The 144179-nt window shown below is 42.5% G+C and overlaps 1 protein-coding gene across 2 annotated transcripts; it reads right to left on the reverse strand.

Annotated features, from left to right (window-relative positions):
* Positions 1-26371: 26371 nt before the first annotated feature.
* TET2 (tet methylcytosine dioxygenase 2) lies at positions 26372-97556 on the reverse strand. 2 transcript variants are annotated; one of them, XM_021531460.3, is made up of 10 exons: positions 97421-97556; positions 47053-50431; positions 44767-44857; positions 41180-41273; positions 39834-40042; positions 38892-39042; positions 36658-36747; positions 34055-34192; positions 32362-32722; positions 26372-31103 (listed from the first exon to the last, which is right to left on the reverse strand). In XM_021531460.3, exons 1-10 carry the CDS (start codon positions 97448-97450, stop codon positions 29707-29709), a joined length of 5940 nt encoding a protein of 1979 aa, XP_021387135.2. In that variant the 5' UTR covers positions 97451-97556; the 3' UTR covers positions 26372-29706. The 2 variants fall into 2 exon arrangements, with proteins under 2 accessions (XP_021387135.2, XP_021387134.2); XM_021531459.3 differs by having other exon boundaries at positions 26372-31121.
* Between the last annotated feature and the right edge of the window lie 46623 nt (positions 97557-144179).

The raw sequence follows: 144179 nt of genomic DNA on the forward strand, positions 1-144179 counted from the left end.
GGGTAGATAAATTTCTTTTATGAGCAGTCTGATTTTTAATAGAGACTTGCCCCAGCATTGAGAGGAGGAGCTCCTTCCAGTGTCTGGGAAAATGTAGGATTCATTCAGCTTTGTTTACAGTGGCTATACTGACAGGCTTTCTTCAGGATTTGGCTGAAGATGCAGGCTTTGCTAGTCAGACTGATCTGCCCAAGGGTTGTCTGATGGCATAAGTATTTTAAGAGTGAAAAGAGCACCAGTGGTGATGAAAGTTCAAGGTGTAAATTAGTATATTGTCCTTGTGAGTTCTTCAGGAGACCAGACTCAAATTTTAAGCAGGCCTTTAAGTCCCCTAATGGGTCTGTTCATGGGGGTTTTTTTGAAAGCAGACATGCCAAATTCAAAGTATAACTCCTGACCACCTGGGAGTTTCGAGCATTTTAACTTTAAATCATAGGATACTTGGGAAAAAATCTGGTTTAAGAGTCAAAGTAAAAATATCTCACTACTTAAACATTTATGGTGTAGTAAAAAATCAGATCTGAGTGGAAACTTGCTTTCCTTGGAGAGCTGGCATGAGCGAGAAGGTACAGTCAGGTGAGGACAAAATTCCCCTGACAGCTGTTCACTGAAATTCACTTCTTGCCTCATACTGCCTTGCTTTAACTAGATTCCTTGTATATTATGATTTGGGAATCAAGAGCTTTCTGACTGACAAACCACACAAACCTCTCCCTCACTTTTTGTGTCTATAAATAGGGATAGTATCTGTTTATGTTACAGTAATGTTGTGGATATTAGTGGTTTAAAAACCTTAAAGATCAAAGAAATCTGATTACTAACAGATGTCTCTCTGACCCTGTAGGTTGGCAGCACAAAGCTTCTAAGTGTTCATGAGTTTTGGGATCCTGTCAAAGAAAGTTTCTATTGCTGTGTATACATAGAAGGGAAATCCTGCAAGAGAAAATAGTCAGGATAAGTACTATTGTGAAGTGCATATGAAAAGAAAGTTGTAGCTAGTCATGCAACTGGGAGAACAAGAGGAGAGACCAAGAGGACTCAGATGTGGGAAAGGAAATGACATCTTCTGTCCCAATACAAGAAGATATTTGAGATGTGTTTTTGTGGACCTAAGTGTCACTGGAACCTCTTTGTCCCCTTTTTTCAAGCCCTTTCAAGGTGTTCTTCCCTGATTACTAATCGGCTTTGTAAAGTCTGCTCTTGGATTCATTTAGCACTTTATCTCAACTGGAATGGTTCAAGATACCTCCAACTGAAATGCAAATTAGTCTTAGATGTCTCTCTTCAAGTCACACTTCTTGGAAGAAGTGACACAGTTCTTGAAAATATCATAATGATATTTCTGTGACGTATAGGCTCTTTGTTGCATACATAGTATAGCTAATCTGAATCATACCAATATCCTTATGGTCTGCCTGAAAGTGTAATGTATGCAAGTTGCACAGCACGTGATATTTTTCACTGAGTATGTGATCTGGTGATCTTGTGTAAAAGAAATCTCTTCAAAGACCGGGGGGAAATAGGGATGAGGGGTGGGATGGGAGATATGTCCTTTTCCAAGAAGGGACCAAGAAAGCTGAAGGAGTTAGTTGAACATATGCATGGCAGCTCCTGAAACTTTTAACTTAAAAGCCTAATCAGCTTCTAAATATAAGTTTATTAAAATAAGTTTAGTAGAAATGGTTTCTTTATGATGATTAGTTGCGTAGTGAATAGATGTAGCTGACTCATTCCAAGTTCTCTTTGGGTTTTGCTTTCTGAATTTTTAAATTATACATTTTCCTATTTAAAAATGCCTATTTTTAAATTACTAATTTCAAAACCATGTTGCACTGAAGTATTCTGACCCATCAAATGATACAGAGTATCCTTAAAAATAAAATGTTTGTTCTGTATAACATCTAGAAAACCATTTTTTCCTGATTTTTAAAGATGCTACTTTTGAGAATATGAATAATGGAGAAACCTAATTTTGCAGCCATAACCATTTTTGCATCTATTAGAACTAGTAAGCATGATCAGAGAGAATTGTAGTAGGTACATCAAAATATACCTACCACCTCAAAGAGCTAACACTCATAAGCATAAGAAAAAGGTAAGATATGGTAGAAGAATTAAATGCTTTTCCTCTTGTGCCATGGAGAGAACTTGAGGAGCAGGTGAACACCGGTTGGTTACTCAGGGGCAGTGGCTGGTATGTGAAAGAGGAGAGCTTTATACAGACCCTCGCCCCTCACCTTCCATACTGCAATGTCATGGTGCTATTTATTGTTTGACTGTTCTGTATTATGTGGAAGAGACTGGCTGCTTGTAACACAAAACAGCCACATAAGCAAGATAAATTTAGCATACCCTAAATAGTAAAAATATAGGATACTGGGACCTTAAATGCATGGTGTTGTATCTTAATGTCTTACTGACCTATGTACCACATGTAGAGATCTGGAAAACGAAGCCTTGTGTTCACAGAGGAGGTAAAATTGTGACTTACCTCAAGGAAGTTCTTTTCCCCAGAACTAAACCCTATCTGTTGTGTCGTTTTGTCAGCTGAATCTTGGAGTTTTCAGGAGTGACACCAACCTTCATGTCTTTTTCAAACATGCAACCAGACTGAAGAGTTTGTGAGTGAAGAGTCACTGCCTTTCGGGGGTTAAGCCAGCATCATTTAAATTGTTTTTGCAAACCCTTTGAGCTGGCTTGGAGATTACTGACCTAACTAGTCCGTATTACTGTCAAATACTTCTACAGCACTGACAGAGAACTCTGACCTCACACATGGTGGCAGGACTGGGAAATTAAAATATTTTAATACATTTTAATACAGAAGAAACTTCTGCACATAATGCAGACCTACTGTAGTTCTTTCTTTCTTCTTACTTCCAATCTTGTATCTTAATGAAAGTATAAACCAGAAGCAATTCCTTTGGCCGGGTGGCTGAAAATATTTGTATAATGAGACTGTAGCCATCCAAGCTGAACTATTCACAGAGTCCCAATAAGTTACTATATTTGTTAGCTGTTTTCTATTAATAAGATTTTCCGGTGTAGGAGTCTGTGTATTTGGCTTCTTATTCATGCTGATGATGTTTGTTTCAGTAGAAGTGTGGTGTTTCAACCATATGCTCAAATGTTAACATGTTTAATGCCAGCAGCAGATTATTTACATTAAAGGACTTGGAGCCAAGTTAAACTGAGTTGCAACTTTATTAACTGAATTACAGTATTACTAGCAAAAACCAGCTATGATAATCAGTTGAGTATATCTTGCTTTTTTTTCCTCTCTAATTTTTCAAATGGGCTGAGGCAGATCTGTCCTTGTTAGAGCTTGTGCTCTTATCTCTACTTTAATCCCTTGTACAGCAGTGTAGAGGGGGAATGCCAAGAGGTATTCTGCTTGAACCTAAAGCTTATGAGAATAAGGGATAGGAAGGTGAGTATATCCAGAATTTTATTCCATCCTCCCTCCCTCCCTCCCTCTTGTTAGGGGACTAGAAAATGTTACATGTCTTTCTCTTGACAATGCGCAATTTAGCTATGTTAAATTAAGCAGTAGTTCTGGAAGAGAGATTTTATGGGTAAGACTGATGCAGTTGAGTAGACTACCCCCAAAAGGCTGTTGATGCACAATATCTAACTATCAAATGCCTCTGGAGCTTTCCACCTCTGAGATCAGGCTTTCAAAGTGTTACAGCTTTGATTCTTTAACTGAAGCAAGGGCATTTTGATAGAAATGTCTATCAGAAGGACAGCCAGACTAAACAAGTCAGCAGATTTGAGGAAGTGGTAACTGAGCAAAGCATGGTGTGAACAGTTAGTGATGGACATCTCTGTTGCAGCCAGAGGAAATGGTCTGTTCATAGATTATGTCAGAACTGGAACTGCAATGCAGGAATAAAATTTCTAGACTTTGTTTTAAATAGTAAGGAATAGGGCATTACTTGGTGGGATCACATCTATCTAATGGTAGATGATGTGATTGTGAAGTGCAGAATTTGAATAAGCATTCGGCCTTTAAAAAAATCACCAAAACCCAACTCCTAACAACAGCCTCAAACTCTGGATGATCATTAAACCAGTTTGGAAAGAGGATCAGAAAAGTATTTCTTTATACAGTTCCCCTTTCCATCTGAAAAAGAGAACCATCTGAGGAAGGCAGAAAGGAGAAGTTCAACGGAACTTTTATGGTTTGTTTGTTGGCAAACACTAGGCCATTTTTTTTTCTTTCTTTCTTTTTTCCTCCCCTTTCTTTTTTTTTCTTTTCCCCTTCCAAAGTTGTTAATTCTGGTTAGGCCTATTTCAGATGTTCATGGCGAGGGCTGAGAAGGACTAAGCATCATAATATGATCCAGCCACTAGTGATTTCTGCAGAAGATGGACTGTTGGCATCCCATGTGAAATATGTCTGCCTCCAGAGGCATTCTGACTGTTTTTGAGACAAGAAGGCAGCAGAAGAGCTGTACAATGGAGAATAAAAAACTGAGGCATTTACACAGAGGAAAAATTTATCTGCATATGGATTAGGCAGCAGTAGAGCTCTAGGGAGTTTTCTCCTTGCTGAGCTGTTGCTTCTGAGACTGGGGATAGTGAGTGTACAGGCAAGCTGAGGGCTTGTGGGCTCCTTTTTGTAGAATATAGATTTGTAGGAAGTGCTGGAACAGGACTTGTCTGGGTGCTGAAGCTGAAAGAAGGTGGTATATACGAAAATGAGAGAATATGAAGCTGAAAGGAACAGATTTTTGTGAGAGATCTTCTTCCCATCTTGTGCATTACAGTTCTGATTTTATACTTGTGAGCTGGAGTGAATGAAAGAGTTTGCCCGGGTTTGTGTCTCAGAGCCCATCACCTTTTCTGTATCATTTGCAAAACCCCGTGACACACACTGGCCACAGCAGCTTGTTTCTCATTCTGAGAACACGGTCAGACTGTGGTGAGGGATAGGGGAGGTGGTAGCCTCAACTTCCCCGGTTATTTTAGGCCCCAACCACTTCTGAAAGGAGCATGGTGTTAGGGGGAACAGTTGATTCATTCACTTCTTAAAAGCCATCAAGCTCTCAATCTCAATTGTGTTACTTTCCTAGTTGGTGTCCTAAGAAAAGATCCTGTAGGATGCAGGCACTGATCCAGAAAGAAAAATGGCAGTTGGAAACATCAGGTAGAACAGAAGTAGTACTTCATGTTTACAGAAACATTTGATCATGCATTCACTGTGTTTTTTTCAGATTTTTGTTAATGGCTTTTTTTTACTTCCCTGTATCCAGTAACCTGGTCCAATTCCTTGTCTAGAGTTCGAACAGACAATGGTTTATTTAATTGAGATGATCACTTATGGAAGTTGGTTGGAGAGCACAGTTCAGTGGTGCAGGCAAATGAAAAGAAATATACTTGGAGGAGGGAGCTACATAAATATCAAGTCAAATTTAAAACTGTCAAAAACAAATAGTGGTCTCAAGTCCGGTGTAATTTTCCCTTCTGAAATACTTGGGAAATTGTCTCTTGCATTCCAGATCCAAAATTTGAAGCGAGGTCACGCTTTGTGAAACTAAAGACTTGCTACAGATATTGATTTCTATGCGCGATTTAGTGGTTTCAGCAATTGGCAGATTTACAGCATCAGGATTTGTCAAGTTTTGCTGCGGACGGAGTAATTTAGTGACCTCGGGGTGACTCTCGGTGAAGCTCCCGCCCGCGGGGAGCGGCAGCCGCGCCCGGCGCTGCCGCGGCGCTGGCCCGGGCCGGGCGCGGGCGGAGCGGCGCTGCCCGCCCGCAGCAGGGCCAGCTCCGCCGCTGCTCCGGCAGCCGCTCCCCTCCTGCCGCCTCCTGCCTCCCGGCACTCAGGGCCGAGGCAGCAACCACAGAGCTTCTCCCCCTCGCCGCCCGCGCTGGGACGGCGGCAGGAAAGGGGAAGTGGTGCCGGGTGTCGGCTCGGGGGACTGCTGCTCTGGGAGCGGGCTGCTGCCGTGGAGGTGGGCGTGGAGGTGGGAGTTACTGCCGTTGTCTTTTCTTTCTCCCACCCCCAGGCAGGACTTGATTATGAAGTTTGCTTTCTTGATGTTGAAATTTGTGGCAAATGACACAATACTCTGTGTGGAAAAATGCTATTTGAACTATAGGAGGCTTTCATGAGGTACGGCAAGAAGGAAGGTGAGCTGAGGGAAAGCAAATGACAGCTTCGTCCAGATTAGCTTCCAAGTAAATGCCACATGGCAGTCAGATGACTGAGCACAGCTGCATGGCTGCATGGTCACATTATTCACATCCTCACCAAGAAATTTGTTGGTTATCTCAGAAGAACAAGTCAGGGAAGGGGAAAGCAGAGGGACTGCTGGGACCCACTGTCCTGTGGCATGGGAGAATTTCTGGCGCTTTACTTCATGCTGGGTAGTGAAAACAGTGAAATAAAAACCTGCTTCTGTAAAAACCTTTCACAAAGCCCGCTTCTGTCAAAACGAAGGCCTAGAGGTCAGCAAAAGAAGTCCAAATGAGTAAACGCTCAAAGATTGTCAGCTTCCACCTTCAGCATTAACTTCTTTCACACAGAGACATAGTGACAGGTCTGGGACTGCTGGCAAGCACAAGAGGAAGAAGTATCGAGCTGCATGGGCAGTATCTCCTGCTCCCGTTTCCTCCACAGAAACAACTGTGGGCGGGCCTGGCTTTAGTGCGTACCTCTCGAGCTGGCTTTGCACATCGTGCATGGTGTGGAAACCGCGGGTTGGGAAACCTGACCTAGATGAAGGGAAACTGGTGAATTACTGCTCTCAGCCTGTTTGAAACTCCAGTGCCACAAGGGAATGCTGCTTCTAAAAGGAGTTGTTGTCGTTTAGGTGCGGCAAGCCGGTGGTGGTGTTCCTTGTGTGATCATCAGCAGAGCTGCTGAATCAGACAGAGTTTCTCTAAACTTAGTCCAACACTAAATGCAGAAATTGGGTAGAGGAGGTAGAAGCAGACAGGGTAGTGGCTAATTTAATTCTGTTCCTGTAATTCTTAGGCTTCACAGAACTCATCAGAAAAGGATGTGAGAGGCACCTATGGGTTGTGATGGAGCAACTCCTGGAGAAAGTGTGTGAATTTGAAAGCCATGGAGTAGCTGAGACATCAACTTCGCTTCCTGTAACTACAAGGGGAGAGAAAACTGGAATAAGGAGTAAGACTGGTTAAAGACAAGTCCTGTGAGGCAAAGGATATCCTCAAGGGATGTTGCCCTACCAGTGTCCATGGCCACTTCTCTGTAAGGGCAGGAGTAAGAGGTTCTTCACTTCTGGCTGCATAGTATTTCACTGCCATTCTGCAGCTGCTCCAAATTTTCAGTACTTTTTGCTGAATGTATATATAAAACAGCTGTGTTTATTTCATCTTATATTATGATACATCTACCCTGCTGCTTTTTGTGAAAGCTGCTATGCTTTGTTAAAAAAGATTTTATGAATTTGAAAGATCTCAAACAAGATGGTTGTGAGCTCTGCATTTCTTCTCGAAAAACACCGAACAAACCTCCTTAAAACATAAAAGACATTAAAAACAAAGGTTATTTTCTCATTGGGGAATTTTGAAATGTTCAAACCAAGCAGCTGTTTTTTCAGCTGTTGCAGGTATTAAACAGCAGCAAGAAAATCCTCTGCTATGACCTGTCACAAGAAATAATCCTTTCTTGATCATGCTGAAGAGCCAGGTTCATTGCCTCTCCTGCAGTAGTAATATTGAACTTCTCGACTTGTTACCCGCACAATGACTCGTCAAAATTTTAAGCTAATGGTATAAAATACGAAATAATGAAATTGCAGATGTTTAAGTGCATCCTTGGGATTCATAAATTATGGGAGCTATAGTGAATTGTTAGGAGTGAATTAGGTGTTTGGAAGTGAGTGACTTTGAAGATATTTTTGCTTTTTTAAAAATGCTGAATGCTTTTGACCTTTCTCCCCATTGCAATGCAAGTGAACACCTAATAACACCACTTCAATTTTGTTGCCTTTTTGTGATAATAAATAACATTTACTTTCCATAGTGATACTTCAATTATGCAAATCAAATACTCACTAATGGCCTTTTTTCAGACCCCATAAATCTGGAGTGTAATTTGTTTTTTACTAAATAAGTCGGGGGAAATGCAGCACTGACAAAGGTGGGCAGATGTATTTTGGATCCCCTGTTTAACTACATCTGTGCTGTGTAATCACTTAGGGAAAAAAAAAAAAAAATCCAAAAGCCAGAAAGCCCAAAAAACTAGTGGTCTCTATAAATGTCAAGAAATGGAAATCATTATTAGAATTAATGTGGTTTCTGTTGTTATTGTCAATAAGGGAACTGTTGCTAATTTATTTCACTTTACAAATTTCAGTGGAACCAATCCTGAAAAATATTACTTTGGGAATATCCTGTAGGCTTCCTTTACTTGGAGGCCAACATTTATTTCTGGCTTCAATCTGCTTATTGTTTAGATTAAAATCTGCTTTGCATGGTCAACATAGTTAAAAGCAAGCAGATTGGCTTCTGTCTCCTACATTATCAACATAAGAGTAATTGCAATCACAAACAAAAAGGCAGGAAATAACTTGCATTACTTGAAAAAGAACACACAGCTTTCATGTACACAGATTTTAAGATTAACAATTACTTTCCCTTCTCTTTCTCCTGTTTTCAAATCAAAACAGAATCCTATCCTTAAAAAGCACCAAAAACTCAGGAACAATCAAACCACCCCCCAAAAGCTGAGAAACAGGCAATGACCAGTAATTTCTGGTACAAATGAAAATGGACTTCTGCTGTGTCATTTCTAGAATCATATTTAAGAATGGTACAGTGATTGAATGGTTGCTGCAGAAATAAAAGCATAGGAACGTACTGAGGCAGAGCTGCCTGAGCCAGACAGACCAGAAACACAATGCACTGCAGAGATGTTTAAATTCAGTATGTAGCAATATAAAGTAATTTCTGCACACCAACTAAGGTCACTTCAGCTGGATGAGAGTCTAGAAGATTTCTAGTATCTCTAGAGATACTAGAAATGCAGGGTTGTGAGGAGGGGACTCGTGAGGAGTGCAGTGCTTAGGGCCATCCTGTGTATGTTGAGGGTCCTGTGACAGCTACAAAAGGTACATTTGAACAGAGAAGATTAGATGTTCTCCATTATATGTTTGTACTTTACCATTTTTTGGCATTCTAAGATTTTATAAAGCAAATTGGAGTGTAAGAGCAAGAGATGCCTTAAAGAATCAGTAGGTGAATAGCAGTTCCTTGAAGATAAGCACACTCTGGCTCAGAGGCCCTGTTAATTATCCAAGAGCAATTTGATCTTATGCTCTGTTGGTTCAGTGATTTGACACATGGTGTTGGAATTGTTATTTAGGGTGTTTTATGTAAGCTGGTAGGAGCTGGTTTATCCTGTTTAGAGTGTAACTAGTTCTCCCATTCTCCCAGCTGAATCTAACAATTCCATTACAGTGAGTGCTTTCCTTATTTGTCTCTGAACTGTTAACTGTGATCACAAAAAAAGCAGCTATGACCTCTGTCTTTGACATGAGGCTGTCAGACTTTTCTGAATACAAGATGAGATGCTGCCTTGCCTGGCTTTGGATAGCTGTTCCCCATTATCTTCAGAAATTAAGTATTTTTAGAAAAGGATGGTAGTATTTGAAGAACCATAATTGTTCAAAAGTTTCTCAGGCTGCAATCCTGGATTGCAGGTTGGCCATAAAACATGGGAAATTACAGGCAAATTATTAGCAGGTACACAGTTTTAGCATTGTTTCTTTTTGAGAAGTTTTAATAAGTAATAGGGAAGTAAGCATGACCTTGGATAATGTGTGTTTAATTTTCTGAATGAACAGGTAGTCCTATGATTTATTCATGTCTGGGTTGTTGGGAAGCACTGTGCTTGGGCTGTGTTCTGGTGGGCCTGATTATCGTGGATATGAGATGCTGTCCATCCTGCCTCTCATCTGGAGCATGGAAGTCACAAGCACTGGTCTGCAGGAAGAACTAATACAGCTCCTATTGCAGCCTGCTTGTGGCTATCTAAATTTGGAGACCATATGATCCTTGGTTTTCATACCTAAATCCTTGGATTTGGACAGTCCTGCTGTTGCCATTGTCATAAACACTTCTGTTTTTTTCTTCATGGCTAAGTGCCGTGGCACATCTGTGTCACCTGAGTCGCACACAGGCTGCTCTCCCTGCAGTGCTCCATCCAAGCAGCTTCCAGACAGGTCATTTCACACAATGATTCAGAGTGTTCAGTTCTCCAATTTCTGAGGAAATTCAGCCCTTGCAAAACTGAGCAGATGGATCTGAGTTCCAGCATGTGGACACGGAACTATGTTTTATTCCCACATCCTGAACGAGTGCTGTAACTGCTAAGGAAGGGCAAGGAAACTGCTGCTTCCTCTGCTCATGCTGTGTAGTGGAGATGTTGCCCTTCCTCATGAGAGCAAAGGGGTAGGCAGGGCAGAGCTCAGCATGATGAACTGCAGATAAAAAGCAGGGCCTCCTGTTGCCCTGCATGAACAGCCTGAGCCCCTGAAGAGGGGGATTTAAGGAACTTCTCCCTCCTCGGTGCTTCCTGGTGCTGGTTGAACTGGCTGGTGCTTGCAGAGAGCAGTTTACATGGACTGTGCTCTTTCCTACACATTGCATGCGGAACTTGCTTGCTGAAATCACAACTGTTGCTTCTGCTGCAAAATCTGGAGACTGCAACAGTTCTATGTCCTTTTGTGCAGCCCTGCTGTGCCAAAAACCTAGGTCCACAAAAAGATTAACAGCTTGTTCCTTAGGGGACATTAATACCACAACACTCTGGAAGTATGTGCTTGTACATGGGAAAAGTAGTGTTTGGCACTGCTTTCTTCCCAAACCTTCCTCCCAGCAGGCTGCATAAAAAATATACATTAACTCCCCTAATAACTACACAATTATGACAGTTGAAATAGAATTAGAGGAGCTACCATAAAACCCAGACCCCATGTCCCACCTTCACTGCAGGCTGCCAGCAGAGCACCTGTCAGTTGTGATTTGCATCTGTGCAATTACTTCTTCCCTGAAAGAAATAAAAAACAAAACAAAACAAAAAAGCAGGCTTGCTTCCAGCCAGCTACCCTGAAAAGATTTTCAGTCACAGCAACAGCTATGAGACATAGCCAGGATAGCTTCTAATGTGTGCATCACCATGCTCTTACAAGCGCAGCACTGACAATCAGTTCCTTGCATCCTGTTGCACTTCAGCTGCTGGTGGGACATCTATCAGCAGTTGCAAAAAGAAAATCCAGCTGTAGCATATCCAAAGTATGCACTGATATTTTTGTCAATCAATTTCTTAGTCTTCTATTAAGAAAGACTGTATATAGAGTACACAATATATACAGTACACAATGTACTGTATATAGAGTGCACAATAAAATAGTTGTACAAGAAAAAAAACAGTTCAATTTCTCTAGAAAGCTCTAAGCTGCCTGGGATGGTCTAACACCCAGAGTTCTGTGATATATGCATTAGCATCATTCAAGAATAGATGGCATCTTTCTCTTGAATAAGCAACATGCTTGGCAGGAGAAATAAGAAAAACTGTCTTCCAAATCCCTGGTATAATGCATTGGCATTTTCAGAGGTTGATTTGGACTTTCAACATTTGTCCTAGTAGCCCTAACTCTGAAATACCAGTATATTGTATTCATTGTTTTAGGTGTATCCCTTATTTCTAAGCTGAGACCAGGCTCTAAGGCAGTTGCAGTTTAAAGATAATAACATCTTTAGCTAAATAAGCCCAGGACTACAATTTTTAAAAAAATGTAGCTCTAACCCATTTGTTGCAAATTATGACTTTCTGTGTTTGCAGTGCTCTGACTATGCTGATTCCTGATGTGGGCTCATTAATAGATTATTTCCTTGTTAGCTGTAGGTAAAGCTTTGACCTAGAGCTGATTAGGGAAAAGAACTTCTGTATCTATTATATTTTCTCTCTCATAATTAGTATAATTATTCTTCTGTGTCCCAGACAGCAGTCTCAGACAGTTGCTGTGGAGCCACAGAAACTGTCTGGACTCCCAGAATGGGAGTTTGCTGTTAAGTAAAGCATAGCTGGGTTCTGTAGTGTCAGGGAAAAGCTGAATGACACCATTACACAGAAAGTAACCAAACCAGTGCAGGGAGATTTCCCTTCCTCCCCACCCAGTTAAATCCAATTAACTGTGAGGAATGCAAAAAGCAGGTTTTGTCATTTCCACTTTTTTAAAGGTAAACTGGCACACCTATGAGACAGAATCAGTCAAGGGCTCAGTATTTCAGTTTATAGATAAAATGACAGGTATTGTTGAGGAGGAGAGCACCCAGCTGCAGCTGCTCTGGCTTTGACACAATACCGCAGCTTTTTAGTAATGTGTTCACCTGTTCTCGCTTAGCTGATTGAGAGGGTTTGCAGCTGGGCAGAGTGGGTATGACTGGGACTAGTCCAGCACTGGGCTGGGGGCTGCTCTCCAGCAGTGAGGGAAGGGTTTTCCCTTCCCAGGGTATACCTGCTGCCTCTTAAGTGAGGTTACAAAATAAGAGCAAAGGAGTGGAGGTCTCTTTCCAAGGTAGATCTTGGCAGCTTTTAGGGGAAAACAAGAAGGTGAGTTCAGTTTAATACCTACCTCTGGTGTGTGTGGGAGCCATTGAGCAGTGTGATTAACAAGAAATCTTGAAGCTTAAAATTTGAAGGATTTTAAGAGTGTGTTGGAGAGCAGTACCAACTGTTTTTTCTGTTGCCTCTTACCCTTCCCACCATGTCTGCACCTCAGAGTGTGTGTTACTCTTCCTTGCAGTGTGACTGCTCTGACAGGATTTAGCAGGACTTGTTCTTTACGGCCATCTCAGGTGTCATTGCTCTGGTGCTGTGGAAGTGTAATTCCCATCATGAAATGGCAGCTGTGGCTGAAATGCAAAGCTCAGCTAAAGGGGGAAGAAGATGATGATAGTAGGTAATTGTGAGGAGGCAGCAATTCATCTCCTTCCTTGGGCTCAGGGCTTGGAGTCCTTGCCTTGTGCCTTGCAGTGGAGTTTTCCAGTGAGGTAGAAACAATTGGTTTTTCAGTAGGAGCAGCTTTCATCCAACTTTTTGAATTAATCTTGCAACCTGAGAAATTTGTAGTCTGAGTGCCTGTATCTGAAGTGAAGAGGGAGGCTCTAGAGTTTCATGCTCTTCTCCATATAATGACAAATGCATGAGCAGCCACTGGAAGAGTGGAGAAAGCTCAGGCTCTTGGGATACTGTTAGCTTAAGTGTTAGGAAGCTTTCTTGGGAGCTAAGAATTATAAAATTGGATCTCCTCCCAAATGGAGAGGGTTTAAGCCTAATGGACCACATCTCAGCTAAATGCCAAATTAGTTGTGGTCTAAAAGCAATGACTCCTGCCTTGAAAGTAGGACTAGAGGTGTTTTCTTTTAATCAGAGTATATGCATCATAGACCAGTGATGCTGCTTCTTCATAAAGACCTGGAGGTCCCAGGGAGGCTGGGCTCTGCCACTTGCTTGCATCTCCTGAAGAACCTGATTGTCTTTGGACTTTGGGTGAGCTCAGTGCTTCTGTTGACACAGTCCCAGGTCCCACCCAAGGCCTTGTGTTTGGTTGGACCCTGCAATGCCACCTCTGGAGCTGCTCAAGTTCCCACTGTGGCTGAATTCCTTGCCGTTACCCTCAGCACTGTCAGAAAAGAAATCACTGAAACATGTGAAAATACTTTGTGTAAATAAAGCACCTGGTAAGTGACAAGGGATAGTTGGATTTTTTTTTTTTTTTTTTTGGTTGATTATTTTTACTGTATGACTTTTACAAAATAATTTAAGAAAACCCATTAAATAAAAACATAACCCAAGTGGAAAACTATAAAACCACTCTGGGTTGTGCTGTTCTGTAACTATCCATGTTCTTTCTGCGCTCCACATGTGGTAAAATAGCCTGGGAGAAGTCTGAAATACTGTCCCAGGCTGCTTGCTTGCCCGGAGGTGTGAGCAAATGCGAGGATGGGCTGTGGTGAGGGGTGTGGCATCTGTTCTGGTTTGATGGGCGAGGGGATGAGTGCGAGACTGTGATCAAGGCTCTTCTGACGGGCTGTGAGAAAGTGAAAAGTTTGTCTGTGTTGTCACTGGAAACTGAAAAGGACTTTTGTGATTTATGGACAAGGCTGCTCCTGTATTTAACCTTTTTCAGGTTGTGATTAAATGCTCTTGAAGCTAATGATTGGCTGGTTGACTGGTTTGTTTGTTTGTTTTTAATACAGCATTGGTAAGACTGTTTTGTTAATGTAATAACACGTTTTGGAAGTAAATACGTGATTGAGCACAAGAGCTCGTGTGTTTAAATTAGGTTCCTGTCTTGAGGCCCAAGAAAACAGGTAAAACCTCTAGGGGAAGGATGCTACTGAATCCTGGGTTACCAAAGAGAAATCTGAGATTTGCCTGCATGTGGAAACGTTTCAGGTTTGAGCTAGATCTTTACTAACTTTGGGACCGAGTTCCAGTGAAGAAGCATGAATTAGTTTATTAACTGGCTGGTCCTGACCTTTCTCTCTGTTTACTTACACCAACGATGCTTTCTGTGCCTTACAGAAGGAGCCACAGCTTATGCTCTCCTCCTGTGGAGCTTGCAAGCATTTACTCTGCATGGTGAAACCTCTCCCTTCAGCTGATAAGGAGCACCCTGTGTTAGAGGTGTAACTATTGGAACTGAGACAGCTCTGGGTGGAGGGTTGGAGTGCTCGTTAGCAATGGAATATCCCCGTTCCAATGGGGACAAGCCCAGTGTGAGCAGGGCTGGCACAGAGCAGGTGAAGGAACCTGGTGATCTTGCACTGTTTACACAACCTACTGCCAGTTGACCAAATAAACAAACTTGCCTGCTGACTGTATCCAGAATGAGTCAGGCCGTTTTACAAGAGGTCTGTTTTGGCTACAGAAGTGTAGGTGTTTTCTTCCTGTGAAAGACATTGAAAAACAGTGGGACTGACTGGCTTGTAATGTGTGAGGATATTCTGGCATTTGCTCCTTGGGTTTCCTTACCTCCTGTTTGCTAGTTACATGACAGTGTATTACTTTTTTCCAGACTTTCAGAATATAATTTATTTTTATTAGCCATCCAGTCATCATGCCATCTTTCAGCCCAAGGGAATTAGTCATCCCCAGGTCCATTTTAACTTTCTAATTTTCAAGGTGTCTTAAAATAAAAAAAAATAAGTTTGGGTGTTGCTCCCATGTTGGAGTCATTGAAGTGAGCGTTGTTCGCTGACTTTTCCTTTCAAAGTATCCAAAGTGAGGGGCTTTATTGTTAATATTTTTTGTTTAAAAAATAGTGGAAGATGTGAAAGAGTCACAATACATATCAATGAATTTTGAGGTTTAGATCTTGGTTTAGATTCCATTCCTTGCCACTCTGAGAGATAAGCTTTTTTATTAATTTTCTTACAGGTCACAAGTATTCTTTTTATAATGCTGTTTTCTGTAGGCATGGTAAACAGATTATTGAGTTGCTGAATAGGTATGATTTTTTTGGAACCTCTGACTGACAAGCATTTGGTGGCTGCAAAAGCTGGTATGATGTTCCCTTGTAGAGTCCTATGCGAGCTCCTGTTGATGGTTGAAGGCTTTTGTTCATTTCCTGGGATTAGTATTGATGGCCACAGTATTAAAGATCCATAGCAGGAAAATGTCATGAAGGCATAAGCAGGTTTGGGCATTTTTTTGACTGATGGAGGGTAATGCACAAGCATACAATTTATTAAAATATTCCACTGTGAACAGAAATAGCACAATGGCAAATAGAATTCACCTAATAGTTCTCAGAATAGCTTTTTATTTTTGCTCATAAAATTTCTTTGCCAGCTGATGCTGTTGAGTCAGAGTGGTGATCCTGGTAGAAGAGGGGACAGCTCTGAAAGGCTCCTGCAAACCTGCAGTCACAGTGCAGTGAAGTTTAAAGGTCTGAGGATATTGAGGGATGAGGAAAGCAGGATTTCTTAGAAGATGTAAGAGGTCTTGTTACGGATGCACAAAAGTCTGGGTGTCCCAAGCAGAGGTAACAGCCTGGAAAATGGTGTTTACTAAAGACCCTCCTTCTCTTGTAGAAGAAATCTCTTTCCAACCTGTTGTGCAAATAGATCTCTTTAACACCTGAAAATGGATGCAAGGAAGAAAAATCTTCAAAATCCCTGGAAGAATTTGCAAGCTGCAGAAACCCTCTGAGCCCTGCATAGAATTGAGAGTTTTGTGTGGTTTTTATTGAGTCCTGGTAGTCCCATGCTGCAGCTCTGAAGTCTGAATTCTGGCTGCTGGGATCGATTTCTCTGCCATTCTCATGGATGCAACACGTTCAGTTCCTAGGGGCTGCTCTGTAGCCAGGGCAGTCTGGTCATGGTTTGTGTTCAGGTCCCTGCTTGTGAGGCCCATGGAGAAACTGGACACTCAGGAGGTTTTCTTTGCAGTGTGAATGATCCTCTTTGTCTCAGCCTGACTCCTGCAGCTTGTAACAGGCAATGGTGAAGTGGCATCCACAGCAAAAAACAGTCACAGTTTCCTCAGACTGTCCTCCCTCTCCTTCCTCTTCCTGTGTTGTGCAAGAGTTGTGCTGTTTTTCACTATTTCTGTTACATTTTTTTTTCTTTTTCCATAAGGAGAATATGGAATGAGATGAAACATTTTCCCTTTTTCTTTCTTTCAAGCCAGCATTTCCTCTGTCACATATGGTCCACTCAGAAATCCCCAGTCCACGCCTTACTGTGATTGGCAGCAGTTACCAGATGGTGCTTCTGGTTCAGTGTAGCCTGTGTGCATCTTGGAGTAAAGGCTGTGCTGAGCCTGGCTGGAGTTGTGCAAGCTCTGCCCAGTTGTTGTACTGCTGACTGATGGCGAGGGTGAGTGTAGTTCACTCGCTTGTCTCTCAGTTCTTACACCTTTCTGGTTATTCTCTAGCACTTTGCAGAATGGCTGCATTGTCTTGCCTTGAGCTTTCCCACAAGTCCCATATCCATGGTCATCTTAGTGCTTTCAAACTTTATGAATTGCCTTTTGGGAAGGACCTTTGGAGAACTAGGCTGTTGTGAGAGTTTCTTGGATCTTAAAAGGGTAAGAGGGTCACAGCAGCGCCATCTGAAACAGCTCTCACTTGCTGAACTCAGCCTGTAAAGCAAGGCTCTGAGAAAGCTCTGCATTTCATAACCAGTTCCCAGAATCTCTACTACTTATATCCCAAAACTGAAGTTTTGCAGTGTATCTGGATTGTTTTGTAAGCAATCAAAAATTGTTTTAAAAAGGCATACTTTGTAAATCTACAGATTACAGATTTCTTCCCCCAATTACAATTGGAGGAAAAAAAAAGTTTCAATAAGTATGGAAATGGATGTTACTGTAGTCTGATCCACAGTTAGTCTGCACTCAAATACTTCTCAAAGTGGCCAGCTGAGTGCTGGCTAGTTAATGTGAGATGTTAAAAAATAGTTGAAGTACCTGTTTATATTCCAATAATCAGGTGGCTTTCCAAGGTTTTCAGCATGCACAGCTTGAAGCCTTTTAAGGTTCTAAGAGTTAGTAGTGTATTTGGCCACACTTTTTCTATAGACTTCAAGATTTGTTTAATTCTTTTGCAGAATGTTCTGAGTTGGAAGGGACCTACAGTGATGATCAGGCCCAGCTCTAAAGTTAATGGCCCTTCAGCCACAGTGATGGGGTGTTTTGCATTCTGCACACATGGATTTACACTTGAGGAAGAGAATTTCAGTGTCTTCACCTCTAATAATCTTACCCCAATGGGCCAAAGAGTGCATTTGAGTAGAAGACAGCTTTTGCTCCAGGGCCATTTGCACTCCCCACCAGCTCTATCCCACTGCTGATGAGTTGCGATAGGGCCTTTCTGCCTGTAGAGCTGTCAGCCAGTGGCAAGGTGACTTTTCAGCTTGATGTTTCAGGCAAGCTGGTAAAGTTTGCACGGGGTCTGCTTTGTTTAGTGTTTAATGCTGTTATTTCCAAACAAGAGAATACACTGTGCTTGTAGTGCTGAGAGCCAGTCCTGTTGCTCTGCTCTGGCTGTTGAGGCAACTACAAGCATGGTTGTTGAATTGAGTGGCACTTCTCCAGCTGAAAGTTGATTCTGGCCAATGGGGTTTGGTTTTTTTCCCCTCACCAGTACTTGATTTGATTAGGATTGGAAAGGAAACAATTTTGTATGGACTTTTACTGGAGAAAAAGCAGTAAGTAGATCTCCATCTCTGTTTCTGGTTTTTTTTTAGTATTTTGTGTTGGTTTTTTTTTTTTCTGTTCAGCATTTTTCCCATCTTTTGATGATGATTTTATGGGTCATAGTGAAATATTTGATTGATCATATTATGAAAAATCAATGAAAAATCTGACAGTTTTGTGCTGCCTACTATGTATGCAGTGATGGGTTTGACTGCTCAGCATTGTGAGCAAGAAGAAAATTCCTTGGGGTGCCCAATTATAGCAGCAGTGAGAGGAAATTCAGAAGAGTAATTTTGGCTTCCTTCATTGCCTTTATGTTGGCCTCTGAGCGAGTGGCCATTCCACTCCTTTCAGATTTCACAGCAGCAAGAGCACTAATGGCAGCTCTGTGCAATCCTGGCTTCTCGTGTCTGTGCGACTGAATCAATGCTTTTCCTTCCACATTTGGTAAAACAATTTTATACGCACACTGAGCAGCTATTCTTGTCTATACCTGCTTTGAGGTGGACTAGATGAGCTGGAAGATTTTACAGAAAGCTGTTTCTTTCATTCATTCTCCCATACCCACTCTTTCATTCTTCTTTTTTTTTTTTTTTAAAAATAAACTGCTTGACAATAGAGCAGTTCTCTAAAGGAGGTACTTTTAAAGCAAAGATGGGGAATAGCCAAGGGGTTTAATAGGGCTTACCTCCTAAGAGGGGAAGTTTAAAGCAGGAAAAAAGAAAGTTAACATTAACAGAAAAAAAACAGTTGAGCTTGCCCAGATTAAGCATACAAAAATCAGGTGCTGTTACCACAGTATCTGAACATTTAAATTGATAATGTGTTTATTGCTGTGACATTCCCATGTGGTTTGGAGGAGAACCTTTTGGAAGGGAACAGTGACCTAGAAACTGAGTTTAGGGGCTTGGATATCTAAAGTAGGCTCTAAGCAGAGTTTAGATGCTGAAATCTGGACTGAAGTCTGTCTCTTCCCTCTTCAGTCCCTACTTACCCTTGGAGGTGAGGAACCTCCCTGACATCTATGACCAGCTGGATTTTCCTTTCGTACCCACTCAGGACTGCTTAGAATGGGAGTCCCACAGCACAGCTCATAGGGAAGTGTGACCTGACCCCAAAATGAAGAGTTTCTTTGCTAAGTTGTGATCAAAGTAGACTCATTGCTTGGGGGAACCAAACTCCTGACAAGCATCACACCTCTGTTTTGGCTACTTTTAAATTGTAGCTGGGAAAGGAGAGAGCCTACAGGGGAAGATGCTTGCCTGTGACAAGGAAGGCAGGGATCAAGTGTTATTTCTGAACACTGTCTTTTAATGTGCTGTTTAATATTAACATCACATCCATAAGCAGAAAGGAGAACAGGCAGCAAAGCTCTTCATTCCCATACTACAGTCATGCTTCCCCTTAGGCATAGTTCTCTCCCTCTGGCCCAGCACGTGCATTATTATAATTTGGGCTGAGTAGCAGGAGGAATCCCCTTCCTCAAGGAGAGGCATGTCTTGAACTAATGCCCTTTCCCCTGCACTGAAGGCTTGAATCTCTTCTGTCAGTCATTTAAAAACAGTGACCATGCTTCCTAACAGAAACCCAGCTGCATTTTGGAAGATGTTTGTGTGTGTGGTAGGCAAGAGATCTCCTTCCAGCCTCTATGGCAAGAGGTTGTGTAATATATAATCTCTGTTCTTGACTGTAGTTGATTTAACTGAGCAGGCAAGAACTTTGCTCTTTTGCAGGAGTTGTTTGGAAATATTTGCTAGCAGCAGGACCTTCCACGGATCAAACGGTGTCTGTTCAGTGCTTGGTCTGTGCTTCAGAGGCAAGCAGGCAGGCCCCACATGAGCATCAAACTTTTGGTTTGTTTATCAGCACAAGTATAACACTCCTAAAAGAGGGCACTAGCTTTCCTAGAGTAACAATCCATGGCTTTCTCTGTAGAAAGATCTTCACAGTGTAACTTAACAGCCACATGTAACTTGTGACTATCCCCTGGCAGCAAACTGCTTTCTTAGGAGGAGGAAGAAAGTGGCTTCTATTATTCCCAGCTAGTTAAATGTCATCTGTACCTGACCATATGCATAGGGAAGAATAACTCCAGGCACCAGTACAGGCTGGGGGCTGATCTGATGGGAAGCAGCTCTGTGGATAAGGATGTGGGTGTCCTGGTGGAGAACAAGCATTCCATGAGCCAGCAGTGTCCTTGTGGCCAAGAAGGCCATTGGCATCCTGGGGTGCACTGGGAAGAGCATTGCCAGCAGGTTGAGGGATGTGATCCTGCCCCTCTGCTCGGCCTTAGGGAGGCACGTCTGGAGTGCTGTGTCCAGTTCTGGGCTGCTCAGCACAAGAGGGACATGGAGCTCCTGGGGTGGGTCCAGCAGAGGCCACAAGGGCGATGAGGGGACCTGAGCATCTCTCAGAAGGAAAGGCTGAGGGAGCTGGGTCTGTTCAGCCTCGAGAAGAGACAACACAGAAGGAAACTCATCAATGTCTGTGAGTACCTGAAGGGAGGGTGTCAAGGGGATGGAGCCAGGCTCTGCTCAGTGATGCCTAGCAACAGGACAAGAGGCAATAGGCAGAGACTAAGGCACAGAAATTTCCATCTGAGCATGAGGAAGAACTTTTTTACTGTGCAGGTGACTGAGCACTGGAATAGATTGCCCAGAGAGATTGTGAAGTCTTCCTCACTGGAGATAGTCAAGAACCATCTGGATGCAATCCTGTGCCATGTGCTCTAGGGTGACCCTGCTTGAGCAGGGAGGCTGGACCAGATGAGCCACTGGGGTCCCTTCCAACCTGACCCATCCTCTGTGACATGCATGCTTAGCTGTATATCTGGGTAGTTCCTTAGTACCTAACTGCACATGCATGAAGACAGCACATAGAAATACTTGCTGGATTCACAGAAACTTGTTCTCTTCAGACTTTATGAAGTTTTCTTTCCCTTGCACTTAAAATGTATTTTTCTGGGGTGAGTCTGTGTAACTAAGCTGTTTGCCTGGTTTTCCCAAGGAAGCAGCTGCTGCTGTGCAGCAACAGAGAATGTGGTGGAGGAGGAGGCAGCACTGCTTTCTTCATGTAACAGGCACAGCTGCAGGAGATCTGAAACCTCGTGGCCACACTTGACCTGGTTTCCTTGTCAAAAACACATCTGGTTTTCAATTTGGTTTAACTTGGAATCTGTGTTCTGCTTGTGCTGAGGCTAGAAGTCCTGAGAAGCAAATCCTTCTGTAAAATGCCAGTGTGTAACTGCTGGGAAAATTACCAAGAGAGCAGACCTAAATGTTTTTGGTAGTCCTGTGAGAGAGGTTCACCACGGTCTTGTCACCTTATGTGGCTGGGATTTCTGCCTGGCAGTTTGAGTGTTCCAGGAACTGTCAGCCTCCCCTCTCCTCCCTGTACTGCTTTGGTTTGGCTAGTATCACCTGGCATCCCCTCACAGCAGCATTGTCTTAGTGCAGGTGACTTTCCTCTGTGCTAGTATTTCTTACCTGTGCAGTGTGTCCTGTGTGACACATGTGCACTTGTGCCATGGGAGCAGCTCAGCTGAGGGCTTTCTGCAGCTGGCCCAAGGCTCCTGCAGTAGCTTGGTCCAGGTGGAAATAGGCTGCTCTTGGTTGCATCCTGCACCAGAGGTACTGGAATTCTTCTGTGCAAGTGAGCAATCATTTTCATCTTAAGAGCTGGGAGAATAAATGCCTGCAAACTGCAGCCCTCTGACAAAACCTTTGCTTGCTTCTGGTATGGAGAGTGTTCACAGAAGAGACAAAGAGAGGAGAGATTTGCCAGAGTTACTGATGATAAGACTGTATAAATTCCTGAAGAGCAGGCAAGCCTGAGGTTTTAAAATTCTGCCTAATACAATCCCTTCCAGTATCCTGGCTTAGGAGAGCTGTGTGGTTGCTGCAAATGTTTGAATACAGACCCAATATTTGGAGTCTGGATGTTTTAAACCAAGGCCTAAAGGGCTGTCATGCAAAACAAATGCACTGGGGTGGTAGTGGAGGATGGAACAGATAATAGATGTTTTCCCTTTGCTTGACATCTGTCACCTTCCCCCATGCCAACCTTTCCTCTGTTTATAGCAAACCATTTGCTCCCATTAATTATAACTGGATTGCTGCCATCTGACCAGCTTTGTGCCTGTACAAATGTCAACAGAGCCAGGACTGCACAGGTGGGGAGAAGGGCCAGTCAGGGGAGATCTGTTGCATCTGTTTGGGGAGGGGTGGGGGAGGGGGGAAATGCCACCCCCCCTTTCCAAATCAGGCACACTGGCCTACAACAACAATTGAAATGCAGACTGGGAGCCCCAGGATGCCACTTTACCCAGCCCTTTTCAGAGCAGACTGCACTTTAAGCCATCCCCTCCAGTTAAATCTCTTTACCAAAGTGGTCTGTGTGAAGCCTTACATACAAGAAGATAATGGTGCTGTCATTTTTACAAATAATCACAATGGGAGCAGAAAAATAAGGGGAAGATGATTACACCTGAAAATGCAATGAGATTCCAATTGCTAATGCAGTGGAAACTAAAAGGAAGCTGAACCACCATCCCAAGCTGTTCCTGCCAGGCTGGCTTTTCTGCTGTGATTTAGGAGTGTACAGCTGTGTTGCCATGACGTTAGGAGCAAATGTACCTACCCTGGGATGGTTTTCTTTGTGTCAAATACTATGAAGTCAAAGTATTTAGTGTGGTAGTTGAAGCAAATCTTGAGTGGGAGGAATGAGTTAACATAATTGGCTTGGCTGGGTTGTAAAAGAAAAATCCCTGCAAACCTTCTTGTGGCTGCCTCCAGCAGTGGTGTTCTGCTTCTGCTGAACATGAAACAAGAGGATGGCACTGGTTTTAACACTGAGGCTTAAACCCCATTTTAAAAGGAAGTAGAACAGCAGGCTTCCCTCACTCCTTCATATAGTGTTGGGAAGTGTTTCTTTGTGATGTGGGATGGAGGGGGTTGATGGCATGTGCTTGTGCGTACCCCGGAGTACTTCAGGCCTTTTAGAATGATGATGATCTGAATCTGTTCAGACATGGAGGACTTGAGTGCCAAGGTTGTGAGTACTCCAAACACCTGAACTAATGGCAAAATGGTTTTGGGGGAGAAAAAATGGTGCCTTGTTATCACAAACTTGCAAGGAAGGAGATATTTTGAAGTTAACAGTAAAGAGATTTCTAAACACAAAAGCCTTGGAGATGTTTTTACAGCATGTTGTAGGAGGTATGTAATTCCCTTCTCCATGGCCTAGCATCTGGGGATCCCTCCTTCATGTTCGCCTGCTTGGACAGGGGCTCCTGGCCCCCACTCTGCTGCAGTGGCAATGGTGTTTGTCTGGGGCCTAAGTGCCCCATGTTGCAACATCCAAGTTAAGTAAGCAGCTTCCAGCTTCAGTGTTCTCCCATCAGAAAGGACAGCAGTAGGTCTTTAACAGACCTCTTCCTTCTTTCTCACGTTCCTGCCCTCAGTGCAAGATTTTTCTTCCCTCTAAAAATGAGGATTTTTTGTTTCTGTACGTCAGCAGCACTTTCTGTGCTGATGGCAGATATTGTCTTTGCTGGTTAGAGGTGAGGCAAATAAAACATAGAGCTGACTTATCTCCCAAATTCTGCAAGAATCTCTCCTAGCACAATATTTTCCCTAATTAAACTAATTTAGGGATTAATTTACAGGTCAAAGTAAATGGACTTGCTTAATGCATGAACATAGTTGGAAAGCAGAGTGTCTCAGAGTGATGCACAGAGAGCAGTCATTGTGGCTCATGGGCTGGTGGGGGTGGAACTGTCAGTTCTCTGAGACAAAATGTGCCTCAAAACTATTAGTTGTGTCTGCATTAGGTAAACAGAGTTGACTGTAACAGGAACTTGACAGATGCATCTTTTTCAGGAAAAAGAAATGTTACTGTGTCAATTAAATAGCAGAGTATTAATTTGCTGCTGAGATGATACGTGCCAGTTTTAGTATCAGTGCTGTTGGATTACCAGCAAGCCTTTGCAGGTTTGGGGTGGCACTCGTCACAAAAAGACGAGTAGAAGTAACAGAGAGCTCTGCTGGCAGGGCCTTGCTCTTGGGAACAGCCTAAAGGCAAGAGAATATATTTCTGCATTTCTTATAAGCTCAGTTTTGCAGACAGGGTAAACCACAGGGTTTATGTTTATATCCAAGGTCTTGTTCCTCTGCTTGGATCTTTACTTGAGTGCGAAGATTTGAGCTTTTCAAAAATATTTACCATTTGAAAGTGTGTTGAAAATGTGTATACAGCAAAATCACCATTGCCCATGACTTAATCCCTGCCTTCTGTAAGTTGCTTTGCTTCTCCAAGAGAAATGTTGCGCTTTTCTTTTTATCCTTTTTGTGTTGGACACTCTTCCGTATCTCTGAGCATAATTACCTGTTGCTCTTAATTTTTGCTTGGGTTTTGTTCACCCTGGTTTGGCTTGTCACCACAAGCTTTCCAGTCATTCCCATGAAAAAGCTGTATGTATTGTCCTCTCTGTGAGATGTCAAAAGGTAGGAAATGACAGAGCAGACAGGGAAGTGAAAAGGTGAGGCAGAAGCTGTTTGGATGATCAGCTGGGCATTCCCAGTTGTAACCACTGTATCGGGGCTAATTCAGTGGTCTGGGTGGTGACAGTGAATGGTCACAGCCCCCTGAGGCACAGCAGCAAACTGCCCAAATCTCAGGAAGAACCTGTGTTCCTGAGAGAAGTGTCGTGGGAAGGTCTGGTTTGACTTCTGTGGGTCTTGGCTATGAGCACATTGTGCTGTGTTAGCACCTCTGGAATGAGATCTCTGGAAGTGCACTGAAGAAATTATGCTGAAAGGCAGCCAGTGGGGATGTGCATTAATGGCAGGATTCTTTTCCAAGGAAGGCTAAAGAGCTGTGAGAGCTCTGTTAAAACCAGTGCATCCATCTGTTCAGCTGGCTGATGCAGGAACGTGCACCTGTGCACAGAGAAGAGCAGCACTTGGCTGCTGCAGGGTGCTAGCCTGCCTCAAGACATCCCATCTGGGAATACACTGAGAGCTGGGGGAGCATTACAGATTGCCGAGTGTGAAATCGCCGCGTTCCCAAGACCCTGAGTGATCTGAATGTGCGCAGCAGGGGGGCTTTGCAAGGTGTGTGGCGTTGATGGATGAGACCAGTGCTGACAACAAACTTGGACTCTTAAGAAAGGAAGCTTGAGAATTCATGTTATTGTCACAGAAACAATTTTGCAACTGTGGAGAGAGCAATTTGTCTTCTCCCACAGAATAGGCTATTTCAGAATTCAGTCCTGATATCCCCTGAAGTTAAACAAGGGGACCAGGAGAACAAGCTTTTGTCTGATGCCTCCAAGAATGTATGTCCTGGTATTGATTCAGACACACTTTCTTAGTGCTTCTGCTTTTCTCTAGATTGTGAGTGGTTTAGATTATACCTGAGGTTTTTGGCTTTAATGGTTTTGGGGTGTTTCTTGGTCACAGAATAATTTAGGTTGGAAAAGATGTTTAAGGTCTTTAAGTCCAATTGCAAACCTACACTGCCAACTCCACCACTAAACCATGTCCCCAGGTGCCACATGTACAGGTCTTTTGAGTAGCTCCAGGGATGATGACTTAACCACTTCCCTGGACAGCCTTTTCCAATCTTACAACCCCCTTGGTAATGAATTTTTCCTAACTTCCAATCTAAACCTCCCCTGGCACAATACTATTTATTTGAGCATCCCACCATTTGGGAGTGATTTGAAATAAAGCAGAAAAATGCTTAACCAGGTACAGCAGAATACCCCAAATGAATGAATGCTTAGAGTCTCCCCCTTGTCATGCCTCTGCTAGGTGTGTATTTGTGGCTGTTACTTGAGCAGCGAGGGCACTGGAACAGTGAATATGCTATATTCATTTGTGTACACAAACACCAGTGGAAAAACAGCAGTTAAGCTCTACTGTCTCTTCCTGTCCATAAAAAAGCCTCCCTCCTTCCCTGTAAACACAGATTTTATGGAGCAGTAGTGTGGGCTCAGCAGCCTGCGTCCCAAACTGTTAGAGGTAAGAGTCAAAGCAGCACTAGGAATAAATGTGATGTCTTGGCTTCCTGTTTTGAAGTCCCTGGTGATGCACTTTGTTTGAGCGTTATGCCTGCTTTGCTGCTAGCTGGTAAAAATGACAAGGAAAGACAAGTTTCTGCAAGACAGACTTAGAGTGCATTAAATAAATATAAATTTTATTAAAAACACCCACATCTCAGCGTTATCAGGAATGATATAATAATAAACAGCTTTCAAATAACCTGCATTACATTACAATACTTACAGTATTTATAACCATCCTTGGATTCTTTTTATAGACATACCAAACATCTCATGAAAATGAATGAAACTAAAGTAAAAAAAAAGTAGAACATAAGCATAGAAAATGCACACAGAAGTTCATTACCTTAGTGTCAAACTGCTAAAGTTTCCTACACAAGTTAACCGCTAGCTTTAGAAGTGAACTTTATACTGCTGTGCGTCAATCAAGATGAAAAATTCATTCAAGTAAAGTTGACAACTCTCAGAAGCATCTTCAAGTATGGCTATAATCGACCTGATAATCCTATACAAGCAACTCTGTCTGCTTTGTCATTCGTTCCAACTGAGGCAGGGTTCTGTACACCAAAAATTATAGCTCAGGTATTTACAATACAAAACTGATTCGCCAATTAAACTTCCTGCTCCTGCTGCCAGCAGTTTGGCAAATGACGGTGCACGGCATACTAACCAAACATCTACTATGGATTACATGAATTAGATAGGATTTTTAAAAGAAAAATCACCAAAAGATGAAGGTATATAATGATTTACTTAATCTGACATATAACCATCATTTTTTTACCAAAAAGGCGAAACTTTTGTTTCAATGAGTGGATAAAGTCACAGACTGAGAAAAACCAAAATTGCCGTAATAAATATTTGACCGTTAAACCCAAAGGCCTCCTTTGATTTATTTGAGTTAGGTTGTGATTCTGTTGGATAGAATTTCTTTTGACCAAACTTAATCTTACAGTATATTGCACAAGATATAGCTGGGACATGGAGGTTTGCATGTTTAGGGAAGCCCTTGTACTGACTGTACCTTTTTATATTTTATTTTATTCATTACAGTATCCAAGAAACCTTGTTTAGAGAGTGACTTGAACAACTCTAGCAAACAGTCACTTGCCAAACCCCTGCCTTAATTTTTCCCTTTAATCAACTCAGTGCATTCTACTTTCTTTTTGTTTAATCATTTGAAACAGTCAAAACATTCTAAATCTCTTAAACACTTCTGTTACAATAAAAAGAGCTAACAAATTTACAAAATTAGTTTTAGTTACACAATACATGTACAAGAAAAATAAGGGATTCAAAAGAAAAACATTAAATCCCTAAAAAAAAAAAACAAAACAACAAAACAAAAACAAAAAACCCAAGAATAATATATTTAACCTACAACAGCTTTACATACACACAGGTGACACGTTGGCATAGGAGAACATGAGCTGAAATATCCCTGAATTTTTAGAACCAAAAAAAAAAAAAGTTGAAGTTCAAGTTATACTTGCTAAAATGTCAAGTATTGAGAGTTTTTTGTTTACTTTTTTTTTTTGTTTTTTTCAAAGGCTATTGGGGGAAAAAGATGGTATATAATATATAAACTTTCACACTCAGTTCAATATCCTATTGCCAAACTAGTGTTGAGGTATATGACAAGTAGGAACATCACTCAAACCTTTTAATGTATTTTTAGCTCACATTATGATATATTTGTAGCAGGCTGAGTAGCACCATGATGTGAATTCAGCTCAAAACCCAAATATATATAGATTTAATATTTTTACAGTACTAAAATACTAAAGCATTGCATTAAAAAAAGTTTTGTTTACAATTTAATTTACTATACAACTCTCCTGCTTTTTAAATTTTTTTAATAGAAATTAATGATTTAAAACCACCACAGCAAGCCAGCTGCCTATTTTTTTTTTTTTCTGTTAATCAAAGGAATCGCACAGAACTAACCCTGTTTCATTCATCTTGTGTAGGCATCGGTCTGCTCAGTCTTTCTGGAAAAGAGGCCACTTGCACCAAGAAATGACTTGCACCACAATGTACATAATTATCAACACAAAAGCAGTTCTGCCATTCCATAGTGGGAGCGCACAGATCTCTAGAAACAGCAGAAGCCCAAGCTAACTAGGTGTAGTCTGTTGCATGCTGCTAATTATTACCTGTGGTTAATATAAAATTCTTTCCTTAAAACTGTACATATTTGAGCAATGAACTTGTCATAATAATTGTAGAAAACAGTTTACAGTATAGCTGTGTGAGATGAGCACCAGAAAAAAATGTGTTTTGTGTACTAAAATATTCCCTTATATCCAGTAAGCCCCATTTTTACCATAACTGACTGTATTAAAAATGGATATGTAGCCCACTAGCTGATGCATGGCTAAACCAAAAGTACTTAAAAGCTTTTTTAGTTTAAAAAAATTATATTTGCATTTTAAAATCAAAGTAAACTCTTTTTCTTTTTTTTTTTTAATGTCTTAGTACCTTAGCATTGTTCAAGTTGCCAAGCTTAGGTAGACAAAGTGCTTTTGAAACACTATTTAAAAAAAATATCTCTCTATTTTATTGTCCTTTTCTAGGACTTGACTGGATGAGCAAAATCCAGAGGTCTTTGTAATTCCCATATGTTAAAAAGTAAGCTTATTTTAACACCAGGTAACTTCAATACATACATGAATGAAAAGGTCCTCCCTGTTGCTGAAGAACATTTGACTACATCATTGACATTTTGTTATAAAGGCATTAACTGTTTCACTGATAAAATAAAGACACCATTCTTTTGGATAGCACCATGATTTTAGAATAATCAAACAAATTCAGTGTTTTGCTATTTGTCTTATCTACTTTGTTAAATAAAATCAAAAACCTATTAAGAGTACAGTAAAAACTACATGTTAAAAAGCCATAATTCCAGTATTTCAGTACATCATAGATTCAGCACCAGATGTTATTTTAAGATTCCTGCAGCTGTAATACTACAGTATTATTTTTTAGGGTTGTTTTTGCTCCTGTTCCATGACTATGCAAACTTGATGACATTAAAAGTGGCCACAGATGTGAAAAGCTGTAAGGAAAAAAAAATCCATTTGCAGATTATCTCTTTCGGTAATACAGCCAGTGTTTTCCAATATAAATTGTGAAACACTTTTTTGTTGTGTTCTCTCCTTCTTTCCTTTTATATCCTTCTTCTATTTTTTTAATTTTTTTTTTTTTTTTTTGCATAGGATGCTTTGGTCTGTTTCCTACATGCCATCTGTGACCACTTAGAAATCAGTGGAAAACAAGTGCTCTTGTGAGATTTACCTCTTTTTGCTGGTGTGCCGAGGCTTTTTCCACCGATGAGCTCCGTAAAAAGTTTTCTTCTCTACCCTTGCCTTCCACAAAACCTAAAGCACCACTGCCCTAGTGACAAGGTGTTTTTTCAAATGAGGTAACCAACCAAGGTGTGAAGTCAGATATATCGGTTGTAAGGCCCTGTAACCCGTGTAAAGGCATATGGAGATGTGGTGACGGTGGAGTCCGTGGTGACTGACAGTGTCCTTTGTGCCAGGGACTTGATGAAGCGCAGGTACGTTGGCTCAGAGGGCTCGTGGGGCTCCACAGGCTCCCGCTTGGCTTTTTTGCCGTAGGATTTCTGAGGCACGTAGTCTGGGCCGTACTTCTCGCATTCCTCTTCTTTCTCTCTTGCCTTCTCAGCCATCTTTGCCTCCCACAGAGCCAGACCATGTTTTGGCTCATTCATGCTCTTGTGCTGGTAAAATACAAGGGATATTCTGGTTGGATGGTTCCTGTTGGGATTTTTTAAGGGAGTCGTTGCGTGGAGCTCGCGTTTTGCACACTCTATGAGAATTGACCCATGAGATGGAGCAACTGCCACTCCTCCAATTTCTGGATCCAGAAAGTTCTGCTCACTATCTGACCAGACTTCATCGGGATCCTCTGCTTTTTCTGGATTCAGCACGTCAGTTTTATCTAAACCACCCTGGGGAGTAGTCCTGTCATGGTTTTGACCTGGAAGCATGTTAGACAAACCATTAACTGCATGTGAAATAATTTCATTATCTTTATTTTGGAGATGCAGTGAATTAGGAGAACCACTAAATATACTCGGAGCAGAATGGTAGTCATGTGATAAATGTGGAGGGGGTTGCGTGTGATGATGTTCACCTGTTTTACTCATGGAGGCATAATCCATGCTGGGATTACTCAGATTAGATTTTAACCTTGAGGCAACCTCCATAAAATGGCCATTGGCCTCATGGGTTGAGTAAGAGGAAAATGACCCTACGTGGTGTAAATTTGGTCTAATGGTGCAATTACTGAAGGAGTCTACCTGCATATTTTGGTTTCCGTAATTCAAGTACTTAGGACCAAAACTCTGGTTATTCCCAAACCTGTGCTGGTATAATGTTTGAATGGGTGGTAGGCTTAGTTTAGACATATGGTCTTGGCTCTGGCAACTATACAAGTCCATGTGCTGATGCTGGGAAGAGTAGGAGCCCAAGTAAGAGGGGCAGTTGTCCATAGCTATGTTTCCATTGCATTGGTAGGGGGGATATTGGTTATTTTGACTTAAAGATCCAGAATAAGGGTTCATGGGACTGGAAGAATTCAAATAAGACCCCGCAGACTGTGATGAGGTTGGATAGAGGTTCACGGGATTGGACCCTCCATATGGATCTGAAGTGTATGAAGAGTTTGGATAAGCACTGGCTGGATTAGGCAACCTTCCATAGAGATTTGCAGAACCTGAACCCGAGTAAGAGTTAATGGGACTTGATTGAGGGTTGTTAGGGAGAGAACGCTGTGGATGTTGTTGCTGCTGCTGCTGTTGTTGTGTGGCTGGTCCTGAAAGACGTAAAAGATCTGTAGACGTAAAAAGGAAAAAAAAAAAAAAAAAAACAACCACACAACAAACAGGCTTTTAAAAAAAAGGCCCCAAACCAACCAACCACCCAACAAACTACATACTTTATATGAAATTTCTAAGAAAAATAGACTCATTAACAGACACTCCCTTTCTCATATCTCAAACATCATCCTTTAAGAAGCTGAATGAATACTAAGGCTACTCTTCCTTTTTGGCATGTGTCCAACAAGATCAGGTGCTAGTGGTAGTGGGGAAAAGAGGACAGTGCAGTCTGTTCAGTCACATGCACAAAATCCAAAGAGTTGAATAATCTTTTAAGTAGCCCATGAAATGAAGTGTCAAAGTGCTCCCAAAACAGCCATGCACAAAGTGACTTTCTTCTCCCAAGAATAAATAATTCTTCTAATCTACATGAATAGAACTGACTCCAAGAAATGTTCCTAGCAGTATGCTAAAACCAATGTTCACTGATAGACAGAACAGTGCAGTAATAAGTGAGATTAACTGAAGACATAAGAGCAGAAATAACATTCATTAAAGTGCAATGGCGTAATTTAATGTTCATAACCCTTGCCTGGGTCATGGGACAGCTGACTTCTATTCTTAGGTATTTCAGTGACCTTCTGGGTGGCCCTGGATGTATCACTTTTTTCCTCTCTGGGAATACTGCTGCAACAGTAAAATAGTTCTGATAACTCCTTTGCTCAGGACTCTCAAATCTGCCATAAACTCTTAATCCACTATGGAAAACCTGCTTTGCTTTTGGTCTTGAGACAGAGAATATAAGTAGTGGTAAAGAGGTTATACTTGTATCTCCTGAAATTAGGAGGTGCTCTGTAACAGTGGCAGACATTGAGTGATGCGTAGGTCATTCTTTGGCAGCAGAACCACACACTTCTCTTCATGGGTTCTAGCACTACTTGTCCTTTAAAGATACTTTACGATACGCTGGATGACAAGCAGAGTTTGTTTCTAGATTTCTACAAGTGTTAACTATCCAACAGTAAAGGATTTCTCATTGCAACTTTTTTTTTATTTTTTTCTTCTCTGGAGTTGTACCAAATTTGGCACTCTAGTATTTATATAATATTGATATTCGCTTTCAAGAAATCTCTTGCCTTTTTACTTCAATACATTCTTGGGCTGAAAATAATGGTTTTCTTGAGGCTGAGTATAACTGGCCCTGATTTGTGGGATGCTTACCACTGCTGACCCCGCTCAGATTCCTGTGTTTACCTGCCAGCTGCTTTGCATGACCTGCTGCTTCAGAGGTGCCTTGCTTGTTGCGTGCTGCAGCAGACTTCTCTCTCTCAGCTTTGCTAGACCCATTCTCCAAGGAGGAAAGCTTTTCTGCAGCTGCTTTCTTTGCTTCTAGCTTCCTCTGCCGACAGGTCTTAACGGGCTCTGCTAACATCCGTACTTTTCGTCGAAAGGAGGTAAGGACCTGGATGCTGCCATTCCTCTTCTTCTCCTCCTGGCCCTCAGTGCTTCCAAACTCATCCACATCAGAGACTTTGTATAATGGGAGCACGTGGAGCTGCTCATCTTCTGGTGTTTGGCCAATTTCGCGATTGTCTTCTCTAGTCAGCGTGCAAACCTGTTAGAAAAGTGTATTAGAGATCTGAGGCTCTACATCTGCATTGTGTCTTGCCCTGACACTGTCAGCAGTGACATCTGGCAATCTCTTTGTAAACTGTAAGTCTCTTTGCAATTTTTACATATCACAACAAGCCTACAAATGTAATTTCTTCATTACTTTGTTGGACAGCGTTAGAAGAAACAGAAGGCATATAGATATCTATTTCTTGTGCTGAAATGAACAGTATAGTTAGGGATTACCCTCATGTGAAAAAACTCTGTGATCCATTGTACTGTGGCCAGAGAGCTAAAGCAGTGGAATCTGGGACTTTGTACTCACCTGAAGATTCTTTCACTACAATACATACCTATTAGAGAGAGTGTGCAATATAACACACTGGTGTTGTACTTCACACCACCTTTACAGTGTAACTGTAATGTTAATAACAAGATTTAGGGAAGTTGTAATGCAGCAAGCCTGTTGTATTAGTTCTAGCTAGAACAGGTATTGGGAGGATCTTTGTGGAAAAAGGTGCTGAAAGGGACATATACTGCAGCAAAATCATTGTCCCAGCTTTGGGAAGAAAGCTCCACTGGAAATGTCCATTGTGTTGGTGGTTATTAACTTGTGAATTAAGTCAGACCCTGGAAACAGGAAAAATTCAATTTGAATTAAAAAGACAGATACTCTCTTCGGTCATAATTAAGAGCTGCACTGTGAATCTAGGGAGTTGCTTTTAACTACAGCCTTAGGAGTATTCTTCCCTATGTTTGGCCCAACTGTTTTGTCACAGAAATAATCCAATACCCATTCAAAACCAGCTTGTTTTTCTAGTATCTTCTACAGAACTTCTGCTGTACCTGCCAGAAATCAGAACTGAGGAAAGTCAAGGGTACATGGACTTGCAGACCTTCTGCTCATCCAAAGAAGGAATAAAATCCGAATTTTCCAAAACTCTCTTAGAGAGAAGTTATTTATTTCTACTTTTATTTTGTTAGAAGATATAGTCCAAAGTTGTTAGAAGAAGAAGGGTTTCAAGAGGATAAAAATGAGCCATTTTGTGCCAGGAACACTGAAGCAGGCATTTCAGTACTGCTGGGACCTTCTTTCCATGGTGTCCACAGTCTCTCTTTTACTAAGTCTGTGTTAAACCTTTCTTTAATACACCATAATCTCATTCATTTGGAAGAAGAATGTGTAGGGGGTAGTAAGTTAGCTCAGTTACTGCCTAATGGGTTTTTTTTTACTGATTTGTATTATGCAGTATAAATGTAAACAGAAAGGAGATAATGAATCAAAGCCTGGAGCTGAGTGCTGAAGTGAGGAGGCTGTTACACACCCCAGACTTACCAGAGTACTCCCATTTTGCATATTGTGCAAGTCTCTGTGAGCATGAGCACAGAAGTCGAGGCAGGCAGTGACCCCTGAGAATGGGCGACCTTCCTTCAAACCCAGGCGACACTCAGGTGCTCTGTGCTCGTACTCGATCTGGAGAGACAGGACAGGTTTCACTGGGTGCTCCAGGACACTGAGTGCACAAGGAATGCTCTGCTGTGACAAAGGGCAGGCCTTCCTCATCTCTTGGAGGTGACAACAAACACATCTTGAAAGCAAATAAACTACAGCAATTCGATGGCCGTTTTGTATCCATGCTTCATTCCTAGTTGCTTTGTTCCCTGGTACCTTCAGTCTCTGGCGTGACCGTGAAATTAGTCACTAATACTTTTCTTTGTGTATTACTCCTGGTTTTCTGCCAGGGGTTGGTGTTTTTACATGACAAATGCAGTGCATGGTTTCCGTGACTGGCACTCTGAGAGCGATATGTTTGTGTAGACTGGAAGTATACCAAGCTATTAAGGGAAAGTGGCTTTAGAAAACTGACTTCAGAATGATTTAATGAAAAATAATAATTTACTTTTTGATTTGTAATATTTTGGCATGTTAAACATGTATTTCATTATGTTAAGTACAAATCTAACCCCTGACTACAACAAGAGAGAATTCAGTCAAGACAGTAATTTGTACCCATGCAGTCATTATTAAGGAGCTTTACAAAGAACTCATAATGCAACAACACACCTTATACAAAAAGAAAGGATTCTGTAATGGAAGATAAAGCCTTAAGAAAATTATTATTTCAATTTTATTTCGAAAATTAAAAATGAAACCACATTTATAAAATGCCTTGCTGAAATTCCTGAACCTTTCCAAGTGAATGCACAGAAAATCCACACTTAATGGAACTTAATGGATCTCTTTTTAAGTTAAGGTCAAATTAAATGCTTTGCCAAGTCTACATTCAAAATCACTAAAAATATGTCTAGTCTGCTCACAGACATTTATTTTTCAAATCTGGATTATTTACTTCCCTGGAATCTGAAAACAAAAGGAGAAAAAACCTTGAAAACTGTGTAAACTTCTTTGGAATTAAATGTGAGTGGTCTGAAATGTTAGCCAGACTATAATTGTCTGATCAAACTATACAGGTTTAGCTGTTCTCTGAAATGTTCTGTTTGGTCCAGTTGGGAAACAGTCCCTTTCCAGTTCTTGGTTGTAATCGAAGAAATGGTCCAGATCTGAATTAGAATAAATCTGGGAATTTGAAATTTGATTTTAGTGCTTTTTTGGTTTTCAAACCTTTTACAATATCATACAAATTAGAACTCAATCATCCCCCTTTAAAGCCACTGACAGTAGCTCAAATACAGTTTCTCCACAAATACAAGGTCTACATGAAACTCCTAAAATAAGCCAAGCTATATGCATGCTTTATTACAGAAGGTAAAAATTGAAACTTGTAAAATCATGTATTTTCAACAAATGTTTGGTAGCACCACAGTTTACTTGGAGAAAAGTTCTTAAGTGAATTTTTGTGGGAAAAGAAAAGCAGCCCAAACAAAGAAACAATTTGTTGTTCACCACCTCATTTTTATTTTCTTTCTCTTCCTATTTTCTCTTGTGAATGTCTCTCAGATATTTGAACAGATAACTACAGCTAGTGGGCACATGGCCACAGTTTTCTCCATAATGAGTCTCCAAACATTATCTGATCAGGTAAGTGGAACTGGGTACATCTGCACTGAGTCTGCTTACCCTGTCTAGCTGCTACTAAATACACAGTAAAGGAGTGAATTTTGCAGCAGATAATGATGGTTGGTTTTGTATTAATTTACTGTTTCTGTTAAAGCTGAAAATTATGAAACTGTGATGTCACAGTTTGCAGTAGATGCTGAAAGTTTGGGGACTGCAAGTTCTGTGAATGTTCCTAATAGAAGTAAACCTGAGCAATGAAAGTAAGGTCAACAGTTACATGTTTGCAAGTGGAGTGCTGTCAAATTTTGGTGTAACTATCTGAAAGACATTTTGTAATGAGATGTAGACAAGACACAGCCACACTCAGAACCTCATCAGAGCTCTGAACATGTCTGAGAACGGATCCCCTCATGCAAGAAGGCTGGTGCAGGCAGTTGTGTGCATACACAGGGCTAAGTGTGTTCAAATATAGAACTTCACTTTAAGAGCACGTTCATAAAGGCAGTTTTGGTGAAAACTAAATTCATCTGCTGCTTGAGAGAGCAGAACTGAAACTGTGGCTTCAGGACTTGAGTGGAAACTGTTGCCAATCTCACACCATATACATGACAGCTTTGTTGGTTTGGATGATAATTCACACTAAATTGAGAATTTATATTTTGGAGCTGAAGAGTGAAATAATTTTATCATGTTGATGTAGCTGAAAGGTTAATTTTATTTAGTGGACCAAATACTGCTAGTTTTACTTGTGAGAGCATTTGAAGTGAAATTGTTCATTTCTATTTGTCTTCATGTTGATATCAAAGAAAAGTCAGCATGAAATGTATATAATGGTTTGGTGCAAGGCTGAAGGATTGGAAAGTATCTTAAAAATCAGGTTATTTCCATGACTGCTCATATTCCTTTTTTCCTCATCATACCTGGTTGTTATATGCATCGGGTGCAAGCTTCTTGTAGGTAGGTGCCATCAGGGTTGATAGATTCTGCAAATGGGATTCTAGTTTTTCTTCCTGTTAGAGATGAAATAGGGTTCAATAACACTTCCATACTGTACATATGGAATCCAACAAGTTAGGGTCTTTACACAATTTGCTTTACACTGACAGTTGTGTAAAGGCATAAACCAGTATCACTGGTGTTTAGACAGTGACTGTTGTGAATCTCCTTTTAATGTCACTGTTCCAAGGCCTTTAAAGGAATGAAACAGTTATAGCAGTGTAGCGGAAGGCCTGAAATAGAACATCATATACTATACACTTAATTTGTTTTATATTAAGAAAAATCATATTCTTCAGCATGGATATATTTTAGATCTAAATATGATATCCTCATTATTTTCCTTTTTGGAGTTGTGAGAAAATAATATTCTTCAGGAAGCTTGAGAGAAATAACATCAGAATGGCCCAAGTAAATATGGCTAATTGGGTTTGCACATTGCAATGACAACACGTTGACATACTGAAATATTTTTACATGCAGAAATTTAAATATTGCAGCCTTCAAAAAGTTCCCAATCCTTAAGCAATGAATGGATGTGTCTAGTAATTGGTGATATGGAGGTGGGAATGACCACACTTCCTTTTTTCTATAAATTGTACACTATAAAAATAAAGCGTTTAAAAAAAAATAATCTAATAACATACTCCAGAGTTGTTCCCCATCATCTAAGGCTGAGAATCCCAAATTCAAAACCTCCCTTGTATATGAGGCCCTTATCTTTCATTTTGCATACAGGCCCTTATCATTCTGCATACAGAATGGTGGCATACTGGAGTGATGTATTTGTTTTTAGGAGTTTTTGTATTTAAAGAAGATGTGAAGAGCTGTGAAAAAACAGGTTTCAGGGAGGAATGCATTGGGTGAGTTGAAAGTTTGTGTTCCCTACTACGGGAAAATATCCTAGTTTGGTTTGACATTAAATTGTCAAAAAATATCTTGCTGTGACCTCGTGCCTGCTGCCAGAATGTGGATTTTTGTATGGCCTGTAAGTTAGCGTTTGTTAGTGTATCTTCTAGTTTTTATTGGTGAGGATTCTGTTTGTGCTGCATATAAATTGTGACTATGCTATGGAACCCAGCCCCTGGTCTGGATGCATGCTTTGGCTGCCCCCAACTTTGGGACCAGGACTAGAGGGTAAAGCCATCTTTCCTGCACAAATCTGGCTTCCATAGGAAGTAAATCCAAGAATGCAAGTTGGAAGAGTGCCCTGGTGTGCTCTGGCCAGGTATCCATCTTAGAAATGTAGATAGTTTAGGACTGCAGGTTGTGATAAGCAAAGCTTTTGTGCCACAGCATGTATGAAGGAGAGCTATTCTGTAGTTCTTGGTGCTGCAGAAGAGCACTGGTCAGGAAAACCTGTATGGTAGTTATGATATTCTGAACAGTGCACTCTTTTCAGCACAGGCTATAGGATGTGGAATTACCTGTCTCTGATGATGAGACAGTAATGCTTGGATTTGTGTAAGACATCAGAATACTGTGAAACTGCACCAACATGCCAGTACACAGGCAAGGGACTAAATCTGCACATCCTTGCCAGAAAGCAGACCAGGCCACTGGAGCTTCACGTGACTTGCTGGAGGTGTCCAGGACTCACTGCAGTCATAACTTCAAGGTATTTTGTGTCCAGGCTAAGGCTCATTTTCAATATTTGCCACTTTGTTGTAACACGGAGCCCAGTCTGGAAACATTCAGTGGGGCAGGACTGTATGTAGAATGAGTCTTCCTATTCTCTTCCTATTGTCATCTCAGAGTTTCATCATGTTTTTCTCCATTGAACCAGTCTGCTCTGGATCCCAGTTGCAGTGTTATGTGCCATTAGCTGGTAAACCTTCCATTGTGCCACTGGGGAATGCTCAAATGCAGGCCTAATGCAGGCAGAATTATTCAGGCCATGCCTTCTCCTCTAATTGTGAAAGCCTGAAAACATGGTTTCAAGTCTCAGGGCTTTTACCAGCTGTCAGAATTTGGACAGTCGATTCAGCTGGCTCAGTGACTGGAATCAATCGGTTTTGACTGGCAGTTATTTAATTACCCTACATGTACAGCACTCAGGGAGGCCTCGGGCCCTGCTCTCTTGTACTATATCTCTATTTACAGAGTGACAGAAAACATTTCTTTGCAAATGAAGCTCATTTCCGAAATGGACACCAACCTCTTTTGGGTCATCTCCCATCAGCTTAAACTTTCTTGGAATCTTGCTTCTGGCAAACTTACAACCATTGTAATACATGCTCCAGGAGCAACCAAAGGAAAATGAAGCACCACAAGTTTCAGGGTCCAGCCCTTGGCATGCACAATTCCGTCTAAAAGATAAGAGAGCACAGCTGTTAGCAGCAGGCAGGTCCTCCTGTGGTGCTCTGGCAGTGGCCATCAGCGTTCTGCCAGTGCTTCAGGGAATCAGCGGTGTGGATAATCTTCCACCAGTAAACAATGAAGAAATGCAAGAGGGAGACACACACATCATAACAGAAGAATTTATCAGAGTGAATAATTTCATGGTTATAGAGCAGGATCTTTGGGGGTTCTACACTTGTGTGAGAAACATGGCTTTGCACGGGTGAGGGTATGTTTGTGTGGTGCCTTGTTAGGTACTGATATTCATAGTGCCTCAGGGCTTGTGCTGACAGCCCTGCAGGAATGTTGGAGCACTCTGACAGGGGCTAAGCAATAATTCCTGAAATATGATTCTACCCATGAAGCCAAAGTAACATACAATGATAGCTGTGGTAATTTTGGTCTAAATGTTCTTGTCTCTCAGAAGGGAATGGGAAAGAGATACAGTGCAATTTCTTTAGACTGAGGCTAGTCTGTGTCAGATTTCACAAGTATGATTTAGTGCACCCAGCTTTTATTTCAATGTTGAGGTATGAGCTATCCTGGCCCCTGCTGAGATCTCTTCTTTTAAATATATTGAGATGCTTCCAACTATTTACAAGAGTGTTTACTTTGGGTTTCCTACAAAGTTCGTGGGTTTTCAAACCACAGGAAACAGCTAGGAAGGTTGTAGATGTTTCAGGGTAAACAGCATGTGTAGAGGTGCTGGGTCTGAAGATGGGGCTGCAGGTTTGGTGAGCACAGCCTTTGCTCCACTTACTCTTCGTTCAGGGCGCAGCGGCGGTTGGTGAGCGTGCCGTACTTCCTCAGGGTGTCGGTGAGTTCCGAGTAGAGCCTGTCGGCCAGGCTGGTTGGGATTCCCTCCCAGACCAGGATGAGAATCACGATGACAGCCGTCTCACATGTGTGTCCTGCTCGCTCGCGCACCAAGCAGAGCAGCTTCTCCTCCTGACTGCTTCTGCGGACTACCTGCATGTACAGCAGCACACACCCCAGAGCCCCAACACAAACGGTGCCGTTCTTAATGTGAAGAGCAAGAGAGTAGGAAACCTCAGCATTACTGTGTGTGTGGGGAGGTTACTTCTACTTGTATCCTCTTTTTTCTTGTACTTCTTCTTGTATCCTCTCTTCTGGCAATTCAGTCTGTTTTTCTCACTGTGATATGGCAAGGCTACCCATTGTGTTTAATGAAGCTGACTCTAAGAGGTTGACTGATGGCATGGAAAGCTGTGGTGGTGAAAACCAACTTTATAAAAGTAGCTTCCATGCTCTGATTCAGCAGGATTCCTCTCCTGAATCTGTGTTACGATTGTGGCCCAGACTGACTGATTGAGTAAGAGGAAGTGAGCAGTGAGGCGTCTCCCTGCACTGAACTGAGTAGTGGACACCTGTCTTCAGGCAGAAAGCATGCAGAGAAAGGCTGGCAGTAAGGAAGGGACTAAATAACTGGGAGCTCTCTCCCCTTCCCTTCCAAACTTAAGCAGCTATAGTCATAACCAGCCTCACAGTTTTGTGACCTCCTCTTGTTACATACAAACATTACAGTGCTGGGAGGAAAGCAGTAGATGTTTTTCCAATAAAACAGTATCCTTCCAGTAGTATAAGCACTGAGAAGCATTTCCTAAAAAAGGTGCAATCTGGCATGCATAAAAACTATAATGTATTCGTTTTTCCTCATGCTGTCTTGCCCCAGCAATCCAAACCACTCAGTAATTTGTTCCAAAGTACAACAGTGTTTGCTAGGAGGGTGTCTTAGCACTTTTCTCAGACTGGGAGGATATTTTAAAGACATCACAGTGGTGCACTTACTGGACTTATTTGTAGGCTAAAATTAAACAGCAATGAAAATGTCAGGCAGTGCGAAATTTTAAGTAAACATGCCCTTCTTCTTAGGTTTTCATACTTTTGAATTAAATTTTATTCTTGCTATTCTCCATGCAACAAGTCAATGGAGTGAGAAAAGGGTGGGAGCAGGCTACAGGCACCCCTTATACTGCTGCTGTTGAGCTATTTGAAGTTTCCTAGTGTCAGTTAACAGCACATGTCACTGCTGTCAGCTACATGAACCGTCATACCAAACTACATTAATCTGTTTACATCACTTACCCATTTAGCAATTGGACATCCTTGAGAACTTTTGCCTTCTTTCCCAGTGTAGACAACCCTCTCAATCCTTATAGCTTTACCCTTCTGTCCAAATCTTAAACAAAACAAAAATATGTACAGTAAGCAGATTCATGTGGTTATGTGTGAGCACTGAAAAGATGGAGTACATTTGCCAATCTTATCTTATAAAAATAAATTAATTACAGGGAAAGATGTGCAATGTCATTTGTCTTCATGATTTTATTACAGAGGTGGAATGATATATTAAGAGAGGCAAACATCTTTAATACATCCCAGATGGGTAAAAATTATCATTATCACAGTAATATTACCAAATATTTTAGCCATTTCTTTAGAGCATTTGTTATAGATGACATTTTGAAAGTGATTTTTTTTTAAGAAATCTCTTTATTTTGGTGAAGAATTTTATATTTTCCTTTTAATTTCTGGGTTGAAGTTGTTTCTGTGAAATGTACATAATTAAGTTGTCATGGAACAGCTGGCATGTAACATTCACTTTATTAATTTTCTGTGCTTGTTTCTGGCTTAGTGTGAATCAGTTAAGTCAGGATTAATTTGTTTCATATCTATTTTTTTACCTTTATAATCTGCTCATAAATTGTAACTTATTTACTTCTACTTGACTTCTATACTTCAGATAGGATCACAAGGTGCTGTCAGCACCATTTGTGTGCCTTTTGCAGCTAAGGTGGGCAAGCTCAGCCCTTGCTGAAGGATTTAAACAAGGGGATGATGGTCTCAAGGCAGGCTCTAGCTCGATATGCAAGCAGTGCTCTTGCCAGAGCAAAGAGGATCCACTTTCCAGATGGAGATATGTGGCAAATGCCACATGAAGGATATCTTGACTCAATAAAAAGTGCTGGATGTGTTGAGCCATTTCTAGGCATTTCTCTGGGATTGCCCACCTGCTGAGCCCAGGAGCACACCAGGGCTGAGGGGAGGCCAGGGCAGAACCAACAGTGGCCACAGTGTTAGAGACTGAACCACCCTGGCCACTTGGCTGCTCCTTGGGCACTGGGCAAACTGCACTTCCATCACCATTTCTGGAATGCTGCCACTCTCACTTCAGTTAACTTTTAATACCCAAGAGTGAGAACTAACTAAATCAGTCTCCTTATTCTTTGCCTTTATTGACAGAATAATCAAGGTATATTCCTCTTATGCAGCCATTTAATGATGCCTTAAGGACTTTTGACCCTTTTTCCTCTTGTTTTTGCATTAAAATCTTGGTGATATATTTAAGGGCCAGTATCTGTATTTAAACTTTTGTCCTGTAAAGGAAATGAAAAATGCTTATTTTTAGATGTGATCTCATTGTGAAGTTTCAGTGTCACAGGAAATGATATAAACAAAATGAAGTTGTACTACACATGTTCTGCAGGCAACTGTTAGGTCACTTTTTCCTGCTTAAGCTTGGATATTAGTATTTATTTGTTTCTTTAATTAACCACATTCAAAAAACATTTTTAGATCTTAATGTTTTCTATCAGTTTTCTAATCTGGATTGAAGGACAACTGTGTGGATGCCTCTATAGAAGTATGTTGTGTACTACACACTGGAAATTAAATGGTCTTCATCCCAATTTTTTTCAATTCACAAGGGAATTAGTGCCTGATGTTTGTCATGCTTGCTTTCAGACCAAAGCTGATTGGCTTTAAAACTAGAGCAAATCTCACTGAGCATGAAGTAGGAATTGGGAGAAAGAAGAGGTAAAATGTCTGTATCCACTGCGGATTCTGCAAGAAATTAGTTCTAATGTAGATAAAATATTAATTCTAAGTCTAAATCCAAGTCCTGGCTTCTTTAGCAGTGCTGATATCTTAACAGTCAATCCATATGCATTGGAAGCCAGGTTAAAAGTGCTTGAGTTGTGATTTATGTCACCAACTGCACATGTATGCTTGAGAGTATCTTTATAGCGAAGGGTTTGGTTCTTTTTTACTTAGGGATACAAAATTAACTAATGAGTTCTGGAGTTCAGAGAATTTCATAGTTCATACCATACAGTTGAACACTAGCCATTGTTCACGTGGCTCCTGCTATACTCTGCTGAACCTGGCAGATTAGTTAGTTGCACATTACCTATGATATCACATACTTTCCTTCTGCTAACATTAAAAGAAATTAAATTCAAAAAAGAAAAGAAAAAAGGTAAGGTCAATATTAAGAATGAAAAACTACTTTCCAACGTAAAAAAAAAAAAAAAAAAGAAAAAAAATTCATCTCTATAATTGACATTACAACATGAATAACTTTCCTCTTTTATTTATTATTTGTAAATACTAAATAGATGTATCAGTTGATGAACGCTCTGGAGAAAACATATGGTAAATAATTTCTTCAGAGAATCAGTGATCACTCTCCCTTCCCAGAAGGCAGCTGATTTGTGTAGTTTACATGTACTCAAGCTGCTCCCAAAGCTGAAAATTACTGGGGCAAGCCATGCACAAGTGTCACAGGGAAAGAGGTGCTAAGAAAGAGAAAGCACCTTAAGATTTAATCTGAAGGGTTTAATAGGCTACAAGTGCCCCATGGTTGTGCAGTGATGAGCCCAAGCTAACAGACCTTACTAAGAAATGGTGCTCCTCAGCTCAGACCCAGTACTGCAATAATGCCAACTTGCTTTTGGTTCTGCAACTAGCTAGAGCTTAACTGCTGTTCTGGAGTCCAGATTTTTAAGGTACGAACAAACCAAATTCCCATCTGTCCCTGTCTTAACTGAAGAGTTTTTATTTTGTTTCTTTGTTCAGGGGGGAACTGAATTCTCACATACCTCTAATAATCTGGTCATTATTGGCTACAAGTAATGCAGAATTCACAGTGCAGAAATCACTTTTGTGACAGCTTTTAATTTGTACATCTTAGGTAGGCTGGTGGGGTTTGTGCTTACACATATTTTTAAACAGCACATATCATATATCTTTTCTGTGCCTTTAAAAAATCCTGGTTTGGTTGGCTTTGATGTAATAAGTATACCACAGGATGCAACATGATGACAGGGATTGTCCATAATCAAGATAAGACTGGACTTGTGCAATACTCCAAGGCAGGGGAATGTTTTCTCACAACACTACTTATCGATTCTTGGGCTGAAATCCCACCCAGCAATTCTGTGGCACTCCTCTAGACATGAATGAATGAGATTCAGACATTTAGTAATTTTGTGAGGGGAAACTAATGTTGAAATTTGGTATTCTGCTCTTCCTCCTCTTCCTTCTCCGCTGGCATTCTCCTAGCCAGAGGGAACACCAGCTCCATGCCTGCCTTTGCAGCCACTGCCAGCAGCCTTGCTTGGCAGGCTGGTGAGAACTTGTTCTGGCTTGGGTTTGCTGGCATCTGTCTCCCAGGGCACAGCCCGTGCCAGCCAGCAGACTATTAGCCCTGTCAAATACTGTGACTCTCTGGTGAATAGCAGGGTGCGTAATGTTGGCAACACTGGAGTAGCTAAGCCTACAAGTAATTACTTGATTTGCAGTTGTTTATTTCTTTATGTGCAAAAGCTGGAAAAATTCTGACATCCACAAAAGGATAAAGTTAATCTGCTCTGTGCCTTTGCACTAATTACCTTTCTTCCATGATTTCTCTAATAGCTGCCACATTAGGACCGGCTCCTAGATGGGTATAGAAGGGACCTTCATCTTTTTCAATAATTTGCTCTGTTTAAAACAAAATAAAGGTTATTACTTTGAAGCTTAATTCTTTCATGTAAAATGTCACATTGCAAAGCTTACCTCTAGCTTGTTAGAAGATGCTGTATGGGCCTGGGGTCAGTTTTCAAACACTTACATCTAAGGTATTTGCCCACACACTTTGTACTAAACATGCAAAGCAATGGCTAATCCTGCAAACAGCTGTGATAGGGATTGTGTGCCTTTCCCTAGAACAAACAATTATTCCACATCTCAGGCTCTACACTGACGTTCAAATTGGCATTTTCCTGTTATCAGCGAACAATTGTTTCTCCTTCTCCCACTTCCTCCTCTCCCAGTATGTAGAAAGGAGGATAAATGGGATAATAGCAGTAAATATTGATGTTAGGGAGCTATATCATACTTGTTTTTGACAGTGCAGGAACTTACAGCTTGAAAAACTGGCCACTAAGGTTACACAGAGAATTCCTGCCACTCACAGAAAGACTGTGAAAAGAAAAAAAAAAAAAAACAAATTTGCTGAAAAAAAATCATGCCCAGGGCCTGGTAAAAACCCTTGTATGCCAAGAACGTGGCCTGAGTTTTCTGTGTGTAGGTAGGACCATATCAGCAGTCACAATACATGCTGTATGTTTGGTTTGACACCAGGAAGCAGGCTCCAGCTGTGTTAAAGAAATGGCCAAGCCCCGACTGGGTTCAGGAGATGGTGGAGCTGTGCTGGCTGATATCTGAATGCTGACTTGATGCTTTCTGCCATGCTAACTCCACAGGCTGGATGGGTGGTGCTGCTCTTGACAGCCAGCCTCTGGAAGCACAATGAATATGAATGTGTCAGTGGGGAATGGCTTAATTTAATCTTCTTAAGGACAATATTGGTAAGCAAGAGCCATAAACCTATAGATTATGCTCTGGTGCTGGGTTCTTCAGAGGGAGTTTCATACTCTTGTATTTCCTAGTGTCTGTTAGGACTGAAGATTTAAAATGTAAATGGAGAATAAGTTCTTAAGTTTGCTTAGTGGCTTCAGTAAGGAAAAAAAGTGAGGATAAGGAAGTAATTGCTAGAAAAACTTGTGCTAACTATATGGAAGAAACAATATTAAAAAAACCCAACAAATGATAACTGTGTTTTCAAAAAAAAAACCAAACAACTACATTTGAAGGTTGTTTCTTATAAAACAAGGAGCAGCAAGGAATTGGCTTCCCCAGTTCTTCCTGGGAGCTCTAGAAATACACTACTTCCTGGTTTTGTTCCCACATATCATCTCTGAGACACAGCCCCAACATTCAAAAAGGCAAAAAGGTCCATTTTGCATTTTGGAAGAGCATTGATTCAACTGCCCTCTTTTATAGTTGATACAAAATCCTAGTAACTAAAACTTTAACAAGAATTTTTATTTTCTTCTTCTCATTTTTGGTGCTGGACCTTTTGTTTCAGCCTGAATAATTTATCCAGTAGAGTCTGAAAGTGCCTGTTACACTGCTATGTGCAGTGTCAGTACTGTATGAAAGCTTGGGCTAGGGGACCATGCCTGTCACTGCTCCCCTCTGCTCTATTTTTCCAGCTCTTGGAGACAGGGTTTGCCACCAAGCAGCAACAAGGTTCCCCCCACTGCTTTTTTTAGTACTGCTTGTGTAGCTTCTTTTTTGAAACTGTGGATCTCTTTAGCCTTACAGAAGACAAATGCCTGAAAAGGAGGATAAACTCTTGCAACAAGTAAAGAATAATCTGACATCTGTTTTTGCTTAGTCTTTACTAAGGGAAACTTTAACAATTTCACTGTTAGAGCAAAAAATGGGCATAAGACTCTAAAGTTTTGGACCGGGATAGTTTTTTTAAAAGCTGTATCTAACCTTGACAAATAAATCAGGTCATAAAGCTATGACCTACTTTTTATCAGTATGTTGTTGTTACATGTCTGCTGCTCAAGGAGAATGGATCTGAAGCCATAAGCATTCTGACTGAAAAATCAAATAGGTAATTGCTTTATGGAATAATGAGAAAGGGGCCATGTGTAGGGTTGGTATGTGCAGTAGGCCTAAGTGTGTAAAACCCCAGTTTTATAAGTCTTCACTAATTACTGTTCTTAAAAAACCCCAAGAAAATCTTCCAACAAAAACATCCAACTAACCCTGTGATCCCAACCTGAAGGCTCATTTCCTTCCTGTGAACTATTATGTTTTTAATGCATCTCAGCACTTACCAACACAGCTGCAAGATGGGAAATCATACTGGGTTTTGGCAGGTGTGTCCAATAAATTCTTTACAGGCGTATCCAATAACTTGGAAGGTGAGTCTAAAAAATTATTGAGAACAGTTCCAGCTGTTCTTTTGGTCGGGGTTTTCTCAGAAGACAAGTTTGCTTGCTGATCTGAGATTGGGGTTTGAGTCTCAAAATCTGCAGCACTGGTATTTCGTGATAGGATGGTAATAGGGCCTGCTGTTTCAACCTTCACATGTTTGGGTGATTTGAGAGTAAAAGTCTTATGATCAAACAGTGATTTGACCTGTATCTGTTTTAGCTGCTGCTCCATTGTCTCAATGATGCTCTTTTGTTGCATGTTCTCGCAGCCAAAGTGCTGATTCTCTTGTTTAATTGTTTTTTTCCACATTTTGTTTTCCAGCTGTCCAGCCGATGGGCGCATGCAGGCATTAGACTTTGTGCCAGCCTCAGTTTTTATAGGCTTGCGTGCTGCACTGGGACCAATCTCAGTTTTGGGTTGCTGGTATGCTTGTTGCTCCTGTTTTTGCAAAAGATGCCACCGCAGAGCAGCATGCTTTTGAAAATCCTTAGGGGTCTGGGACTGCAAATGACAGCCTCTCTGGTCTTGGCTGTGGGGGGCAGTTTGGCTGTGTGGTAAGTACTGCTGAGGGATCTGTGGAGCTTGTTTGCTTGGGAGGTCTTGGTTCAGACTAGCACCATAGCCCTGTGAGGGCTGGAGGGGTGGCAACTGCAGAACTGAGGCTTGTTGTGTCTGTTGCTCTTGTTCTTGAAAACAATGATTCACATCTTGCTTTGCGGTCAAGTTATTTGAAAAATACTGCACATGCTGCAAATCCTGCATTTTGTTGGATCCAAAGCATTCCATATTTGCGGCGTTCCCTTTCTTCTCGGAAATCAGGTGTCTGTTGTTTGGGCAAGGGTGCTGGAGACTGGCATTTGCCTTCTGAGTGTAAAGGGGAGCTTTGTTGTTCATGGCCTGTACCTGCTCTAGGCCTAGCTGAGGGTTAGGCAGTGGGAATGCAGCTGATTTAGTATACTTAGTCGTAGTTTGGAAACATTCATCTACTTTAAGTTGATTGAAGGATGTCCTGTCTACAGGCTGCTCAGCATTGCTTTGGGGGTGGGATATGGCTTGGGACAGATCTTTAGTTTTCATTTGTGAAGCCGGCTGCTGGTTTGGGGTTAGCTGTGGACTGCATGGCAGTTGCACTGGATGTGCCTGGTTTTGCAGCATCTGTTGCAAGATGTGTGAATGCAAGAATTGCCCATTTTCCCCTGGCTGGGGATTCAAGTGCTGCTGTTTCAAGGGGGCCCCTGAAGGCTGTTCACCTTGTTGTTCTGATCTTGGCTGGAAGTGGAGCTGCTGTGGAGGGTGTTGCTGCACTTGGGACTTGAGAAGGGAATCCACCTTTGTGAGCTGTGGTGAGTGTTTCTGGAATGGCAGCTGCTGGTCAGCTGGAGGATGTGGCTGCAGCTGAGAGCTCTCGCTTTTGTACAGTGGAGGAAATTGTTCCTGTTGCATTATCTTCTGGCTCTGGGCCTGTCCTGAAGGCCCCTTTAAAGAATCAGGACTTCCAGCATACTGTTTTGTATAAACTGTTTGGGCTGTGCTTGCCTGGTACTGAAGAATTGACCGCAATAATGCTTCGCTGGGCTTCTGGGGAGGCTCTCCCTGGCGTAACTGGGTGGAAACCAGTTCTATCCAGGCTGGTTTTGAATAATGTTGAGCCTGTTGTACAGGCTCTTTCACTTGGTCCTTTTCTTTGTCAGGAGGAGTCTCAGGTTCTCTCTGTCCTGGGAAATGCTCATAGTGTTGTTGCAACTCACCCCCGCTTCCATGTGCGTGCAGGTTTTGGAGGGGAGATTCTGACGCCAGCATCACTCCTTCAGGGCGCTGCGGAATCGAGGCGGCCACAGCAGCTTGCAGGTTGCTTTCACTGACATCTTGTGATGTTTGTGCCTGTTGCAGAAGGCTCTGCTGAGGTTGAAGTTGTTGTTGGCTGAGGCTGGGACTTTCTGACATTGGTCCCTCCTGTTGCCCTTCATTTTTTATCTCCCCAGGAAGAGTTTCATCACACCTATTGTTATAGGAGTGGTGTCCTTCTCGCACCGCGGCAGACAGTGCACTGTTCATTTCTGGAGCAGGAGCAGTGGAGGAATCTTGGTGAAAAGTTGAGTTCTGTGTAAAGAAAGCACCATTATTTTCTGCTTGCTCAGAGTACCTTTCCAGAGCAGTGCTCTGAGCTTGCAGGATACTGCTGGAACTTAGAGAGAGGTCTTGGTTGGGAATCTGCCCTATGCTTCCATGAATATTACTGTTTCCTATAGGTAACTGCTGAGGATCATAGCCTGGAATCTGTTGCTGTAGCTGTAGATCTGGCTTCTGAAGTGAACAGCTACCTGGCAATACAGGTGGTTTACTGGAGTCTTTTGTGTTGTAGACCTCAGTAACCACTACAGCTGGCACTTGAGGCAGCTCAGAGTTTGAGGTCTGTGGGGAAGTGATCTGCCCTGAGGTATGGGATGAATGCGTTGTCTCGTAGGACAACTCATTAGTAGCCTGACTGGTAATGGCATTGATATGAGATGTGTTCTTCTGCATTGCTATGGAAACATGTTCTGGATAATATTGAGACAGTGTTTTCTCCAGGAGTTCACCATGCATGCTTTCCATGGAAGAGGCAGAAACTGTAGCACCATTAGGCATTGGCACTGCCTTGTTCTTAAGTAGTAAGACAATGTCCCTGTTATGGCAATGAATATTTTCCTGCTCCTGCTCATCCTGAATCAGAAGGTCATGAGGGTTTTCTGAACCAACACTATTGTATCTTGTAGACAGTATCAAATCTGAAGCTTCATTTTCTTGTCTTTTAAAACTCTCAGATTTCTTCTCACTGTAACAATTGGAGACACTTGGTTTTTCACTGTTATCCTCTGGCTCAGCTTTTTCTCCATTTACCTCTTTGTCTTGTTTCACTTTCTTGCTCTCATGAAGTCCATACAGAGAGGGCTCGCTAAAAGTGCGTTTGATCCCACCATTTTGCATATATTTGGAATATACTTTCTTTTCTTGTAAAGGGTCTGGGTTAACACAGTTGTTTGGACTTCCCTTCTGGTGGGGCACTCCAAAGTTGCTTTTATTGAATAGTGGCTTATGGTCTCCATTTACTTCCACTTCAGATCTCTCTGTTGCTGGACTCCCATTCTGTAGCTTCACTGCAGAAGGCTCTGCCTGGCAAATGTGAGAAGACTGTGGTATTAGAAATGGACTCAATCTATTGCCGTCAACATGGTTGGTTCTGTCCTGTTCCATCTGGCCTGCTCTGAGGCCATCCACAAGGCTACCCTCTGAACGTATCTGAAAGAGAAAAGAAATGGGAGAGAATTTAAGTCAGTTTTAGTTTCCATTGAAGGACAGCCAGTTACTGACAATTCCTGCAGCACTCAAACACCCCTTGCCCTGACAGCTACCACACAGCATGAGCCTGCAAGTGCACCCAAGGGGTGTTTCACTATCCTGGTGCATCTTGCACCTCCAGGTCTCCCTTTTTCTTAAAGGTTTGTTCTTCGAGATGAAAAGAGAGTGACAATACAGAGTGACTTCCTTACTCCCATTTAACACAATAAGATATTTTACCAGAAGAAATCTCTCATAGTGGAGCAAAAAGTATTCTCTGCTTTTGAATGATTTGCATAAACTCCTCTGTCATTACATTTTGCCCTTGGTAAGGCAGAAAGTCATGCTGAAACTGTGGTTCCCAGACTTGGTGCTAATCCTGTAATTTGATCAAGTGTGCCAAACCTCTTTTGTCTGACTTGAAGGAGTATTGCCACCAAGTTTCCAATTAGAGGGGAAAACATTTTTTTTCTGTCCTCAGCTGTCTAACAGGGTCTTTTAAAACTGGCATTCCTGAAGACCATGCAAGTGGCACAATACACAGGACAAAGCCATGGTTGACTGCTGTCTACAGGAAATCTTACAGTTCATCATCAGATCAGTAAAGTTGACAGAAATAGGGTGATTTTTGAAAGGTTTGATGGAAATGGTTTTTTTCAGGTATCAATATCCTTTCAGATTTACATATAGACACCAAGCATGGCTTAAACATGCTTTGGGGTTTGAATTGAGCTCTGCAGCTTTGGAGCTTGGATTTTTTTCTTCTTTGTTGGGATGGGAAATCCCATTTTCTCATATACTCTTTATTTACAAAGTGAAGATTTTAGCTGGATAAAAGTACTGACAATGTGCAGTGAGCAAATTCCGTACAATAACAAGCTAATCCTGTTCACATGCATCTTCCCAGAATTCACAGACCCAGTTAACACAGATAAAGCCCTTGTTTGACTCTGCTTATAATTTATTCTTTGTTGGTTTATGGTTCTCAACTCGTCACAAATGACAGAAGGCAGACTGACAGTGGGTCTTACAGATTTGCAGTTGCACAGAGAAAATTTGGATATATATGCACATCTGCTCTGAAGCTTTTATTTTTGGTTTTCATAAAGGAGAATCTGAAGGGTTCTCTATTACCAGGTCAGCTCTGCTCAGATTGCAGAGTCAGGAGAGGCATTACACGTGGCTGGTATTGTCACTACATAGGAAGAACTATTATACTGAAAAAATTCTCCCATCATGATTGCTCTGCTTATGTATTTATCCTACATTATTATTTTTATATTATTAAAATGTAATTTAAAATATTATTTCGATGTAATTTATCTAGTTTTCAGTGCCGTATTACCTTACTCAGTTTAATAATATGATCCTAAAATGCTTTTATAAATAATAGTAATCCATTAAATACATTGCATCCAGCAGAATTCTCTCTGCTTGCAGCTCTGAATTCAGTAGCAGGACAATTCAAATGCACATTTTGACCAGCAAGCATCTATATGATAACTTGTATTCATTTCCTCTGAATGCCATACTTGTTTTTAGATTTACTCTTGAAGTTTGATTTTTTTTCTTTCTTTACTCAATTTATGTTTTTTTATGACAGAAGTAGATAAGTTCTTGCTGCAGGTAATGATACTTTAAAAAAGAATTTTTGCAGGGAAAACTAAGAACAGAAAGATGGAAAAAAATGTTTGTCAGTCTTGCCTGGGTTTTTTTAACATGGTAGTGTAGGCTTATTCCCTTCTAGAGGTATTTCCCACCCTAGCTTTATAGTACCACAAGACATGAGCCTTTGCAGCTTTCCCAGAGAGACGATGTTCTACGCTTAGCAGAAATCTGTGTGGAAAAGATTCCTCTGATGTGTCATTCTAGGCCAGGCAGCAGAAAGATGCTCCCAGAGTGTCTCAAAAATAAAATGCCAGACTAATTTGGAAGCCATTCTTTGCCTCCACAAGTTTCATTCCTAAAAACTGCAGGTGAATCACAGACATGAGTGTATAGGCTGCTGATTTTCATAAGTATGAAATGAAATTAAATAAAGGGCACCATAGTGATTAACACTGTGCTGTCAAGCTGCTTCTAAAAGATTTATTTATTTTTAAAAAAGTTTTAGTCTGTGCAACTAAGCTGTGAGAAACTTTGTCTGGCCCTCAAAATCTGCCTTGCAGCTTTTTTTCTGGTGTACTTTGTGGGTTACAACCAAATTCCTTCTGGGATTTCCCAGGCAATCTTTCTTCTCAACTCCTTACTATCTGTCAGATAAACCCACCATTTTCTTTAGAAGTGAGGCCTCCCTGATTTCTTTAAACTTAGCTTGCAAACCCCTCAAATGAGCACATCTGTGGTCAGAAAAGAGTCTTAAGTTCATGCTGTTCTCCAAACTCATGAGGTTCTCTTGTGAGATGAATTATTGTTCATGCATTCTCAAAGATCTTATAGTATGTTGTCCCAAATTCAGACCACTTTCAGTGTAAAAGACACTGGTGTTAGACATTGCAAAGAACATGGGAATCATTTGGTTCTTCAAAATACAAAGTTAATTCATGCATTAAAAGTGCCAGATTTGCATTCTTTGAAATGCATCTAGGATGGGGGTAACTTTGCATTATACTTATTTCTCTCACTGTCTACACTCAAGTTATTCACTATCCTCAAGTCACAACTGAGTAAAAATCTTCCTCAAGCAACTACAAATCACAGCAAATCTAAAGTAACATGATTTGTAATGTAGAACTGGCAAAAAATAAATGGCCACAATATCTTTATTATTGTTTTTACCTGGAGCACCATGAAATAGTACTCCTACTTGTTTGCATCTTAAAAAGTCTTTGTGGTTGTCCTTACAGAGGTGAACACTCTACCTCTAAAAGTAAATCTACCTTCCCACAAGCGCAGCATTTAGACTTTTTTGTCTTTCCCATAACTGTATTTTATCCAGACCATTTAGAAGCTCCACATATTTTTCTTCAGCTATAATTCATTAGAAATTCAAGTCACATCATCAGCATCTGTGAAACAATTACTGCATCTAGGACTGACTCTGCAGTCTAATCCATCATAATGACTGGACTCTTTGAAGATGCCACGATGCATGACTTAAATATAGCACATTACTGTGCAAATGGATCAGCATCTCATCCCACCAATATGCATTCAAGTTATAATTCAGATTACCACTGTTTGACTTTTTCAGATGCAATCGATGTAAGTACATTTATTTCTTGCTGCACACAGGGCACAAACTGGAAACCAGGCACTGAATGAGAGCCTGAGATTTTCTTGTTGTTTGTTTTATGGACAAGTTTGGCATATTCCTGCCACCTCTTATCAATATACTGTGAAAGGTATTGTTACAAGGAGAAGAGACATTTCTGCACCAACAGAAGCTGTGTCATTTTCTTTCACAGAAAATCTTTCTTTAGTTTTAGCCAGGTCTGAAGGTTCATAGCTTATTTTCTATAGCACCTGTATCTGGAGAGTTTGTGAATGCAAAGCAGCTCAGATGAATGAATGAATAAATACACCCACTGCAGGGGAGTACAGCCTTCTGCAAAACTGGGCAAGATTCCCAGAAGAAAATGTAGGTGGGGGAATAGCTGTGGTAGAGCACTCGCGGACCTAAAAGGACCAAAAGGTGCGAGGTCAGATGGGTTGTTTCCCCTTCTGGCATTAGCTGAGATAGACGTTTATCTCCTCAGAAGATTTTTTCCCCAGGAGAAATACACATCCTCAGATCATAGCCTCAGCTGACTTGTGCTCAACTGATTATTGCTATGAGACTCGGGAAAGCAGAAGTCAGATACCCAGAAGCTTGTTGATGGCTCACTGGGTTGTTCCAGGGGTGTTGCCACAGCCTCCATCCTGCTGGCACCCTTCTGCCACTGCCAGATGACACAGAGGTTTAAATTGCTCCCAGACAAGAAACCCCTCTAGCACTTTCTTGACAGGAGGTGAATTTGCCCGTATGCCTTGCCAAACTCCAGTTTGGTAAGTTGTACTTTCTGCTTACACTCTCCTGCTCCTGTTGTCTGTGTACGGTAGCTGGCTTCACTTTTGGCTACCTATCCTTATGTGCTGTTGTTCAGCTGCATCTCTCCTCTGAAGCTCATGCATCTGGCAGAATTCCAAATACTGAACTTCCAACACGTGAAAAAGCTCTTGAAGTTAGGGGTTTGGGTTTTTTCCTATTTCACTAAAAAACGAAAATATGAGAAGAGGCACGAGTGGTTATTACTTAGGTAAGGGCACTGATGCATAACATTGTCAGAAAGTTCAATTTCTGTTCTAAAACCTGAAATCTTCTGGACTTGCTTACAAACAAAATTGTTTCTGATTAACCCTTTGACAAAGCTTTCACTTTTTTAATATTGGAACAAGGTGTGTAGGCAGTTATAGTGACGCTTAACACCAGGATTTGATATTATGGGATGTGTTTCCCTGGCATAGCTAAAGACCAATTTGCAGCTGTGCCTTTGGTTAACAAACCTGTAAGCAACTGCCAGTGTCCCTAGAGGAGAAAAGACGTGCAGTGAACTCAGATGGCTAAGGAGTGATAGCTAACACATCAAAACTCCTTATTGGTGAGACATTTCCATTATTGCTGGGATAAAAAGTTGAACACGTGTGGTATAGTTTAAGGATTTCTTACATGTTTTGCACTTAAGGTACTGTCGTTTATACAGAGAGAAACAATGTGAACTTCCATATGGAAACTTAGAGGAGAGGCAAGACAGGACAGATTCAAGAGAGATTGCATTCATACCCAAGGTGAACTGAAGCTCAAAACACAACATCCCCTAAGGATTTGCTCTGCTCCTTACCAGCAGCACTGCTGTGCTGCCCCACTGCACATGTGATGGCTGAGCAAAACACAGTGAAACTTCAAGGCAGATGTAAAGGAGGGCCCAGAAGGACAAGGACACTCTGTTGTTAGCTGAGATCTGTGGCTTACAATAGGGTCTTTTTGCACTACATTCAACTCTCTTCATTTGGATAGTTTATTTATTTAGGGCATTAGCAATGCTTTGGAAAAAACTTGAGTAAGGATGCCATGCCTTGCCTGTCCCTTGAATTTTTTTAGTTAAATCTATATTTCTTCCTAAAATATGCATACTGCTTTCTTATTGTAACTTTAAAGAGCAGTTAAGGGGTTAATCTAGAAACTCCTCAATGACACTGTGACTGTATTCTGCAGAAGCTCATATTACATGAATATAATTGTCTTCTCTGGCATTTAAATCTATGATATTCTGTGTCAAACAAAAGAAAATGTGGGATGGATAAGATTTGTTGCCTAATTTATAGCTAATTCACCCTTAATTTACAGGGAAAATGGTGACTAGCGAATATACACACAAGCAGACATACAGGAATGAAGAGCATGGGATTTGTGACATATGAGGATTAATAATTCATTAAATCTTCTCCAAGCCAGATGCTTCGAAATTCATGCATTTTTAAAATCAACTAGTGCTAAACCCCCCTCAATTTACTGACACCAGTTCCTCCATTTCAGTGATACAATGGTATAATTGCAAAAGCACTTGAATCAATTTGATTTTTGAACTCAATGCAGAGGGCATGATAGTAAAGCTAAATAGTGATTTCTCCTTGCTACATTACATAACCATCAATAAGACTGGATACTGCATAATTTCTACCCAGATGTGGAAAAAGTGTACTATTTTAACAATTGTATAAATTCAAGGGAAGTAAAAATTAAATGCCTCTACAATAAGGGTGGAAAAAACCAATTATGCAAAGGAAATGAATTCAGGATTATAAAATATGAGTAAACAGAAATTATACTGTTGTATCACACAGCTCTCCAGTTCCTATTTTTTGTGATTTGTGTTCCATACAAACTTTGTACCTAATTGTACTCTGTAGTTCTTCTAGCAAAACACTACAGCCCTAAAGTGGTTGCTTTAAATGCCACCATAGTATGACCAGATAAGAAATATTTCCCTAAAAGTCAAACTTCAAAATCAGATTGAATTTAAGAAACAAAAGGACCCTCCTGTTGCAATAACCAGATCATTCAGGGTGAGGTTGCCATCTCTGTCTGTTCTTGCCAGTTATGAGCTCTTTTCTGTAGTTTAGGTTTGGTGTATGGCGGATCCAGGTAGTTTGTATGGACAGACCATTCCACAGAGCTGCAGTGCTCCCCAGGTTAGCTTGTTTGGTACTACCTTGGGTGCTGGGATGCCAACATACTCTAAGACCAGTATTGCTCAATTTCTTGAGCACCACCCTAACTATTAGATGTCTTTAACAAATACAGGGAAGCTGAACTAAAGCATCCTTTCATCTTTGCTGTTTTTTTAAGAATCTTTGTATCCGACAGACAGAGTTATAGCCTTAAATCTCAGGGATGTTCAAATAAGCATGTGTTCAGTGAGATGCTTTTGCATAATGAGAGAATTCTCTGTGAAGTCTGGACCAGCAAAATTATTTCAAACTGTGACCCACACAGGACATAATTCAGTAATTTCGCAGTGCCTGTGAATTAAACACTGGCAAAGATGTTTGTGTTGGAAAACAGAACAGTCTCTTTTTCTTCATCTCAGTCCATTATGCTAGGCTAGGTGTGTTGATCAGTGTTAATCAGGTGCACAGCTGGTGCTTTGACCCATTTTTGATGTCTAGAGAAAGGATGTTATTTGAGGGATGATTTTCCTCTCAGTACTTCAGCTACTCCATGTGTCAAATGGCAATGGTGATATAGGCTGCTGATTAAAATCAGCTCCCTGAGAGCAACAGCTGACTTCTCTTGCTCTTCTGGCCAAGCTCTGCAGTGCAGCCTCTTGTGAGCACGCCAGGATAAGCAAGCGTTGGTGGCTGAACAGTTCCTCAAGGCACACTTGATGTTATCAACCTGCTGTTTAGGGAGGGTTACCAAGAGGTCACTGTCATCATTATCTTCCAGTTTCTGTGATCTTTGTCCATTTGGCTTCAGACCTGGATGTAGCACGGATTTCTTCGGTTGATGACTTCCTAGCACCATTCAAAGGTCAGTTATCCATGATGATTTCATCACAGCTTTTGGCAGAGTGAAAAACCACTGGATGGGAAAAAGAAACACTGGCAAGCTAAAAATTTCAAGGTTTCATCTTGTTGGGTCAGTAACACTAGAAAATAGATGTATGAGCGGAAGAACTGATAAAAGAGAATAAAACCTTGTGGGCTGCATTGTCCTCAGAAAACCTATTTACACAGCTCTGGCTTCCATTATCCTTTGAACTTTATGTAGAAAATCCTGTTGGTCTCACAGCTCTGTTGAAACCAGTATTTTTTACAAAATGCAGTTTTCTTAAATTTCTTTTTAAAAGTTGAAGGTCATACTGAGAAGAGAGTGGGGAGAATGCAAAGAGAAGGTTGATGGCTCCAGGTTGTGTGTGCTCTGACTGGTGCTCCTGCATGTCCAGATGGTAAAGCAGAACTTTCAGTCCCTTCACTGGCCTCACTACAGTAGCCTTTACACCCCTCTACACATTCTTCCTTTGTTTTTCTCATGGCTCTGCCACACCTAGGCTGGGATGTTGTAGTGAACTCAACTTTTGGCTGCTGTGTTTTGAGAAATGAGAGGCAGCCAAAGAGGCAGCTCCCACACTACACAGCATGCTGTGTGCGTGCCAATATAGCCAAGGGGCAGGTTCTGGGGATCCCTTCCAGGGCCAGTGAGCCTTGAGATGCCCTGTGTCCCTGTGAGAGATGCTGTCTGCCCCTGCATGTCCTGCTGGGGCTCCACTTCCACACAGTGGAGCTGGAGGAGTTGAGCCAAAACAAGGGTACTTGCTTTGGAAACATCTTACACTGTTTTAATTGTTGCATGATTTAATTTCAAAATGTGTTTTAATTTCCACCTGTGATTTAGCTTTATTCCTCCCAATTTGTGCCTTTCGTGACTTACAAACCAGACCAATTTCTCATAAACACATGGGTAAAATAGGTTTGTTGGTGCCCTGTTCCTTGGCTTCAGGGAAACACCAGCCAGACCTGTGCCAGTCCACTCCAACCTGTTTTCAAAAGTCTCTGATGCTGAGGGTTACATAATAACACACAGTTACATGCAGTAATTAATCTAACTCATTAGAAAGCTTGTACCATTTAAAACATCACCTTAGATCAGCTCATCCCATCTGCCACAGACATGCAGAACAGGTTTTTTTCCTTCTGTGCTATGGCTTCTTTCTCCCCATGTAATTGAAGATGTCATTAATGCTCCCCCCTAAGACAGAATAAACAACCCAGTTCATGACATCCAATCTCCTCCCTGGGTGGATCTATATCCATACTGTTTGTTCCCTGACCAAATGCATGGAGGTCACACAGCAAATCCACAGTCTGTTCTCTGGAGACATAATGCACATGCTACACTCTGCTAGATTTTCTCCAAATTCAGATGCTTGATATATAAGCAGCTATAACATGTATCTGTATAATCTTCCAAAAACCTGTAGGAATTACCTTGACTTTCCCCTCAGTAACTAAGCAGTTTTATTCCCTCACTGTATAAATCACACTGAATTCAGCAGAATAGGCTTGTTACTCCTAGCAGAGCTTTATAGAAAAGGTTGTTTCCTTAAAACCTTTCAGTGTGCTAAAGTCTTCAATCTACTCACACAAACATCTCTTCTGACTTCCACTGTTGCTGAGGCAGCACAGAAGATAAGAATCTGATGCATTTTTAGAGATCTATTGAGAAGATGCTCCCTGAAGCTATGGTTGCCACTCAGCTTTTCTGCATTTGTGTGTGGTCTTCAGGAGCAGTATTCATGTGGGTTACTGCAATCTACACAGAACAATGGCATGGATTATTGGGCTGAAATCCAAATCTGAGAAAACAGTTACCTCTCCAGATGTACCAGAGATGAAAGACAAGTTGGTTTTGATGACCAGAGCCAGCTGACAACAGTTGGTTCTGAACAGTTGAGGTCTAATCCTGATAAAAGCAAAACTCTGGGAGAGAAACAAAATGTGAGCTAGTGCTGCCGTACCACAGTTCCAAGCCCACAAGAGAGCTTGGCATGGGTACTGTTACCATCCCCTTCAGCTTTAGGTTTGAGATGAAGATGTAGGACGGTGTTTTCATGTTGAATACTCAATATAGAAGCTTGGGAAGAACTTGGTCATTGATCTTCCTAGATAAAAGGGCTCAGGACCCAAACCAACTTCACATCATGGCAGCATTTATTGAGGAGTTGCAGCCTAGCTTCTTAAGCCTGGCTTGAAAAGCATATTTTCTGTAGTTACCATCTTGGCTACAGTATTTTCCTTCCCTTTCTAAGTTTAGTTTTATATCCCTTTCCAAGACAGTATTTAGGTTTTTCTTTAGAAGGTTGCTGTTAATCTTGTTCTGAGGATCAAGTGATAGGCTCCAGTTTGCACTTCCACACAACCAAGGCCATTTGTCAGTTACTTCTTATCTTGTTCTATCCCCACTTACAAAGGATGTGGGTTTTATGTATAGCCATTTAAAACTTCTTAGTATTTAAGCACAAATGGGCAGTATATGGGGAGTTCTATGTATTTTGTGACAAGAAACATTTAAGAAAACTACTAGAAAAAAAAAGATTATTACAAGGATACAGGCTTTTTTCTTTCTGTGGAATATCACTTAGGTATTCCAGAGAAACTGGAAACCAGTAACAAGTCTAGATTTTGTGAATGAGATGATTGCCTAAAACACAGCTCTAACATGAAAGTTTCTCCCTTTAACCAAATTAAAAGACTGGATAAAATTTGGAATTGCTGTGCTGAGAAACAGTTGGGACCTGAGAACAAGCTGGCACTCCTGCTTTTCTTTAATTTCCAGTAATTCAAAGGAACATTGTTTCTCCTGTTTAAATTTTTCTTTTTGTGGCGGGATGCAACATGAAGAGGCAGAAAATTCACTGCCAAGCTAAAAGGAGACAGGGAAACTGGTAGATTGTGATTTAACTCTCACTAAGACTTTTAGACTCACACAGCTGACATTTGGAAGAGCGGCATTTGAGCAGTCCTGAAGGGAAGTGCAACACTTCTCTCTCTGTCCTTCCTTTTCAAATATTTTCAAAGCTTTGAAAACAGTCGGTTGTTCTTTGCTCTGGCAACTTGCCACTTGCTGCTGGCTCACATGAGTTCATGGTCGTCTGAGGTATCTAGTGGCCTGCATGGATTTGAGAGAGTTTGAAGCTCTAATGAAAGACCTTTGATATTTCGGGATATTTAAGAGACATACAGAAATGGGTGAGTTAAAAGAGCTGTTGTCAGCCTCTGCAAAGCCCACTTCATATTCTCAGTCATGAGATACCGTTTCACTAATTGATTATTGTCTGTCCCCAACACAGCCATGCTCTTACTGCACAAAGAAGCAGTGTGGATGAAAGGCTCACCATTGTAAAGTACACACTCAACTGGATTTAGAAAGCTGGGAACTACAGATAAATCTAAGATGTGAGACTACTTTGAATGAAACTCATAAATCATAGCTGAGACTTTTTCAGCTTAAGTAAACATCTTTCCTACAGACAGTGAAAGTTAATGGATGCCTTTTAAATGCCTCTCTTTAGTCTTCCTAAGAGGACCTAAGCAGGGGAAGTCTCCTCAAAAGGATCAGGTGACTTTTCATTCTTTAAATCCACACCTCCAGCAATGAAGACTTGATCCCACAAGCCCTGCAGAACTGCTCCTACCTGGCAAGGTTATGCAGAGTGTTTGCCAGGCTAGTCCTTCAGCCAGCAGCCTCATAGCTGTGGTGGTCTTGAGCTCAAGAATGCAGGTGTAGGAGAGAACGCCCTGCATTGTGTGCTTGAGTAAGTGTGTGCACGTCCTCATGCGCCAAGTGGATTGCACAGCACAGTCTCTGCTTTTCTTGCCAACACAAACCTATGGTCCCTCTGTCACCCGTGCTCCCCCAAAACACAGCAGGAAGAGAACAGTTTTAGGGGCAAAGCAAGGATTATAGGCAAGGATTAAGCTCTGATATAATGCAACTGGTTTTACTCAGAAGAAATACAGCGCAGACTGTGATTGGTAGTGTTACTTCTATACAACCTCTGGGGACAGTGAACAGCTGCTTTTTCATTACAAAAATGAAGGAGGAGTTGGGAGAAGAGAGGAGACATCCATCAGAATACTCAATGTCTAATGCTGTCAGCTAAGCTAATATGAATGCCACTGTCAAATGCATGTAAGGGTACTTTATCTTTGGTTTGTTAACCTTTGAGAGTCAGCCAGGTTGATTATGAGAAAATGAGCTAATATTTTTACTGTGGGAAGGGTGGGGGACAAGGATGAATGGCAAACTTTATCTGCTTATTACACTCCCCAGCAAACAAACCTTCCTAACAGCCTCATCGGGTTCACAAAAGCTTCTGCAGAAATGGTATTTAATAAATCAGATGTGTGTCTCAGCTTTCCAAACCAAAATTGCCTTAAAAGTCTTTGGTAGGTATTGGTGATTAAGCAAATGTTCCAAAAAGTTAGTTGCACCTACAATTAGAACTGAAAACAAGATAGGAAAAAAAAAATGTCCTGGAGTACCTGCAGTTAACCTTTAAAAAAGCATGTGGAGGACTTCAGCAAATCAGGTGAGTGCTAGAGACAGAACGTGTCCCCATACTGCTGTGCATCAACTGTGCAGCATGACAGAGAGAAATTATATCACAAAGAAGTTTGGACTCTATGTTCAGGGATGCTGATGGCTCCAAGCCCATCCTATTTCCTGCCTTTTCCCTCTAGCACTTTTAAAGTCCTGTCACCAATAGGTCCCAACAAAACCATGCTCCTCTCTCTGAGCAGAGGGGCCAGCTGAGCAAGCAGTGTATACAGGGCATATGTCAGCATCATCCAGCAGGGCCCCAGTCCCATCCTGCAAATTGATGGGGATTCAAGCAGCTCTCAATCTCCCCCTGCCTGAGCTCCCTGACCCAACCCTTGTTCCTGGAGCTGTGGAGGCAGAGATGTCTTCAGAGTTGTTAGATGTTTTCTCATACGCTGCAATATAACCAGGAACCGCAAAAGTCTTACTCTGCACTTCAGCTTTTCTGTCTTCATTGAAAAAATTCAATGTCTTGAAAACAGCTGGTACTACTTAATGATCTTTTGGTAACTAAGGCTGATTCCTTTTGTTATGCTTGCAGAAGATTAAATTTTGCTCTGGACTCTATTGCCTGAAGGAGGCTATTGTAAAACAAGATACTCAGAAATCAGCAAAAAGATGTTCAAGCTAATAGAACACCAAAACATTTTAACTCTAGTGGTGCTGCTGCCAATGAGTTAGAGAAAAGATCCTGAGATTATGCTAAAACCAGTCTGGTATTGTGGGCTAATGGCTGAGGAACTGCTTTGTAAAAATGTGCACAGCCTTATAAATTAATCAAACCTCCATGATATAGAAGATGCTTCTTTGAAATTTGGTTTTAAATCCTGACTTGGTCACATAGACTATCATGGAAATAACTAGATGCTGGTAACTACTGCTGTAGTTTTAAATTAAAAGAGGGAAATACAAAGCTCAAGGATTTGCAGTCCCCTTTACAAGAGACACACTGGGAAGAGTTTGTGTCTACTGAATACTGAAAAGCTCAATCAGGATTCCAGAGGCAATTGCTATGCAAGATTAAATATGTGGTCTGCATTAATAACTCTTTCTCTGTTTGTTGTGTCAGATTGTATTTGTGTTGGAGGAAAGATTGGTGTACTTCAGATAGCAACAAGGAAGAGAGAGAGAGAGATTTTGAGAGAGATTTTCCATTACAAGGTTAACAAGAGGAAGTGGATGGGGATGAGGGAATGTGCTCCACAGAACTGCAGGAATCTGAAGCTGGAGGAAGGCATTGCAGCAACTAGAGACTGTGGCTAAAACTTTTGATGACTAAAAACATTGACAGTAGTTTTTAGAGATGAAATTACAAAGGATTGCCAACCAACAGTCTTCAAGTTTCCATTGTTGGGATGCCCCTGCAGCACCTGTGGGGGTTGGCCTGTGAACCCTGGAATCAGCAGGCAGTGACGTTTGCTGGGTGTTAATTACAGAGGCTTCCCCCTGGATCTGGCTCGCTGGGAACATACTGCAGAATTTACACTGACTTATTTGAAAGTTTAAGCTCCTGCTTTGCAACTATGGCACTCATTTCCAAGTAACTGCAATAACTTTGATTCTAATCAGTCTTTATAGGAACGGGCCTGTGCAACCTTCTGACCCCTCCTAGTGCAGAGCAGCTCCATAGACCTTCCCGGTTCTGCCAATTTGCACTGGAGTACTCTCCTCCCATCTAGCCTGGCACTGGCACACACACTGAGATCCCACCTGCAGGATTTTTGAAGCCACTTCTTTGAGGCTCTCTGGAGAGCCCTCCTACTCCCCACAGAGATTACCGAATGGTGCTGGGGCTCGCACTGACACCACTTCCTTTATGCTCCAGCTGGAACAGGGCAGCAGCCTTTGCCAGTTATTTATATAGATCACAACCACAGATACAGGCTCACAGGGAACTGCAGTAACCAATACATAACAATGCACAAAGTGCAGGAAAAACATTTTGTAAGCACTTTAAGCATCACCGTTGCCTCTTTCTGTGAAAGCTACAGAGAGGTTTTTATAATAGACCGAACCAGGATAATTAAGGCAAGTACTGCCAACATTATCTCTCAGGAGTAGATTTGCACTTCACACATGAAAACATGAACAGTAACTAATGCATGTTATGCTGAGCATACCTGATTAACTCTCCCTGAAGGATTCAGTGTGGCCAGACACTGTAAAATAGTGGTCATAGGCCATGAACTGTGTACATCATCACATGGAAAAATGTTGAACACACAGGAGAGGATATAGGGTGTTTTTTCTGACCAGAAACTCAGGAATGAACTATTCATAGGAATTGTAAAACAAAGAGCTAAGCCATTTAGTTTTAAATGAACTTGCTTGAGTTGAGACTTACTAGGTTTTTAGTAAGCAGACTGAAAAGAGGAGCAGCTGTAACAATCTGTTATTAACTTTTTTCTCATTTGTGGCCTTATCATCATTTAGATTTAGTTTTAGGTACAAGAACTTACATAACTGCAAAATTATTTATTACTTTATTAATATTTTCATTTCTGTGGAGTATACATGGAAAAGAGGACCATAAACTTTTGCATCTGCTGCATGGATGGAAAAATTGCAGTTGTCTAGGCCAGATATCAGATTTTTTATGCTGAAACATTACAGATTCTAGTAACTTAAAGGCGCTACCATTGATTACAGGAAAAGTAGTGGTGGTATTTTGTATATTTGTCATGCCCCAGTAACTCCCACAGTGCTCTTCTGTTGTAACACTGCGTGTTTCATGGCTTGACAATGTTTTTTTTGCATTCTTTGTATTTTTTGCTTGAAGGGAAGATCTTCTGTAAGCCATTTAAAAAATAACCAAAACCCCCTTTATTTTTAAACTCTAGTTTCTGTATTTCCCATCTTCTCATCTCATCCTAATATTGTCTTTTCTTAAAGAGGAAAAAATAGATTTATAGTATTTGAATGAAGAAGACAGATGATATTAAGTAACTGACACCTCAAAAGAGCAAAGATCATCAGCTTTCTCTTTCAATGTTATATTAGACAGTGCATTTGACAAAGTTAGGCTGTCAAATAGATCATCTGCTGGGAAGATTTACACAGTTCTCTCACTTCTTATCTCCACTCATGACAGAAAGCTTAGTTAAAATCAAGTCATCCAGATGAAAAATGGGAAACTGTGCTTCTTCACACAAATTTTTTGGTGATTTTAAATGCACAAAGTAGATGCATTAGGTTCCTGCCCTAATCCTGAATGCATATTTAGCATCTGAGCATTTGAGGCAGAGCCCCAAAAAGTCAAAATGACAGCAGAAGATGTTAGATAAGAGGGATATTTCTGAAAGATTCCCCACACCCAGGAGTATGTAAATTAATGCCCCATCTGACTTCGATCCTTGTTCAGTCTGTCTTACAAGCAGAACTGAGAAATTCTTCGCAGAGGAAAACTGAATAAGTGTTGGATGGGAAGAAATCTTTCTTTCCTCAGTTCTTCTACAGTCCTCACAGCTGGTTGCTTTTATTGACTTCATTTCAACTTTAGCTGTATTTGAGAGCTGCTGAGGAAGAAAGAAAATCTAGGAAAATCTTGTGCTTATACTTCTTGTCTCACAGAAAAAGTTCTATATTCCTTCTTCTTTTATTTCTTCCAGTTGTAAAACAGAACTAAAATTTTTCTTGGCTATCTTTAGGGGTAAAGAAAAGGGATTATTTCCTAGCTTTAAATGGCATTTTAGCAATTCAGAAAAACAAGCTTTTGTTTGAAAAATGAAGAACAGTATCATCACCTTGTATAAGGTGATACAAGTGATATAGCAAGATTTTTGGTTTTGCAAGATAAACCCTAATTCTGTAGTTCAGATATAAAACAGGAATCTTTGTAGCTAGCAGGAGTTTCAGAAATGCATAATTATTGTCACAGTTGACCTTTTCTCTCCTTGAGTTTATGGGTGTTTTCTCAAGAAGTAGAAATTCTTGTTCTTGCTGTGCATGGAGATAAGGACAGTGTCACAGAGGGAGGCAGTTGTGTTTTCTTAAAAGGTAAATTACTATTTAAAGAGGGAGGGAAAGAACAGACAGAAACTGTTTGGGGGGGAAAATTTTGCCCAGGGGAAGAAGGAAATATGTAGTATCACAGCTGAGACTAATTACACTGAAAAGACTAAGAAAAAAAACCACAACAGTGAAGAGGGGAATCCAAAGCTTGTAGAAGTAAAATGCACCCACCGAGGGTAAAATGCCAGAGATTAGCATTCGGATTTGAAACTGAATTGATTTACTGACTTTCTAGAGAAAAAAAGAGGGGGGGGAGGTGTTTTTTGGATTTGTTCTTTTTTTATTTTTTTAAGTCATCATCTGATGAAATGCTTAGTTCATAGCCAAGAAAAGAAAAATCCAAATACAAGAAATCTTCCTGTGCCTTGGTAAAGAAAACTCTCAGTCACTAACACAATGATTGAATCCTGTTTCAGGCAGGTAATGACTTGAAACTCCCTGCTGAAAAAAAAGGTGGTTCACAATGATGCCTGACAGATGCAAGAGACAATGTGACTGTGAGATGGCACAGTTATTCAGGTTTCAGGGATGACAGGAGTTTATCTAAGGATAAAGGAGGGAGGGATTCCCTGTGCAAGGTCAGTGTAGGGGAGAGATCCAACGGGAGACCAGCTGTCTGTGCTTACTAGCCTCTAATCCAGGAGGATGGCTTTGATGTGCTGCTCCAATACAGAGCAGGTTAGACTGAGTGCCGAGGAGGTACCAGCCATCTAGGAAATCATTTTCTGTTTCGCTGATTTTGGTTCTCGTTGTTTTGTTTTCCCTTCCCTTTGTATGTAAAACGAGCGTTGAAGGAGTTCCTGAACAGAGTCGCTCTGCTCCTCTCCAAGAGCGGCCTTGCGAGCAGTGAGGCTCTGCTGGCCCAAGGGCTCACCAGCACTTCACAAAGGGCCCTGATAGTACATAAATTCAGATCTTCACCAGATAGATAATTTTATGTGGTCTGCAGAAGAATAGGCCTTTGTCAGAAGGAGATGATAGCTAACTTTGTTTGGGAGGGGGAGGGACGAGTTTTCTCATTTTCTGTGTATTTCTATTCAGCTGCTGCAGAAACATCTCCATCTGCTTTGAATCTACATTTAATTCCAAACCCTAGCAAGAAATACAGCAAGCTGGCTTGTTCTGCCTGGCAAAGTAAATACACAGCAAGTTGCTGAGCTGAAAGCTGCTCCAGAATCTAGGAATGTAACAAACTTAAAAGCCAATTTACCTGGCCTTGTGCTCTGTTTAACCATATGATGATGATAATAAAATATAATTTCATGTGTCTGTCCTTTAAATGTTGTTACTTACGCAAGTGTACACACTTTATTTCCTATCTGCTTGGTCAGAAAAATTTGGTTTAAGGATATGAAATGGGTTTGAGTTTTAATTTCTCTGGTGAAAGCATGTAAGAGAGCTTTGCCTGCTTTTCCTGCATGATGACAGGGTAGTGAAACAGGAGGTGCAAATTAAATTGTTGATTACTGTAATTTGTAACACCTATATCTGAATTCATGTAGTATGACATGACTTTTGCTAGTAGCAGTGAAATCATGCATGGTATATATGTATGTGTGTGTGTATGTATGTATATGAAAGCTCAAGGACTCATGTTAGTTTCAGGATCTCCACAGTTGGAGTTTCTGCTTGTCTGTCATAGTGCATTAAATTTTATCCCTAACTGTCAACAGGTGTCAGAAACAGAAGCAGCTGGAGCCAGAGTTGAACAACATTTCTGTTCTGATCTGCTACACTTGAAAATAAACCATGTGTAACTCCTGTTATGGACATCCAGCAAAAGCTATTTGTGATGCAGATCCTAAGTTAATTTCTGTGCCTGTTTCACAAACTACAGCGGGATAGTGAGTGATATACAGACTAACTCACGGGCCCATAAGCAGAACTGCCTCTAAATTGTTCCTGGCTGAAAGGAGTCATAGAAATGCAAGTTATTTGTGTGGCACTCTAGAGAGAGCACAATTTAAAGGATTTTTTTTTTTCTTTTTGTGATGGAAAGAAAATGGACAAGCAAAACTGTTCAAGCAAACTTAAGCTGTTGTGAGAAAAGACAAAAAAGGAGAAGAGGGTTTACTGTGAGCTGAAAGGGAAAAATAACTGAAAGATGCCCATTCAAATGCTTCATCTGCCTGCTAATTTTAATTAAGACTCCTCCTTTGTAACTATGCCACAGAGCCTGAGTCTTTAAAAGAAAAAAAATTGTCACTAGGCAGATTTCTGAGAGTCTCCTGATTGAATCATCATTTTAATCTCTTCACTGCCACCCCCCTCTCCTGAGCAGAAGCTATCCACTGCACTATGTGATAATTAACATGCTGAGAAATGCTGCTGCACTCCTCAGGGAGTTTCAGTGATGCAAAACACTGTTCTGCTGTGTGACAAAAACACCAAAACCTTTAAAATATCTTTCTGGTGAGATATCATGGGTTTTTAAAGCCTGGATACACACCTTGTTTTCAGTAGGAAAAAATACTCTTCATTAACTTTTTCTTAAGAAAAAAGTATTCCTTTCCTTCAATTCTTCTCCAGCCCTCCCCAAAATCTTCTCAAAGTTTGGAGAACTTGGTAAATACTTTGCAAAGAATTACCAACCAGTGACAAAAACTGCTCTCTGGGTTTGTGTGTCTTTGCTCAGTGTACTTTTACTTTCTCAAACTCTTCCTCATCCTTGCCTTACTGCTTCATGTTTCACCTCTCTTCCCTAATAAAGCACTAGAAACAGCTTCTTGCTCTGTGCCTGGTGTGGTCCCAGCCTGCTCTTCTGCACTGTCTCACTCCAATCCAACAGGAGCCAAGCCAAGTTTATTGAACTGGGTACTACTCCCAGTTAGATTGTACCAGTCTCCTCTCCTAGCAACAAAAAAGAGGGGGGTAATAATAAAGCAAATGAATCCTTTCTGCATATTTTCTCTGTCACCTTTGTAAGTCACAGATCAATCCAAGCAAGGTCTGCCCACAGGGACATGCTAATTGAGATGCTGTTTGGCAGCAATCTCTGTCCTTGCACAAATGTTCACAAAATGATTAATTAAAAACACGCCTCTTGCCCTGCTTCCTCCCCTTGACAGGCTAACATAGTCATGTTTTTCCTTTCATTATTTTATGGACAACAATAATGAACACACCAAAGAAAGAACACTTCAGGAACAATTTTGCCTGAAGAAAATACCAAGGGTGGTTGTCCCTTTTTTCTCTCACACCCCGATGGCTGCCAGCATTGCTGGGAGGATACAGTCCAGGAAGAAGATCAAGAGGGGGCGTATGGGGAAAGGTGAGTCACTCCAGGCAATTCTTAATTATAGTGAAAAAGGAGGAAATATGCTTAAGCTGAAAAATTCTGTTATTCCAAAACAATAATATTCTGTTATTGGGTATTTGTGAGGAGAACAAACAGATTTTCCATGAAGCCAGGAGGGTTAGGTCTCAGTGAGAAACCCTTTGGGTTCTGCTGCTCAGCTGACTGTCTGTCCTCCCATGGCCTTACTTGGAAACCAGAAGACACTAAGTAGGAGTGCAGAGTGCTACATTACTCCAGAAATCATACACCATGCCAAATGGCAGAGCTCTTAATTACATCATAGATAATGATAGAGTAATCATGGAAACATGCAAGGAATGGGAGTAACTTTAATTCAGGAAAAATAGTTAAGTGGGTTGTGTAATGGGGAAAACCAGCAAATGCAGGAGGAGAATGCAGTGGTGAGGTGACTGCTGCAAAGCAGGCAACAGAATGATTTCCAGAGTGATCAGAGATCATGATGCAACAGGCTGGATTTTTATCTGGCTGCTGTGCGTGACTAACATCAGCTCTGTGTGTGCATGAAACACTGAGAACTGCTTTCAGTGCTACTCTACTGCACGTGTGTTCATTGTTGTCTAAACTTGGGAATAATTGCTGTGAAACTTACAAATATGTAAGAGTTTTCCTGTAGGCAGAATGGAAAAACTCCTAAGGGAGAAACAAGCTGGCACCTTCTGAGGACCTTGATCTCAAGACTTGGAGAGAAACAGCTTTGCTGTGCTGGAAAAAGCTGCATGTGCATCCACGTGCTTTCTGAGGCAGCCTGCTCGCTGGGTGTGAGCCAGCTGCTGAGGAAGCAGCTCTCCACGCACAGCCAGACTGCTGGGTGAGTGCCCGCAGTGCACAGGACACGGAGGGGAAGCCGTGGTTATTCCTGCTGAGGCTATGAAGAGATGGCGGCATGGCACTCAGCAAAACTTGAGTGCAAGACTGAAGAACTGAGCGAAAGATGGGCCAAAGTGTGCAGTGGTGTTTAAGGAAACAGACACACAGATGGACATGTCCTTGGGATTTACAAACTTAAATAGAAACTCTATGGAATTACAGAAATACCAGTCTGACTATCCAAACATCTGAATGCTGATGGAGAGATGGTCCTTAGGGCCTGTTTGATGAGAAATCAGGTATGCAGGTTTGGTGATCACAGAATCCTTGTGAATGCAACTATCCCACAGGATACCTAAGCTCTGCGGTAGATTGCTGGTGTTTTGCTAGCCCACTCTCCATAACACCAGCCTGTGCCATTCAGTTAGCAGTCCCACATGTAGTTTGTAGAACTGCTGCTGACCTCCACAAGATCCTGACAATATGTGGACAGTTGCCAGAATCAGCCTTATGAAGCTGAGGTCAAAGTGCAGTAGCAATTTTACCTTGATACTGGGCCTCCCTTGCTAAGCAGGTATATAAACTTAGTTAGAAGGAAAAGCCAAATGCTACAGGAAGTAGGATTCGTATTTCCACATGTAAATCCACCTTCCCTTTATGTGAGCTCCAAACCCTCAACACAGAAAGATGAAGTAGTCTGATTTGCAGGCACAAAAGTCAGTCTTCCTCTGAAATAATTAACTACATTTGCTTTCAGAGTAAGGAAAGGGCGGGAACTGGAAAGAGTGATCTTTACATGTTGTGTTTTTATTTATGTAAACTATCCAGAATACTTTGACAATCTTGGGGATACACAGAGCTATATATAGAAATATGAATAACTGTGTGAGCATGACACTGTGTGCAAGCCAGAATACTCCTGAATGTTTTCAGCCATATGTTTTCTTTCTTCCCTATAGCTTTGCATAGGTTATTCTAAATCACTTTAGCACTATGTAAAAGAATTTTTTCTTGCCTTTTATGGTAGATATTTCAGCATGAATACTATGTAATCTGAGACTTCCTCAAGACCTCACAGTTTGTCTTGAAGTTTCACCTGAATAAACACTTCTATTTAGGATCCTATAAAGCTGTACCTCTAGCCCATTGGAGTAGATAATTCTGCAGTGAGCAGGTTATAATGAAACCTCATTGCTGAAGAAGTAGAAGTGCTACAACATGAGGATTAGTAGATCAATAACCCCAACAGACTGAATCCAGCTCCAGAATCAGTACATACCTGTCATTATCCTGAGTTACTTACAGAGCTTTTTAGAACCAAATGCAAACCTACAAGGTAAGGCGTTTTCCAGGGATTTCAGTACCGTTACTGTTACTTGTGTTTTGAGCATGAAGAACACATGCTGTGAACCAATATTTGGTACTCCTGAAATTAATATTATTATTTATTAATATTTAATATTAATATTTATTATTAACTAAATTATTATCGCTGGAGTGGGAACTATTCTTGATTTGGGACTCATGGCATGCTTTCCAAGCAGGTAGTTTCAGGAGCACCAAGCCTCGGGAAGATTAAAATTACCCTGGGTTTACTTTTCTTGGGTGACTGAGAGTTTCAGCAGTGAAACTCTCCTGCTTCACAGGAAGCTTTTCTCAGGAAGCTTTTCACAGGAAGACACTCTGTGTTTGGGATCACAGAGCGAGGTGAGAAGATAAGAAGTAAAACTGACCAGGCTTTTTTTAAGCAACAGACTTGCCATAATTTGGGTAGAGGACAGTACTTTGGATTTACAATTGTTTTGTCTTTTATGAAGAGAAGCTTGATAAGTAATGTTTTGGGGAAGGTAAGTCAGAAATAAAGCCTGGAGTAATGCTTCAGAAAGGGGTCGGGCAGACAGGTGGTACAGTTCAGAAAAATTCTGTGCTGTTTTAATGCATACTAATTCATGCAACTGCACAAAATTTGTGCCAGTCAACAAGTTTTCCCAGAGAACATTTCACACACAGTAAAGTGACACACACATGAAAGGCTGGAGAGCCTCAGAACTAAAGAGGACAGAAAGCTGGGAATGTGCTAGAAGAAGTCTCTTCCTATTTTTTAATTTGGGATGGGAGCTGTTTTGGAAACAGTTGAAGGTAGTTGCAAAGTTTTGTCACAGGAACTGAAGAGAGAAGTTTAAAGGATGTGAAGGGAAGCAGGGTAGTCAGTGCAGGCAGAAAATGTGTAGGTGCTTTGGGAGCATGCAGCTGCCAAGAATTGAGTAAGGGGAGTGCTGTATATATCCAGATACAGATGCAGACCTTGGTTAGATTATCCAGATGTCTGGCCTTCTATGGGAAAAACAGCAGTGAGATCAAAGGAAGGATCCTAAAGAAGGACAAAAAGGGATGAGTGAGAATGTGAAATGGAGAAGGTTAGATATAAAAAAGAGGTTCTGGATAGTGGAAGAAAAAGCTTACAAAAGTATGTTTTGAAATAAAGCAGTGATATTTTTCAACTTGCAGAAAGTGAACAGAGCGAGCAAAAGGTGAAAAAGAGTTTATAGAGGCAAGAAATGAGATAAGAAATAGGATTTTCTGTTGTTTTTTAAAACTAATCTAACAGAATTGTGGATTTCAGCTTTCTGTGAATGCAAGTTGTTCTTTCCTTCTAAGAGCTCTTGTGGTGTGACCAAGTGGTAACAATGATGGACATGATGAGAAAAAGGTCTCTGGTGTGGCAAAAATACAGGAGGATGAATTTACCTATCTAGTTAAGTTCACAAGATGTGCTGTGAACGCCCCATTCAAAATGGTTTATACAGCACATGGAACCAAATCTGTGTCCTGGAATAAGGTCACTACACTGTCAGCTGGGTGACAAGCTCAGTGTGAGCATTGACTCATGATTGCAGGCCACGGGCCTCAGGCCAAGGGATGTCGAGCGTGCCACAGAGGTGACGTGCGCGCTCCCGGCGGAAGGCTTCCAGTCCATCGGCACACCGCCATGCCGTCCCCGCGCCAATTCATGGAAAGGCAGTCGGGCTGCCTCCAAAGAAGTGTGACTTGTCAGCCTGTCCAGATGGATGTGGCATTGTGCTGGCAGCAGTAAAAACCTGGCAGAGAGGAGGAAGAGAATCTGTTGGGTAGCCACTCACTGTTTGTGACAAGCTTTTTACAGAGACTGAACACTTGCTGAGGGTGCCCTGTTAGCTTTGTGAGACTGAACACTTGCTGAGGGTGCCCTGTTAGCTTTGCCCAAAAATATCTGGTATTTTGCAAGAAATAGTGGAGACGAGGGCAGGTGTTGCACTACTGTGGGTCAGGGTAGCTCCCCTGAATTCAGCAGTCATATTGGTTGAGTTTTGGCTCAAGGTCTGAGCAATGGCATTACACAGTGAGGCTTTACTGTGCTCCTGTAAAATGGTGTGTTTCCAGATATTCCTGGTATAACACAGATGTCAGCCTGTCCCTCAAGTATTCCTGTTAAGATATGTTGCTACTGAGAATTTGCATCGGTTTGAAAGGTAGCAACCTCCTTGCTGCAGCTTAATGCTTCAGACGATGCCATGACAACTGTACCACTCTGTGCCTGCCAGGTTCAAGCAAGGACATGCTGGAGCACACGTCAGCAGTGAAGCTGCAAATGAGGTAATGTGTTATCAGCAGACAGGTCAAGGCTCTGTGTATCAACTCCTGGAGCACAGAGTGACTAAAAATAGCTTTCTATTGCAAGTGCCCATTTCCCAAAGAAGGAAATGCCCTTGATTAACACCTTCCACCCCAAACAAACCAGGAATGACTTAATGTAGTTCCCGTACCCCTTTATATCCTTATGGTCTCGTTGGATGCCTGGCTTAAGTGCTCTGTTTTCACCTCCAGAAGGTGACCATAAGTCAAGAGTAATATAAAGACCTGAGAAATCCCAGCCGCAACCCCATCACCTGACTGTCAGCAAGGATAGTATTACAGGTATGCACCAGCCTCTCTCTGTCAGGAATGTGAGTGTCTGGAGCAAGTGTGGAGATGAATTACTCCTCGTGGCTTTTGAGGTACACATCATCAGGTCAGGATCTAGACTACTGAATTACCTCACACGTCAACTTCCTACTTGGATCTGAACTGTGAACAGAGAAGCTTTGGCTTATGCTATGAAACTAGACTTTTTACCCATACGCAGGCACCAGAGAGATCCCAAGGAAATATTTCTATTATTTAAAGAAAAACAGTATTAATCTGTAGCTTCTGGAGTGCCCTAAGAAGTTTATTTTATCCACTAAACAGTAGTGGATATTTTGGTCCTTGCAATGTATGAAGAAGTCTCTAGCACAACACTTCAGTGTGAAGGGTGTGAGTCTGTTCTCCCTAATAGTGTGGAGCAGCATGGACTTGAGGCAAGGGTAGAAGTGAGTGAGGTCCAGTTTATTATTAATATTGGAGGACAAAAAAATAATCAAAATTAGGTACACTAGTTGTGGTTTTGCATATCCATAAAAATAGTTTATTTGATTTCAGTAGGTTGTTTCACTACCTTGTCCATCAGCTCTGATGCTTTCACTCTGGCCAAGCAATTTCTATTCCTCCTGCCCTGCTAATTATACTTTTCCATACATTTACATTAGTAAGTCATAGAGTATGCTGATCCTGTCTAATGAGAGTGACAGGTTTACAACTGTGCCACTACAGTCCAATGCAGTCTTCTCCTGAAGACCCTATTGCTTTGAGAACATGTAATAAAGGGCAAAAATGAAAAAGCAAAAGCATTTTGAAAAGGCACCTACTAATAGATACACCAGAAACAAGCATGGTAAATAATTCATGGCACATCTTCTAGTGACCACAGGTGTTTTAGTATCACATAAGCAAGGAGCTTAAGGAGGTCCATTGGATCTGGCAGGCCAAACTCCTTTGCATTTCCATTATCTGACTCAGGATTGGGCTTTCTGTTTTTTATTTTCTGACTATACACAGTGCAATGAGTATAAAAAGGGCAATTGAGCACCACTGCTGAGCATGTCTCTTCTTCCCATGTTGCACATCCTGGCAACAAATCAATTTAGTCCTTTGCTGCAAGACTTTCTCTCTGCTGCCTCAAAATTACTCTCCCGGAATCCTCTAGAGCAACTTTTTTTGCCCCCTTCACAGTTCATTCTGCCAGTTGCCACTTCAGTAAAATGCATATAGCAAGCACTAACTTTGTGTTTTCCATTCCCTCTAAAGGTTAACTATAGGTGAATGTTTTATTCTTTATAACAAGTAATTGACATGCATGAGCCAACTTTCTGTTCAGAACATAATTTGTATTCTTGAGAGATCTGTGCGTGCTCTTGTTCATATTGCTTCTTCCCTGCAGGGATCTGGGAGGGGGAAAAGAAGGAGAAGCTTTTAAAATTTGGCTCACAAAAGTTACAGAGAAAGATCTAGACTTTCAGCTCCACCAGATAAATCCTAATGTAACTGCACTGTGTACAGCACAGTGGTTCATACTGATAGGAAAAGAACAGAGTAAATAAGGGGGAGAGAGAAGGGGAGAAGTCAGCAGGCAAAAACCCCAGAATACTCAAGTGTTCAGGCAAGCGTGCTGCTAAAATATAAATCATCAGGAACTTTGATCCCAAAGGTTGGTGTACTCTTTAGAAATACAATCCAATTTGGTGTGAATTTAATGAAAGCTTTCTAATGAAAAGTTGATGTAGCTCTTCATAGCCTTGCATCTGGGCACTTGATCAGCATTTGTTTAATTAAACTTAAAGATATGATCCCAAGATCACTGAAATTAGATTTGTTTCACTCACTTCAGTGAGTTTAGAATGAAGTTCAAAAAAAGCACCATTTCAATGAGGGTGTGGCAGGGACTTTCACAGAGCATACTTTTTAATTTTTTAAAAAAAATCTAGAGTCTTCTTATGTGGTTACATCTTCTTGTGAGAAGATCTTTTTAGAATTTTGGTTTAAAAAGAGTGTCAGCACATATGCAACCCTGTAATTCAGAACATAGTTTGCAGGTTGTGGTCTCCTCAGTCAGACTGATAGGTGTGATGGGTATAGCTGAGTAATCCTTATGAGGCTGGCATCTGTCAGCTGCCACTTTAATTTTACCACACAATAGTGATTTTTTATTTTGCAGTCAGGATCTTCAGCCCCTTTACATATGTTTTTTTCAAAATGAAACAGACCTAACATCCCCTTTAGCAAACACAAAATATTTTGAAAAGCTGATGTAAAATCACATATAGAGACTTGATATTCACACTTTAACCTATGAGGGTAGCTTCTGCTGACTAGCAGTAGCCCCCTCCCTTAGTTTGTAGCATTCAAATTTGTGATTTTGAAAGAGTGAACAATATAGTTTTACTGAAGAAAATATAATTTATAGGCAGAACTGGGACAGGATTATGTATTAGTTGCACATGATCATGGCCATTTATGAGACTTAGCTAGTGGAGTCTTCATGCTATTTAGGTTACAGTATCCTCCTGTAGCCTGCTCCTTGCAGTTTCCTGCTGCACTCACCAACAAGCATTCTCCACACACAGATCCCAGTTGTCTACCAAAAAATACTCTAAATAGTAAGGAACTGAGGCAACTCAGGCAGACAAAGCCACCTATCTTGTACAATAAAAGCCTGAAAGAGCACCGTGAGGTTATTCTTTCCACTCACACTTTATTTCAAACAGGTGTGCAAAGGGAACATATCAGAGAGATTTAAATAGGTTAAGTAGACTGTGAATTTCCATCTATGCTTGGTCTAATTAAAGCTATGAACATACGTGAGACTGAGAATTTTGTTTAGAGTAATCCCCTTTACAAAACTGTCATATGCCAGGAAATGTTAGATGCAGAGTTGCTTATTCCCCATGTTGTTGAGCTACTGTGTTTGCCATTTAAATATCAGCATTTCTCAACAGCTTTTGGTTTAACCCACAGAGGTTTTCCCACAGTAACTTCTGGCTGACTTGTGAGCCCCTTACTCATACCAGTGATTAGTTAATTCCACAAATGCAATTGGATCACATTTAATTATGACTGCATCAACGTAAAAGGTTTCCAGCCCTTTAGGAATAACTCAGATAGTGCTATGAGATAATCTCCCAGAGGCTGTGATCACCAGACTTTTTTCTACTTCTGCTTGTGTGAAAGATAAGCCACTGCCACCACAGACAATGACAGAATGTTTCTATTGCAAGTCATACTAAGCATGGGGGTTTTTTTTGTCGTTTTTTGTTTGTTCGTTTGGGTTTTTTTTGTTTTGGTTTTTTTTTTGTTATCTTCCTACAAAGAGCTTTCTGCCTCTTCTGTCTCATATTCTATCATAAAAGCAGAACTTTAAAGTCTAGGGTGCAAGGATTTTCCCAACTTTACACCATCTCACTCAATACACTTCCAAGCTTTACACCTCTACCCAATATTTGCACTTAAAAATAATAAAGAAGTTATACAGAAAAAATATTTATGTGCTATTTATGTATCCTAGGCATGTCTTCATGCATCTGCTGAGCTAGGGGGCCTCCTGTTAGATACTGGAAGAATATAAAATATCCTTTTGACTCCCCTCACGGTTACATGTTTCTTCCCAAAGGGTTATAGAGTGAGTTCTTCCATGAATGCACATAAGTTCTCACATGTGATCTCACTGCAGTCAGTGACATTATTTGTGAGATTAAATAATTGCCACTGTGGAAAAGCACTCATGTTCATGTTCTTTTTAATGAAAGGGGAAGAAGCTTTTCAGTACAGAGACTACAATCCTACATGGACCAGCAGTCAAAGACTAGAACTGGAAACAGGTGGTCATGGATCATACAGGTCCTCCTGAGGTCACCAAATGGGTCCAGGGCTAAGTCTACATACAGACCACAGGGCTACCCATTCCACTAGGGCTCCTTTTGCTGGTGTCTGAGGGACAGATTTACCTCAGCTTTTGCCTGCAAATTACAAAGCTTTCTTTTTTAAGAACTGCTATGTAATAACCTAAAATACCCTGCCCCATCTATCCTGAGTGCAGCCAGGCAGAGTTCCTTCATAGTATCTGTCATGCCTAAAAATATTCCTGTTATGAAAATAGAGACAGAGATCTCTGTTTTTGTGTGCTGTGCCTGTGTGTTTAATGTACCTGTAAAGGGCACGTGGAGATAGTCTGAGGGTGAGCTTTGTCATCCTTAGAGAGCAAATGCTGTACTGAAGGATTATTTAAAACAGTGAGCATCATGATAAGGGCTTGATACCTGTTTCTGAGTATCTGTCTATAGCTTTACTGCTGCGCTGTAAAAGGCAGACAGTATGTAAAGTAGAGCAGGGAATACCTCTGACTTCAAGATTTGCTAAACTTGCAAAGCTGTGGGCAGTGATGCTCTCAATAATAATTCTCAGGCATGAGAGAAATACAAAGACCAATGAAGCAGGCTAAGCCTCATAAGTGAGATGGGGTATACAACAGGGATGTTTGGAAGGACAGAAACTAAAGGACAGAGCAAAGTAGGTAAGATGTACCTTGACTGGTGTGTAGAGGATGACAGTGGCAAGGGTCACAGTGACAAAGCAGAATAGTGAGAGGCGTTTTAGATCACATGTGGTTTTCCTTCTCTGAAAGTTTTAAGTCATAGAAAAAGTAAGTTGAGTGTTTTTCACAGGTTTTTTTTTCTTTTTTTGCTTTTAAAATGATGTTCAGCTCCCTAACAGAGGCAACCTCTGCAACTGAACCTGCACAGTTTAGGTGTTTTAAGGTACAGAGGGAAGCAGAAAACATGCAAGCACAAATACCTGCTGAGTTTAGGAGAATAGAAAGAAACAAAAGAAGGAATAAAACAAAGAAAAGGCCTTGGTTGTTTCCAGTTCCCTCTGAACCATGTCCAGGTCAGCACTGTTGCTGACTATAGTGCAAGATAGGAGTTTCTGCAGGATGCCCAGATTATATGAAAGGATGTTTATTTCTCACAAGTGCTATCTTTACATCCAGTGTTGCTTTTAAACCTTCTTTGCTTCATAGTCTACAGTTCTCCAACCAATATCTCCATGTATTCACCCTCTGAGACTGCTGAAAACTACTTCTAAATTCCCTGGAGGGAAAGACATAATCAGAAGTAGCACTTTCCTGCTCAGTTCTGAATACAGAACCTGTAACCCTTCCAAAAGGACTGCCATTTACCCCCTTGAATATCCTGATTTACTTTCAAATCATATTCATATATATATAATTAACATTTTAAAAGGATTTCTAAAGTCTGTGTCATAGCCTGTAAAATGCTTAGGCACATGCAGAGGAATTTAGGTGCTTTCAGGTTAAAACAATTTTGGCAAAAGAAAGAAAACCAGAGGCATTAATAAAAAGCCCAGATCTTTGAAAGCACATGATGTGTCCTTCCCCATCCATTAGGCTGCAACAAGTGTGTTGATAGATATTAGATATGCGAGGATGGAGTAAACATTAGATATGCAAGGATGAAGTAAACAAAAAGTCCAAGAATTATGAAGTAAATATTTGGGTGTATTAGCTAACTCTTTGGGGGTGTTTTGCATTTTTAAATTTGTTTGTGTTAAGGTTTGAGTTCAACATGCCTTCTGAAAAAAGAGAACTGAAATGATCTTTCTCCTGCTCACAGTCATCTCCTCCATCAATATTTTTGCTTATTTCTCTTGCATGTTTCATGTTGTTTCAAGCAGCTCTTTAGCAAGCCACAAAAATGTTAGCTATCCAGCTAGGTTTAAGTGGACTCCAGCTGAAGTACTCCAGGCATATTATCTCTCTTTTCCATTTCTTGGTTAGTATTCTTTGGGCCTGCTACATGTAGATCAAGAGTCTTTAAAATGTTTAGTGAGGGAACTATGCATTACAGTAGCTCTTGCTTTCACAGTGCTATGTTTCTATAGTAACCACCTTATTAAAGCACTGCAGCCATCTGCTTTAAATACTAACTTCACAAGACCATCAGGACTAGCTTAAAACGATATCACATGTTCATTAAATATTAAAACTAGAAACAAAAGAAAAGAACTAAAGGAGAGAGCTTTTTCCTGTTCTTTCAATCTAATCTTTGAAAAAACCCAGCACTTGTTTGCTCTTTTTAGATAATTTAACAGTTTTAATTTAAAGCAGTTCAACTGCTTTGCAAAGAACTGTGGAAGTGGTCACGCTTGCTGCTGGTGACATAAACGACAACTTTCTGGGATGTTGAAAAAACGAACAAATGAAGAAAATAGCTTCTTGGGGTAGGCGGACAGTCTGTACATGTTCCTGATAAAGAGATTTTCTGGACCCTGTTTTTGCAGCAGTAGTCTCAGGCATACTGTGGTGAAATCTTTAGAGGAAGGAGCACACAGGGAAACAGCCAGTAGCAGCTGAGAAGTGCCACGCTGAAGCAAACAACTGTCTGCCTTTATCATGGTCTGCTAAAGGGCAAATGCCTCAGAGAAATGTATAATCACTCAGTAATACATTCAGCCAACCTCCATCTGATAGCCAAAACCATGAGACTTAAACCCCCTACAGACTGTATTCTTAAGGAGCAGAACCCTAGCCATGGTCTTAATTCACAGAAATGTCTGCTACTTACAAAGGAACCTGCTTAAGTGACAGGCTGTGATGGCAAGGTCTTTAGATTAAGCACACCCACTGTCTTTGTTTCCTTTCAGCAATTTGAAATAAGCTGGCTGCTATCTTCTTTAAATACCGTCTTTCTTCAAATTCCACTAGAAAGTCAAAGTCAGCTCCTCAGAGCCCTTCTCTGTCTTCAGTGTATGTTATCTAGCTCACACGCCAGAGTTACTTTCACTGCACTTTACTTCCTGGTCCCTCATTCTGTGCTGCCTGTTTTGAGGCCCTGACCCAGCACAAGCTATTGTATTTGGAGTCAGAATACATGGGAACACTCATAATTTGCAAATTTCATCTGAAAATCCCACTGGGACAAGAAAGAAGGGGAAAAATTCAGATCTTCCCATGGTCAAACCATATACCTCTGGCACTATAGCTCAAGAGAAATATTTTCTAGTGTTTTGCATTCTCTGAATCATGTTTCTGTCTTCATTCACTGCAGCTTAACAAAGCCATACATACTGCTAAGATTAAGTACTATGTTAATCTGTTTTTCCTACTTCTCTTTACTGCCACATTGAGCAAGTGCCTACACTTAAGCTGTTTACTGTATTGTCCAGATCTTCTTCTATGGCAAAGAAATCTTTGCATCATGCACAGAAAAGCAGCAGTGTGCCCAGATGGAGCACAGTCCTTGGCCAAGAAATGCACATTCTAATGGATCACCAGACCCTCACAAAAATGTATAATTATTTAAGATCCCCCCACTACGCAGTTCCTCCTTCTTGATGACACCAATTTCTCTGTTTCACACACTAGCTCTTTTTATGAATTTCTTAGGGTGTTTATTGTATTGGTAGCCTGAGGGCAATGTCTCAAGGCAGGAACAGTCATGAGCAAAAACACTGAATGAGGAACAAGAGTTCCTGGAGTTAGAGTGAACATGAAACTGAGTGGTTATGTCACATTTTTTTGAGAAAAAAAAAGCAATTTTTGCAAAGGCTCTTTTTTGTGGCTTTGTCAGACATTAAATTACTTTTCTTCTTAAGCTTTGGCAGGGCTTTAACTGGAATGCTTTATCTGTCTGAAAGGCAAAAATGTACATCAAAATGAGAAAACTTGGAAGAGTACAGAATCACTATTAGTAGAGGTCTTCTAGAGCAGATTATCCACCTATTTATCAGAAGTGCCAGTTTTATGATTTGGCTGACTTGGGAAAAGATGACAGAACAAATAATCTCTTCCATAAGTATTTCATACAACCTTTAGGAACAGCTTGTCCATTTCTCTTACTGCTGTGTACTGGTAGAGGGAAATTTAGTATATCCTGATGAGAATTTTCCTGGATAAGTATGCAAACAAGTTTGAACAGGCCAAAAAGGACTTCACAAAGGAAAGATACTGACCACTCTTCCCCTCAAAATTAAACAAACCCAAATTGTCCACATCAGAACTTTACACTGAAGCATGACATTCTTTTGCATGGAGTTTCATGAAAATTGCCATTCTTGAGACAAGCATATTCCACATTTATGAACCTGCAGCAAGGATAAAAATCAGGGGGAAAAAAAAGGCTGCCAGGATACTGAAACATGAGTAGAAAAGAAGGTCTGATTTTGCCGCTCTTGGTGTATCTCTGTTGAATGAATGAATCAGGGTTTCTGCAGCTTGGTTGTTAAATACATGCAGCTGCTTTCTTTCATTGATATATAACTTGACTACTAGAAATAGGGCTTTTGTCATATTTTGAAGCTTTGGAGGTTGGCCGTGGCCAAAGTCAGGCTGGTGGGCAAAGCACAGTAGTATTGTAGGACTGAAAGACATGGGAAGATACCTCAGCACCTCACTGGTTTAATCCTGTGTATATGAAGAGAGCCATTGCTGGTATGGCTTAGCCATCTTTTGTTTTTTAACCTCACTCTATAAGGGGGGATTTTCTTGGTTTCCTAAGAACATCTCCAGGCACTTTTCCCCAGTACTGTAAAAAATCTGAAATGCTCCTTGTTCCTTTCATTGTTTTTGTTCTCTTATTCACATATTCACATTCTTGTGACTCTTGAATTTACAGGACTTGTTATGTTTTTAAGTAGGGTGATGGGAAACACTTTCTGCCAGTGGTTTATGCTGAACATGTATTTAGGAGGCCCATTGCATATTCCCACCTTGCCTTTGAGTGCTGCAAGCAGTTGTTAGTGTAACTTAATGCACTGTACAGCAGGTGTTCTGTACATTTTATTCTCTATGCACAAAATCAATAAGCAGTTGGTCTATCAAAGAACCATCTTCTGCAGAGAAAACAATAAGCAAGAGAGACAGAGGAACAATTTGACTCATTCGTCTACCTCCTAGGTCAGGAAGTCTTCTCACTGCTTCATTCAGAGCACAATTGATGTGCAATTCAGATCCTATCCAAGATTCCCAACTCCAAGAAACATTAATACAAAACCTTCAGGTAAATACCAGAACTGTTGTTTCATCTCTTCTCCATCTTCCCCTGCTTTTTTTATTGGTAGATAGGTTTTTCAGAGTGGTGAGAAAAGAGGAGTATTGACTGAAAAAAATGAACTGTTGAATAATCTCTTGCTCTCTCCCCAACACCTAGGTGGCAGAGAGCTGTGGCTAGGAATAGTTGTTTATTATGCCAAGGGATTTTCTTCCCCAAACTGTGCACTGTCATGACTGTAGATCAATCCATCTAAGTATAAGAAAAATCAAAAGTCCTAAGTGTTCTCTGGGAGTTGAGTAACACTCTTTAGTAAGACTTGCATCTGAAGTACCTGTGCATCTGAAGACATAATTAAACTTTAGGTGTGCCTTTTGCTGAACTTGTTAAACAAGATTTCCACTCCTTTTTTACCTAGAGGACAAACCCATGACAGAGTCTGTATTTATTTTGAGATACTCATCTAAACTGACACAATGGTGGTATTCACCCTGTAGCATACAAAGGTAATCTTACACTGTTGCCTTACCCCTTGCCCCCAGCTAAAAGCATTGAATAAAATAATTTTTATCATAAGCAGCATTTCTTCCCTTATATTCTCTTCATTGGGTGACTAGAAGAAGCTCTTCATATAGTGTAAGAAAAAAACAATAAGAACATTCTCTGAGTAAGAGATTTCACCCTACAGAATTTGTGTATCTGTATAGTCATTACACTGGTCAAGTAAAACATACTGGTAAAGCCCACAGACATCATAAATACTAATAAACTAGTCCCTGTAAACCTCAGAACTCTCTGATTCAGAACAATTTAAAAAGTGCTTTAGGGTTTCTGAAGAAAGAATCCAGAGGATGTACAATGATGTACCCAAGAGGAAAGCTATATACATTAAGGAATTATTTTACATCAAGGCTCTAATTCTCCATTCTCCCACTCTGCCCATACCTGTACAGTTTCACAGTAAGGTGGATTTGCTTTCCTCAGGTAGGAGAAATACTACAAAAAACTCTTAAAATAAGAACATAGCATTGACCTATTTTCAGTACTTCCATTCTTATTTCTATGTCTGTTATATACAGTGAAATCAACATCGTAATGAACATTCAGCAGTGAAAAGACAGCAATACTTTTACTTGGTCAGTACCAAGTACATTTGCTCACATTGTAAATACAAGATTAAAAATAGTTAGGAGACTGGACAAAACTGGCAATGGGTCAGGGGCTGACCAGCAGAGTGGTTCCCCAGCTCAGGTTAGAGCTGTCAGAGACCACATGAAATGAGCTAGAGACCAAGCCAGAGTGAACATGTGTCACCCTTTCTTATTTCATTTTGCTTACATAGCAAAGAAACTTTGCAGGAATTTTGACAATTCTAATGTAGAGCTGCCATGGGTATGGTTGGAAAAGATTACATCTATGTTTAGAAGAATTTTATTCAATAGTGGGATTGAACTGTATTGCAGAAGAGTCATGGAGAAGCTCATAACTTGTCTTTCCTATAGGCTTTATTATAATGATATTTACAAACACTGCAATGTATTGCAAGAGAACTACCATCTTATTACCATCTCATCTGCTTCTGAAAAGTCAAACTTTCTATTTGGGAGGAGGAAAATAATTTTTCATAATTTAGGAGAAGTCTGCAAAGCCAAGATTAAATTCTTCAATTCCAAAAGTGAAAACTGGAAATTATTTTTAATAAGGATGGGTTATTTTTGCTCATTTCACAGCTTTTTCAAGAAAACTCTGATTATCTTAAGCAATCACTCACAATTATAGTACCTGTCTTCCTCCACATACGGCTATTTCTGAGACAATTTCAAGAATGCTAGAATCTGTCAAAAATGAGTTGTTGGATCAGGTACTTCACTCTACTATAAACTGCTAACTTCTAGAAAGCAAGCTACTTTGGAGTATTTTGGCATACAATACAAACTTCTTTCAAGAGCTTCAACAATGAGGAAGGAATGTTTCTTTTTTTCCAGTAGATGTGTACTGTAAAAAATATACATATGAAGATAGAACATGGACACTGAATAGACAGTTGAACACTGAGTGCTTAGTTTGCTGAAGCAGCATTTTTCATATGCTTTTTTTTCTTGAGGCCCATGTCAAAAAACCAAATCAGCCATGTAGTGGTATTCATGTTTTGTAGATGGAAGTGTTTAATTTGAAATTACTAAGGCATCTTTTTCCTAAATGGATGGTCATAGTCTGACTACAAAGCATTCATTAGTGCCTGAGTGCAAGTGTTAATAAAGGAATAAAAAAGGAACTGTCAGTCAGGAACTACAAGATCATGCAGTGTTCTTTTCTTTTAGCCAAAATAATCCAGCTTTGCATTTCTTTCCCATTGTGAGAATTTTATGTGCTGAGTTAGTTCAATGCAGAAACAGACTCAGAGTGCCGAAGAATAGAGTCACTTCTATCCCTGAGTTGCTGAATCACTTACCCACTGTTCCTGCTAGCTAATAGTATCTATTTTTAGTTTATGGTGGAAAACGCTCTCATGGTGGCAGTGATATTTCAAAAGAGTTTGGGAGCAAAATCATCTGCTCTGAACGTCTGTCAGAGCCGGTGTGGGTACGAGCGCCTCGCTATCCGTTCCTAGCGCTGGCGATCTAGGTCAGCCTGGCGCGTGGGATGTGGCATTCGCTGCCTCTTTCATAACTGCCAGTAAGAGTTCTGGGGTCATGTTTGTAAACACTGCTGCCATGTGCGCGTAAGCACGTGGCGAGACACCAGCATGACCTGGAGTGCCAACACCAAGAGGTAAAGCTTGGCGCCAGTGTGATGTCGCTAAGCCAACCAGTGCCAGCGTCCCGGCCGGTGCACACTGCTCGCAGCCCTGTGAGACACCACGGCGGGGTGTTTGAAGGACAAGTGGGAACCTTTTCCCTGTACGTGGCACACGTGGACATGTGTAATGTTGATGGCGGGGCCCAGCAGGTTTGTCTGTCAGTGTAAGCAAATGGCAGTGCTGAATTGTTCTTAAGAAAAATGGAACTCTTTTCTGCCCTAAGTCACTAAAATTGGAGCCCACATGGTCCCAGAACACAATGCAAAATTGTGACTCTTAGGGAAAAGAACTGTATAAGGGCACATTGCCAAAGTTTCCAAAATTACTTCAAAGGCACATAACAGAGACTTCGTGTCTGTAATAGCTTTTTGCTGGCTTTGCACTGATGAAATTAAGACCACGTTTCAGGCATTTGAGGAAGTAGCTCCTAAATTATTTCTGTTTATCAGTAGAAGTTGCATGATACGGCCAGTACAAACAAAAGTCACAAATCTTCAATTTCCTCTTAACGAGAAATAAGCAGGTCCAGCCACCGAAACTTATGCAAAGTTTCATCTTGTGCTGACCACATATTTATATGCTTCAAGAAAAAATAAAACCAATAAAACATGTGACCGGGGGGGACAGTCAATGTCCCTCTCCATTATAGGGACTCTGTTTCAAGCGCAGCTCTAAGTCTCATTTGCTTTGACCTTTCCTGGGAGAGCTGAGAATAGGACAAAGAGTTAAAGTGTTACCAGTCTCTGCTGAGTCTGCACTTCTCGGCCAGGCAAGCCGGAGAGGCGGCTGGGAGAGGGTGTGCAAGCAGCAGAGGGTGAGCGGGAGAGGGTGCGGGGAGGGAGAGTAAAACAAAAGGAGAAAAATAAACTGTGCACACCCCGAAACAAAACAGGGGAACAAGTACAGAAAAAGTGCTTGTCTTTGAAGAACGGGAAATTGTCTGTTTGTTTCCCTCCATGTAGTTGTATCTTGTTATCTGAACTCAATGTATGGTAGATATATGAGTCCTTGAACTCTGAACTGGTGAGGAGAGTAGCAAAAGTAAGTGAATACAATTTTAGCTGAGCAGCTGGAAAGAAACATGCTTTGTCTTTTTGTGCCTCCGCTATGGGAGGCCATTTAACGCTGCAACACACAGCTGTTCAAACCTCTTTCTTACTGTACGCCAGTGGCGTGCTAAAACAAAGCAGAACTAAGGCAGTCTTCTCTGAGTGATAATGCAACTTTGGTTTTAAATACTAGCTGCTCCAAATTACTTGTGTTTTGTTGAGCCCCATCTCTTAAAACTGGACAAGAATTGGTCCCTGGTTTGTTAGTAGGAAATGAAAAAATAAGTGTTCATTCATTTCCACAGGCTTTTTCAAATCCTGCCCTACTGTAAATGTTACCCAATTCCTTGGTAGTGTTTCTGGAAAGCAGAAAAGTACCTTCCTCACTGTTGTGTGTACATCTAGCTAGCACTCTCCAGTGCTACTATGCTATCGAGCAATGAAGTTTCTATTTTTGACTCACTGTGGACGACCTTGCTCTAAACCCCTGGCCTGAATATTGCTTCAATGTAAAATGAGCAAACCTGAACAAGCTAGCAGGCTCCACAGCCCATCATAGCCCTGCCCTCAGCCACAACTGCTACAAGCAGCCAAGACTGTGGTGAAAAACGGGAGCTCTCACAAGCTGCAGTGTGGCACCCAGTGGTGCCCAGGGACCTAGGAGGGTGTTTGCAAACAGCATGGCCACGTGCACGTGAGCCACGTGGGGCTGGGCTGGCTGAACCTCCAAACTGCTGTGGGGACAGGAGCAACTGCGGGAAGCAAGTCCGAATGCTCTGCTCCGCTTCATCTTTTTCCAAAGTATTTGCAGTGGTATTGTATCTCTGACCATGGCAGGGAAAAATCTATGTGTCCTTCACAGTCAGCTGCATCTGCCAGCATCCAGAGATGCTGCATGAGCTAAATTACTTATTGGATTTTATTTCCAAATGCAGATCATCATGGATTGTATCACAAGTCCATGAATATACTGAAGTTAAATAGGGTGGGCTCTTGGTTAAATTCACTATATAACCAGGCAGGCTGAGCTATGACTATGACCCACAGCAAAGGAATTCCCAAAGGCCAGAGTCATTCAAGATTACCATCTCCAATTCAGGTCGAGGAGATGAGAGCGGTTCAAAGATGTCCTTTTCTCTTGAACAGAAAGCTATGAATGCTGCTATGGTCAATGTCAAGTTAATACAGGTTTGTGCATCCCATCTCCAGCAAAGAAAATTCTTACAACAAATTAAAATTGGTTTTATTTTGGTTTTTTTTCCCTCCTTTGAGCTCTGCTACTAAGTGTTATGTCAACATGATGGTTTGTGGACTGTGACAAACATTTAATTGATAAAACGGATCAAATGGGAATTGTGTGGTAGATTGGAGTTGATGTACATGAAAGGCTTGCAGACTGTGGAAAATCTTGCCTGAATGAATAGGAGGATCAAGGGTATTAAAGGGAGTTAACTGGAGTACCTACTTATATAAATGTCATAACTGTTTCACATACTGTGATTGACTGACACAACCTAATACTTTTAATTATTGTTATTTTAATTATTTGTTTGGAGGTACATGGAGACGCCTACAATGCCAGTAAAATGGAGATAACATTCTTCCCTGCATTCTTTCTCAACTGGAGTGGAGGGTTTAAACAGTGCCACAAAGCAAAAAGTCATCCTTTTTCTTGAGAAGATTTATTTAATTTGCTGAGTTGTTTTGGATAAGCACTGCTGATTTAGAGGTCCAAAGGGTTGTGAAGTAAAACAAGAACATGTTGTCAATCAACAGAAAATGGTACTGAAAACCAAATTCTATAAAAAAGTGAAAAGCGTCTAGTTTCTGTTTCTTAAAATTGATACTTCTGTTATCTTAGTAAGCAGAGAAAATGATCAGTAAACTTCTGAATGAGCAGGAAGGAGGGTATCATGGGTAAAGTTCTGGTGTTTAGGAGATATGGGTTCAGTTCCCAGCTATACCACAGCTTTCCTGTAGGTCTTCTAGGGTTAAGAAAAAAAAAAAGGCACAGAAATGAATGACTCCAGCAGGATTTGTACTGCATTGCATGATCTCTATGTGCTTTGGCTCTCAGTTGTTGCTTATTAATTTTATACCCTTTCTCTCCTCCTTTGCATGTTTTGCCTGCTCATTAACATCAGCACCCTGGGGAAAAGGCTGCAGCAATTCTGCTTAGGAACTCCTCTGACACACACACACACACACACACACACACACACAGAACAGGCACTAATAGCAGCTTTGCTTTATTTACTGCAAATATTTAGGTTTTTGAAAGGGAACTGCCTGCCTCTGCTATAAACAAGAGTTACTAACACTCTGGCCTCTTGTGTGCTGCCAGACCCCTTTTCTCTGCCTCTTTTGCTGAATTAAATAGTAAGACAGAACAAAAATGGCTTATGTTTATACAGGCCCAAGCACAGTGGGATTCTGTTTTGTGGCTGGGATATGAGGTACCTCCTAATGTGCAATAATTAATTTCACTTTATCCACTTTCCTTATATTTAGAAGCATCAGAGATGCCATCCTGAATTAGACTCATGCTCCAGCTTGTCCAACAAAGTATCTCTAACCAGCTCATTGTTTCAAGAAAAAGCAGCTATTCTGTTAGTAGCTAGACGCACTCTTCCAGAAGCCTAACTTCTTATTCATCAGCTAGAGTCTACATTTTATACCAAAATACATGTTAAATTACAACTGCTTTGAAAAGTTGGTGCTTCCAAGTAAAAATCTGGTTTTTAGCTTCTATACCTGTAATCTTTCCATCCATTTCTTCTCCTTGTCCCGAAAAAAAAAGTCCCCAAACTACTTTTCTTTTTATTTTTTTTCATACAAAGTATATGACTGACTAGGCCCCTCAGTGCTCCAAGTGTCTCTGGTACAGCTTGGCGAGCCCAAGAAAAATGAATAAGGCTTTGTGAAAATGGCAGTTTGCAGGATCACAAGTCAGCTGACAACTGGGGAAAAAAACCCACCTATACTTAATGTATTGTCAACTGTACGACATAGACACAGTGGAAAAATAGACAGAAATCTGTATTTTCCTGCCTGATTTCTCACTTCTCAGGCAGTACACAGTGTAATAGAAAGAAAACAGATCAGCACAGTTCTTGGTTTTCTTACTGCTTTCTCACACCTACAGAAGCTTCTCTGCATTAAGGATTACAGGGAAGCAGAAAAGTATGAGTCTGAAGTTATTTAGGAAAAATAAATGTTCCATGTGAAGTATGAAAAGCACCATAGAAACAACAGAGAACTGAAAGGCTGTATTTTTCTGCTTTGTGTGGTTTTCATCTTTATGAGTATCAGGAATGTTTTCTCCCATTTAGTCTGTATTTTCACTTGCTTCTAGGTACGTGATGTGTACATTTGCAACTACCTGTGCATGGAATGGGAAACACTAGCATACATTTTCCCTCCCACAAAATGTCTAGTAGATACACAAAATGAAAGAAGTATTAAATCTGGCCCTTTCCTATTGTTCAGCTTTCATGTTTTTGGTTTTTACTGTTGCCATTTAAATAATACTTCAGAGCTGTTTTGGGCAGACAAACTTGAAATTAAATAGAAAAGTAAGCAAAGGAGTGCAGAGGGAACAGAAACTTGGTAACCAGAAAGTATGTTAAAATCTGTAATATGTGTGCACACATACTGCCACTGCTCCATATCCCAGGAAGAGTTGAGTCCATGTATTTGCCAGCTTTCATATGTTCTCTTTTAGGGATAAATTGCATTTGTTGTATCAAGCTGTACATGCACTTGGAGCTTCATGGAAATACCTCACTTCTGTGGTCTTTAACTTTGGGAAAACTGTAGAAACTCCTGTTCACTGCAACAATTCCTTTTCCTCATTTTACTGTGAGCAGGAGAGTCCAATGCTACTTTCACACAAGAGAAAATATGCAATCATTCTTTTCTCATTTTTGCTTACATAAGAGCTAAAAGAGTTTTGTGTCCTTTGGCAAGTATAAAAATTTTATAACTTCAAAGAATGTGACTTCAAACACAAGTGAAGTAGCACTGAAAGAACAAACAGATTAAACAAAGATGAAAAAAAAGCATCAGGAGCATGAAATGGGGGTGAGTGTTGCATGAACAGTTGTCTTTCATTCAAAGAGACAAATATGGAAAAATACTAAAGGACACAGAAGATGAGGGCAAAACTCTCTCGCCACAATCAGGCCCAGGGTTAATGTTTACCCTTGATCTCTATAACAGTGCTAGAAGTGGCAAGAGAAGGAACAAATAGTCAGCACAAACTCAGGAATGCCTTTGTCACGTATTCTCTCACATTATTTACTCTTGCTTGCTACCTTCTGCTACCCAGCCAGTGCAAGAGTAATGGGAACTGCAGGTCAAAAAAAAAGGCCAGAAAAGAAAATGAAAGGTGGCAAAGAGCTTACTGAAACAGAAGCAGATTCTGGATATGACACAAATAATTTTATCCTGCAAATGAGAAGACACCACTGCAGTGTAATTACAAAATTACAGTGGTGTAATAGACATCAACATAAAATGGGAGCAACCAATGTGAACATACAACTGCTAGCAGAAGCCGTGTGTATAACAAGATCTGTGATCAGCCTTCCTACTCTGTTGCAGTGAACACCATGACTCATCCAGACAAACTCAGAACTTGGAAGAGGCATTTGTACCAACTGCTTCCTCGCTATGGGGAGAAAACAGATCTTAGGATTCATTTTGTAAAGCAAGTAATGCGCTTTGCACACGGTTCTGAGTGCTTCCTCTAAAACTGCCTAAGAAAGTCAGGGAACTGTGCATGGGACCAGATACGGAGCGTTAGAACCTCTGATAATAATGTCCTACAGCACATGCAGGTCATAGGCTTCAAGTGTCTCTGAAGACCAGAACTGGCCTGACAGGTTTGGTTTAGGTCCACAGATAAGAGTATGAAACACATTGTCAGTTGGGTGCTTCTGACCAGCTACAGTGCATTTTCACAGAATCACAAAATTTTTCTCTGGAAGGTATCCCAAATAATTAACACCACTTCTCCCCCCTCCTTTTTTTTTTTTTTTTTTGAGCAACAGATTGGTGGCATTATTCATTTGGTTGAGTAAATGCAGAAAATTCCACCAAGCGTCTTACATCTAATGGAATTAAACTTGCCTTGCAGTGGTATAAGCTTTCGTAACGGCAACGCCTCTTTGTGTCAACATGTCTCATGAAGTAATAAAGACTTTCAGCTATTTGATTTTACTCATAAAGTTAGATTCACGATTTCTTTCTTGTTCTTTAAAAAGGGAATTGTTCTAGTATTCTAACAGGCAGTGAATCATGCTTAATTAAGGAAAAAATATATAACCATTTACAGTGGGATTCTTATATTGTAAAGAGCTGTTTTGCCATAAAAGCTTTTGGGACTTGAATTAATTATACATTTTTAAAAGGGGAGGAGGGGCACAAAAATAATTTGAAACCTTTGTAACAACTCCCTTAACCCCCATCTCATACTTCAGGTCAGTCTGTTCCAGACAAATCCATCAACACAGCTCAGACTGCGCTCAAGAGCAGAGGAAAAAAACAACGGCGTTCAACAAAGGATCCCGCAGTCTAGAATGCAATACAGATGCAGAAAGCTCAGCCAAAACCCAGCTATGATATGAGTTCTTAAAACTCTGCATTTTTTTATTTCTGTCCCCCGCTGTCCATGAGGACTAGGGACATTCCTAGAACTCTGTCCTCACTGCTGCGTCAAGGCAGCTGCCGAGGATGCTGGGACACTGTTTGTAAACACTCAAACCACGTGCACGCAACCACATGGAGAGTCATCGTCCTGACCTAAACCTACCCACTTGGTAAGCCGGGGTTTGCTGCAATGGAGCCAAATCCTTTCCCAACACATTGTGATTTAGAGTAGCTCACGCCAGGACACTGGAACACAAACTTGGACTGCTGATGCATTATTGGAAAGGAGATTAGGCAGAAGAGTTGTTTAAATTTCAGTCACTGAAATGTGAGTTTAAGGACAGGGTAGCTCATGTAGAGCGCTGAAGATGTCCTTTATACAGCTGCAAAAATTCAACTTAAACTTGGAGACTTCCCCTCCCCCATGCATACACCTGGTAAAACAAATATTCCTATGCTGGGAAAACATGTGGAATATATTTGAGGTTAGAGGTAATGCTGTAGAACATGTGAAGATTATTTCATGTTGTCTAAATTGCACCATAGTATTTAATCAGAGTGTGGATGGTACTGCCCTGGACCTGGGGAAGACACTTCCAAGGGATATTTGGTTATTGAGCTATTCCTGGTTATCTTAGCTATCTAAACACTCACCTTCTCACTTCTTTAAAACTGTCTGTTGTGGTTTAACAAAACTTCGTACTTGATTAGGCTTAAAATGCTGAATTTTCCTTTCTTGCTGAAGTTGAGCATAGAACAAGCCTATTCCTTTCCACACTGCAACAGAAATGTCTCCTGTATTTAACGTTTTATTTTTGTTTTAGTAAGAGGAAAAAAACACACACGAAGAATTAGGTCAAATACTGCAAGCCTTTATTTGTCTGTAAGAGTAATCCTTCTGGGATTTCTTGCCATATGTATACTACAAGGCAACAACACTCCAACTTGGAATCCCCACCTCCACAGAAAACTTAGCTTTTTAAAGACAGTTCAATTTTGTTCAGGTTACTAAGATGATTCAGCATTCTGGAAGGTGTTTTACAGAGATGAACAAGCCTGCTTGAAAAGACAGAGAGGAATCTAAATCTTTATGCCTTTTATTTAAGTGTTTTTCAAAGCATGGCAATTGTCTTTAAAGTGACCTCAGATTTAAAATTCTTTACTGTGAAAAACAAGTAGAAAACTTTCTGATCCACCTATAAGTTAGGACATGTTTTTTCCTTCATTTTAAAAACAATGTGAGATACACGAGTAAGATTAGTTAGCTGTTCTTTCTATTTCTCAGACCTTGTTTTTCTCTACCTTTTTTCTCCCTGCCATGTAATGCAAGGCACATTCCCAGTATTTTAATCCAAACAACATTTTTGGGTCAGTCATCTGACCCAAAAAACATCAGTTCTCTTTGGAATTAGTCCAACTGATGCTGGAAGTTCAGAATTTTGTTCCTCAACCCCATCATCTCTGCATCCACCCACTGAACAGTTCCTTGGCAAAATGGGTGATTTTCCATATACATACATATATATATATATATACACACACACACACATAGATTTTTTTTAAAGCAAACTTATCTACCCTGAGGTAAGCAGAAGTGATTTCTTTTCAATGGGTGACTGAGAGGATTACTCACGGTACTTTCCATTTGTACAGTTTTATTATCTAGGATTATTGGGACGAGGTATGCAAATTGAACATGCAAGCAGTGATGATAAAGTAGCAACTGGAACTATGGCAACTTGTTAGTAGTTACTTGTTCAGTGTTCAAAAACATATTTCTGCTGCAGAATGTCACTAAATGAGTAAGATGGTACTCACTGCCTTATGAAGTAAGGGATGGGAATAATGCTGCAAGTGTGATTGATTCATACAATTCTCTTTTTGGCTTTCAGCCATGATGCAGTCATATGCTTTATCTCTGTCAGAGTACAGCTTTTTTTTTTTTTTAAATAATGAATCATAGTACATCCCACTCCATTTCAGAACCAGCACATTGCCTTTCAAAATGATGTCACAACACTTAATGCTGCTGGCTGACTGCCTTAACAGCAATCAGAAAGCTGGACTAAATAAATACTGTATATTATTTGCCAAAATAATTTGTGGTTGTGTTCTCCAGTGCAGTTTCCAAGATAACCACTGACTCTACTTGAAACTTGGCAACTTTGTTCTACCACTTTCAAGCTCCAGTTGTGAAGCTAGCTTACAGATGCTGCTACCATGAGCAGCATGTCTAGAACTACTGTGCAGCAGCCCGGTGAGAGAGGTAGAGGGGTCACTCCCTGTGACCAGCCAAATATGACAGCTCTTCTGGAATTCCACCTTGACAAATTGTCGGCTTTTTAAAAAGGACTTTACTTGGCTTCTGTCAAAACACAGAATACATCTTCCACTTGGAACTAAATGGAACAAGGGATTTAAAGTCACTGCTTAGGCACACTGATAAAAACACTACTGTCCATGCAAGTAACGTAGGACTGAGGCACTCCCTGTAAACCTGACCAGGGTCAGTAGCATTGATCCAACCTGACCTTCATGTATTTTCAAGTAGCAGATTTGCTCCAAAATATGATTAGGGGGTTTCCCCCCCCAACCCCCCCTTTTCTTTAGGGCTGTCTGGCTTTTGTTAATATTTAAGAGAACACTGTGGAAGACACAGACCAGCAGCATCTGAAGTGCTTGGGCAAGAAGGAACAGTCCCGTCCAACTCTGGCAGCTGAAATGTCCATTTCAGCTGCAACTACAGGTTCTCCCAATTCTGCATGCAAAAGCCAAAACATTTACAACCTTGTATTTCTGCTACCCAGTGCAGCACTGGTTCCAACAAGAGACCTCAGAAATCTGTCCATCATAGTAACTCAATAACTCCACAACAAGCGCACGTTTCTTGTTCTTTAAACAATGCTGACATGCCAAAGTCTAAGACCATGTGCACTATATAAAAACAATACCAGTTTTCCTGGCTAAAAGCCACCACAATGAATCACCACAATGCCAAAGTTCTCATAAAAACCTTACTACCAACAGTGATAGCTCTGTAGATTCTGGTGCCTCAGTGTCTCCTGTTCAGCCTTGTTTTCTTTTGAAGATTTGTTCGGAATGGGCAATACAAAACCACTTTCTGAGGTTCCCTGTATGCATTCACAAAGAGTTTTTTTTATGCCACTTCCCAAAATGTAAAAACGCTTTCCACTGAAAGATAACTTTTGAGTTTTCACGTCACATTAACAGCAGTTTAGTGCCACTACCAAAACACTGTTGTTTTCCACAGCTTTGCATTCCCTTTTTTCCCTCCTCCCCTCACCCTGGCTTCTGGATTTAAATGTTTCCTGACTTAACTGGCAGGGCTCATTCTAAGCTTTCCATGAGAGAGACAAAATACTGCCCAACAGAGATTTTTTTTTTTTTTCATTGGTTCCAAATGGTGGTTTTCTGCGGGATAAAATCCAAGATGGGTACATTGTTTCAGAGAGTTAACAGCAGCCGTCAGATCCCGCTGTAACTCGAGTTTAGACAGAACTATTGACCACTGACATCTCCTTGTTGAGTATCTTCGGCAACCACGTCCCGTTTTGCACTTTACAACCTCCGAAGTGCTATAGTGGAATACACATGCAGATACACAAGTGAATGTGTGACTGCACTCACCCCCTGCTGCAGTAAGTCAACCTGCCATTAACACGCGAATAGGACGGCCTCATTAGCCGACAAACAACACCCACTGACCTGCTTTCACTAGGGACAGTGTTATCTGCTCATCTCTGAAACTCTTAGACTTCACATTGAAAAGAAGAAGAAGAAAAGAAAATTATGCTGAACATATATTCAGAGCTGCCGATCACTGCTCAAAGCCTGCACATTGGCATGCTGCTCATCATGGAAAGCAAATCTTGTGATGAGATCTTTAGCTGCAGCGTTTCGGTGAAAGCACGCTAGACCACATCACTTTTCCCTTCACCTCACTCCGAAAAGGAAAATTACTTAGCAGAAAAGAGTCTGCTGAATTTCCAACACTCAGACCTCGAGCCGAAAAGCCCCCTTTTAACTCTGGGCAAGAGAATCAGTGTTGGTGTCTAAGAGGGTGATTTAGCGCCGATAAACGCCGCGATGCGAGCGAGCGAGCGAGCGAGCGCACACTGCCGCGCGTCCGACTCGGGCGCGGCGAGGTTGTTGCTCTTGTCTGTCATCTGGCGGGGAACGAGCCTGACCTCGCCGAAAGCGTTATTTTAGGGGAGCACTCTCGGGAAAGTGATCCTCCTTTTCCTCCCGTGGCCACATTGTGCCCCGACGGCGGGGTTTAGCAACGCGGGCGAAACACGCGTGTGGATCAGTGCACGGAAAACGCGAGGCCCCGCTCCGAGCCCCCGCCTCGCCCGCACGCACTTCTCCCTCCCGAGCCCCCCGGCAGCGCGGTCCGCTCGCCACGCCGGTGCCCTCCCCAGGCCCCGCCAGCCCCCCGCCTCTCTCCCCGGGCTGCGCCCGCCTTTGTGTCCGCCCGGGGCCGGGGAGCGGCACAAAGCCGGGGCGCCTCCGGCCGCCGTGCCCCGTCCGCAGACAAAGGCGCGGGGAGGGGCGGCGAGGCGAAGCCCGGGTCCGGCCCCGCGGGGAGGGGGCGGCGGCGCCCCCGCAGCCTCTGTCAATCAGCCATGTTGGGGACCCACGGCGGCGCCCCCTCCTCGCCGACCCCCGGCGGCGCGGCGCGGCGCTGCCCCGCGGCACCTCCCGGCGGTGCCGGGCGGGGAAGGCGGCCGGCGCGGGGATTCCGCTCTGACCTCTGCCGCGTCCCTCAGCCTCGCCGACATCCAGCACGCACAGCCCGGGCGCCGCGCTCCCCGCTCCTACAGCGCCGCCATCTTGCTTCCTTCTGCTCCTTGGCGAGCGCGGCCGGGCCCCCGCATCAATATGCGCGCGGCGCCCTGACGTCGGTGCCCGCCCCGCGCACCGCCCCGCGCGCGCGGCGCGGCTCCCCCCGGTCCCCCCCAGCGCGCGGCGCGGGGGCGCCCCCAGCACCGTCACCGGCGCCGTCCCCGTCCCCGACCGCGCGGGGCTTTTTTCCCGGCTGCTGACGCTCTTCTGGCCTTTTGGGGATTCCCACCCCCGCCTTCTTGCACCCCTCCGCCTTTTCTGCTTTCGCCGGTGGGTTCGCGGGACGCGGCGGGGCGGAGGGTGCCGCCCTCCAGCGCCAGCCCCCGCCGCCCCCCGTGGGACATCCCCCGTCCCGCATCCCTCCCGTCCGCGGGGGCCGGCGGCACTTTCCCACGGCCCCAGGAGCCCGTCTGCGGTGCGGCGGGCTGCTCTGCCCCGGCCGCGGCGGGAGGCTCGGGAGCGCGGCTTGGTAGTGCGCGGTGGCCGGCTGACAGAGTAAAAGAAAAGCCAAGAAAGAAAAGTGTGGGTGGTGGTGGGGAATAAATAAAATCTCCTCAGGCTTTCCCAAAATGAAGCCCTGTGCCCGCAGACACCGGGCTGCCAGCGGGGATTGCTCAGCGCGGGGTGAGCTGGACACTCATTCCCGGGAGCGCCCGCAGCCCCGCGGCTCGGTGCGTGACGAACGGGACTAGCGGCACCGTTCCCAAACTATGGGCTCGTGGCTCGCCGCAGGAGAAACGGTGTCGTGCCCGCGACAGATGGAGCCGCGAAAGGAGGTCTGGCTGCCGGTGCCAGCCCCGCAGCCCCGGGAGCGGAGGCTGGTGCCCCCCGAGCCTGCCAGCCCCGCCGGCGGGGGACAGCTCCCCGCTGCCATCCCCTCCGTGCGCCGCTCGCCGCCTTGCACCGGCGGAGCTGGAGCCCTTCCAGCTGGGCAGCTGCGGGGAGCAAGAAGTAAAAGTATGCAAAATCGCCTCTCTGGGAACCGGCGCTGGGCTTTCACACCGCCGAAACACCGCCCGGAGCTCCGAGCGCCGGACGGATCCCGGGGCCGCCCCTCCAGCGGGTCCCTCTGCTTCCCACTGCGCCAAGTAGAGCAGCTCCAAGGCTGCTTTCCTCTGGCTTGTCCGGGACGCGTGCGGGGCTCGGGAGGATTTTAGGGGACCATTCGCTTTCCGGCCCTCTCCCCATCTCCGATGTGTCCTTCACCCCAGAGAGTACCAGGAGAAGGTCTACAAGCACTGTGTTCAACAGTGGTGCCCAAGAGATGCTGAATCTCCATCTGTCCCTTGCCTGGCAAAGACAGGCTGGTGAAAAAGGGCTTCAAGATGACAAAGATGACAAATCCAGTGCATTTGATGCAGATCAGTGATTTCTAGGAAGTTCAGATCATCACTGAGTAATTTGTTTTTCATATCACAGGTTGTTTTCTGAGTCTTGGTTTTACTTTAATTTCTGTGAAACGTTTCAGAAGTACACTAGAGATAAAAGTTTGCCCCTTACAACTTGCTAAAATAGCTGGTAGCAGAGTGTCACTTCTGTACCTTTGCGAAGGCTCGCTCTCCTCAGCCTTTGGAAACGTGCTGGAGCTGGCTAGCCCTATCCTGTAGGAAAATACATGGGGTTTCTAACAAAGACCTTTGTGTTTACTTCTGCAGAGCTGACTTCAGCAGCATTTCGTTCAGCCTAAATTTGTGCAAATAGAGTCAGGTCTCTCTTTTCTTGGAAAAGTAAATGATGCAAAAAATGCTCAAGGTCTGCGTCAGTTTTGCCATTTTTTTGGTGCTTTCACAGCAACTTGCTTGATTTCCAGCAGGCTTTAATCAGCATTTAAAACTCTTTTAGGTTTGCCTGTTTTATTAAAGCCTGGAGTTGCTTTATCCCTTGGTGTGGCGCATCCAGCTGACATGACAAGGAACGAACATGCTCAGCCTCTCAGTGGGTTCAAAGAGCTTTCTCGTCCCTAAGCTGCTCTAAGCGGCTCTAACTGCAGACACCTCCATCCTCTGCACCGTCCTGTTCTGCCCAACCAGAGCTCGGCGTTGACAGGGTTTGGCGGGGCCTCTCTCTGTGCTTTTCTCCAGCAATTTGCATTGCGCTGGGAGAGGTGACCATCCTTTACATGATCCCTCCCGTGCCCGTGAGCCCTTTGTGGCTGGAAAAGGCAGGTGGCTGGTTTTGGCAGGAGAGGGTAAAATGGGAAAGAAAAGAAAGGAAGGAAGGAAGGAAGGAAGGAAGGAAGGAAGGAAGGAAGGAAGGAAGGAAGGAAGGAAGGAAGGAAGGAAGGAAGGAAGGAAGGAAGGAAGGAAGGAAGGAAGGAAGGAAGGAAGGAAGGAAGGAAGGAAGGAAGGAAGGAAGGAAGGAAGGAAGGAAGGAAGGAAGAAAGAAAGAAAGAAAGAAAGAAAGAAAGAAAGAAAGAAAGAAAGAAAGGAAGAAAGAAAGAAAGAAAGAAAGAAAGAAAGAAAGAAAGAAAGAAAGAAAGAAAGAAAGAAAGAAAGAAAGAAAAAGAAAGAAAGAAAGAAAGAAAGAAAGAAAGAAAGAAAGAAAGAAAGAAAAAGAAAGAAAGAAAGAAAGAAAGAAAGAAAGAAAGAAAGAAAGAAAGAAAGAAAGAAAGAAAGAAAGAAAGAAAGAAAGAAAGAAAGAAAGAAAGAAAGAAAGAAAGAAAGAAAGAAAGAAAGAAAGAAAGAAAGAAAGAAAAGAAAAGATTCTCCAACAACCACCAAACCCAAAAGCTACAAGCAGGAGTTTGAAACTGAGCTGGGGTTCTTTTGTTTTCTGTGTTCCTGTGCTGAAGATAAGGGACTGCTCATGCAAGTTTTACCTGCACACATGAGTGTGAGAAATGCATTTTTTAAATGCTTCCTGACATAGGTGTGGTTCCCTTCGCTATTCTTTGCTCTCTCCCACTCTCTCTCTAAACTTTACTGCCCTAATGACAGCCTGTTGTAATCACGAGGCTCAATAAACTCAGTTGCAGTCCTGCTGAACCAGCAGTACTGTCTTGCCTGCCGGAGCACAAGGCACATTTACTGGAGCCTCCTCTGCACCACCAGCTTGTGCTCAGCTATCTCCAACAAACCTCCTAAGTGACCCAGTGACATCCTGCTGCATCTTGACAAGCCAGGATCTTTTGCCTTCCAAGACAATGGCTTTCCATTGTGCATACCCCTGTCAAATATAGTGTGCTCTATAGTACATGTTACTTGGTATCTGTTAGCCTGATGGGAGGGACATGAACCTAAATTCTCCCTTGGAGTAGTTCTGTTTGCTTCAATGTATTTATTGAATGAGACATTTTGCCCCATTTTGCTTTGCCGTATCTATCAAACAGGAAGAAAAATGACTGAACATGACCACAGTGAGAAGTGACATAAAACACCCCCACACACGCTTTTCACCCTTAAAGAGTTGGGGGCAAAAAGTCTTTTACCTCTCAAACATGCTGTTCCCTGAGTTAAGCTGTATGCATTCCTTAAAGCAAATATTTGCTGTAAAGAAACAGATACGCAGCTTCTTTGGAAGTGTGCTGAAATGTGCTTAGATCAAACAATGTTCTGGAGCTGTTTCTAGAACTATCTCAGCCACACCATTTTTCACGGGCAAAATGTCAGGTGAAAAGCATCCTGCAATGAAGCATCTGTGTGTACAGCATGTAATTGCACACAATTAATCCAGCAGTTTCAAAGAGTGTGGGCTTTGCCCCTGTCCTAGAGGAAAACTTGCTCACTGTGTACGATGTTGGGGTGGCCAGGATGAGAGCTGCAGCCAGATTCCTACTGCAGTGAGCAAACCTGACTTTCTGAAGGAATGTAATGTACGTGGCCTCCTCAAAGCCCCAAATGAAACATCCAGAGAGATGTACAGTGCAGACAATATTTCATCCTGTACCCCACATTGCAGAATAAGTGGGTTTGTATTAGCTACCCACTGCACATAGCTTTCAGGAACAAACTGAACTCTGAATTTCTGTGCAATAACCAGTTCAGAGCCATAATTCAATTGTTTCTGTGACTTCAAATTTTCATGTTGTTTTTATTCATGTTGTCTTTCCCCCATAATAAAGTGTGAACAGCTACATGAGGTGAGGGAAAGAAACTTGCTACGTACCCCATTTCACCTCCTCGAGCAAACCTCTGGAACCCAGAGAACTGTCTGCTGTAACATGATGGTCCTGCAGAAAATCTCTTGTGTCCTTTCTCCACACAGACATTTGTCTCTGTCACGAGGGACACTGATTTCTCATGGGCCCATGTCTGGATCACAGCAGCATGCACCAGAAGCCCTAGAGGGGCAAGGTGAGGGAAAGGGAACTGTTGTTTTTCTTTGGTTTATACTTTCAGCAGGGCTTTTTCAGGTCCTGAGACATCTGCTCATCCATGAGCTTGATATTCCAGCCTCAGAGCTGAGGGATCACACTGATGCTGTGGCTGCAGCTGTGCCAGCAGGCAGCAGGAGGTGGCCCTGCCAGACTCATGTTGATAACAGGACGCCACCTCACTTTTTTCCCCTAAATTCATCAAAGATCACTATTTGTCATGTCTTTACATTCCTACCCTTGACAGTAAGGGGCTTTTCTAGGGCTGCACAGATACGTTGCTGCAGAGAAGACACGTAGGAGTTCTGTTTGTCTGTTTGGGAGTGAGGTGCCCAGTGGCTGCAATGCCTGCAGGGGTGCTGTGATGAGTTGCCTGCCCACTGCTGTCATTCTGTTGGTGGGAGATATGTGTTTCCTAAGAGCTGTAAATGGCTCACTTTTTAAACCCTTGACTTTTGCCAGTGGGTGTAGATGTCATTGTGGTACTCTTCAGTGTGTGTGGCTCTGAGGTGGCTGTAGCCTTGTGATTGCTAAGGCATTTATGTCTGGAAAGCCTGAATTTTGGCACCCTAGACATCTGCTATGCAATTTCTTCCCCCAGGATGATGGTTGGGATGAATGCCCTAGGGGAAGGAAGCCCCTGGCAGAAGAGAAGGGATAAGGGAGGCTTAAACAGAGGTGAAGCGGGAGGACCCTTCCTGAAGGTGTAGCTTGTCCTTTTGGGATCCCAAGCTTGCTTTCTCATCATTGTAGGAGTAAAATCTTGAATCCTCTACACAAGAAGCTCTACTTAGGGGATGAAGGGAAAAGTCTGGGCTGAGGGATGGACAACCAGGTCTGTGGTAAGTCCTGAGGAGTGGCACTTTACTTTGTTGACTTCTGGTAATAACCTTCCAAGAATGAGCCAGAAGCTGACCTGCAAAGGAAGAGCACTCAGCAGTGTGTCTAGATCATAGATGTGACTGAGTTGGTAACATTCAGGATCAAAATAAATTCTTCCTCCCCTCCCCAGCCTGCCAGCATTGCTCATTTGTGTTCCCTCCTGGACTGCAGCACCTTTGGGAAAGGCAGCAAAGCTGGGAAAACAAGTGTGAAAACCCAGTACCACAGACTAACATACACAGTGGGACAGTTGCCCTTCCCCAAAACACCTCCTTGTGAGAGAGCAACCAGTCTCACTCCATCAATCAGGCTTGCTGTGGAATGTTCTCCCACAGGCAAATGTCTGTCACAGCAAAGTGTGGTGAGCTGTGCTGTTTCTGTGGAGTGCACTACGCAGCCATCAGGTGGCTTGAAGCTACACCGTCAGTCAATCCAGCTCTGGGGAGGAAAACTGTGCTTTTAACCCTCCTCAGAATCGTTGAGCAATGACGTGCGACCAGGACTGCTGCACTAGTGTCAGGTTCTGTATGTGACAGTGTACATCTCTCACTGAATTTCTGGGTTAGAGCAACATTTGGTAGCTGTATCCATCCATCCTCTGATTGTTGGAGGAATTAAAATCCTTTGATAACCCCTGAACTGTGAGCATTTTGCAGCTGCATGAATAGCTTGGGGTTTGAGTGGACTGGGCAGGAAAGGCATGCTACAGCTGCCAAATCCTCTACTGATTTTTTTCCCCCTGCCTTCTCTACTGATGTTTGGTTTTCTCCTTATCTTCAAAGCCTTCCACAGCCTTGTGGGTGGCATCCTGGCGTGGATCCTTCCATGCTGCCCATGGGGTCTGCTGCACTGCTCAGCATCGCCTCGCTTGCTGGCAGCTCTGGCCCTGAGGCTCCGCAGCAGCGTTAAGGGGGCAAGCAGGTGGAGGAGGCCATGGAGTCTCCTGTGTGCTCCTCCTGGCTTCTGCTGGTGACAGTGATGGAGGGGAATCCCTTTTGTATGATGAGCCTTCAGCAGCAGTGTGAGAAGAGCCTGTGTGAAGCAGGGTGCAGGCTTGGTGCTTCTGCTGCTGGAAATCAGTAGTGTTCACTGTGCCTTAGAACATCATGGTAGAAAATGAAGGAGGGACTGGGCACTGATCTCCTGAAACCACATTTCCAAATTAGGTTTGAAAATGTTTGAAAACAGGCTCCCCGTGTCTGTAGCACTGAAGAAAGGTGTCTCTGTTCCAGGTGAGCTTGATGTCCACTGGTGACACTAGTGACAGTCTCAGTAATCAGTACTGGTCCCTTTCAGTTAGATATTTTCCAATGTATATATTTTAACATACAGCTTTAGGTATCAGGAATTTGGTAATTTTCTACAGTTCATCTCCCAATTAGGAAGGAAGAGGTTTTGCTGTTAACTGAGAGAAGTCAAGGATATGTGCCACTTTTTGCAGTGTAGCCTGTGATTTCCTGGCATATAATGAAAGCTGGCTCCTAAGAAAGTCTTGCAAAGGGAGAAGTGCCAAGGGAAAACTAGAAGGGACTGATGAAACAGTTAAACAGGCTGATATACAGACACCTGGGATGTGATACAGCAAATGGCAGCCTTTGGAAGGAGCCTTAGTTGTGTGTCTGGGCAGGAGCTGGGAAAGGCAGGGGCTGCAAGGTTGTGTGACTCAAAGAGCTTTACTTTTTCATTTTTAATCATTAGTCATTTTAACAAGCTCAGAAGGACTTTACTTGTTGGTTGCCGTTCTCCCAGTGCATCCAGATGAAAAACCGAAACCTTTTAATGGGGTTGCCATTACCCTGTGACTCAAAAATTCTCAGCCCTTGAGCAGAAGTGTCATGTTTGTTCATATCCTTAGTGCAGGCACAATTATATTGAGTTAAATTCTGCCTAAATCAATTTTACCCTGTAAATGAAAGCTATATGCAAAGCTAACTGCTTTGCAGCATGCATTTAAGCAGCTAAATGGTATTCAAAATCAATGTAAATGTGTGTGTGCCGGTGATCTCTTTAGCGTGGATTTTCTAATCTAGAAGCAATGTATAAAGAAGGTAAATGTTGTAGCTGTCTTTGTCTCTTTTGATTTCATTCTCTGGCAGAGCAGTTTGTCTGTGGTCCTAGCTGAGCTGTCAGCTTGCTTTGATTTTTTCTTACATGCCTGCTACTGATTTAGGCAGGGAGTCAGCACCATATCTCCTCAGGGGCAAGACACACAAGGAACACCCATTTGGACATGAACTGGCAGTAGCCTAGGGTGTTGCAGCTCGAGGAAATAGCTGTGCATTCAATCTTGTTTCTTTGGGTGAAAGTGGGGATGTTATATACAGTTGCCCTTCTGCCCTTCTTCAAAGAGCTGTTGAGAAGCTCTGCTGAAAGATACAAGCATACATCAGAGTCACAGTCACTGCATTATATTAAAAGGTACATTTTTATCTCAGGATTTGAAGAGTGAGAAGAGTAGACTGTCAGAGCTCAGTAGCTGTAAGGCACCAGCAGAAGCCCTTGCCACCCTGAGCAGCTTAAAAACCCCACAAATTCTCTCTTCTTTCAGGAAAAGGCAGCTGCCCTCCTGGCTCACTGGGGCAGCTTTCATTATCACAATGTCTCCTCTGTCATCAAAATGTAACAATATGTGCCCCTTTCTGGCTGGCAGCAGGGTGATGCAGGTGGGATTTGCTTTTGGTCCCTGCCATCAGCAGGTACTTCAGGCAGGGATGAGGCCTGGAGTCCAAAGCATGTTCAGAGGTCAGCCTTAAACTGGCAATAGGCACTTTGCATGCAGCCACTGCCTCCTATGTAGTATGCCACTGTCAAATTGAAAAATAGCTGTACTGCTTCTTGGTGGTGGCAACATGCCCTGTCTTCTGCTTCCCTTAATAAGGTGTTGAGAGACAAGGAGAAGAATGATTTTATGAACCTGGTAAAAAGTTAAAAAAAAAATATATATAGCTTTTGGGATGATGTCTGCCTTGCAAACTCCATCTCTGAAAAATTAGGAGACATATTAAAAAGTAATTGCTCTAATAGAAGAAGGTTATCTGTGACTGAGGACTCTGACTGCCACATAGCCTGCAATGTACTTATCTTATTTCCTTCCATCAAAAAAAGCTGTGGATGAGCTCTCCACCTCAGTGGCAGGATCCTCAGTTTTCTTCAGTACTGAGGGAGTAGGGATGCCACTGATTTGAGGCCCTTAAATTGAAGCACCTTAAGGGGCACAAATTGTAGAGGATATTTTATGTCATTTTTCAAAAAATTCAACTACTAGATGTTTTCAGGACATCTCAAATTAGGGACTCACTTTATGAGATTTTTACTTCCAGTCCTACTTTGCCTTACTCTTCCATTTGTAAATAAGAACACTAATATCCTTATCAGCAGAGGGATTTAGCAAAGATAAACAGATTTGGTTTTAATTCCTTCAGAAATCATGCCAGAAGTACAGAAAATAAACAGGAAGTATTTGAATACTTAGCACAGAAGCAAACCAGGATTTACCAGGCACCACAGAGACTCTGGCAGACAGATTACAGCTTGGAAAGACAGATATCGAAGGGCATGGCTGATTTAGGAAAACTAAGCAGAGAAAACGGGTTAAATTTTGTGACAAATACCAGGAAAGGCTGTTTTTCATCTGACATTCGTGAGGAAGCAAGAGGAAGATTTATTGAATGACTTTGGAGACAGATAAAGAGGAAAGAGAGGAGGGTGTCAAGAGGAGAGTTGTTATAGCCCTCTTGGTGGGAAGGGAGATGTTTAGGAAGGTGCTGCACAAGCAGCTGCTGAGCAGTCTCCTCCTGGCAGGGAAGGACACCTGCCCCCTGCCCACAGGTCCCCAGGAGGGGCACAGGCTTGGCATCAGCAGAACAGGCTGTCTGGAGCCAGCAGCCCCGTGGTTCTGTCCAAGGGCAAAATGTGCCCCACAGGGAGGTATCCTCTGGTGTTCACAGCTTGGTGAAGCTTTGGATGGAGAAATGCAGCCAGCTGGAGAGCTTCCAGCAATATATTAGATGAGGGAGTTCAGAGGTGATCTGCAGGAATGACAGCTTATACAGCAAAGCTCTCCCCCAAGCAGAAGGGTTTGGAGTTGCTGAATTGGGATTTTGGCAGCTGTGAGGACATGGTAAGTCATCTGCTCCATGTTAAATTCTGTTAAAATGCTGAGCATCAACTGCCCTTCACATCCTCTGGAAATAAAGCAAGAAAAACCTGGGCTAACTGGCAGCAATGCACATCTATTGCCAGGACAATAATTCTGACTGTAAAGATTGTTCTGCACTTAAAAAGGTTGCCTGGAAAGGATATTATGCCAGAGGCTCATCAGGGTAAGGCCTGTCAGGAAACATCCACACGGGCCAAGGATGGCCCAGAAACCATCTGCAGTTCTTCAGAGACCCAGGCTTGCATCATGTCAAGAAAATGACGGACATTTTTAGGAGACTCAGGAAGAACAATAATGTCCCAGTTGGAGACCATGCAGAAAATAAAATCTGGGTGCTTGGAGTAAGATAGTGGAGAGGTGCCATTTGCTAGGCTGTCCACACCTAGAGAGTTACAGAACACATTGTCACAAGTGAAGGAGGGGGCACACCTTACACTGCTCTTTGCTAGGATGCCAGGGCATGGGCTGAACCTGGAATCAGACAAAGACAAAACAAAACACCATAGATAAGGCCTAAAGCTAGAGAAATTCAGCCTGAAAGGTTCTCATTTTTAAGAGCAAGTGCCATTTTTTTCTTAAATTGTGGAATAATTTAGCAGGGGAAGTGCCAGAGGGTTCGTCAAAAATATACATTATGGTACTTTTGTTGGTCACCTAAAGGCTGTTCTGTGTGAAAAATCAGAAAAGATGATTGTGTGGTCCAGTTTAGTCAGTGGATCACACTTTTAAGCCATTTGTGCTGTTACTGTGACTAAAGCATGATACAAACCTGAAGATGTCTGCCCTGTTGCTGGAGGTCTATGCAGAGAGCAGATGCCTGGCATTCCAAAGTGAACAGATAAAATCAAGATGTCTTATGCAAAAGAGTTGTAATGGTATTAATTTCACAGTCCTTCCAGGACTTTTGAAACCAGGGACTGAGAGAGTAATCAAGAGAGGTGGCTGCTAGCCCCCTAGAGAGCTTGTGAAGCTCCCACATGTGTCCTGATTATCAAAGAAATTTTGTGGGCTGTTGCTGTGGGGCTCCTGTGGCTTTGACTGTTTCTGCTGGCTGTGCTTCCCTGACAGAGATTTTCTTAATTTTCAAGCCACAAAAAAATAAGGGTGCTCCATCTGAGGGAGGTCAAGAGAGCAACAAGTTTATAGAAAGGGCAGGACTCAAATTAATAAATGTGGGTGGGATGGAGATGGTGAGGTGCAGTTGTCTTTCACATCTAGTCACCCACGTTAATCTGTCCTAATTGCATTAGAGAGAATGAACAGGCAGCAGAGCTGATGTTTGCGGAGGCTGATGTTTGTAACAGCTCTGGGCATCTGCTGGGAGATTTCACCAGGTCAGCTGCACTGAGGGCAAAGATGCTGATCCCAAGTGAAGGTAGACAGTGCCTGTACTAGATTGTGTCTGTACTAGATTAGTGACAGGGATGTAAACCTATGTATGCATAAATACTCTCAGGAAAGATAGCTTAAAAGTTGGATGAATATAATGCCCCTTCACTCCAAACTTAGATGAGACCCCCACTTTGCATGTTGAAAAACAATCTCTTAATTTCTCATTTGCTCCTCTTGCACTTTGAACGTGATGTTTTCCCACCAGATAATATTTATTATGTTCTCCCACAATGTGCTGGCTCTTTCAGACTCTTCTTCTCTGGCCAAGCTTTTGAGCAATGAATTGTGTCATTGAGGCTTAACTGCAGGTCAGAGTCTGAGTCTCGCTAAGGACAAACTTTCCTGAGGCAAGGAGAGCAAGATCTGGTCTGGGAGCTGAATATCACCTAGAATTGATGGTTTTGGCATTTCAGTCCATTTAAACTCCTTGATACATTTCTCCCAACTCCATGGTTTTGCTATGTGCAAATCAGCAGTGACGGGGAGATTAAAATCCCCATCTGAAGCCTCCTCATGGCTTCGCTGTACCTGACGTGCCTCACCTGTGCATGGAGGTGACAGCCTGTTTTAATGATGCCTCCAGGCCCTTTTGGCCCGTGCACACCTGGGTGGTGTCTGTGGGTGGGGAAGAGTGGAGAAGAGCAGCATGGGAGTGCAGAGACCTTGTATGCATATTCGGTTGATCCAGCAGCTGCAAGGAGTTTGCATTTTTGAACAATGCCCTCATTGCCTGTCCCCTGTCTTGCTTTCCTGGTTTGCTTTCTGTCTTTAGGTATGGCAGTGGTGAAGGCAGGAAGCTGCCCCTCAGCAGAGCACTGAGGTATAAAATGTGACATGTAATGAAACCTGCCAGGTAAAGGGCTTGTCCTGGGCTCATCTTCCTCTCATCCTTCCCCTCATCCTTCCTCCTTCCTCCTTCCCATCCCTTTTTTCAGTCACCTGTTCAGTCCACCCTGTGGTCCCACAGGAAAGCAACAGACTTTTCTTTCTGCAGGGAACTGATTGGCATCCCCATCACCACGGCTGTAGCAGCATCCACAGAATGCAGCCATGGAAAGCTTCTCTTTAAGGTACATCCTCCCTCTCCCCAGGGCAGGAGGCCTGCATTCATCTCCTTTTCCTCATGCTGTAAAACCAGCCCTGTTTTAAGGTATCACAAATTTTGGCTGGCCTGAGTGTGGGGAAAGCAAGTTGCAGGATGCTGCCAGTGCTACTACTGCCCAATGAAGGAAGAAGCAAACCTTGGTTTGCTCTGGAAAGGATGTTACAGGCTGCTGAGGGTATGGGGCTATTTCTTCTAATAGATTAATTGGTTGTTGTGTGGCTTTCAAGATAATTCAGGTAAAAAAAAAATATCCCCCCACTTTTTCCTACTTAACTGTTGGACTTTCCTTCTGCCAGTGGATTTAGAAAAAACACTCACAGTATGCCAGGCCTCATCCCATGGGAAGCACTAAATGAGATTTAACGATTAACATCTATTTCCAAGCCACCAAAAAGGTGTTGACACTCTCCCTGCTGTTAGGTGCTCAGCAATAGGCACTGAGCTGTCTGCACGTGCTGATTAGTCTCACACGTGTGGCTGGGGAGTCCTGTGTGTGCTGGCCACCCCACATGCCTGCTCTGTTTGGTGCCCCTTCTCCAGAGGTGAGAGCTTGGGACATCTTTCCAAAGTACCCCTGTTCTGTACAGGATGAACCTCAAGGGCAGAGCATCCTGAGGAGGGATGGGCACCAACCGGTGCAGCTCAGTGAGCAGCCAAACTCACCTCCAAAGCATGGAGAAATGTTTTCCATTTAAATGCACAGGCACTTCAAAGTCAGGGAAGCAATCCTAGGCAGTGACAGTGTGACCCAGCCTGCCTGGGCTTTAACACACCAAATTGAAGAGAGCAGCACAGCTCCCAGTTGCAACAGGGGCAATTTAGAGATGGATTTCCCTAAAGAAAAGGGTAGCCCTAGGCAGCAGAAACCTCTAGTCTTCTTTTGGTGCTTTTTGCAGGATTTCAATGGCTTTAAATCCCTTTGAGTCCTGCAGGTGTGTTTTTTTCTCCTGAGGTAATGGTGTTGGTTGGAAAATTGCCTACAAAATGTCCATTCTTTGAGATTACAATCTGGGGAGTTGACTTTTGTTTGTTAATTTTGTCGACATATTTATTTCACATTAAGGTGTGGAAAAAATATATTTACAAGAAAGCAGCCACCAAGATAGTCAGACCATCAAGCTTTGATGTTCTCTCTCAGCTTTGAACAGAAAGTGTTGCACCCTGCACTGCAAAGCCAGCCCAAATCAGCACAAATAATCGTTAAGCATTAGCAAAGACTGTGAATGCCAGTAGTCCTAATATTAAGCCTTCTGGTGCTCTTCCTGGAATTATCTGACTCAATTGCATCCTGTTACACTTGCAATCTGCTTTCTGCTATTGGTTGATAGACTGGCAGACATTTAAATTGTCATTTAGAGAAATCTGAGAGTGCTTGGTTTGGGACATTTGGGTTTTTCTCTGGCTTTTTTTCCTGTTCTGACAAAATGTTATGGTACCAGAGGGCAGCTTGGGGAAGGGCTTGATCTCCCTTGGGGCTGAACAGCAACAGCTTGCTTTTGGGCTGGTATACTCCATAGCTGAGAGGAAAGGTGAGCCTTGTTAAGTGTGGGAGATGTCACTGTGCTGCTCCCACCTCCGCCCTCATCCTCTGTCCCTGTCCCTTATTGGATTTATTTTCCGAGGAGACATGGGAGAAGGTGATGCCACAGCCCAGAGAGGCAAAAGCCCTTTTTCAGGGTTTTGTGCTGCAAGGAGACAGCACGAGGAACACGGGTGCTAGGTGTCATGGAGCTGGGGTTTGGGCTGGGCACAAGGATAAACTTAAGTCTTCCTCGGGAGACTGAGGAGAAGTTGTTGTTCTAACGTGAACAGGAGGTTCCTCCTCCTCCTCCCGACAGAAAACACGGGGGAACAGGGAGAGCCCCCTCTTGCCATCGTACCCTCCTGCAGCCCTTGGTGCGATCCTGGCCCTCGGGGCCACATCCCAGCGCTGCGGGAGTCAGCGCCTGAGCGAGCAGGGCTCCTCCCGAGCCTCCCACCCTCCGCCATCACCTCCGCCCTGCCTGGATGAAAGGCTCCTTGCCGGAGACACCTGGCAGCGCTGGCGCCCGCGGCCGCCTTTCAGTCTCACGGAAGAGTTCCCTGCGCCCGAGGTGAGCGGCTGCTGCTGCTCGGCGTGACACACCACGGGGGATGCCAGCTACTGGCACAGCCTGCGGTGGCATTAAACACTAATTCATTTATTCCATTTAGCTGCGGGCAAGGCATTTCCACAGGATTTAAAATGTGCAGGGACATGAATTCCCCCTCCTGAATGCTTATGTGTAAGGCTCTCATTTGCACAACGGTGAAGGTGTTCAGGAGGTTTCCTGTAGGATTTGGCTGCGATGCCGACCCTGAGGGCAGCTTTTGCATCCTTAGGTATGCTATGTGGGAAGGATCTTAGAAGTGGAAAACGTTCTTACAAACACTATCTGCCCAGCTGCTGGATTTGGGAGACTTTGTTCTGAGAGAGTATTTTCTAATTTTTGGTCGTGGCTCCATGAGATAATGAACTGTAACCATGTCCTGGCATATCTATCTGTATACAAATAATTAACTTAGTGTGAGGAAAATAATTTTCCCAGCTAAGTTTAGCTCCTTGGTGCTGCTTTACACAACTAAATTCTATAAGCAAACAAAACCTGACAACTTCATTTTTGTCCGTAATGAACCACAGCTGTCCTGTTGTCTGCCTCCTGAGAGAGGGCTGCACACATCCCCAGTTGAGGAGCATCATCACATGTGCCTAAGCTGTGCTCAAGGACTTGAGGGATGCTTTGGTGAGCATATTTCCTCCATGGAAGATACTTTTTTTGGAGTGGGCTGGGAAGCCACAAAATGCAGATACATGCCAGCTGATGATGGCACATCCCTTGACCTGCTTTCCGCCGACATGTGAAAACCATCCTTCCTCATTCCTTCACTTCTGTGCACAGGGGTAGGCTTGGCCTAGGGGCTGGTCCCCATGTGTGTGGTGGGAAGAACTGCTGGGTGCTTTGGGGCAGTTTGGTTTAATCTCTTCTGCCAAAAACAAGCTCAAGGGAGTCTGAGGAGATAAATGAGTGCCAGGCTTGCCTAATGACTGCACTGCCAGGGAATAACATGCTAAAAATCCTCAGGCTAGGAGAACCAAGGGGCATTTTGGTAGATGCTCTGAAGTGCTCCAGGGGCAAATCTAGGACCACCAGTTGAACAGCAGGCTCAGCACTCCAAAATACAGCCTCAACATGCTCTTTTCAGGCAGCCCATAAATCTCTTGCGTCCTCACTGGGCTCTGCAAGGGACCAGACCAAAACACAGGAAAAGAGGCTGCTGCATGTAGCCTCCCTTCCCGTCTCCTCATGGCTTTGTTGGGAAAGAGTGGTGGTGGTGCTCTCCCTGCCACAGCTGAGCCTCCAGTTGTGTGGGCAGGTGTGGTGATTGCACACCTGCCACCGTCCCTGGAGACCACGTTTGTTCCCTGTAGCATCTGTTCGGGAGGAATTGGCTCCTGCCACAGAAAGGGGCTTCATAAGTGGGGGGCAAAGGGCCATTATGTCTTTGCCATCTCCCCTCCAAAGAAGCAGAGATCTCAGAAGCAACACCAAACACTTCCAGGGAACTTAATCCTCTACTCACATACTGCACAGGGGATGGTGACAGGACCAAGCCCTGCTAGGAAGGCTAGGATAAGAAGTTGCTTACATGCCCTGAGGAGAAACTCCTTTCCCTTTTCCAGGTGACAGGTTTATGACATGTGGCTGAAGGATGCTCAGTTTCTCAGAAGTCACAAACATCCCTCAGTGCCAACAGCTGCCAAATTATGTGTACTCTTTCCATATATACATGTGACTGCATAGGCAGTCATGCATATATATGTGCATATATATGCAGATTTACATGCGTGCACATATGCATGTGTGTGGCACATGCACCCAAAGCTTTTATCAGGGAACGGGGTCTGACTCAGTGGCACAGAGATGTCATGGCACATGTTCCCCACTATCCCTGGCTCCCTCCCTCCCCCCTGGGAGCTTTAGGGGGTTCTCACCCAGTGTGGGGGTTCAGGGGCTCAGCAGCACTGCCTTTGGCACCAGCTGCTTCCCATGGTGCTGCTCTGAGTCAGCACAGGTAGCAGATGATTCATCTCTTGCATCAGTATGATGCTCATCTGCACTGTCTCAGGTTAGACGTGTTTTTTTCTATATTTTTCTTTTTTTTTAATGGCAAGATGATTAATCTCCTTGTGCTAGTACTTCAAAAGCTTCAGTCCCAGGGGCACTGTGTTATGTGGTTGGTCTTGTAAAGAAAACTGCTACCACTTCCCTTTCTCTGTGCTAAGCCGCTGTCTGGGTTTTTGCATTTTTCTCCTTCCTTTCATGTTAACTTATGGTTGGCTTTTTGTAGCATCCAGATAGCATTAGCTATCCAGGAGTGATAATTTTCCCTTCCACCTCATGCCTAATAATTTAGGAGGGCAGTGATTACCACAGCATCCTCCAGTCTTACTCCTGCAGGACTTGGTCTAAAGGTGGTGAAATGGTTTGGCTGAAAATGTCTTACACTACCAGAAAAGTCTCCCCAGCTGCCTCTCCCTGGACTGAGTGGGCATGTCCCTCTTGAAGGAAACCAGAATGCTCACCCAGTGTAGAAAAATACATATTCAGCTTTTAGCAGCACAGAGGTGAAACCCCTTAATTTGCCAGCAATGTTTAATATGAGTCCTCAGTTGTAATTGCTGGCTCCTGAAGTGGAGAGAAAGAGCTGCTGGAAGTGATGAGAGTGGGGGGCACAAGGGCTCTAAATTGGGTGTTAGCAAGCACCAGCTGGAGATGGACAAGAGAACATCAAAGAGCTATGAGGTTGGTCCAGACAGCGAGAGAACTTTCAAAGTATAGATATATCTATGTAGAGGAAGGAAATACCCTTTCTCCCAGGAAGAAAATATTCCCATGGTTGTGGAAAAGAGGGACAGTGAAGGATAAGGGGGAAGGTCCTGTCTGTGGCATGGATGCAGCAGAGACCATGTGGGTTTCTGGGTTTGATTTTGATTTTAGTGTTCCTTGAAAAATAGTAATAGTTTCTCAGAATAATCTGGCAGGTGTGAAATATGTCCTCACCATGGATATGTTTTCACTGCTTGTGGTATTCCCTCTGAAGTGGGCTGTAAAAAGCCTGCCTTTCTAATTGAATTTGTGTGTAGATGGAGGAGGTATAATCTAAGATAATTAATGCTAATTAATTATTGCATGGTCAAATGAGCAGGAAATGCATATAGAAGCTTGAAAAAAATTAATTATATGAAAATAGGATAATTGCTTGTGTGTTCAGATACACATTTATCTGAGCAAGCATATACTCAGCATTTTAAAAAGGGTAACTGTAGGACAAAAAAAAAAAAGCTGTGAAGAGAACACATTTCCTAAAGGACTCCCTGTTGCATATTAAGAAAACCCCAAAGCTAGCAAAAAATAGATGAAGTTAAGAAGAGGTTAGTTTCAGTCTCATTTGCTTTTGAAAGGGAAAACATTGACATCACAGAGCCTATGGCTCTCTCACCATACAAATACACCTGGCCTCTGAATGTAGCCATTGTTTAAAAAAAACAAAACAGAAAAGGCTAAATTTTGATAATTTGTCTCATAGTGTGCAGCACTTGTAAGGAGCTGCAGTGAAGCTGGAGAAAGCAGGGTGACTGGCTGGGTACCATTGGATGGGAGAGTGCAGAGGCAAAATGATGGCTTTTCCATCTGCCACAACTTGGCCCAAATACCCATTACAGCTGCTGCAGACAGAAGCTGGTTTCCTTACAAATACAAAAATACTTGCTTAGAAAGTCTCCAGAGCTACCAGGATCCAGATTTTCTTCCCATATGTTTTTTTCCCTGTCAGCTCCCTGATTGTGGTGCATGATGAAATGCTCCTCCTCAGCAGCCAAGGCTGGGCTCAGAGCTGGTGGAGGCAGGAGGAGATGGTGGCTGCAGCCTGGCAAACTGGGGTTCCTTAAAGGGACCTGTGGGGTTCACCTCCCTCTCTGCACAGGCTCCTGTGCTTAGGTGGTACAGCGCTGTGTTGCTAAGCAGGTGCATCACCTCTGGGGTTACTGGTGGGGTGTGTGGGATAGTTTATGATGGAAAATCTGTCCAGGGAGCATGAGAGGGACTGCTGGGAGAGAGAGATTCAAAACACAAACCTTTATAGCCAAAATTTCTTACTTTCTTCCTCCTCCTTGTCCAAGGATTCTGATTTTAGATGGTTTATTGAAAAAGCAAGCTGCCAAAGGCTTGCAAAAAGTTGCTTGGTGGGAGACCTAATTTTTTCCCGGAAGTGTGTTTGATTCAGAAATTCATCCTAACCCTCGTCTGAAGACTTGCAGTGCCCAGACATGTGTTTGTCTGCTTACACCTTTCTTCTGGGAAGAAAGTGGTAGGAAGATGACCAGAGCTTGGACTTTTCTCCATGGAAGAGCACCACAGTTTGCTGTCGGTGCACCAATAGTACCAATTTTCTATCATCTTTGGAGAAAAAGAAAGAAAGAGGGAGGAGCTGTCCTTGGAAATGGCTCAGCATTTTCTGGGACCTGCTCTTGTCCAGAGGGCTGGAGGAGGAGCTCAGTGCTGCACCTAAAGGCACAGTCAAGTCCTCAAAAATATCTAACAGTTATATTCTCGTCTCTAAAAGGCTGCAGCAACACTGGTTCAGAATTCATTGAATATTTTGTTCAGGCACAGGCATCAGGTTGGCTGCCAGGAAGTGGGTGGATGAAAGTGTGAGGGGGAGTGTGCGATTTGTATTAAATTAGAAATAATCAGTTAAGCCAATAGTGGTTCCAGGGAGCCCCAGCAGACCATTTCCAGTAATTGATTTTTTTGGGAGCCCTGTGGATAGAGCTTTTCTTTTTTTATAATGGATATATCCCCTGATGATTAACTAAGTAATTCCTCTAGCAATTACATCCTCTCTGAAATGACAGTTTTATGGCTTAGAAGTTACTGGGAGCTGCTCTGATCACCAAGCCTGTGCAGTTTACGCCCCTGGGGCAGTCCCACCTCATCCCTCCAACATCCCCATCCTTTCATCTTTGTCTGTCTCCACAGCTTGAGCCACATGCTCTGCGTTGCCCACTTGCACATGAGACCCTCCTGCCAACACTGTAAATGTGACCTAGAGATGGCAAACAGCTTCCACTTGTCCCTCCCAACAGGCCCTGGCACAAGGGCTGGTCTCTTGTTGGGCACTGAAGCCTGGGGGGCTGGAAGGGAGGTGTTGGAAGATGCAGGGGTGCAGGAATTGGGGCACAGGTGTCCCGTTTCTCATCTGGAACCTCAGCATTTGGTGACACTAGGAATGCAGCGGTGCTGGGCAGTAGCTCAGGCAGGAGAGACTTGTCCCGCAGCAGCCATAGGGTGGTGAGAGTTTGCAGTTGGAGGTGTGACTGCTCATGGAGGAAGGGTCTCCATCTACGTGTGGGGTCAAACGTGGCACAGATTGTCTGGATGTCAGTGTTGTCCACTGAGATGCATTTTGGGCATACCTAGGACATAATAGACACATTTCTGGTATTCTATTATATTGTATTTTAAATTGCCTCTTCAACTGTAATAGTAGGGCATCGTTGACCACTTTCACCTTTGAGTGGGAGCTGCACAGGCACACCTTTTCCCAGCAGAAAGCTGTAAACTTGAGGGCGTGTGATGGAGACAAGTCCCTATGGCTACTGGCCAACAGCGAATGATTACAAACCAGCAGGGCACTCACTTCCTTCAGCTTCATATAAACCGGATAATTATCCTTTGGCTTCGGTATCATCAGTGCAGTGTTGGCTTGTCAAGTTGGCAGGAGCCTGTTCAGTCTAAGGAACAGGAAGTTTCCTCTGTGAATACTTAAAACTTTAATAATTATTTATTGAATAAGTAGGATGAGAGCCAGGACATAGCAGAAATGTGAGGAGTTTCCCAGGTGACTTTCCAAAGTCTTTGAGATACTAGCAGGTCCAGCTCTAAAGTTAATAAAAGGAAAGAAAATCCTCTCTAAAGAGCTTTTGGCTATTCTTCTTGCTCTCTTTTCCTCCCTTATTTATCTGGCCAAATCTCTTCAATCTGCCTTTATTTAGTGAAGTTGAGGAAACTTTTTATTTTTTTTATAAACCAAGTTCTTCCTGAGTGATCTTGGAGGAAAAGATAGAAGAAGAGAATACAAATCATGGCACCATATTTATTTCTGACAATGGGAGCTGTTGCTGCTAGTCTCGAGACAAACAGATAAGTCCAGTAATTATAGATAAGTGCTTTTGTTTGATCTGTATAACAGTTTCTGCATTTGCAGGTAATTTCCCTTAGGCATTCACAGGCAGGTGGGAAGCTCTTCTATACAGTCTATATTTTAATCTATTTTCAATTGACTTGTTTATGAGCAAACTTTCTTCCATTTTTAGGACTAAGCCTTTTCCTGAGACTGTATATGAACTGAGTTATGACAGGTTTTTAATATTATACTTTCTGACTTCTGCCCTTTTCTCCAAGTAAGTCAGCAAGTAAAATAAAATACCCAGTTGCTTCACACTTGATTTTTCTAGTAGAGAGAACTTCAAAATGCCCTGGCATGTTGCAAGGCCACCTTACAATACAGAAGCCAAAATCCCAGGCGAAGATTTGTCCTAAGCCTGCTAGAAGTTATGAAAACTTCTCCAGAGAAGTGAGAGTAGTGTGTGAGTAACTCAAAGCATTCATTTTCCTAGCCTTCAGATTCCTCTGAAAGCCCACTGGGATGTTTTCCAGAGGTATGAACAGACACAGAGGCGCTTTCCTAAATCCCATTCGCAAGCACACATGCAGTCAGAGCTTCAGGGCTGCTTGCAGACACACTGTCCTGGCCAGGAGGTTTGAAAGCGGACATGAGCTGAAGCCAGCTCCATAAAGGAGTGATAAAGCCAAGCATTTGCTATCCCATCTTCAGCTTCCTGAAACAAAGCCAAAATGAGGGGGCAGGCTGGGCCGTTAGCAGGATGGCTCATGCAGGTGTTTAGAAAGTGCTTGTCTGTCTGAAATCGCCCCACTCTGTTGGTGGCTTTAGGTGATTGTGAGAAGTTTCTGCTAAGGAAGGGTGTATTTTTTGATGTCTGAAGTGAATGCAGTATTAGGTTGATTATCGGTTTGACAGGCAATTGTTCTTTTAGTGGTGGAAGAGCAGCACTTTGAGAAAACCTAAAGCAAACTAGGTATGTTGAGTTCTGAATCTTGCTCCTCCTCTTCCTCTCCACTCCCAAGTCCCAAGAGCAGTAGCCTTGATCCAGTACAACAGCATTCTCCACTCCTACTTTGAGGCTTAGTTTGACCCTAACAGTAACCCCAAAAGGAGTGGTCAGTGGATCTGGCGGAAGAAGAGAGTAGGTAGGTGGCTTCCTTTTGGGGTTTTTTGCATCCAGCTGAATGCTGATGCTGGATGGATGGAATAACAGTGCAGAAAAGCAATGAGAGTGTGGCCAAAGAATCATAGAATGGTTTGTGTTGGAAGTAAACGTGAAAATCTCAGAGTTCCAACCCTTCTCTCTGCCATGGGCAGAGATACCTTCCAGGCTGCTCAACACCCTGTCTACCTTGAACACGAACACTTCCAGGGATGGGGAAGAAATTTGCTTGCTCTGAGCAATACCTTGTGGTCTTTTGGCAGCTGTCTCCAAAATCGTCCTTTGGCAGCGCAACACCTCTTGTGGTCAAAAGAATCATCTCCCTTGGTAGCACTGTGACCAAAAGCCACATCTGAATGGATTCCAGCTCAGCTTCTTGCAATGAAGCTTCAAGCATGTTCCAATTAAGTTTCTAGAGCCTGATGAACCCTAGAGTTTCTTAAGGATCTTGTCTGTTTCTGAATTACTGCCACCACCTTAATGAAAAGGCTGATGTTGAACCACATAAAGAAATGTCAGTATAAGGCAAATGGAGAATGAGACTCCCATTTTGGACCAAGGAATATCTAATGGGCTCATGTTGGGTAGTGTGATTGTGCCTGTCAGTGAGGGAGCACGGGTGTTTAATTGTGGGCTATGTTAGTGTCAGCTAGGTGTAAAGGGAATGAGTGTCTAATATTTGACACAGTCCTCTATCAGTCATGGTAGATTAAATAACAAGACATACATTAACTCATTTAATAATTAGCTACCATCATATCAACTTGATAAAAGAGTACTATTAAGTTAGCCTGACATTGTGTTAATACAGTCTTTAATTTTTAACACAGAAGATTAAGATAAAGTGACTGTCAAGGATTGCATTGCAACACCTTTTTCAGCAATGTTGGGGTAAATATCTTTTGACAGCATTTGACATGTTACCCCCCCATGTCTGGTATTTTTCTGAAACTTTGTATTTGTATTAATTGTTACCTTGCCTCCCTTTCCTTTGGGAAAGAGCAGACTTGGAATGGGCACCTGTCATGACAGAGCCAGTTTCAGGGGAGGAAAAGTGAGGATGCGGTGCAGAGCGGTGACCATCCCATGCCGGGAACCACAGAGAAGAAGAATGGATGAAGGACCTGGCTCAGGTCTGTTGTGGGGTTTCCCCATTCTACTCAAGATCTCCCTCACCTCTCTTTGCATTATTTATCTGTGTAAAAATAGTAATATTGATATTTTTTCCCCATGTCACATTTGGTATGTCACTGCTAGCATTGCCGTACTTCATGTGGGGTTAACCACATTTCCTGGGGTGGTTTGGAAGGTAGTGAGAACACAAGAGCTGCTGTCCTGTGTGTGCATTTCTGCTGACCACATGGAAAGTATGGGTTTGTGCTAATGTGGCAAAAAAGCAATGTGTGGTTTGTGAGTGACTTAAGCTGGTTACACCTAGCAGATACCTTCGTCATAGTGAAATCGAGTAGGAAGTCTGATGAGAAGCAATCATTTGGGTTACGATCATGCCATATAAATTTGCTGTGTGTATATTTTGTCTTTTATTTTGCTCCATTGGTGCTGGAGGGTTTTGTGCTAGCAGTGCTTTTCTGAGCCCTTCAGGTAGCATCCTCTGACAGGATTTTTGATCCCTTGCCTTCACTTCTGGATTTAAAAGCCCTGCAGGGGAAGCCTGCTGGTGGGAATCACATGCCCAGGAATAGGTAGGGTGTAGTAGCTTCTGGCTCTGCTTTGTCTTGTGGCCAAAGCACTGGTGGGCACCCAGGGGAAAGCCCACTGTGGTGGGGTTTTCCAGCAAAACTTCCCCATTAATGTCATAATGGTGCTGGAGGGATTTCTTTTGTAGGAGCTCATCTAAACCTCTTTCAAACCTATGTAAGCTTCCAGTACCCAAGAGACTGTGCTGCCAGGATTGGCCAACCACTGTGCAGAAGAGTTTCTTTCCCATCTCCAGCACACTGCCTGTTAGTTGTTTTCCATTCCTGCTTAGCTCCTATGTTAAAGTGAGTGTGACCAATCCATGTCTGTTGATGCATGACAGCTCATTGCCTTTGCTATGTCACTGGGCAAGCCATTGCATACTAATGTGAAGGTTTTGGGGGGTTAATTTCAGTTTAAATTCAGAAACTAGAATTTTTTTTTTTTCCTGGTGAAAAACTGATAGAAGATGAGTATTTGGTCTGCAAATAGGTATTGACTAATTTGAATATTAATTTCTGTGTTTATTGCTGACATGAAAGACTAAGTGGCCACACCATAGAGGGGTTGGAGAGATTTTTATTAAAGGGACTTGAATACTGATATACCCATGCATTCCTTGTTAAACACCACAGTAATGCCAGTGGCTGGTATTAAAAAGTAATGGTGGGCTCAAAAAAAAAGAGATGCCAGGTGAAAATCATAAGAAGGAAAGGAATATACACTCATAAACATCTATGGAGAGGCCATTTTAGTTCTTATTTACCCTTTGGCTTTTGAGCTGCTGTTTATGTTGGTAAGCTATTTTCCTACACCCATGCTGTATCAATATTTTTTTATTACATGGAAAATTAGGTGCACATGATATTACTCAGTTGAAGGGCCAAGGCTTTAAGAAAAGTAAATATGACAAGATTCTTGATAAAATCATGGGAGATGGCAAGCTATTGTAGCTGCTTAAACTGTCTTTACTGGTGAAACATGTTGAATAGTCAGTTGGGAGTGGGTACAGGTAATGATTCTGAAAAATCACATTAACAGTGCTCATTGAGGAAAATGAGCTCTTGATGGGAGGTGCTAATTGTTATTAATTAAAAAACTTACAGATGATATGATTAGTATTGACCCACAATATTAAAACAGTAAATTACTTACAGTGTGGGCAAGACTACAATATGGGAAATTGAATAAGTTAATAAATCAAAATTAATGGGTGTCTGGAACAATTATAGCCATTAGTGGAACTATGGTCACTTTAAATATGTAAAGAGAAGTTAATAAAAGCTAATAGTGTTGCCCTGATAAGGGGCTTCTTGGACCAAAACAGAGATACAGACTACTCTGGATTCCATGTAATAGGGGTATCAAATAAGGGGTCACCTGTGTGGTGACCACAGGAGAGGCTTTTCTTCCCTGTAGCTTCTTTAAGTGGCTCAGAGAAACAGTTAAAGCTGTATGCAGTATACACCTCTCCAGCGAAGCCAATGAAAATTAATGACTGAAAATATCTCTCAAGACCAGGCTTTGATGTGAAGTCCTCCCAGAGATTTGCAAAAAATAAATTGCACTTAATTTAATAAGCGCAAATCCTGCTCTACACTCATAAGGGCTTTTTAAAGTGCTCTGAAACTTGGAGAATCTCTAAGGGTTTAGAAGAAAAACTACTGCTGCTGGGACACTGGGCTGCCAGTGATTCATGTTGCTTTTGCTTTCTCACCAGGCTGTGTTGGCACAGCTGCTTTATTCCAGTTTGGAGCTGGGGCCTCAGTCCCTAAACCTTCTCTCACCCTGCTGAGTCCAATGGTGACACCTTCACTGGCTGGAGTGGCATGACATGCTTGGTCTCAGACTGTGGAATCTCACGTATCCCTGTGAGGTTCCTGTTGTGGAAGGGAGACGGGCTTGTGGGATGAACTCTTTCTACCACCGAGGGCAGAGGACCTTGTGCTCAAAGATGATCTTTCCCTTCAACATGAAGCTGTGGGTCCTGGGCCCCTCTGGAATTTATGTCCACTGGCTTCTGGCCTGAGGGGTTGTGAGGACAAATAGGGCTAGTTTTGTGGAGAGAGGGACAGGAACATGCTCCGAACATACATCAGGGCAAAGGAGGCAGCTTGCTATGGATCTGCTCTCCCGTGTATGTGTTCACTTATGTGGAAACGCAGTGAAGCCTTGACACCCAATCACCAGGAAACTGAATGTCTCCAGCCAGGTTGTACTCTGTTGCTGAGGCAGATTTAATCAACAGGAACCAGTGCTGGAGGGCAGTGACAGATAAGCAGAGAAATTAGTCCCACAGTCATTGTAATTAAAAACATCTGGGTGATGTCAGCCTCCCTAAAAGGCCATTTTCATGAAGAGTTTGTGAGTACTCCTAAACCTCGCATACTAATTGGCAAGAGCAAGCCTGTGCATTACCTGCCACCCTTTTTTTTGTGTCCCCCTGTGTTCGTGTGTGCATGTTTGTGCAATATCTATTGGTTTAGATATTCCCACAAATAAAATTTCCCATTTTTCAATGTTGGCAAACCAATGCCACTTAGGAATTTAGAAGGACAAATTGATGGCCGGACTTCTCAGCAGATGGAAATGTTTAACAAATTTCTACATCCGCTGGAAAGACTTCCACAGATGTATCTTACCCGGAGACTTCAGCCAAGTCTTTATTTGTACATGGGGAAATGTTCTTTTTTTATATGAGAGTTTTCTTTTCACTGACACCAAGCAGTAACAAAGAAGCAGTACCACTCACCCCCACCTCCAAGGCAACAGAGTTGGCTCTGGTGGATGCAATTCAGATGGAAAATGGACAGAGTTCAGCTCTCCTTCCTGGGATGTATGGCAAGGCTTTCAATATCCGTGGCCTTCAATCAAGGACTATGTTCTTTGCCTTATTATTAAATAGGGAGAAGACAAATGGGTTTCTTCAGGCCAGCACTGGAGTAGGAGTTTTCCACTGAGACATTGGGAGAGTTGAGCTGAGTGCTGGGCATGGGTAGAGATGTCAAGCTGGGTGTTGGTCTGGTTTTCTCCAGCATGGGAAAATGAGGCCACAGAGGAGGAGTGGATGGGGACACTCTCATCAAGGCACTGCAGTGCAAGGAAGCAGGGCTGACTGCAGACAGGCACCTGTTCTGCCTTTCTGGGGATGGGCACCTTAGGGACATGCAGAGGATTTCCCTGACAGTGAAATCAGCCAGGGCAGGTATAGCCACAGGATGTTTTCCCTTTTCCAAGATCAGTAATGCTTTTTGATGAGGCAGGACTAATATGCTTAATGTTGGAAAGGGACTGGTTTTTTTTATTGCTCTGTTTAATTGACAGCTGGCTGGGATTTTTATTGTTTGTAGGACGTGCTTTGCCCCAGCTGAACCTCACATCTTATTGGCTTAGTTTACAGTCTGAGCAAGAGTCATCCTCAATAATGTTAGCATGAGACTGTCAAGTAGAAGAGAACTCAGGCCTTTTTCAGATGCTGTCCTTGTTATTTTGTGGAATCCAAAACAGGGGAATGGATGCTTCAATGCAGACTTGCTGCTGCTGCAAAGACTGGTGTGAGAAGGGGCAGTGAGGGTCACCGAGAGCTGTTGCAAGACATGCCATGCAGTGGAGTGTCACTGACATCTCCATTAATGAGCTGCTGCAGGAAATTGTAATTGCACTAAAATTAACTTGGGGCATTATTTAAGCCTTTTATCAGACTGATCGAATCTACTTTTGCAGGTGTTTTTAACATAACCATAGTTGGGGTATTTTTGCATGCTACAAAACTCTCTTAAACTCTGTGAGTATGTTATGTTAGAGATTGAGTTTTCTCTGTGTAAGCATCTCCCTGGAGCAGAGAGGGCTTGCTTTGTCTTTCCTGTACAGAAAAGTGGAGTTTTTGTTTTTTGTTTTTTTTTTTTTGATGAGGCCATTATAATACATTCCAAGCTCGTTGTGACTTTATGGCTCCCTGTGGCAGAGAACCTCATCCCTTAGTCCCACACCTTCAGGAGCAGCCTCTAACAGGGCTGCTGTGTGCATCAGGCCGGTTATTCTGGCGCTGGCTCGCAGAGGTGCGGAGCTCTGATTTCCCACAGGCCCTGGCGGGATCCTCTGCAGCTCTGGAACACGCCCGTGGGCTGAGCACACCACAGCAATGTGTGAGAAAAACCAGCAGCTGCTTTTGTAGGTGTTCCAAACAAAAGGGAAGGAAAAAAGACACATTCTCTGACCTCTTTGCTGCAATGTGCTCACCATATTATTTCTCCTGGCCCACAGGAGGTCATGTTTTCTAAAGTGCTGTCCCAGTAGTCAGGGCTATTTTGAAGACACCTTTCTGTTATTTTTTTTCTCTGCCACGTAGTCTCCTGAAAATAACTTTCTGCTAAATAGAAAGTAAGTTTTCCTAAAGAGATTTGTGTTGTAGAGGTACATACAGAATGAAACCTTGCCATGCATTCAGAATTCCTAACTCAGTTTGTATTAAAGTGTGTCATCAACCCCATGAGATGGCTGGCTGCATCCGGGCAAGGTCAGACATGCTGTCTTTGAACCAAGCTTCAAGACAAGTCATGTGGTGGAAAAGTCCACCCAAGCAAAAAAAGCCAGAGGGAGGCTTGTTGGCAGCACTGCTGCCTTGTCCTGAGCTTCCTTCCCTTGCAGCCCCCAAAAGCTTCCTCTGCGGAGGTGATGAGAGTGTCCTGCCAGAAATGCTGCATTGCTGGGATGGAGTAGAGTTATCATCTGCCCTGCCCTCCCGGAGCTAATGTGTGTCCCCAGGCTGACTGTAGTGCATTCTAAAGAAACTTAAGGATGCCAAAGGATGCCCATAGGATAGGCTGGGGGAGCTTGTCCAGCTGCATTTGTTGCTGCTCTACCTCTCAAGATGATGAGAGGTGCAGGCCCTAAATTCTGTCCAGCTTTAAAGCCTCGTAAAACATAATAGACCAGATCAAAGGCCTCTGCAGCTTAATACCCACTTCTCTCCTTCCCTCCTAGCCTTTTGCTAAGGCAGTGCTGGGAGTAGAAACCTCCTGAACCAACAGGTTGAAAACAAAATCACCTGTTTTCACAGGGAATGATTTGTGCTTCAAAACAAAAAAAAAAAAAAACAAAAAAAAAAAAAAAAAAAAAAAAAAAAAAAAAAAGAGAAATTAAAAAGCAAAAAGCCTGAGACCAACAATTTGCTGAGTACCACAGCCTACTAGTTACTAGGCATGTACAAACCTGAGGGAATGGCTGTTCCCACAGCCTCATGCTCAGCTGGAAGTGGCAGGGGAGGTGGTGATGCTTTTTCTGCCCTTTGCATCTCTCATCAGCCTCAGCCCTCCTTGCTCCAGCAGTGAGAACTGGTGGTAGCTGCTCCACTGGTATCTGGGATCTGCCATTCCTAACAGCAAAGCACCACGGGCACTGGTGGTGCTGCACTGGGAGAAGAGATGACACTGCCCCTTCTTGTCACTTGGATTAACTAGAAGAGTCTGTGCTGGTGCAAGGAGGCAGGGGATCCCTAACAGACGTATTTTTGGGTGAAGTCTGTCTTTACCCTATGGTGTAGCTCCTGGGAGTGAAATCTATTTCACACCTTACTCTTTTCCCTGTTCCCATGCCCCAAAATATTATTTCTGAACAACTCAGCCTTTTTACTGGGGAAGTTGATCATACCAGCTGGTGCAGGTGGCATTGGAAATTAGAAGTTTTAAACTTTGGAATGTCACCAGTATTTCCAATTTTCTTGTCATGCTGGGCTGCACTGAAAACAGTAAGTGAAACTTCTAATAATTACCTGATTCTTCCTGAAAACAAAGGCACAGGGCAACTTAGTCCTTGTCACTTGCAATGGAAGGTGACAGATTATCAGCAGCAGAATGACATCAGGATTTATGGAATGGCTTGCTCTATAGCAAGTGGGCGAATGTAGTGTGCTGCTTCCCCTGAATATTAATTCCCAATTTAAAAGTGACTTTGCATCAGCCATTCTGGGGTAGTTGGTGTCTCTGGAGATGATTACTCTCTTAGGGGTACTGGCTAATTTGTTTGCCTTGAATTTTTTAAAAGCAAAGGTCCCTTGCAGTGTGTTTTCCAAGTGAAATGTTGTTTTTTTACAGACATGGGAGCAGTGAACACTGCCCCGTGGGGTCCTTTCCCCAGTCTGCCTCAAGAACAAATCTTCCAAATGCTGGGGAGGTGGAGAAGGCTTTTTACCATGGTAGTGAAGGGAACTGAGGGTGGGCCAAATTATGGCTTCTACTATCTTTCTGAATTTGGAAGGGGATATTCTTGATATCAGGCATTTTATAGCATGCCTCAAACTTCCTCTGATTTTTTTTTCTAATTTCATGCAAAAAAGTTGCAAAAAAGCAGCTCCATCCATATTTCCAGAAAAGCTGGAAATGTTTAAAAGCTAGAGATGCTGACCATCCTTGGGAGCCCCTCCTGGCTCCTTTCCCTGCTTCCAACAGCTGCCTGGCAGGCAGTGACAGCTCTGCCAGCCACTGGGAATACATGTGCTCTAAACATTTCTGAGCTGCTGTTTAGATCGTTAAGAGCTTGTTTGCATTAGGAGAGGGGAAAAGGGGCCATGCAGTGAACAAAAAAAGCTCCTGCATACCTTCTAGTGTTCTCCAGCTTCAGGAGAACTGGTTACAGAAAACCTTGTGTGCCTAAAAGCACGGGGGAGCCGCTGCTGTGGTGCCTGGGACATGAAAGGGCTCTACGGGAGTTGCCAGCCCTGCCAGCATCTCTCCTTGAGCTGGTCCTACCCCTGCCTACTGTGAGGCCAATGTGGGACCCAGAAGGAAGGATGCATGGAAAGGCAGCTCAGCAACACCCCCCAGTGCACTTTTCTTGGGGTATCAGTGTAGGTTGGTTATTTGGGCCAAAATTTTTTTTCTGTAAAACATTTACTGCATTAATAAAAAATGTTTCACAGGGCTCTGCTTTTAAAAGAAAAGCCAAAGTAAGTTTGCAGGGTGTTGCCAGCCCTACCCACTCAACTACTTTTAGCTTTGAAAGACCTTATCAAGTTGAACACAACTGACAGGTCATATTTCGAGGAAGCGAGCCAAAAACGTTTTCACTATTTATTTGGGTAAATTCAAGTGCTGAACAGTTTAACCCCAATGCACCCTCTTCATCTGCTACCTACATGTATTTTAAAATTGGTTTTGTAAAGGAAAAATGTAGCTTGACTATTTATGCCCTGAAACATAAGTGTGTGTTTTCTGCAGTGTTATAAATATTTGGATGATCATTTAGTAAAAGGTAACCGGGGGAGGGGGGGGCAAAGGGGAAGAAAACCCCCAAAGATGATTTCCATCAGTGCTTCCAGGCTTCACTTCCACTGTTATGCAATTAAATCCAATTTAGTTGATGTATTATTACCCAAAATGGAAAGACTGAAGGTCTCTATCTCTTTCCATTATTATGAGTATGATGAAAGTACCACAGGACCCCATCCCTGATAGGGACCGCTATTGTCTGAGACACAAAGCTGAGTAATAAACACAGTCCCCAGGGGAGATTCTCAGCTGGTGTAAATTATCACAGCAATTAATGTGCTATTTTGAAGTATGACAATTTACAACAGATGATAATCTTCCTCCTGGCCAGGAAGAATTACTGATTTGAGCACACGATTCTATAAAGCCAGCTACAATTGCAAACTGCCCTGATTTACATGCTCGGCTGAAAACTACCTTCACTGTCACGTTCCTCTGAATTAAGAGGATTAAGTGCAACATTTACGTTCTCCCTCTTCATTACAACAGACACCCATAGAGCACCCACCTTCCAGGTGCAGACAGCAGTTTTTAGGCATTGCTCTTCTGGTGGAGAGTTGTCTCAGCCTCATGAAAGCAGCCTGGACTTGCCCTGTAAACCTCACCCTGCCTGTGCTGTCTTCCAGCCTGCTGTTATCGAGATGTTTGTTGCTCTAAAGGTGGGGAGTTTTATAGTTGCTGCCTTTAGGAGTCTCTGAAACGATCTTTGGAAATTATATGGGAATGCAGGCTTTGAAAAGCAAAACAGCAGGTAAAGGTGGTGTATTTCTGCAGCTGTGTTGTGGTCTGAAGGATAAGCAACGATGAGGTTAGTGAGAAACCCTTGCAGGGTCCCTTCCTTGCCACAGCAGCTACCAGCACTGGCTTTTTTTTGCTTTACAGGCTATACTCAGCCAACACCTTTGAGTACGTGAGTATTTATCTGCTATTACTTTTGTTACCCTGTTTGGGCCTTGGTGTACATAGGATACGAACATCACAGAATAAGCTGAAGTGACCCACAGGGATTATTGATTCCAGCTCCTGCCTCTGCACTGGAACATCCCCAAGGGTCACACCATGGGCCTGAGTGTGTGTCCAAATGCTTCTTAAACAGTCTCCATGCTGTCTGACCACCCTGGGGAGCCTGTTCTGGTGCCCAACCACCCTCTGGGTGAAGAACCTTTTTGTAATATCTAACCATGATCTCTGCCATGGCTGAAATACTTCTGTCTCTCCAGAAGACTTGTTAGGAGCCCTGATTTTTTTTTAAAGAGATACATACAAACTTCCACAACATCTAAACCAGAAATTTTAGAGTCGACTGTGTGATTAAACCAATCTCAAGCAAGGTTATTTTTTAATTTCCTTTTACTTTGTGGAGGTTGGATGGCTATTGTTTCTTCTGTACACATTTATTTTTAAACTTATGAATTATACTGAAAACTAATAAGAGTGAGGACTCCTCAGATGTACTTTATACCTAGCACAAACACATACTAGATGGAATCCTGTCTTGGTTTGCTTTTTTTTAGCTTGCAGATGTTCCAGATGCCAGTGCTGTTACATGTGCCCAATGAAAACAGGATTTCTTTATCTGGTTAAGCACTTCTGGATCCTGCAGGATGTAGACATTACTATTATAATAATGGTTATGGTAATTTCCAAGGTAGACAATAAATCTATCACTTAATCCATCTCTTCTAATTAGACAGCAAGCATAGCATCACTATCTGGGATAGAAGGAGTCTCAAGTGAGATCAGTGTTTAAAATCTGAAATTCAAATTATCCTTTCCTTTCTAAAGATGGGATGGGGGACACTGTTTAAAAATAACAGTGATTTATATGGTATCCTCTTGTCTTATTAAAAAAAATACAGATTCAAATTGAAAAAGCTTTAGTGGTCCTAATGGAGAAAAGTCTTGAGTTTAATCCTACCAGGCATTTTAAAACCATGTGATGATACAGTGCACAGATTTTAAGAGGCAAAATGAAATACTTAATCTTCATCAGTTTAAAAAAAGCCACTTCAGTAATACAGAAGATTATGTAACTTTGAGGAGAGGGTTTAAGTGGTTACTACAGCCTAAGAAAACCAGGATTGTGGGAGCTGGGAACAGGGCATTTGAGTGGGGGGTTTGTGTTTGAATCACTGTTGGGAGGTCAGTGCATGTGAATTCTTGACCTGACTGTGAAAGTTGAGATCCTGGCTCACCCAGGGCCCCTCTTACGCAGGAAAAGTCCAAAATGTTTGAACAACTCAAAGGAGCAGGACCAGCTGTGCATGTCCTTGTGATGCTGAAGCAAAGGCTGGAGTGGTGGCTTGGCTGGTACTGCTCCTATGGGAATGGATTGCTGGTCACAGTCTGTATTGCATTTCACTGTCCTCATTTAATCTGCTAAAAATAGTACTTCTGGAAAGGTTTTGCAGCCAATTTTACTGGTTCAAGAATCCTTTCAGGTGCTGGCTTAGAGGTCTCTTGCCCATGAACTGGAACTCTTGTTAAGAGCTCTGTGCTCCTGCCTATGGCTTCTGGATTAGGGCTGTAATTATTGCAGCACACTTGGCATCAAACCCACATGAGCTGCTTTCTCAAAAAAAGTGAGAATAAATTCCAGTTTTTACAGGAAGAAAATAAAAAAGGCAAGTCAATCAGTTTTAATTTCACCCAGTGGGAGCTTGCAGGTGGTCTGCTAGTTCTATGTTACTTTTTATTCCATGAACTTTTAGTGGGATGCATTTGAACATGGGCTGTGGCTGCAGTTCATGCTTTTTCCCTCTTACTGTTTACTGCTCTAAACTTTTTCTTTCATTAGAAAAAACAAGGTGTTTCTTACACACAAATCAGAATGTTCTGAATGCCTCTGATGTAACAGCTGGTTTTGAGAACCAAAATGTTTCTATTTATGGTATTTTTAGCTGATCTGAAGCATAACAAGCAGCTTATGTCTGTGGCCCTAAACATGAGTGGCAGGGACTTGTCACTCATAAAGCCTTATCTGATGCAGAAGTTTTCCTCCATCTGGAGCTTCTCTGTTCTGCCAGTGTATATCCTACTGTGGAGAAGCTATAAGGATTGGATCATTAATTAATAGTGGTATCCTAAGGATATTGTCTTAATCCAATGCAGTAAAATAGAGCACTGATTTATTGAATTGTTTCTTTCCTCTGCCTTAAAAGACTGAAAAACACTCTCCCCTCCCAGAAAAACCTCACCCAAAAAACCAAACCCCGGAAGTATTTTATAGTGGCAAAATCTGGACATAGTGAAACTGCTGCATGGGCTGGAGGATGGGGTTGAGGGAGGAAACCCTCATTTTGTTTCCCATTCTGTCAGAAACACAGTGTGCATAAAACAGCTAAAGTAGCTTACAGAGAAAAGCTCTGCAAACAAGGCTGAAAGCAGCATTCACCCCTGCCTCAGCAACAACCCCTGAGATGTCCTGTGTGGCCTCGCTGGCTGCGATGGACAAGTCCACTCAGGGTCAGTCTCTGCAAAAGCACTGCTTTTGGAGGAGATGTGCAGATTAATACCAGCCATGGACCTTCCCCCACCAGCCATCTTTTTTTTTTTTAAATTTTAATTTAGATTGGCTTAACTCAGATCAAAATTGGGACCATTGTGCCAATAAACCCACAACCACTGTCCTGATGGGATATGAATTGGTGGCCTTTTACTTAGACCTGCTTTCATTGGTTTCATATACCAACATAATCATCTGGCATTAGCATCCAGATGAGGGTCTTAAAAAAGGAAAATTAACATGACGTATTGGAGGTGACATTCAAATACAAAGTCCCCATCATTTTCTTGACTAGAATTCTGCAATTATGAAAAAATGAGCCCATTACTTGCTGGAGGTTCTTTCAGACTGCAGGAGAGCCTTGCAGGCAGGGAGTGCAGCAATAACACAAACCAGACTTTGTGTTCCAACAGTATTTGACAGCATTAAATATAACACAGGCTCATCTAACCTTCACGTCTCCATTCAGATGCCTGACAATAGCAGCAGTGTTGTTTTATTATGGATTGAAGTGTATCCTGACTGGCTTTTCTTTGCCCTTCAGAGCATGCTGGAGAGATCTAGATATCCTTTTTTGTTTTGTGTATTGAGGGAACTGAGGCGATTCTTTTAATTCCCACATCTTCCCCATGGCATGGGCAGCCAGCTGTGGGGGTTTGGCATGTTTGTAGCCCTGTCAGGGGCCAAGCCTCCCACTCCCAGTTCAAGGGCAGCACTGAGTATTTGGTGAGTGGCAAAGAGCTGTAAGGAAGGGATGGGAAATGAAGGAGCAGCAGATTGGCCACACTGGTGCTGTTTGACTCTTCACACAATCAGCAGCAGCATGGAGGGGATGCAGGGGTCTGTGGCCATGGGTTAATCTATCCTGACAGCAGAGCTGTCAAGGTATCTTTGCATAATGGGACCTAGAGATAATTTGATTTAGCACTCAGGGCCAAGCTGTGAACTTCTGGAGTGAAGGGGCTGGTAATTGAGATTATTCCCCATGGTGGGGTCAGGGTGTCTGCCTGGCCAGAAGGTAGCTGGGGTGAAATACTTGCTAAAGTCCCCTGTGCTTTCTGCTGAGCTTGGGGTAACGAGCCAGAACCCCCAGCTCCTTTCTCAGAGTGAATCTTATTTTGCACCTCCTCATCTCAAATTACTTTCTTGCCTTCCCCCCGCTCCCCCACCCCCTACAATGGTTAATCTCAAATGAATATTTTTGAGGAAAAAAAATGTATATAGAATAGTTTCTTTTTTTTTTTTTAGTTGTGGTCTTATACAGCGTTTCAAACCATACTTAGGAAATAATAAAAGTTACAGAAGTCAGACTAAAAAGAAAGATGAAACACAATTATGCTAAATTGTAATTTAAAATGCAAATTTGCTGGAGAAACTATAAACCCCTAATTGCGATGTTCTCTGTTATCATTGCTTCAAAAGCTCTGTGTGCTCCCTTCCTCCCTCCGGGAAGGGCCTCAGCCGCGGCTGTGCTGCCACACTCTGACCTCTCCAGTGAAATACGGGTGACCCAAAATAAAACCAAGAGAGGAAGGGGGTGGCTGGGGCACCTAATCCCACCGGGGAGGGGGAGCAATAATTTAATGATTTACAGGGAATAAATAGTCTGTGAACATGTAGGTCTGGAGAATACCAACCTGCTGCCTGCACCTTCCAGTCTGTAATGCCAAAAATCCCCATAACTGCACTTTAAAAGAAGCTTAGCTGAGAAATTTGAAAATACTGCAGCTATTGAGATGCCTTTTCACAGAGGCTGGTAAGTGAAATTAAAAAAAAGATATATACTTAGTTGTTGAGCAAAATGTTTATAGCTCTTCAAAATTGTCCTTTGTAGCTGAAATTCCTGGTTGGACTATGTAGACCCTGATGTGCTCCACACACCACCACGCTCTCCAGGAGGGCACCTTTTGCCTCTGTTTGGGTGGCCAGAGGCAGAGGGGCCTCTCCAGTGTCCTCTCGCCTGCCTTCAAGGGCTGCCACTGCCCAGTGTTATGGTAGAGGTCCCAGTGTTTGCACATGCACCTGTGGCCATGTTCTGGTCATCAAAGATGTCCTCAAGGGCAGCACAGAAGTAATTGCACCCCATGGTCTCAGGCAGGCTGACCTCCTGTGAATATCTCCAATCACTTTCTGAAGCTGTTTGTTTTAAACTTTGCCTTAAGTAGACCCTGTAATTTTACCCCATGGTTTTACTCTGATTCTTTGTGTGACATTGGAGGATCTTTGCCAGGCTTTGTGCTCAGCATCTCACAGTGAATTCAGAAGAACTGTGCACTTATAACCTGTTCAGCCTTCTTGTGGCTTTTTCTGCCTGTGGTCTGTCTGACTTTCTCTTTAGTTATACTTTTTGAGATGCCCTGAGACTGATTACTGACAGGCAGTGCAGGAATTTTGGAATCTCTGATCACTATGGGAGGGGCTGACACCTCCATCTCCCTTGCACAGGGTGCCCAGGGTGGTGACAGACACTAGGGAGTCACTCTGCCTGCCACAGGACTGTGAGGTTTATTTTGCACAAGGGGAAACAGCAGTCAGATCTCCACTGAAAGGCACCAAGCATTTGGGTCCTCATAGAGACACAGACAGGATTTGCTGGCTGTGTACTCACCATGGCTGCAGAACGTGTTTTCCTTTCCAGCCCCCCCTGTGCTTTAGAGCACTGTACTTTGCCTAGATTTTGGCAGCGCACTGAGCTGAAGCACTTACTTTGTCTTTTCAGTGGCAAGGTTTCTCAGAGGCTGGGGCACATCTGGGATGCAGGTAGGATGGATTGTCTCTCTGGTGTTTGCCAGAGCCTGAAACTGTGATGGGTCTGAGGGTGCACGAGTGGGAAGTTTTTCTTGTGCCTCTGACCCAGCAGGGTGCTAATGTGAGCAGTGGAAAATCCATTACCTTTTTAACAGTCCTAGATGGCATTTGGGAAGGAGTAGGTAAAAAAAAGGATGAAGGCAGATGTATGACACTGTTTCTGCTTGCACAAGGGGCTTGGGAGATAGTCAGATGGATTGTGCTGCTTCAGACAGTCCTGCTTTCTGTTTTTCCTTTTTGCCATTGCAGCATGAAGTAGCAGAGCCAAATCGGCCCTTTGGTGACTTGTGTTTTAGTTTAAGTCCACTTTCATTGGCAATATGGACTCAGATCCTTGCACCAAAGTGTCTGATCTGCATCCTGCTGCATCCAGGGTAAGAGCTGCAGGATGACAAGGATTTGTGGGCCCAGCTTCAGGATAGCCACATGTAGGACCTGATGCTGCAGTGGCTCCTCATTGCTGCTTAGTTTTTCTTATAATTTCTCTGCCTTTTGCAGACTCTGGCCTGCGTTTTAGGGTTGCACCCTGCACAGCTGCTCTTCAGCCATGGGGGGCTGAGTTCCTTCTGTGATTCCCCAGCAAAGGTGTATCTGAATGTGATGAAGATTTCACGGCCTCTATGCTGGCTCTTATGGGACAGAATGGTTACAGTAAGGCATTTGGGATGCTCTAAAACAGTGAGAAAAGGGTTTCTTGGCATGGTTGCTGGCCTCTCCTCTGGGCTTGCACTGGGGGACACGTGGCACAGCCAGTCACATGCTACTTTTTTCTGCCATGGAGAGGGGACCGGGCTTTGCAGGCAGGTTGGCACGTGTGTTGCTATCCAAGCTGGTTTGGGTGAAATGGCTATTGTTTGGCACCTCCAGTGCCATTTAACTGTGTGAACAGCGTGCTGACAGGTACAGCGCCAGCTGGAAGCACACCTAAAAATGTATGCACAAGAGGCATTCATATCATCCAAGAATCAAACCCCAACTCTTAAAGGCCTGTGTTGTTTTTCCTGAGCTGGGATCTTCAGTTATTAAGGCAGCTTTATGCTGGAGATACGCATTAGATGTGGAAATTTTTGGTGTTACCACTTGTTGGTGACATTTTTGAGCTGTTTTTGCCAATGCCTTTGACTTGATCAGTGCTTTATTGATTAGTGTCCTGCATTTTCTCTGGAAATACTCATACAGTGCTACTTACCTTGTGGCCTAATGACATGTTTTAATTTGGCACATCATTAATGCTGCTACTGTTAGTGTGTCCTCAAAGCACCACAGCAGTGTCTCAAGCCCTCAGTGTGCCATGGCTGGGCAGAAAGGTGGCAGCAGCAGTAGCTGGCCTAAGGACCTTAAAGCAGAAAATTAAGCTTCAAAATGAGCTTCCAAATGTTATTTCTGCCCTGAACCTTGGTTGGATGATGTGCCCATTCAAACAGAGGCAACACCCCACTCCTGAAAGCTCCTAATGGCTTTCATTCCAAGAGTCTCAGAAATCCAACCACAATGCATAAACACTAGTCCAAAAGATGTTTCTAAAGCCAAAATGTGGGTCATCCTTAGTTTGTGTTGGGTTAAGGCAGCAGGCACTTGCCTCTCATGGTAACTGCAATGTGACTTTCAAATTTTGGAGCTGGAGGTTGGCTGCTTCCACACAGTCCAGGGAGCTGCAGCCAATGGTTGTGGCTTGACAGCAGCAGAGCTGAGCAAAGATTATTTATTTCCACCGAGCAGAGCCATAATAAAAAACTTCTTGCCTCAGACAGGCACGGTGCTCACCTGGCTCCTTCTGTGCTGATGGATGAGAAAGCAAATGAGGTTTTACTTGCCTGTGGAAAAAATATTCTCAAAGAAAGCCAGCCCGAGCTCAGCTTGTTGGAAGAGCTGCCAGGGACTTTTAAAGCCATTACTGGGGGTAGGGCACTAGTGAAGTAATTATTGTCTGAACGCATACACACCGTAAAATGGGTATGTTTTCTAAATGGTCTCTTAAAGCAAAACTGAGTAGTAAGTAGGAATGCTTCCCTGCAGGCTGGCAGAAGGACACAGTTGGTATCACACATTTTAGCAGCTGGCATGTTAATGAGGCCATTTTTATTGAAATGAGCTAAATACTATTAACATTTGTGGACTCCCAACTGATTTCTGAAGCATTTATTGAACTTCAAAAACTGCCTCAAGAATCAATTAAAAATAATTTTTTAGATTTGATAGAAAGAAGACAAAAGAAAATTGTGCCATCACATTTATGTTTCTCTGAACAGATCTTACCTTTCTGTTGTTGCCTTTAAAGAGTTTCCTCTCTTTTTTCCTTTTTGGTGCTTAAAATACCACTGAAAAACATTTATTTGGAGAAGGTGGTGAGGTGATTTGTAGACAAGATTTTTGTTGCTGTGTGTTCTCTTCCACGCAGGAAGATGGTTGATATGTGGTTGAAAATGAACATGAGGCTCTGTTATACAGTGATTGCACTTGGTCATTTTTACCAGTGAATGAAAAGTGTATTAAAATAATTAATTAAAATATTTAAAGGTTTTAGAAAGGAAGAAAGCAATGAAGAGCTGTCTGGCCTAGCACTGGGAGGGATTGGAGGACAAGCAGTGCATCCCATGTGTACCTTTCACCAGGCAGATCTGGGGGAAACCCCTGAGTTTTGATATGTTTTGGGAAGCCTAGCAGTCAAGTCTGGTAGCAGTGGTGAGGAGCTGCTTGCCCTCACCAGGGCATCTGGTGGTCCAGCACACCCAAACACACCATGGCACACGCACATGAGGCCTTGTTATCTCCCTGGCTGTTTTCCTTGGCTTTGGGAGAGCTGCAGCTCAATATTTAAAGCATTGTGACAAGCTCTAGTATCTTCAAGGCAGAGTCAATTATTTGGTGCTAAGGTGAGGGGCTTGTTGGTAAAGACAAATGTTAAGAAGAAAAATCAAGTCACATTCTTGAAAGCGACATTAATCTAAGCGGAGTGTCAGCCTGCAGATGCTGCTGGAGTCATTACCTTGAGCTGAAACAACAACCTATGCAATTTTATTTCCCTTGTTTTGTATTTTTTGTCACAGCAGGGATTCATTGCCTGAAAATATGTGTAATGTTCATCAAAGACAGTTAAAGGTTGCCCCAAGCCTTGACAGTGTGTTTAGGGTGGCAGGAGCCAGGCACAGTGTGGTGGCTGAGAACACCCCCTGAGCAATGGGCTTGGGGTGTCCTGTGCAGCTGCTTCAGATGGGGGCAAAGCCACAAGAAGGGACGACTGGCTAGTTTGGTGAAATAATCTGAGTAAGGGCTGGGCCATCATTTGGCATCCCCCCGGGGACTGCAGGGCTGTAGGTCCTTGCTGTCAGGTGTGCTTTAAGGCTGGGGCAGAAAATCTGCTCATCAGCAAGGCTCCCAGAAAAGCAGGTTTGTGCATTGAACGCTCTGGAGGGACCAACATAAAAAACTGGAGTGGGAATTTTAGTCTTTATCCCAAGCACATCTTGCCCATTTGCTGATGAGTCCAGACTGTGGCGGAAAAATCCTCTTGGCTCCATTTAGCAGCTCTGGAGGGGAAGGCAGAGCATTAGAGTATGATCTACAGTTACATACCAAAAATACAGGCTGTTAGGTCTGCATGCGGTCTGCGAGACCACAGCCTGCCACAGATGCTCAACCATGCAGCAGCTGAAATGAGCAGCACTTCTGTTTCTGTACACCCTCCAGAAAGTTGTGTCATTGCTTCTAATTTTACCTCATATCTGACCTGAAAATTGCTAACCACTAGGATGATGATTTTTTTTTTCATTGGTTTCTTTTTAAAGAAAAAAAAAAAAGACAACAAAACAATCCTTCAGAACAAGCAAAAAGATCCCATTATGAAAGCACAGCCTGTGCAAAAAATAAACCAGTAGGCAAAAAAAAAAAAAAAAAAAAAAAAAGCCTAGAAGTGGTTGGGTTTTTTTCTAATCTGACTTGAATCCTTTCCCAAACTTTAAAAATATCCTCATCTGAAGGAAGGATAACAAAACAGCATTTCACCCCAGTGCCTTTCATAGTAGACGTGTGCTTCCCCAAGCTGCCAGGCCATTGCCCAGCCCACACTTAGGTGGTGGGAGTATGACACACAAGTAAAGGAGACCAGAGCTCACCCTGAGGTGAAGAAAGGAGCTTCTCCCACCCTTAAGTGCTGGAGATGAGATGTAAGCCTGGCAGGCCAGGGCGGTGTGGAGGAAAGCATGTGAGCATCTGTGGTGCAGGCTGGAGCTGTGGCAGCAGCATGGGGAGCTGCAGGCTCATCACAGCAGCAGAGTAGCATCCCTCACCTGCCTCCTTCACCCCTCTTTGCCAATGGCATCCCTTGTGTGCTCATGCTGTCAAGGGAACAAGCTTGAAACACTCTGCATGGAGGTTTCAGGGATTTAGAGCATGGCTGACAAAGTCAGCACACTACAGCTGGAGAAATTATTCAGTGTAGATTTCTTCACTCTTCTGAGTTCACTTCTGTCATGTGAAAAAGAAATACGGATGATGCTGTTGCCTAAGTTACTTGCTAAACACTGATCTTTGTTGTTTAGCCCTGTGGCAAAATGTGGTTTAGCTGCTTTTTGTCTCTGAGGCTGTACAATCACTCCAAGTCTCATCCAGGAAGGACTTTGTCCCTTTGCCAGTATGGAAATGGTGAACTGTTTCTCAGCATGTGAGACAGCCCCCTCAACACAGTGGGGTGACTGACTTAACTTCTGTGGGGCACAAGCATGTATGAGCACCCAAGATGAGCTCACTCTGTCGCTCTCTCTGTGAATGATTTCTGTACTTTTATATTGTGTTTATTTGGAGTCCAGGGTTAGTAATCTGTCTGGCATAACTTAACCTCTTTTAAGACCACTTCAATTCTGTTGGTATAGTACACCTATGGATCTTGCTCATTTTCCTGAAAATGCAGATTCAAAATACTCTTAAAATGTTTTCTGATCACTTTTGAGTGATCAGAAAGCCTTTTTGACTCCTTTGTGCTGAAGTTCACATTACCCACTCAGTCTCAGGAGCGGGGCAGCATGCAGCATGCAGGTAAGCCTGAGCAGCAGTGTGGCAGAAATCCAAGACGAGCTTGTAGCTGTGCTGCAATTACAACACACAAGATATTAACACATTTAACCCCCAGCCAAGGTGTTTGATGATAAAGGCAAAGTTCAAAAGCTCCATCAATTAATCCCTGGGAAGGGCTGGTGCTCCCCAAGCCCAAGGGCTGCAGTGGGGCTGGAGGCTCGGCTGGGGTAAGGGCTCATTGTGCAACTAGGCACAAATCCAGTGGGTTATTGTTGGTTGGTTTTAACATTGCTTAAACATCTTGTATAGGTCTCTTTAGATGCTGAACAGTTTTATGGCAGCTGCTGCCTGGAAAGCTTCATGTGCCAGGGCCCTAGTCCTGAAATAGTATTTTAGGTGCTAACTCTTACTAAGATTAATAGCTCTGTTTTACTGGGATGGGATTGTTCCCAGTAGTTAATCACATGAGAATTTGCTGGAAGATGAGCAGCTGAAGATCAGAAGTCAGCCAGAGGATGTGATGACTGACAGGTTTTGAAGGAAGCAGAAAGGATAACTAAGATGATGGCATTAGTGAGACAGAATTTCAGTGTAATTCTTCTTACAGCTTCGCTCATATACTTTATCCTTGGTCCTGTTTCTGTTTGGTTTTAGGGTTTTTGTTTGGGGTATTTCTTGGTTGATTAGCTGGGGGGATTTGTTTTCTTGTTTCTTTTTTGTTTTCTACAAGTCTCCATTTTCACCTGTTGTTATTCAGGGAAATCCACCTCATCCAGCCCCTGCCTGTCTCAGTGCCTTTGCTGCTGCAGGGACATTCTTGCTCCTCTGCTCATTTTGGCCAATGAGGAGCACTGGCAATGTGCCTCCTTGGGAAGCTTTGCAGTTTGAATACTGTTTCACTTACATTTTCATTTAAAAAATTAAAGATGTACCAGCAGCAGGAACGTTGCCCATGAGACTCCAGAATGCCAAAATGAGTGGAGCCAAATGGCACCAGTTGCAGCTCCCTGTTCACACTGTGCCACTGGATCCAAGCATCATTTGCTGAAGCTGGACAGGTTCTGAGTGAGATTGCTGGCTCTTACAATGAGAAGTGTTAAAAAGCAGGGCTGGCTCTTGCCTACAGAGAAAGTAGGTGGCTGCTGAACAGCAGCAAGAGAACACCCCAAAACATAATGGCCATTTATTGCCTGAGAGGGCAAATGGCTATTTTCCTTGCAAATGAGAATTTAGAGTTGTCATGGCTATCTTTCCCCCCTGCCTCCTGTGTGTAAGTGTGCCTACGTGAAAGTCTAGGAGGGAAGGGTTTGCTGTACAGGCACTTGAGATGGGAAATCCCAAAACAAACATCACAGCTAAACCTATCTCCTTTGGGCTTGGCTTTGCTTCCCCATTTGGTGGGGAGGTGTCTGCCTTTCTGGGACAGGCATTCCTCACCCAGCACGTGTGACAAGCAAGAGCTGCAAAGAATTACCGAGATGAGTGAATTCCCCGAGTGCCAGAACAAAAAATGAGTTCAGATGGGAGTTGGCATCTCCTTTATTACTCATTGAGTGACAGCGTCAGCTTCAGCTGCTGTACACAACCCAGAGACTTTAACTTGAGGTGACTCATTCAGGAAATAACATCTTTCCTCCCTCTCCATCCAACCATTCCACTCTTCCAAAGTGGTGATGCCCTCTCTGCTCAGCTGGTCTCCATCCCAGCACAAGGGAATACTGGCAGCCTGGAGCTTACCTCCCTGCCTGTGCCTGCTGGTGGCTTGCCTAGGGCAGCAGCAAGGAGCTGGGGGCTCCCCTGCAGACATGCAAGGGGCACGACAGTCATTTGGCAGAGACTTGTCCAAAACCAAGCAGACTTCTCTGTTTGATGCTGCCAGAATCAGCATCACCCCACACCTGGACACAGCGCTGAACTGAGCCCCCGATTTTCCAGCTACACTTGGCTGCTGTGTTCAGGAGGCATCTCTCTGCCTTCCTAAAAACAAACAAACAGAAATCCAACAGCAAAAAACCCCAATCTCACTTTCCCCCCTTCCCACCCCCAACCCTGCCTCTGTGCGATAAAGAAAGGGTGTTACAATGAAATGAGTCAGATGAAAGTGTTTTCTTCTGAGCTCTGTTCTCTAGCATCGAGGTGTGGTCAAAGCAAAGAAATCAGAGGTGAGATGTTTCTAAGGCTTAAATAATTATTTTTTTTAGTGCAAACAAGGCATAAGGGCTGACATGGGACTAGACTTAATGATTCCTGAGTACCAGTAGGTGTGTAAAACCAGGGAAAATGGGACTAGTTGGGGAGCTGGTACAGTCTGTTGATGGTAAAGCTGGACACAAAATTGGCATTCAGGCCAAAATCAATGCAATTAGTAAAAACAGCTCTTCTCACAAGCTCAACATTTCTGCAAACACTCACTGTATCATTGCCACCCACTCATTGTGACAAGTACAAGGAGCTGCCTTCCGAATTATCTATTTCATTTATATATAACCACCTTGAAATCATGTGATGGTGCTGTAGTCTTCTCTCTACCTGTAGAACTATAAAAAATGTATGACTCTGTAAACACAAACTAAAAGGGCTGAATTTATCTTTCCTGTAACTTTGCTAAAGCTGAGGCTATGATCTATGTCTGTATGAATGAAATCAGCCTGAACAGCAAGGAAAACAACTTTATACTTGATTATTGCAAATGTTTGCAGATATTCCACTTTGCTGCCAGAAGTGCATCACTGTCACACCAATTTTAAGTACAATGTATCACATAAGATCAGAAATATGAAGCTCTGTTTTGTTAAATTACTGAATATCAAGTATTTATTTTAAACACCACACTTTGTGAGGCATTGGGAAACTGCTATCACTTATATTGTAAGAGCCCACTTGCAAACCTGCAGTCACTAGAAAAACAGAGTTTGAACCTTGTTTTTGTCATGAGGCGGCTTAAATGGTTAGATTTGCTGAATTTCTGCTGTTCTGGATTGTAAGCTAAGTTATTGTTCTGCTGCTGTCTCTTCAGGAATAATGCTGATTTTTTTCACTTCCCTATGAATGGGAAAAATATAAAGCAAGCTGGCATCAAGGACTGTGCTTTATAAGAAAGGAACAAGGAAAGATAAAATGGCTACATATGGCAATATGGACAGTTTCCAACTTAATGGAAATAAAAAAGTCTGATTTTTGCAGCATATAGTGAGAATTGAACTGTATTTTTATGCAAATGCTACAGAAAATACAGCTCAGCAAAGGCTGTTTTCCAACTGTTGTCTGGAAAGCATTTTGAGTACATAAAGACTAATATTTTCCACAAGAACTTGGTGAGAAAGAACATAAAGGAGTAAATGAGCATTTAAACCCATTATACCTACCAGAGGTTTCTTTTTTTAAAAATCTAAGAATCAGCTAGGAGGAGGAAACACTACTGAGCCCTTAACAAACCTAAATAGTGTTTCTTCCTTGCTAGTTTGTTGTTTGTTTGTTGTTTTTAAATTGAGTCAACCCCAAATTTGTTTATGGAGTAGAACACCAGGAAAAATAGTGTATGCTTGCACAGCACAATCCAGCCCTGAGGGCTGCCACAGGAGATACTTTCGTTGCAATGTAACTTTTTTCAGGTGGTGCTTTATGTGTCCTAGAGGAAAGCCAAAGTACAACATTGCTGTGCAGTGTGGACCCAGCCTCATCCAGGTCCTTCTGTACTGAATGATGCTGGAAACTCATTGCACGTGATGAATAAGATGGTATCACTATCAGAGGGAGCTCCACCATCTAGAAAAGCCTTTGGGAGAGGGTAGGTGGGAGAGGCCTTGGATGAGCGTGGCTCAGAATGAGGGTGCTCCTTAGAGTAAAAGTTGAAGGGCCCAAGCCCCTTTACTGGCATGGATGGGATGGGCTGAGTTCGTCTGTATCTATCCTGTTACTGTGAAAACAAACCATGTGTCTTTAAGCCTGGGAGGCTAGGAAAGAAAAATTTCTTGAGTAAGTGTGAAGGAAATTAACTGGTTGTTAAGGTGTCCCAGAAAGGGGAAAGAAGGAGTTTTAGTTTTTTTTTTTTTTTGTTATCACAGTAACTTTCCATGTACCCCTGTGCCCTTAGGGTTAACTGGGACTGAAGGAGACAGTGTCCTGCCCATAGGCAGAAAGTGACAATGTACTTAAGTGTAAACCAGACCAAAGAGCAGCACCCTGGAGACTTGCCAGGGAGGGGGGGTGCAGGAGTTAAAAAGTAGAGCCCTATGTAAGGCAGACATTTGTTTCCTAAGTGGTGCAACGGGAAGGCTGGAGGAGCCGGGACGCCACTTCTCAGTTGCTCTGGGTGAGACTGGTGCCGTTTGTGTAGGGCAAGGAGGCTGCGGAGAGGCGGTGGGATACATCAGAGGAGCAGTGGGATGGATTGCAGAGGCTGGCTGTAATTTCACCTGCAGATTCCAGGGCAGCAGCCACACCAGCCATGCGTGCTCCCAAGACTGGGTAAGGATTTGTGGGAACTACAAAGTCACTGTGAATCCTCATTTACAAATGGGTCGATACCCAATTCCTACACTGTAAGATTCACTCAGAGAAGTTTTGAGAAGCGGGGAATTCACATCTCCCAGCTAGTCTTCCAAAATGATTTGATGGTGAAGATACCCAAGGAACTATTAAAAACGTCAGTAACCCTCAGAGTAGCCACTCCGTATGCCACAGGATGAGGTGTGGGAGTTACCTGGGCTTTTTGGGAAGTGTTTTTATGAACAGGATGACTTCAGAGGAACAGTTCTAAAAGTCAGAGGGAGCATTAAAGAGACTGCAAATATATGGCTGTACTATTAAGAGAAGTAGGCTCATTTCACTTTACCAGAGTTATTTGCACTCTATAAGAGTAGGAGCAATCTGCTTATTAAAAGGAAAACCAAAAATAATTAAGAATGTACTGGTACTGCAGGATACTGTTTCTGGTCACATTAAGCTGTTACATTTTAAAATTTTTATTCAAATATATTGACCTTAATCAGTTTGATGTCTGGCTTGTTTAAAAACTGAAATAAAAGCTTCATTCAGAAGAGTGAAATTAGATGTTTTGGCAATCAAATAGCTAGAGCCCTTTGATGCATTTTATTCTTTAGCATTAGCATTAGTACCTGTGCTGGAAGGACTCATTCTTGAAATTTCAGACATCTATTAAG

Source organism: Lonchura striata, chromosome 4 (assembly GCF_046129695.1).
Source record: "Lonchura striata isolate bLonStr1 chromosome 4, bLonStr1.mat, whole genome shotgun sequence".
NCBI classification, from domain to species: Eukaryota; Metazoa; Chordata; class Aves; order Passeriformes; family Estrildidae; genus Lonchura; species Lonchura striata.

Bases quoted from the DNA above. Each gene is read 5' to 3' on its own strand.
- TET2 (XM_021531459.3), bottom strand. From the start codon at position 97,450: ATGTCGGCGAGGCTGAGGGACGCGGCAGAG. The intron at 39,043-39,833 runs GTAAGTGGAGCA...CTTATCTTTTAG, and splicing joins CGCTGCGCCCTGAACGAAGA to ACGGAATTGTGCATGCCAAG. The intron at 36,748-38,891 runs GTTGGTGTCCAT...CATCTCTAACAG, and splicing joins TGGGAGATGACCCAAAAGAG to GAAGAAAAACTAGAATCCCA.